The 117,236-nt window shown below is 32.4% G+C and overlaps 9 protein-coding genes, 2 long non-coding RNA genes and 1 pseudogene across 13 annotated transcripts; 7 read left to right on the top strand and 5 right to left on the bottom strand.

Moving 5' to 3' along the window:
- The first annotated feature begins 686 nt into the window (after positions 1 to 686).
- On the top strand, positions 687 to 2,351 carry LOC120578087 (uncharacterized). Its single transcript, XM_039830160.1, has 2 exons — positions 687 to 1,944; positions 2,040 to 2,351. The coding sequence occupies exons 1-2, from the start codon at positions 1,117 to 1,119 to the stop codon at positions 2,055 to 2,057; spliced, it is 846 nt and encodes a 281-aa protein (XP_039686094.1). The 5' UTR covers positions 687 to 1,116; the 3' UTR covers positions 2,058 to 2,351.
- A 1,733-nt stretch (positions 2,352 to 4,084) lies between these two features.
- On the top strand, positions 4,085 to 4,914 carry LOC120578404 (probable sodium/metabolite cotransporter BASS5, chloroplastic; annotated as a pseudogene).
- A 774-nt stretch (positions 4,915 to 5,688) lies between these two features.
- Positions 5,689 to 8,603, top strand: LOC25487282 (uncharacterized). Its single transcript, XR_003009248.2, has 7 exons — positions 5,689 to 5,784; positions 5,859 to 5,943; positions 6,065 to 6,221; positions 6,539 to 6,632; positions 6,727 to 6,926; positions 7,159 to 7,281; positions 7,825 to 8,603. It is a non-coding gene; the product is annotated as an uncharacterized lncRNA (long non-coding RNA).
- Positions 8,604 to 9,944: 1,341 nt separating this feature from the next.
- LOC120578238 (radial spoke head 10 homolog B) lies at positions 9,945 to 12,588 on the bottom strand. Its single transcript, XM_039830707.1, has 4 exons — positions 12,371 to 12,588; positions 12,094 to 12,214; positions 10,852 to 12,014; positions 9,945 to 10,203 (listed from the first exon to the last, which is right to left on the bottom strand). Exons 2-3 carry the CDS (start codon positions 12,150 to 12,152, stop codon positions 10,898 to 10,900), a joined length of 1,176 nt encoding a protein of 391 aa, XP_039686641.1. The 5' UTR covers positions 12,153 to 12,214; positions 12,371 to 12,588; the 3' UTR covers positions 9,945 to 10,203; positions 10,852 to 10,897.
- A 6,026-nt stretch (positions 12,589 to 18,614) lies between these two features.
- LOC112419146 (uncharacterized) lies at positions 18,615 to 19,485 on the top strand. Its single transcript, XR_003009251.2, has 3 exons — positions 18,615 to 18,752; positions 19,105 to 19,198; positions 19,292 to 19,485. It is a non-coding gene; the product is annotated as an uncharacterized lncRNA (long non-coding RNA).
- A 445-nt stretch (positions 19,486 to 19,930) lies between these two features.
- Positions 19,931 to 22,913, bottom strand: LOC25487281 (junctophilin-1). The gene is made up of 4 exons (XM_013609170.3): positions 22,823 to 22,913; positions 22,490 to 22,610; positions 20,834 to 22,410; positions 19,931 to 20,189 (listed from the first exon to the last, which is right to left on the bottom strand). Exons 2-3 carry the CDS (start codon positions 22,546 to 22,548, stop codon positions 20,880 to 20,882), a joined length of 1,590 nt encoding a protein of 529 aa, XP_013464624.3. The 5' UTR covers positions 22,549 to 22,610; positions 22,823 to 22,913; the 3' UTR covers positions 19,931 to 20,189; positions 20,834 to 20,879.
- Positions 22,914 to 38,978: 16,065 nt separating this feature from the next.
- LOC25487280 (probable E3 ubiquitin-protein ligase ZFP1) lies at positions 38,979 to 43,014 on the top strand. The gene is made up of 7 exons (XM_013609169.3): positions 38,979 to 39,129; positions 39,356 to 39,441; positions 40,211 to 41,018; positions 41,371 to 41,765; positions 41,866 to 41,949; positions 42,323 to 42,490; positions 42,616 to 43,014. Exons 3-7 carry the CDS (start codon positions 40,241 to 40,243, stop codon positions 42,760 to 42,762), a joined length of 1,572 nt encoding a protein of 523 aa, XP_013464623.1. The 5' UTR covers positions 38,979 to 39,129; positions 39,356 to 39,441; positions 40,211 to 40,240; the 3' UTR covers positions 42,763 to 43,014.
- A 7,543-nt stretch (positions 43,015 to 50,557) lies between these two features.
- LOC25487279 (E3 ubiquitin-protein ligase RNF12) lies at positions 50,558 to 52,128 on the top strand. Its single transcript, XM_013609168.1, has 5 exons — positions 50,558 to 50,834; positions 51,015 to 51,289; positions 51,452 to 51,535; positions 51,647 to 51,781; positions 51,916 to 52,128. Exons 1-5 carry the CDS (start codon positions 50,558 to 50,560, stop codon positions 52,126 to 52,128), a joined length of 984 nt encoding a protein of 327 aa, XP_013464622.1.
- Positions 52,129 to 53,911: 1,783 nt separating this feature from the next.
- On the bottom strand, positions 53,912 to 54,796 carry LOC120578403 (receptor-like protein 19). The gene has a single exon (XM_039831096.1). The coding sequence runs from the start codon at positions 54,794 to 54,796 to the stop codon at positions 53,912 to 53,914; it is 885 nt and encodes a 294-aa protein (XP_039687030.1).
- A 12,419-nt stretch (positions 54,797 to 67,215) lies between these two features.
- Positions 67,216 to 79,834, bottom strand: LOC25487276 (uncharacterized). Of its 3 annotated transcripts, XM_024776693.2 has the most exons (9): positions 79,354 to 79,834; positions 78,235 to 78,351; positions 77,513 to 77,598; positions 76,375 to 76,850; positions 75,847 to 76,022; positions 74,090 to 74,175; positions 68,321 to 68,473; positions 67,965 to 68,098; positions 67,216 to 67,856 (listed from the first exon to the last, which is right to left on the bottom strand). In XM_024776693.2, the coding sequence occupies exons 1-9, from the start codon at positions 79,684 to 79,686 to the stop codon at positions 67,360 to 67,362; spliced, it is 2,058 nt and encodes a 685-aa protein (XP_024632461.1). In that variant the 5' UTR covers positions 79,687 to 79,834; the 3' UTR covers positions 67,216 to 67,359. The 3 variants fall into 3 exon arrangements, with proteins under 3 accessions (XP_024632461.1, XP_013464618.1, XP_024632462.1); XM_013609164.3 differs by lacking the exon at positions 68,321 to 68,473 and having other exon boundaries at positions 79,354 to 79,833; XM_024776694.2 differs by lacking the exons at positions 67,216 to 67,856; positions 68,321 to 68,473 and having other exon boundaries at positions 67,977 to 68,120; positions 79,354 to 79,833.
- A 13,951-nt stretch (positions 79,835 to 93,785) lies between these two features.
- LOC25487274 (basic leucine zipper 61) lies at positions 93,786 to 97,722 on the top strand. The gene is made up of 4 exons (XM_013609162.3): positions 93,786 to 94,957; positions 95,828 to 95,918; positions 96,060 to 96,186; positions 97,035 to 97,722. Exons 1-4 carry the CDS (start codon positions 94,317 to 94,319, stop codon positions 97,220 to 97,222), a joined length of 1,047 nt encoding a protein of 348 aa, XP_013464616.2. The 5' UTR covers positions 93,786 to 94,316; the 3' UTR covers positions 97,223 to 97,722.
- Positions 97,723 to 99,562: 1,840 nt separating this feature from the next.
- On the bottom strand, positions 99,563 to 106,670 carry LOC25487273 (sodium/calcium exchanger NCL1). The gene is made up of 9 exons (XM_013609161.3): positions 106,201 to 106,670; positions 104,321 to 104,521; positions 103,682 to 103,866; positions 102,994 to 103,139; positions 102,353 to 102,614; positions 101,843 to 101,991; positions 101,462 to 101,711; positions 100,624 to 100,905; positions 99,563 to 99,996 (listed from the first exon to the last, which is right to left on the bottom strand). Exons 1-9 carry the CDS (start codon positions 106,610 to 106,612, stop codon positions 99,748 to 99,750), a joined length of 2,136 nt encoding a protein of 711 aa, XP_013464615.3. The 5' UTR covers positions 106,613 to 106,670; the 3' UTR covers positions 99,563 to 99,747.
- Between the last annotated feature and the right edge of the window lie 10,566 nt (positions 106,671 to 117,236).

The following is a 117,236-nucleotide window of genomic DNA, read 5'->3' as shown; positions in this document are numbered from 1 at the left end:
GTTGATGATATCTTCAGTTGATATCAACAACGTTACCCGCATATCGATCCACTGTAACATGTTGTGCTCCCAAAACATGCTTGTCACATTTTCGTAGTTCTTTAACTCCACCCAAGTGAATGATACCCTCCCCTCGTCGAGCGTTGAACGTTTATACCAAACGTATTCCACCCTCCTTGTGTCTCTGGGGTTGACTCATTGGTTGAATTCATTCAGTTGATCTTTGAGACCTCTTAACGTTACATAAGGCACTGGACCTTCAACCTCTGAGGTTCTCCGCCGTTGAATTCTGCATGAATGTCGATCCACCCCGCCATTGCTTCAAATCTACACAATAAGAAATTAAGCACAATCAATGAAAAACTCATTCCAACATTTCATGAAACACTTGGAGTGCAAATTATACATAAACCCTAAAAATGATAACTACAACATAAACATGCAAACATCTACGTAATTAAGCAATGTTACTCATTTGCATGTAACATTGTATCATATCTTGCAAAAAAAAACAAAATTTAAACATACTCTAAATCTAAAAAATTTCTAATTTAAGATAAAAAAATCTAACATGTAAACATAAAAGGTTAATGGTGTTTGATCATGAAAACTTACTTGTTATTGGAGTATTGTTTGATTTGAACTTGAAGGAATTTTGGATTTGGGTGATTTGAGAGAGATTTTTGAGATTTTAGATGAGAAATGAGGAAATGAGGTGTTCTGCCTTGTTTAAGACAGCACGTAGCGTGAGTTAACTAACGCTGCGCTAGTTAACTCACGTAGCATTAGTTAAGTGGCGCAGTGATTAACACTTGCGCTAGTTAACTTGCGCAAGGGTATTTTTGACTTGGTTGTAAGGTGCGAGCAAAATGTGCATGGTGAAGAGCAGAATTCAAAAAATAAAAATAAAAATTTCACACAAACGCAACGGTAGAAATGGGCGGGTAAAAAGCTCAGTAACTTTACTTCAAACTTACTTGAGCAACACGAGTACACACAAAACCCTTAAAACCCACGCATAGAAATAGAAAGAAGAAAAAACACACACACAGCAAACGCAACTCTTCTTCAACCTATAGGCATTCTTCACCCTAGGCAACAACACACTTTTCCAGTATGCCTCTGCTTTGTGCATACAGAGGAATGAATTCTTTCTTGAAGCAAAATGCAACTGCAACGGCACCACCTTCGGTGTCGTCGCGATTTCTGTCCTACATGTTCAACAAATTCTTTGAATACTTTAGTCAGATTATGATGGCTTTAGTGTTATGTCTAATCACCTTTTTCAAAAACCTGATTCTTGCGTTCTTGAGAAACCTACTTCAATGGCTGAGAAACCTATTTCAATGGCTGAGAAACTTATTCCAACCTTCCGATAATGACAGCCGTGAAGATGACCTAGAAGATCCAACATCCGACGACGACACCATTGTTCCGGGAGAAGGTATTGAGGAAATCCCCAACCCCACCATCCCAAGAACTCAAGATTCCGATGGTGTGCAAGGACCAACTGAACTCCCAACGGAAACCACACAAGGCACACAACCAGCTGAAGGTATTGGCGGAACTGCATCCGAGATAGAAACGTCACTAATCGATGCTCAAGCCACACAACTACCACAAGGAACCACACAAGGCACACAAGCAACACAAGGTATTGGTGGAACTGCATCCGAGACAACAACGTCACCAATCGATGCTCAAGCCACACAACTAGCACAAGGAACCACACAAGGCACACAACCAACAGAAGGTATTGGTGGAACCCTATCTGAGACAGCAATATCACCAATCGATGCTCAAGCCACACAACTACTAGAACAAGAAGGTGGAAATACCGTCGTCAATGTGGTCGATTTCTCTGATTTGGAAGAAATTATTTTCTCTCTAGTTGAGGAGATACTTTCCTTTACCATTTATGGTCTTTGGTATGGTCTTTTGAAGGTACATTTTGTCTGATTTAGATTTGATTTAATTCTTTGTTTTTGATGTTAATTTTTTCATATTAATTTACTCTCTTTTTTTATTATTATTTTCAGGTGATTTTCAAGTGGTAGTAGAAGCGGAAGATGTGAAGGAAATAGAAGAAACTAATTAGGGTTCAGGTGATTTTCCAAGTAGTAGTAGAAGCATAAAATGTTAATAGAGTAATGAAGGTAATAGGAAAAAGTTATTAGGTTTGGTTTAGGGTTCAGGTGATTTTGATGTTGATAGAGAGTAAACGAAGGAAATAGAAAAAAAAAACTTATTTGTGTTGGCTTAGGATTTGTCTGAGAGATTGTTTGTATATGGAAGATATTTCTTGAATACTATGAGCATTATCATTTTGAAAAGCTTGATTTAGTTACTAATCAGTTTGTTTAAAGTTATTAATTGTTCTAGTTGTTAATTGTTCTACCAATATTATTGTTATGCGAGGTTGACATGAGATTGACTTATAATTTCAATTTTATCTTGGATTAGTTCTTTAAGTTTCTAATAGAATGCGCATAATATTGTCTAAGTAATTTGTTAGTAGTGGGATATGCTTTCTAATTCTTGGAAGTAAAATGGAATCTGAGATTGCTAATAGATATCCTTTGCATTGACACTTAGAGGAAAAACTGGTGCTAATAAATCTTTTATTCTTCCTGATTACATTTCATAGATTTATTTTGTACAGATAATCAATTGTTGTCATTAGCGTATTTGTACTAGCAGTTCTTTAAGTTTTTACTGCTGCTTAAAATTTTGGGAAATCCGGCAAGAGCTTTATTTAACACAGCTTTTGATAATAATATAAGCCTTTTCAATTTCTGCAATTACTATGTTCTGCGATTAAAACTGTAATGCAGTCATGTTTCATCCTCACCAGGTAAAACATTTACCCCTGCATACATCATATCTAGCCCTTGGCTTTGTTTTTATTTTTTTACAGTTTCTTTCCTCATATTTTATTTTTTTGTCTATAGAAGTAGTAGTAGTAGTACTTTGACGTCATCTATGCCTAATAGCAAATTTTGCCAATGATTCTTAAGTGGCTCAGTCATATTATATGTCCCTGCTCTTTTAATAAAGCTCACAACTCACCTGTTAATTCAGCACCTTTTGAATCTTAATTTTTTTGATTGTTGATGACTTTATGCAATATAGAAATTGCATGGCTTTCTTCCATCTGATATACTGATCACCTTTTTACTCTATTAGTGTTTATTTTAAGTTTTAACTGTTTGGCCACTCAGAAATCACGAGGAATAATTATTGAATCAGTCTGACTTGCTTGTTGTATATGTACTTCGTTGGAATCATAAGATGCCCTCGTTGTTCACAATTTTGTTTTTTCTGTCAATGTATGATCTTTTTGAAGGAATCTTGGGCAATCATAAGTTTTTATTTAGCATAGTTTAGGAGTTCAAACATTTATTACCCTTTTCCCATTGTTTGCTATTCCCCAGAGAAAGAGAGAAACCAACCAGAGGAGGAGGATCCTCATTGGAAGTGAAAGACCAAGCTATGAATTCAAAACATAAGAGAAGTTCTCTCCAAGAAAGATCTTGTTTTCTCACAAAATTTGTTTTTATTTTTTTACAGTTTCTTTCCTCATATTTGTAACGCTTTTCGACCATTTTTGCCTCTACTGTCGGTGTTGGTGGCAGCTATCTGTGCTGGAGCAGCACTTGCTCTTAATGTTGAGTGTATTAAATCTCCCCTTGGAGTGACTGTATTGTCGCCTGTCAATTGTCATCTTTTATAGCTGATTATATGCTAAGTGGATCTGTCTTCCACGACTGCAACAAGCAATTTTGTTTTAGACAGGTACAAGTTTTCACCATTATCATCAATCAATCATGTGCCTGCAGTGACATGTGTTACGTACGTAACTTATTTTCTCCAACTGCAAGAATGCAGAGTAGCCTCCTTTTCTTGGCTCTTGTTAATAATTTATGTTGATCAGGGGACCCAATAAAAAATCCATATCCACTTGTCCATTCCCACCAACTCTGTCGTGTCTATCTCTTTTATGATTGCACAATATCGTCCATTTCATATCATCGTCGTTATTTTCTCTAATAGAAAAAGTGTCCGTAAACATCTATGATTTACATGCAGATACTATGCTCCTGCACTAAGATTTTTGATGTTTGCAGTAGAAGTTAATTCAAGCGACGAGAACTTCATTGAGGCATTTAACTGGCCAGTAGAACTTGTGACTGCTTATGTTGGTCAGTTTGCGATGAAGCCTCTTGGATATCTTCTCTGCATAATTTCAGTAAATGTATTTGGTATACCAACTGCGATAGGCGAGGATGGTCCCTTTTTTCGATATGCAAATATTAGTAATTAGTAGTTATCTTAGTTTACAGGATTTGAACCTGAATCTCCTTACCTCTTTCAGTGTCTCTTAGGTGCAGGAATTGTATTGCTGACTTGTGTTAGTGGAGTGCAGATATGCTGCTTTTCTATCTGACCCACAAATGGCACCGTTAAGCATAGTTGTGACACATCATTTTTACTATTGCTGCGATTTTTGTCATGTCACTCTTATTAATGTTGCTGGAAGAAACTGTCTATAGATGTAAAAGGATTGGTGTTTAGCATTACACATGTTGTGCTTGTTCCTATTACATTTAGTTTACTTCTAAATCCGTAATACTATATTTCTCAGAAGGATTTGTTAACATTAGTGTTTTCTTAAAAGGTGTTGTCTTTCATAGATAGTTTTTTTTTTTTTACAGTTTCATTCCTCATACTTGTAATGATATTTGACTGTTTTTGCCTCCACTATCTGTACTGGTAGCAGCTCTCTCTGCTGGAGCACCACTTGCTCTTGACATCGAATGGTTTTGCTATCTTTTTGCTTGCTGTTGCTATTCATATTTTGTAGCTGGTTATATTGTTGGTGGATTCGTCTTTCGGGATTTTAATCAGATATAGCATAGTATTTTTTATTTGTTGACGGAAATAGTTGAGGTCCATAAATGATTAAGAACAAAAAATTTGTAGGTGTATTGTGTTTTTTTATCAATGGAAGAAATTTGCAGCACAATAGTTTAACTCAATCTTGGATTCAATATGTATCAGTTATTCATCATCTTCAACCTTCTTTTTTCAGTTTTATCAACGTTATTAATGATATTTTTCAGGATAACCAATGCAATTTGAAGCGAGATCTTTGTATTGATGTGGTTTAACAAGGTCATCTCTGTATTGTCATCTAGAAGTTCGACACTACTAATAATTATGCATCATCAATTATCGTTCTTTATTTGTCAAGTTAGTATCAATTATTATTCTTTATTATTGTCAAGTTAGTATCAGTTATTATCTTTAATATTCTTTTCCCAGTTATCATCTTTATCAAGTTAAATGGATTTTGAATTTGAAATTTGATAGATTAAGTAATTATTTGGATAGTTTTTGTTGAGATTGTGCACTTTTTTGAATTTCCATTCTGGTTTTAGGTTGTGAAGCTAGGTTAAGATTTTAGATTTCGGCTGTTGTAGTCTCAAATGAAAAAATCTCCATCATAATGCAATCACTCAAATATCTTCTTCATTTTGGTGGATTTCTAATATGAGATTTCATAGATTTAGTAATTAATTGGATGGTTTTTGTTGAGTTTGTGATTTATTAAACAATGGTTGACATTGAAGTTTTTATTTGTATCATGTTTGTTTGTGTTGTCTGAATGTATTGGCTTCTATTTGAAGGTGCTAGGGCTGACATGGGGAGTTTGGGATTCGTCCATATTTGATTTACGACTTACAATTATTCTAGGTGCTGACGTGTTGTATGACTCAAATGGTGAGAGAAGGATCTGTTTCAGGTCTTTGTTTGGATTTGATGTACTAAATCATTCTTTCTTTTATATTATTTAGCTTTTGATGACCTCTTTGCTACTGTGACATTCCTACTCCAAAACTCACCTGGATCAATTTTTATAACCTCATACCATAATAGAAGGTACTTTTCATTCTCAGTGATGCTCAAAATTTGTGAAACAATTTTGTCTTTACTTTTCATTCTGCATCTTATAATTTTTTTTTTTAATATTTTCTGAACTTAGCCATGCAACCTTTTGCAGTGGGATCAACTTATCGAGTTCTTGATGCAAAAATGGGGATTGAAGTGTCTCAAGCTTCTTGATGGATTTTCTATCCTACCATCCTTCAAGGCTTCTCAGCTAAGTGGAAACATTAAATTGGTGGAGATAGCTCTAACGTCGAAAGATAATGCTTGAGGTACCTCCAACTTTTATGATAAAATTGAGCAGTGTCTGTATTTTTAGGCGATGTTGCTGCTATGTTTCTTTCTTTCTTTGGTATATCAAGCAAAAGAATAGGACTTGATTGTCTTAAAATAATACCTCCTAAAATGGATATCGTACTTGCTGCTATAGCTCTAACGTCGAAAGATAATGCTTGAGGTACCTCCAACTTTTATTATACAGCTGACTAACACTTGATTTGTTTGAGTTATTAAATCAAGGGTTTTAAATCTGTTGCAAGTTTCACCATATGACAGATGCATCAAGTTCTAAGAGAATTTTCTTTTTAAGTTGATAAAGGTGCTCCAAAATTCATAAACCCCATAACGATCATCCTATTCCTCAAGCTGAAACAACATGTGGTTCACCTCTTCAAGAACTTCAGGTAAAAACGAACTTTATCTGGTAAAAAAAGTTGGTATTCGTTCAGATTTTCCTTATCTTGTGACCAATATTTTCTTAATTTGTTATTATTTTAGGCAAGGAGGACGTTGCGTGGATTGAAAGGTTTGGCGAGGTTGAAAGCATCGGTAAAAGGACATTCTGTTCAACGACAATCAGCTACTACTTCACAATGCATGCAAACTTGAGGAAGATAAGAATGTCTGAAGAGAATGAATCTTTTCAACGCCAATTGCAGCAGAATCGTGAAAAGGAACTTGACAAGTTACAAGCTGCTGTAAGTATTTGTTCAATATTAATTTATTTTTATGATTGTGGTTAATGTGTTGTTTTTATAGAAAATGTATTCAATTTTGTTCAATCCAACCAGTACATTTGTATGCTTTGATTTTGTTTAAGAATACATTCATCTAGAATATTTTTTTGTTATGGATTAAACAAAATCTAAAAATGAATGGTTGATGTTTGGCTTTTAAATATTTGTACTAAAGTGGCAAATACATTTGCAGCCTATTGGAGAAAAACGGGATTATAGTTCACAATCAAAGGAGCAAATCCAAGCAAAATTGTTAAACAGACAAATTGCTGCTATGCGAAGTGAATAGGCTTTGATTTATGCATCAATACATCAGGTACTAAAATACCTCTTTTCGTAGTTTTTTAGTAATGTAGGATTTCAATACAAATGAGAAAGACTATATTGAATTTTGTGAGATTTTGATATCCTTTATTGAAGCTCATGCACAAAATTGTCCATTTTGGTTTTCCTATAAAAATGAATCAAGTAGAGGGAAATTCAAATTAGATAACTTAATTTAAAAATCAAGTCTAAACAAAAGCATTGAATTTCGAATGTGACACATAGAGTGAAGGCCACACAGTCATTTTTATAAGAATACTACTCTATACATGCATATTGTTCATGTTGGTAGGTTTAAGATTCGAGATTAAGGGATATGCATTGTCACTCAAAAGTTATTTTACACTAACATTCAATTGCAACTCTTCAATTTGCTACATCATATTTTACGATTTTTAACTAAGCAGTCATGTAATTGACTGTTATTGGCAGTTCTGATTACACTATACTTATAATTTATTCATTTAAGGTTTATCATAAGCAAACATGAAATAGTTTATATGGATAATAACCTATAGCTTAATTTCTCTAACAGCAAACATGGAGGAACCCTTCAAAACCTACAGATGCTACAGTTATGGATCCAAACAATCCCCATTGGAGATGGAATTGGCTTCAAGGCCATGGGAAGGACAAAACACTAAGGATCAAAAGAATCATAGATCAGCAAAAGGTGCTGCAAGCCATACCATGTCAGTTGGAGAAATCTCCAAATTATATGCTCTAAGAGATCAAAAGTAAAGATGATAAAAAATCCTCTACAAGCCAAAAAGCAAATAATCCAAACCAAGTTTCAAGGGCAATACCTTCAACATCTACTAAAGGAAAAGCAAAGACATCATCAAGTCAAAGAGTTGGTTCTTGGGGTGGTGATGGTGACACAAAAATCACATTCAACAAAATTACCGAAAGTGATCGTCGTCATAGCATTGCGGTGTCTCCAGTGCAGCACAAGCAAGTGAAGGGTTAATTATTAGACAGCGATGAGATAAGAGTTGAATCACAAGAAGGTGGATTAAATGGTTTCCCTTATTCAATTAGAGCATCACTATGTTGTCAATACAAACCGGATTTATTGTCTGATATAAGAAAAGCACTTGATGGACTTCATCCTATGATAATAAAGGCAAAGATTGCAACTTTGGGAGGTAGTATAAAGAATGTCGTTATAATTCCCTGCAAAGAACAGAATTTCGAAGATGTCGAGTATCGAGTTTGTTGCTGGATCTGTTCATCAAGCTCTTAGATCTGTACTTGATAGATTTTTTGTTTCACAAGATATCTTAGAAACTAGAAAGAGAAGGAGAATTTCTATATTCAGCTCTTCATCTTTAGGTGATTTCTTATAAAAACTTTTTTGTTTTCCTGGTCTCATGAGCAAAATGTATCCCTTTTTCATGAATCAAGACTTGATAGAGCTTTCGTAAATATTTTGGTAAAAATTTCTAATGTTTATGCAATATCCATTAATTTGCCTATTTTCGTTTGTAATAATATTTTTACAAGATACGTTATTGAACCCATGCGAAGCACGGGTTTATAACTAGTTCAATTGATGAAAAGAATATCAATATTTGACATGATAGTGGTCAACTTTACAATCATTATACAAGTAAATTACAATAAATCCTTAACCTTATAAAGGACTGAATCTCTTATACAATCATCTCTAGGCATGCAACCTGCACTGTCGGATTCACTAAGATCCAATAGTTCTTTACATATGATACACACTCTGCAGCTTCCATTTTGTAAGGTTTCCCTTCACTTCACATTTTAAAGTTGAGACCCTACAGACAGTAGGCAACAAAACACAGGCAAGTTGAGACCCTACAGACCGAAAACAGCTCTTGTTCCTGTACAAAGCAATAGCAAACCCAAAACAGAGCAAACACAAACTGGACCGCGACCTTTGAATCAAAAAGGAGAGGAAAACCGCACATAGCAGTCCGCAAGGTACCGACTGGCCATGTTATGAACTGCACAAGAACCATGTCTAGCAACATGATGAGATCACAACATACACAGTCCACAAGGCTTTCAAGGCAAAAAAAATCATTCCTGTCAAGCAAAAAATGATGGCAAACCAAAACAATAACCAAACAACCTTGAACCACTCCCTAAATCAAAACCTATCACGAGTTCGAATTGACATATTCATTCTCATATCCAAATCATATATGTAAATACCTCTGAGTTAAACAAAATAAATAGGTGTTGAGGGTTTGGCGCCGACTTTGTGGCTGGGAAATAAAGTCCCACATCATTATAAAAATATCGTTAGTTAGAACTTTGAAGTAACAGTTAAAAAATTAGTCCCAAGACCCATCCCAAGTAAAAAGTAGCAGAATCAAGGAATGGACACGCAAATACGATGAGCCAAAATTCTCGAAACAAATGTTTTATAACTTGGGCGTTTCTCTTAAACGAGCTAAAATTCTCAATTTAGAAAAAAGCAAAATCAATCAACTTTGTTGATGTTAATGATTTAAATATGTAATCAAGGTAGAAATTGCATCAAGCCAGCTCTCTGAGTTCACTAAATAACGATCTCATGCACTAAGGAAAAGTTGCAACTACAATACCACTCAATGATTAATGTGAAAGCAAACATTAAACACCGACAGTCTTAAGTTATCATGCAATGAAAGGAAGTCTCAACTAAACAAAATGTGAATAAGATGTCTATCACCACTAACACTAAACAAGGTGAGAAATTGAGAATTGGTACCAGACAATAATAAATAAACTTCAAAAATTGAAATTTTAGAATAGAGTTCAACTTGATGTAAAACGTCTACACAGAGGAATACAGAAAAGCAGACTCCAAAAACAACCAGCTACTGAACTCCTAGCTCTACAACTCTACATCTCCTGTAGCAACCGAGAACACCCTTTCACGTCGTCATGATCTCTGCGTAGGAGAAATAAAACACAAATTAACATGAGAATAAATGCCATAAACACAGTACATGTGATGCACGGATTCTTGATTTTTGCTATTGTATTGGATACGTCCCCCGAAACGACAAGAGTACGGTTGAAGGAGTATAAAAAATATATATATATATATATATTTTAATAAATAAACCCAATATGTCGGTAACTGAACAGATGATAAGGGGACTAAAACTTTCTCTGACAGTCTACTTGTCTCAGTTATAGATGAATTATATAGACGTATAAAACATGTTTACTTCCTCTATCCATACCAAACTTTTTCTGTCAGTATTTAGAATTTTCAATTGACAACATTAAACACGCAACTTATAGCATAATAAATAATTCTTATATTAATTTGATTTGGGAACCAAGCAGCAAGTAAGTACGCATGAATACAATTATAAACTTTAACTTCATGTAACAACCATGCGTTGCCATTTTCAATGATTCCAAGTCATCTAGCTTCTTGAATACACTTAGTCAAATGATTTTCTACACAAGGCTATGATTTTAAAATAATTAAATATAGAACTGTTGAAAGAAAAGTAATAATTCTGGTAACCATGAATATATGCTAGATCAGTTTTTCCATAATACTAAAAAGGATAAAATAATTTACCTGGGTCAGATAATTTACCCTCATATATTGTTCCAATTGACCAAGTTTACTTTCCCTGCGAATGGAAAAGATTACTCTCGGTGTTATCACTGTAGACTTCCCCGTTTGATTTTGTATGAGTTCCGTGACCATGAAAGGAATTCCTAGAGAATTCACCCTCAAAACTTGCTCCTGATGGATATATTATCCGTCCTTTCCCTGTCCTTCTTCCATCAACCCAATCACCCTCGTATATTGTTCCATCTAACCATGTGTACTTTCCTTTGCCATGGTAAAGATCACTCTCGAAGTTACCAATGTAGATATCCCCATCAGATTTTTTAAGGGTGCCGTGACCATGACGGGAATTCCCGGAGAATTCACCCTCAAAAGTTGATCCTGATGGATATATGATCTGACCTTTCCCAGTCATTCTTCCATCAACCCAATCACCCTCGTATATTTCTCCATCTGGCCATGTGTACTTTCCCTTGCCATTGAAAAGATCACTCTTGAAGTTACCAATGTAGACATGCCCATTGGATATGGTAAGGGTGCCTTGACCATGACGGGAATTCCTAAAGAATTGACCCTCAAAACTTGTTCCTGATAGATATATCATTTGCCCTTTCCCTGTCCTTCTTCCATCAACCCAATCACCATCGTATATTGTTCCATGTGACCATGTGTACTTTCCTTTGCCATGGAAAAGATCACTCTCGAAGTTACCAACGTAGATACCCCCATCGGATTTTTTAAGAGTGCCGTGACCATGACGGGAATTCCTAAAGAATTGACCCTCAAAACTTGCTCCTGATGGATATATGATCCGCCCTTTCCCTGTCCTTTTTCCATCAACCCAATCACCCTCATATATTGTTCCATTTAACCACGTGTACTTTCCCTTGCCATGGAAAAGATCACTCTCGAAGTTACCAACGTAGATACCCCCATCGGATTTTTTAAGAGTGCCGCGACCATGACGGGAATTCCTAAAGAATTGACCCTCAAAACTTGCTCCTGATGGATATATGATCCGCCCTTTCCCTGTCCTTTTTCCATCAACCCAATCACCCTCATATATTGTTCCATTTGACCATGTGTACTTTCCCTTGCCATGCATACGTTTTCCCTTGACAAAACCAATGTAGACATCCCCATTTGAAAAATACTTCTCTTTAAACCTACGCATTACAAGAAACGATGAGATGACAATGATAATACATGTATATAGAACAGTGGTTTGAGTTATACGAATATTACCTTGCATTGTCCACTAGGAACAAGTAAAGATATTCTAAAATCCACAACAGAAGAAACATTTAAGCACTTTATGAAAAAGCTTAGCTTAAGATAAATGGTGTTTGTAGCGGAACAGAGCAGTCTGGAAAAACATATGGAAGCATAATAAATAATAAATTAGTCTCAAAATCTAAATTTTCAAGACAGTAATTCGAAAATAGTAGATTAACTGTTCCACTTTGTAGTAACAGAAAAGCATTATAAAAAAGAAAATAAAGAGTGAAGTGAAATGGTTTACCCAACAGAGACAGAGACGGTAGGAAATTTCTGCCTGTGTTAGCACAAACACTCAGTCACTCTCCTTTCAACACTGATTTTCTGCAATTAAGGCGATTCCGATATTCAATGCAGCCGGCGTCGATGGTGTTCAGGGAAGCGGGGTCAGTCGTGATAGCATTCCAGGCGGATCTATCTGGTTTTGGTTTGAGATTGAATAATTTCTCTAAAACCTTTTTATTTTATTTAATTTTTCATCACTCATCTACAACAACTTACTCCATCTCTACCGCAATATATGTCTTTCCATTTATAGATTTGGTTCGATTCATTGTCAGCCTTACATATACACCAATTCTTGATTTTTAACATTAGATCAGTAGGTCACTTATTGAAGGTATGTTTATTTTAGCTTTTAAAAAATAGATTTTGTGTTAGAAAAATTTTAAGATTTTATTTTGAGATTTTTAAAAAATCCGAAGTTATTTGTGTTTGTTTACTGGCCAAAAAAAGTAATTTTTATTAAAAATGATTTTTAATTAGTTCATGTGCTACCTCTTTGTATTTGAAAATCCTAATAGTTTTTCAATTTAAAGTTAAAATATGTTTTTTTAATAAAATGATTTTTTTTAAAGATTTTTTTTTTTTTGGAAAAAAGCTTAAACAAACATGGCCCGAATCAAATTAAATAGGGAGAGGGAGATCAGAAAGAGCTCCATTGAGCCACACTATAATCTACTACCAACCTTTAACACTTGGTCGAGCAAGTCCGTCACTTATTAATCAAATGAGAACAACAAGAGATATCATGCTGTTAGTTGGGAAACAGTGTCAAAACCAAAAGTCTTTGGTGGTCTAGGCTTAAGGAGACTCAACGTAATGAATAAGGCGTGCATAATGAAACTGGGTTGGAGTATATATTCTGGATCAACTTCTCTTTGGGCTGAGGTTATGAGGGGTAAATATCAGCGAAGTGATATTCCTGCTGAGTTATTTATAGCAAAACCGTCGGATTCAAGCCTCTGGAAGGCTTTAGTAAAGTTATGGCCTGCGTTAGAGCGAAATATTTTTTGGTCGATAGGCGATGGTAAAAGTGTTGGAGCCTGGAGTCAAATGTGGATTGAGGAGAGGCTTTGTGTGTCCGAGTTAGAAATTGATATTCCGCAACAGTGTAAAGAGATGAAGGTTGCAGATCTGGTTGATTTTCATGGTAATTGGAATTTTGAATTGTTGAATCAATGGTTGCCTTATGATGTTGTTCAGAGGATCATGACCATTGCGGTGCCGGATGAGAATGATGGAAATGACAAGCAAATGTGGTCGGGTTCTTCTAATGGAAAATTCACAATTGCATCAGCTTATCATATGCTGTCAAAATTTGACAATGATGCACAAGATGAGATTTGGTTAAAGTTGTGGAAGATTAGAGCACCTGAACGTATAAAGCATTTTATGTGGATGCTCTATGATAAGTGCTAGAAAGTTGTAATTTAAGTGATATATTTTAGGCACTTTTGTTACTTGTTTTGCAAGTTATTAAGGGAAAAGCCGAGAAATAAGTGATTATTGCCCTTTTACGCTTTATCTATCTTACTTCACCCATTTGTGCAGGATTCGAACTCAAGACATCAAGCAAAGAGAAGAAAATGGAGAAAAGTACAAAAAGGCAGAAAAGTGAGATCACTCGCCTCCAACTCGCCATGGCAAGCATCAAAGGCGAGCAAGTCCAGAATGCAACAAAGATCACACGCCACCAACTCGCAATGGCGGGTGAAAGGCGAGCTTACTCGCCATGGCGAGTGGAATGACTCGCGAGGCGAGTGAAGGCGGTTTAGCCTCTTACAGCTGACGTGGCACAAACCCAATGGCGAAGGAACCTCAACTCGCCATGGCGAATGAATGAGCTCGCGAGGCGAGTTGATGCAGAGTCAGAATTGTATAAATAGCCCACTCAACCATTTCATTGGGATATAGTTTATATACATAGTTTTTAGATAGTTTTTCTCTTAGTTTTTCACTTGTAATATTTCTAGAGAGAGAGATAGGGCTTGTGCTTTATAGAGTGAGAGTGATAGAGAGTGGATTCTTCATCCTTTGTTGAGACATCACAAGTTGTAATGAATCTTGCTTCTTCAATTCATTCTTGCAAGGCTTCCATGACAATGAGTAGCTAAATCTCCTTTGTTGGGATTAGAGGTACTTGATCATAGCTTAAACATGTAATCTTTTGATCTATAAATATATGGTTCTAGCATTTGATTTGATATTGATGTTATTCTTGCACTTTAATCTTTATCTTTGATTTAATTGTGATTGAGAAATACTTTTGAATCTAGGTTTAGAATAACCATCTATCAAAACATAGGTTCTAGACATGGAATCGATGCTTTGATAATCACCTTGAGTATCCAAACCTAAAGCTTTCTTATCATTTAATAGATTGAGAAATCATCGATTGAACGATAAGATCGACTCTTGAATCATTCAATAGTTTGAGACATCGACCATTGAATGATACAATTGATTTCACAATATTGTTTGGACACGAATGGTGTTGTCGAGGGATACGTGATAATATCAAAGAAAAGCTAGAATCCATGTATGATCATTAGGTTACGTGCAACGCTTGATCAAGGAACTCTAATCCTAACAAGTTTTACACCCTATTAATCTCAATTTTATCATTTGCAATTCAGTTACTAAAACAAACAAACAGCTTATCTTTTAACTTGAAATGATAATTGGTGTCGAACGGTCCGCGATATCGCACTAGTCCCTGAGGAGACGATATAAATACTTACAATTGTTTGATGCAAAAATACTACATCACTCTACCATGGAAGATTGTTAACAAATTTGAGGAAGCATAAGATGGGGATTGGTAATCCTATGTGTAGGTTCTGTCATGATGAGATTGAGTCTGAAATTCATGTTTTGAGGGACTGTCCAAAAGTCACGGCACTTTGGTTGTGTGTAGTGGACAATGCTGCAAGAACAAGTTTCTTTGAAGGTGATTTATCTAATTGGATTAATTTTAATTTGTTTACTAATGTCTATTGGAATCACAATGTGGAGTGGACTTTTGGGCCACTGCTTGTCACGCTATATGGAATTGGAGAAACAAGGAAACTCATAATGATAACTACCAAAGACCTTTACATGCTAAAAATATTATTATGAGTTATGTTAATGATTATCATAATGCAATAGCAAAGTCTGCTATTGTGACATCTCAGCTGAGACATTTGGAGGAAGTGGGATGGAAGGAACCACCGATTGGGTGGGTCAAGATCAATACTGACGGAGCGTGTAAGGATGGTAGTATCGCGGGGTGTGGAGGACTTATCCGAGGTTCGCAAGGCGAGTGGTTAGCGGGGTTCTCCAAATTTTTAGGGAAGTGTGATGCTTTTATTGCAGAGCTATGGGGAGTTTTGGAAGGTCTCCGGTGTGCGAAACGTATGGGGTTCACTGCAGTAGAATTAAATGTGGATTCTCTGGTGGTTGTGAATATTATTACGAGTGGGAAGGAAAGCAATGCGAGGGGTAGGAGTCTTGTTCAAAAAATTAGAAAACTTCTTCAAATGGAATGGGAAGTGAAGGTTAAACACTCGTATCGTGAAGCAAATAGGTGCGCTGATGCGTTAGCTAATATTGGATGTATCATGGAGAATGAGATGATATTTTATGAGTCGTGTCCGACTCAAATTAACCATTTGTTAGCTGCTGATCAAGCGGGGGTTACTTTTCCGCGCTTGATTAAGATGTAATTTCTTTTTCCGGGCTTCGGCCCTCCCTTTCATCAAAAAAAAAAAAAAAAAAAGAAAAAAAAAACGCATTTGTATATGATGGCAAATTATTTTACTTCTGCATGATTTTGTTTGTTTTAATTTTCCGTCTTAGTGCGATGTTTATTTGATTCATATTTAAAGATTAGTTTTGAACAATTGTATATTTAATTAATGACTTTGACAAAACAAAAATATTTTAGAGACTTTGATATAGTCATATTTGTAGACACATAGATACTCTGCTATTACATGTTTCTATTAACACCGATGTTGTGAATTTGTTAGCAAATTCATCCACTTTGTTTTTAACGACTTTGAATTTGTATTGCATTAATATACTCTATTAATTAAAATGAATAAATATCGTTTATTTTTATAAAAAAAAAAAATTGTGTGATTTTGTTTCAAATTTCAAATATAAATTTACAATTGTTTTCTTCTGCGCGCATGGATGAAGGAACTATAAAACCTTCAAGATACGTTTTTAAACTAGAAAACTATAAAATTAAAATGATATTAATGATAATTATAAATAGACTTTAATGTGATGAATCATTTTTAGAATCACAAGATAAATGCACTTTATAGCGTAAAAAGTTTGAGTGAATAGGTGTTTTGGTCCTTAAATTTGTATGTTCCAGTTAACTTCATCCTCATATTATTTTTAAATAGATAAGACCCGTGGACACCAGTGTCAAAATAAAATTTGACAACGAATTCTAAGACCATCCACAATGTAGCACCTCGTTTAGATTCTTAAACGGATCTCGACTGTACTTGTCATTCGTTTTATAACTAATATTTAATAAGCAATTAATCTATCCAATTGCTTTTCTATCTGACCCACAAATGGCACCATTAAGCATAGTTGTGACACATCATTTTTACTATTGCTGCGATTTTTGTCATGTCACTCTTATTAATGTTGCTGGAAGAAACTGTCTATAGATGTAAAAGGATTGGTGTTTAGCATTACACATGTTGTGCTTGTTCCTATTACATTTAGTTTACTTCTAAATCCGTAATACTATATTTCTCAGAAGGATTTGTTAACATTAGTGTTTTCTTAAAAGGTGTTGTCTTTCATAGATAGTTTTTTTTTTTTTACAGTTTCATTCCTCATACTTGTAATGATATTTGACTGTTTTTGCCTCCACTATCTGTACTGGTAGCAGCTCTCTCTGCTGGAGCACCACTTGCTCTTGACATCGAATGGTTTTGCTATCTTTTTGCTTGCTGTTGCTATTCATATTTTGTAGCTGGTTATATTGTTGGTGGATTCGTCTTTCGGGATTTTAATCAGATATAGCATAGTATTTTTTATTTGTTGACGGAAATAGTTGAGGTCCATAAATGATTAAGAACAAAAAATTTGTAGGTGTATTGTGTTTTTTTATCAATGGAAGAAATTTGCAGCACAATAGTTTAACTCAATCTTGGATTCAATATGTATCAGTTATTCATCATCTTCAACCTTCTTTTTTCAGTTTTATCAACGTTATTAATGATATTTTTCAGGATAACCAATGCAATTTGAAGCGAGATCTTTGTATTGATGTGGTTTAACAAGGTCATCTCTGTATTGTCATCTAGAAGTTCGACACTACTAATAATTATGCATCATCAATTATCGTTCTTTATTTGTCAAGTTAGTATCAATTATTATTCTTTATTATTGTCAAGTTAGTATCAGTTATTATCTTTAATATTCTTTTCCCAGTTATCATCTTTATCAAGTTAAATGGATTTTGAATTTGAAATTTGATAGATTAAGTAATTATTTGGATAGTTTTTGTTGAGATTGTGCACTTTTTTGAATTTCCATTCTGGTTTTAGGTTGTGAAGCTAGGTTAAGATTTTAGATTTCGGCTGTTGTAGTCTCAAATGAAAAAATCTCCATCATAATGCAATCACTCAAATATCTTCTTCATTTTGGTGGATTTCTAATATGAGATTTCATAGATTTAGTAATTAATTGGATGGTTTTTGTTGAGTTTGTGATTTATTAAACAATGGTTGACATTGAAGTTTTTATTTGTATCATGTTTGTTTGTGTTGTCTGAATGTATTGGCTTCTATTTGAAGGTGCTAGGGCTGACATGGGGAGTTTGGGATTCATCCATATTTGATTTACGACTTACAATTATTCTAGGTGCTGACGTGTTGTATGACTCAAATGGTGAGAGAAGGATCTGTTTCAGGTCTTTGTTTGGATTTGATGTACTAAATCATTCTTTCTTTTATATTATTTAGCTTTTGATGACCTCTTTGCTACTGTGACATTCCTACTCCAAAACTCACCTGGATCAATTTTTATAACCTCATACCATAATATAAGGTACTTTTCATTCTCAGTGATGCTCAAAATTTGTGAAACAATTTTGTCTTTACTTTTCATTCTGCATCTTATAATTTTTTTTTTTAATATTTTCTGAACTTAGCCATGCAACCTTTTGCAGTGGGATCAACTTATCGAGTTCTTGATGCAAAAATGGGGGTTGAAGTGTCTCAAGCTTCTTGATGGATTTTCTATCCTACCATCCTTCAAGGCTTCTCAGCTAAGTGGAAACATTAAATTGGTGGAGATAGCTCTAACGTCGAAAGATAATGCTTGAGGTACCTCCAACTTTTATGATAAAATTGAGTAGTGTCTGTATTTTTAGGCGATGTTGCTGCTATGTTTCTTTCTTTCTTTGGTATATCAAGCAAAAGAATAGGACTTGATTGTCTTAAAATAATACCTCCTAAAATGGATATCGTACTTGCTGCTATAGCTCTAACGTCGAAAGATAATGCTTGAGGTACCTCCAACTTTTATTATACAGATGACTAACACTTGATTTGTTTGAGTTATTAAATCAAGGGTTTTAAATCTGTTGCAAGTTTCACCATATGACAGATGCATCAAGTTCTATTCCCTCTCTTTGATTGTTTTTATGGGAATGTTCTAAAGAATTTTCTTTTTAAGTTGATAAAGGTGCTCCAAAATTCATAAACCTCATAACGATCATCCTTTTCCTCAAGCTGAAACAACATGTGGTTCACCTCTTCAAGAACTTCAGGTAAAAACCAACTTTATCTGGTAAAAAAATTGGTATTCGTTCAGATTTTCCTTATCTTGTGACCAATATTTTCTTAATTTGTTATTATTTTAGGCAAGGAGGACGTTGCGTGGATTGAAAGGTTTGGCGAGGTTGAAAGCATTGGTAAAAGGACATTCTGTTCAACGATAAGCGGCTACTACTTCACAATGCATGCAAACTTGAGGAAGATAAGAATGTCTGAAGAGAATGAATCTTTTCAACGCCAATTGCAGCAGAATCGTGAAAAGGAACTTGACAAGTTACAAGCTGCTGTAAGTATTTATTCAATATTAATTTATTTTTATGATTGTGGTTAATGTGTTGTTTTTATAGAAAATGTGTTCAATTTTGAAGTAACAGTTAAAAAATTAGTCCCAAGACCCATCCCAAGTAAAAAGTAGCAGAATCAAGGAATGGACACGCAAATACGATGGGCCAAAATTCTCGAAACAAATGTTTTATAACTTGGGCGTTTCTCTTAAACGAGCTAAAATTCTCAATTTAGAAAAAAGCAAAATCAATCAACTTTGTTGATGTTAATGATTTAAATATGTAATCAAGGTAGAAATTGCATCAAGCCAGCTCTCTGAGTTCACTAAATAACGATCTCATGCACTAAGGAAAAGTTGCAACTACAATACCACTCAATGATTAATGTGAAAGCAAACATTAAACACCGACAGTCTTAAGTTATCATGCAATGAAAGGAAGTCTCAACTAAACAAAATGTGAATAAGATGTCTATCACCACTAACACTAAACAAGGTGAGAAATTGAGAATTGGTACCAGACAATAATAAATAAACTTCAAAAATTGAAATTTTAGAATAGAGTTCAACTTGATGTAAAACGTCTACACAGAGGAATACAGAAAAGCAGACTCCAAAAACAACCAGCTACTGAACTCCTAGCTCTACAACTCTACATCTCCTGTAGCAACCGAGAACACCCTTTCACGTCGTCATGATCTCTGCGTAGGAGAAATAAAACACACATTAACATGAGAATAAATGCCATAAACACAGTACATGTGATGCACGGATTCTTCATTCTTGCTATTGTATCGGATACGTCCCCCGAAACGACAAGAGTACGGTTGAAGGAGTATCAAAAATATATATTTTTTTTTTTAATAAATAAACCCAATATGTCGGTAACTGAACAGACGATAAGCGGGACTAAAATTTTCTTTGACAGTCTACTTGTCTCAGTTATAGATGAATTATATAGACGTATAAAACATGTTTACATCCTCTATCCATACCAAAGTTTTTCTGTCAGTATTTAGAATTTTCAATTGACAACATTAAACACGCAACTTATAGCATAATAAATAATTCTTATATTAATTTGATTTGGGAACCAAGCAGCAAGTAAGTACGCATGAATACAATTATAAACTTTAACTTCATATAACAACCATGCGTTGCCATTTTCAATGATTCCAAGTCATCTAGCTTCTTGAATACACTTAGTCAAATGATTTTCTACACAAGGCAATGATTTTAAAATAATTAAATATAGAACTGTTGAAAGAAAAGTAATAATTCTGGTAACCATGAATATATGCTAGATCAGTTTTTCCATAATACTAAAAAGGATAAAATAATTTACCTGGGTCAGATAATTTACCCTCATATATTGTTCCAATTGACCAAGTTTACTTTCCCTGCGAATGGAAAAGATTACTCTCGGTGCTATCAATGTAGACATCCTCATTGGATTTTGTAAGGGTGTTGTGACCACGATGGGAACTCCTAGAGAATTCACCCTCAAAACTTGCTCCTGATGGATATATGATCAGTCCTTTCCCTGTACTTTTTCCATCAACCCAATCACCCTTGTATATTGTTCCATCTGACCATATGTACTTTCCCTTGCCATGGGAAAAACCGCTCTTGAAGTTACCAACGTAGACTTCCCCGTTTGATTTTGTATGAGTTCCGTGACCATGAAAGGAATTCCTAGAGAATTCACCCTCAAAACTTGCTCCTGATGGATATATTATCCGTCCTTTCCCTGTCCTTCTTCCATCAACCCAATCACCCTCGTATACCGTTCCATCTGACCATGTGTAATTTCCCTTGCCATGGAAAAGATCACTCTCAAAGTTACCAATGTAGATATCCCCATCAGATTTTTTAAGGGTGCCGTGACCATGACGGGAATTCTTGGAGAATTCACCCTTAAAAATTGATCCTGATGGATATATGATCCGACCTTTCCCTGTTCTTCCTCCATCAACCCAATCACCCTCGTATACCGTTCCATCTGACCATGTGTACTTTCCCTTGCCATGGTAAAAATCGCTCTTGAAGTTACCAATGTAGACTTCCCCGTTTGATTTTGTATGAGTTCCGTGACCATGAAAGGAATTCCTAGAGAATTCACCCTCCAAACTTGCTCCTGATGGATATATTATCCGTCCTTTCCCTATCCTTCTTCCTTCAACCCAATCACCCTCGTATATTGTTCCATCTAACCATGTGTACTTTCCTTTGCCATGGAAAAGATCACTCTCGAAGTTACCAATGTAGATATCCCCATTAGATTTTTTAAGGGTGCCGTGACCATGACGGGAATTCCTGGAGAATTCACCCTCAAAAGTTGATCCTGATGGACATATGATCCGAGCTTTCCCAGTCTTTCTTCCATCAATCCAATCACCCTCGTATATTTCTCCATCTGGCCATGTGTACTTTCCCTTGCCATGGAAAAGATTACTCTTGAAGTTACCAATGTAGACTTGGCCATTGGATATGGTAAGGGTGCCTTGACCATGACGGGAATTCCTAAAGAATTGACCCTCAAAACTTGTTCCTGATAGATATATCATTTGCCCTTTCCCTGTCCTTCTTCCATCAACCCAATCACCATCGTATATTGTTCCATGTGACCATGTGTACTTTCCCTTGCCATGGAAAAGATCACTCTCGAAGTTACCAACGTAGATACCCCCATCAGATTTTTTAAGAGTGCCGTGACCATGACGGGAATTCCTAAAGAATTCACCCTCATAACTTGCTCCTGATGGATATATGATCCGCCCTTTCCCTGTCCTTTTTCCATCAACCCAATCACCCTCATATATTGTTCCATTTGACCATGTGTACTTTCCCTTGCCATGCCTACGTTTTCCCTTGACAAAACCAATGTAGACATCCCCATTTGAAAAATACTTCTCTTTAAACCTACGCATTACAAGAAACGATGAGATGACAATGATAATACATGTATACAGAACAGTGGTTTGAGTTATACGAATATTACCTTGCATTGTCCACTAGGAACAAGTAAAGATATTCTAAAATCCATAACAGAAGAAACATTTAAGCACTTTATGAAAAAGCTTAACTTAAGATAAATGGTGTTTGTAGCGGAACAGAGCAGTCTGGAAAAAGATATGGAAGCATAATAAATAATAAATTAGTCTCAAAATCTAAATTTTCAAGACAGTAAATCGAAAATAGTAGATTAACAGTTCCACTTTGTAGCAACAGAAAAGAATTATAAAAAAGAAAATAAAGAGTGAATTGGAGATCCGTAAGTAGATGCAGCGAGAATCTCGCAGGAAATGAAATGAGAGAGAGACCAAGCCTGTACCTCTGACAAACGTGTTCCAAAGCGTATCCCTTGAGAAATGGTAAGCATTCCAGGCGGATCTATCTGGTTTTGGTTTGAGATTGAATAATTCTCTAAAACCTTTTTATTTTATATAATTTTTCATCACTCATCTACAACAACTTACGCCATCTCTACCGCAATACTTATGTCTTTTCATTTATAGACTTGCTCTTCAGATGTTTTGTGTTGCGTGTCTGTCCAGTTTTTTTTTGGCTCATAGTGTACAACTGTAATTCATAGCTAACTTTCTTTCCATATACATAGGGCTGGAAATGAAAGCATTCAAAAGGTATTAACTTTGTTTCCTCTCTCTATTATTAAATTAATATATAACTATTAAAACAAGTTTCTAATAACAAAAAAAAAAAAAAATTACACATTATCGAGTTGAACATGAATCAAACGAGTCGAACCATACTCAGTTTAAGTTCAAATTATTTATTTAACGAGCTTAATTTTCAACATATGTTCGACTCATTTGGTTCATGAATCAAGTTTCAACGAATCATTTATCAAATTGAATATTGAGTTATTTTCGAGTTTGTTCGATTCGTCAGCCCTACATATACACCAATTCTTGATTTTTAACATTAGATTAGTAGGTCACTTATTGAGGGCATGTTTATTTTAGCTTTTAAAAAATAGATTTTGTGTTAGAAAAATTTAGAGATTTTATTTTGAGATTTTTAAAAAATCCAAAGTTATTATTTGTGTTTGTTTACCGGCCAAAAAAAGTACTACCTCCGTCTCTAATTATAAGACCTTTTTGAAAAGAAAAAAAAATTGTCCCTTTTTATAAGACTCCTTTGCTATTTCCAACTACATTAATTATTTCTTTACATACATGTCCCTATTAATTATACATTTTTTTCTTCAATCAACAATAAATAACATGTTGAAAACATAAATCATTTATCTCTTAAAGGATAAAATTGTAAAATCAATACTAACTACAAACATATTTAATATAAATATTCACTATCTTAATTCCCGTTATTTTTTCAAAAGGGCTATATAATTAGGAACGGAGATAGTAATTTTTATTAAAAATGATTTTTAATTAGTTCATGTACTAACTCCTTGTTGAAAAAAATATATATGGATTTTGAAGAGCGAGAATCCTAATAATTTTTCAATTTAAAGTTAAAATATGTTTTTTTAATAAAATGATTTTTTTTTAAAGAAAAAAGATACATTTTGAAAAAAGCTTAAACAAACGTGGCCCGAATCAAATTAAATAGGGAGAGGGAGAGAAAGAGCTCCATTGAGCCACACTATAATCTACTACCAACCTTTAATACTTGGTCGAGCAAGTCCGTCTCTTATTAATCAAATGAAGAAAGAAAGAAAAAACGCATTTGTGTATGATGGGAAATTATTTTACTTTTGTATGATTTTGTTTGTTTTAATTTTCCATCTTAGTGCGATGTTTATTTAATTTAAATTTAAAGATTAGTTTTGAACGATTGTATATTTAATTAATGACTTTGACAAAACAAAAACATTTTAAAGACTTGGATATAATCATATTTGTAGACATAAATAATCTGCTATCATATGTTATTAACACTGATGTTGTGAATTTGTTTGCAAATTCATCCACTTTGTTTTTAACGACTTTGAATTTATATTGCATTAGTATACTCTATTAATTAAAATGAATGAATATCGTTTATTTTTATAAAATAAAATTGTGTGATTTTGTTTCAAATATAAATTTACAATTGTTTTCTTCGGTAAAACTATAAATGATAAAATTATAAAACTATAAATGGTAAAACTATAAAATTATAAAACTATCGTTTATTTTCAAGATCCGTTTTTAAACTAGAAAACTATAAAATTAAAATGATATTAATGATAATTATAAATAGACTTTAATGTGATGAATCATTTTTAGAATCACAAAATGAATGCACTTTATAGCGTAAAAAGTTTGAGTGAATATGTGTTTTGGTCCTCAAATTTGTATGTTCCGATTAACTTCATCCTCATATTTTTTTTAAATAGATAAGACCCGTTGACACTAGTGTCAAAATAAAATCTGACACCGAATTCTAAGACCATCCACAATGCAGCACCTCGTTTAGATTCTTAAACGGATCTCGACTGTACTTGTCATTCGTTTTATAACTAATATTTAATAAGCAATTAATCTATCCAATTGCTTTTCTATCTGACCCACAAATGGCACCATTAAGCATAGTTGTGACACATCATTTTTACTATTGCTGCGATTTTTGTCATGTCACTCTTATTAATGTTGCTGGAAGAAACTGCCTATAGATGTAAAAGGAATGGTGTTTAGCATTACACATGTTTTGCTCTTTCCTATTACATTTGGTCTACTACTATATTTCTCAGATAGATTCGTTAACATTAGTGTTTTCTTAAAAGGTGCTGCCTTTCATAGATAATTTTTTTTTCACAGCTTCTTTCCTCATATTTCAAATGACGATTTAATTAGAGTTATTACTTTCTTCAAAATGAATGTCTCTTGGTCACTTTTCAAACCATTAACTAGTTACAAACTCGTGCTTTGCATGAGTTAAATTTGCAGATTTTATAGAAATTTCGTTCCAAGGAAGAAGTGAACAAATTGCAAAAAATAGTTGCATAGGCTTCTCATCTTCTTCAGGGACCAAAAACCTTTTCTTAGTTTAGGGTTTAAAGAACATAAATGGCGACCCATGCATGTTTGTGAGGACAATAGGAAAAAGAACACAAAGGACATTTTTGCAGAAATCCAGATGAACCACCTCTATTCGTTCCTTTCTTTGGTTCCCAACCGCCGAATCGAAATTCTAACCTTCGACAGTAGTGCTGGTCTCATTGTTATCAACTATAAAATTTATCCTCCTACTGGTTACCTGCAATTAGACAATAGTGATTCACTGCAATGCAACGCAATTGCAATGCCTAGCAAAGCTTTAAGGACAAAACAAATTTCCATGTATTTTGGTTCTAGGAAGCAACCAAAAACTACAAAAATCATGAGTAGGAGAAGAAAGAGTAACCATAACTCTTGACTCTTGTATCATTGTCCGGAGAATTTACCAAACAAAAAATTAATTTGATTGTTTTACCCATGTCTGTTGAAAGTTTACTTATGATATGACATTTTACAGGATTGTAGGTTGAATATGGCCATTTTTATAGACTTAAATATACATAGACTTCAACAGTCTTTTGCTGCATCAAAATAAGTATAGAACCTTTCAAATTGTGAGACAAAATTTAAAAAATGACTAAAATGTTTGATATTTTTCAATTTAAAGGACTAAATTGCTATTTCAACGAATAAAATGCCTATTTACTCATTTGGTTTGTGTAACAAACAGCAAAATATGTGACAGTTATACCACAGTTTGTGCATTTGGTTTTAACATAACTCTCATATTTAAAGCCATCTACAACACAACACTTTGATATGGGATAATCTGATAGATTTTTAGTGATATTGAGCAGCCTTGCTACATTTTTGTTCTGTTTAACTATGGTGCATTATTATGCAATGTTACATACAAAAAAAGAGGTCTATAAGCCAATATTTAAAGGACTAAAATGTTTGATATTTTTCATGCAATTTACTTTAAATTTATCATTTAAAGGACTAAAGTCTTATATATCAGAAATATCATCAAGACTGTTTCAAATTTATTTTAAATTTGATCAACAACTTACTAGGAAGGTTCCCTGTAAAACCTAAATTGGCCGGACCATTGATGACGGTAGCTCGAGAACAATTTTTTCATCAGGCTCACTCGGAATACTCCCAGGTGCAAAGGCTGAAGAATTATGAACAGCACCTTTATGACTAATATTTCAGATATGGTATATGAGATAGTTCTTTTAGCATTATTCTAATGGAAATAAGATTTACTCACTTTCACTTGCTACAAATGATTACAGGTTGAAATTTTTGTGTCATCACAATTATCTGAACCTCAATAATCATGCACTGCCTTTATAAAGAAGCAAAATCAACATCAGTCAACTTTTCAACTCAAACATAATTCCATTAAAGTTTTGATAATTATAGCCAAATAATTATAGTCAAACATAATCAATGGAACTACCAATTTGAACGAAAAAGGAGTAGCACGGAGTAAATTTCTAAGACAAATTTGACGTGCCAAATTTGTGTATAAACCTAAAATAACATTGAACAATTTGTTTCGATAAATATCCCTAGGAAGTATATCTCTGCTAAGAAATTAATGACAAAGCCATTTCGTATATATAAGCATAATAAACCTTTACCATTTTTGGCAAATCGGTTGAATTGCATATGTTTGTTGCTTGGAGGTATAAGATCAACTTGTTTGTTCAAACTCCACAGGAGTATAGCTGAAAGTAGATACCTACATTTACAGTTAATTTGAAAATGAGAGATGAAAAAATCAAAAAGAAGCAAAAGGAAATTAAGAGACAAGATAGGTCTGCATAAAGTATTCCTTAAATCTGTATTAAACTATAATCAGAAAATTGAATCACAACCAAGTAAAACATACTGAGATATAACATGTGTAATGGCTGCACCGTTGACACCCATGCGGAAAACAAAAATGAATAAGCGGATCTAGTTCTATTTAACAAAAATCAGAATTCTATCATTCAGCTCAAGGAAAGTACCAATTTGATAACATACAGTATACATAATCCACACATGACAACCAAGAGAAATTAAGAAAACATTTATGAAGTTCATATTATATCATTATCATATAGATATGGAAGAAAGGGATTTCTGTTACTCTAACATTTGTTGGCATTTATATCGTTTCCTTCCTACCAAAATGGCAAGGAACCATGCTTATGTAGTTGGGGCACAAGATCAGAATTATTTCTATTCTTATGTTTTGAATATTTTTCACTGTAACTTTTTGCATATGGAACATTTGTACAGGATTCTCGAGCACATCAAAATCTGAAAGGTATGGACTGATTTTGTTTCACTTGATCTGTACACAAAGTAGTAGAGATTCATTTCAATGAGATGAAATTTGGATTACTTTGTAAAATAGAAGAAACAGGAAGAATGCCTATTTTCCTAATTTTGGGACCATGCATGCGTTCTTGACTAGCATGTACCTTATTAATAGATTTCCAACTTCCTCTCTTATGTTTCAATGAGTCAAGGTTCCCTTAAACTCAGTCTCAGACCCACCTTCCTGTTTTGTATATGCTTTTACGCATCTGATCTCTGGTCATCATATCACTCTCATAACCATCCTTTTATTCCTCCTGTAGGCATCACACCACCTTCTCTAACTCTCAGTCCCAGGCAATTATTCTGCACTACAGCTTTAGTTAACTTTTAAGCTTAATGCAGTATTTTCTGAATTTGAGTACTAGAATGATTTGTATGCAAATGGTTAATTTTATTGCACCTAAAGAGACACTTATTTAATAGCCTGGTTGAAGGATGATACAGATCATATATTCAATTATTCGGAATATTTCTTGGACATTTTTTAAGACAAACCCTGGAAGCATGAATTTCTACAGGAGGGGACTACATTTATCAATGGTTTGCTATTTGTGATCCTATTATAACCTGTGTTGAACTATATTTGGTTTGAACTATATATCATTCCTTTTTTGCGGTGTTGGTGAGGGCGAGGAACCTTTATGAGCTTGAAGATCTTGTTGTTTTTTTTATTTACAAAAGCATTTTCTATTTTTAGCACACTGTTTTTTTATTATAGAAAACATTTTCTAATTATTACAGAAAATACCATCTTATTTTCACTTTGTCGCTTTTTTTTTTTAATTATAGAAAACTGCGAAAACATAATTGTTTTAGAAAAACTTAGTGTAAACATTCATATGTACCAACCAAAGAAACCAAGTGTAAAGTGTAAACGCGGTGGTATATTTGCAATCAGGAAGTTTAAGATATTCGATTAGGGTACGATACTAAGCCAGGATGTGTAATTGAAAGATTGTAATCAATTAGAGGGTCAATATAATTATTAGGCTATCAAACAAAAGGACAAGTCTAGGACATGTTTAGAAGGGATTGGAACTAAGAGAGACTAATCAACGATGTTTGCATGTTGGGACTTGCCATTTGTAAGTTGATTGGCAGCTATGGGGGGCACGGCATCACAGTTACTATTGTTTTATACAAAGTTAAGTGTTACTGATTTGGTGAATTGAATCAAAAGAAAGTTTGCCTCTTTTTTTACGTTCACTTGGACTGAAGCAGATGAGGTTGTCACTGATGAGTTGGCTGAAGAGTGATTTGATGGATTCTTCTTAGCTCAGTGATTTTCCAGAACTCATTGTGAATCAAAACATACAATGATTCAAGGTTGATAACACTTGTTAATTTAATCAAAGAAACAAGTTAAAGAGTTCCATAGGAGGGATGATTTTGAGGTAGCAAGTGCTGATAAGAACTTTGAGAGCACACCCAAGGAGCAAGTTAGTAGAGTAGATGTAAAAGCACATTATATATATCAATCATTATATTGTGCAGCAGCAGATGTAAAAGCACATTATATTCATATTCATAACCAACGCATGCTAGTAAAATATTTCCGTAGCGGCACAATTTAGACATTGCACAAAAAACTGCAGTAGCTTACGTATTGAGAATCTTAAAAACAGCACTTCATTTTCCAAAATGAGGCAACACCATGCTTAAAGGGATATCTGGGATATTTGGAAGTGAAATTGATGCACCACGCCTATAGCTGCTATGCCTGTGTCTTGGAAAGTAGAATTTGTAATCGTCGTTAGCTGAAATCGACGCATTCTGATATAGGAAAAAGTAATAGTGAAAACAGCGCAGTAACAATTTTCAATCTCTACAAACAAAGAAATCCAAATATAATAAAGAGGAAGGAGCTAATATCCACTGAGCTATAGAAAATTGACTAATCATGACTGCACATAATTCATCCTATAAGCCTATATCCTAGCAGCCATAGCAGATATTCAGCTAAAATGAAAGCATATTAATAAACAAAAGGAAAAATCTTGCATATCAAAACAGGCCAACACAACTAAAATAATATTTTAAGTACAACAACAACCAAGCATTATCCCACTAAGTGGAATCGACTACATCCATCAAATAAAAAATAAACACTACAACACGCAACTCACCACAAAGCGAACACGCTTCTCTTCTTGTATAACTAGTGTTGGAAACACGCTTCTCTTCTTCTATTCAATGATTTAAATATGTAATGAAGCTAGAAATTGCATCAAGCTAGCTCTCTGAGTTAAATAAATAATGATCTCATGCACAAGAATACCACTCACTCAATGATTGATATGTAGGTAAACATTAAACACCGACAATCTTAAACTATCATGCAATGAGCTAAACAAAATCTGAATAAGATGTCTATCAACACTAACACTCAACAAGGTGAGATATTTTAAGAATTGTAATTTTAGAATAGAGTTCAACTTGATATAAAACGTCTACACAGAGGAATAAAAGAAAGCTGACTCTAAAATCCTAGCTCTACATCTTCATCTCCTATAGTAATTGAGATCACCCTTTCACGTCATCATGATCTCTACGTAGGAAAAATAAAACACTCATTAACATGAGAATAAATGCCAAACTATAATACATGTGATGCACATATTCATATTCATGTTCCCCCGAAACTACAAGAGTGCGTGTTGAAAGAGGATCAAAAACAATTCTTTTTTAAATAAATAAACCCAATATGGACATCTTCAATACTATGTAACTCAACAGACAATAAACTGGACTCAAATTTTCTTTCACAATCTATTTGTCTCGGTTATAGATCATATATATATATATATATATATATATATATATAGGGTGGGGATATTTTGACTCCAAGAGTAAATGTAATATCTTACTCCAAATTTTGACCTTTAATTCTAATATTGGTTAATGGCTTAGATTAATTAATATGTTAAGCTTTAATTCCATTTTCTATTGTAGTCAACACTTATTACCACAAAATAACAAAACAATAGATGTCTTTTAATTGCATGATTTTTTTTCTTCTTCCATTATTTTTTTTTTTTGTTTCAAGCTAAAATATTTTGAGGGTTAAATTAAAATCCTTACCTTGAAATAAAAATTTCAAGATTCACTCATTCTATTCCTTCAAAAAATATATTTTGCCATTTAAAAAAAAAAAAAAACTCAATAGCAAGTTTAACGAGTTACTTCAAATCCACCGATCATTCGTTGGGTAAATTAAATATATTGTCTTTCATCTTCACTAAAAGTATATTTAAACAGAAAAAATCTTGAGGATCAAAACGAATTGGCTTCCCAAAGACCATGCATAGAACAATTTATTCAAGAAAGGGAAAAGATGCATGCTAGCTGAAGAAGAGGTCCACGCCTTGTTTCAATCATAGACACTGAAGAATATGATGATGATGATTATATGTTAGTCGATCAAGTGACAAATATTTTAACAGTTGAGATCCTGAAAAGTAAGAACTATATGTGTTCAGCCTTAAGGTCAACCAAAGGGAAGGACATCATTTCATTAGAAGATTGAACTAAATACACCTTTGACATAACGAAAGATGGCCATATATTTGATGTTATATTTTCATTCCTAATTATCAATTTTTAGTATGTTATATACACTATATTTTGCATCAAAACTATGACTTTACGCTATCTTTATAATATTTATTTTAATAAATTTTTTTAACAACATCGTAATTTGGATATCCAAAAACCGATTAAAGTTAAACCTCATAAAATTGAATCAGATTAGATAGAATTTTTTAAATCATCCAAATTAAAATGCGGGTATTTAAAACTATGACCTAAACCGCACGACGAACACCCTTACTATTTACTGGAATTTTGCATGCCGAGAATCAACGAGAACCCCTCGCCTAATGAGTACGAAGAGAAAGTTTAGAGGCACTGTAGAAGAAGGCATGGATTTATTAGAGATCAAGGTCAAAGACAACATTGGAGTTCATGGTCCATCAAAAAAATTCATCTCAAGAGATGAGAGATTAGAAGGCCATGGAAGCAAAACCCAAAGGCGATAGGCATAACTAGGACATATGAACGAATGCAACAAATGAAGTGTTACTTACTAAAGAAACAACAAACAATGTCGTTGATTGCTAAGGTCCATGACCAAGGTGGGAAGGATTTTTAATCGCATGAGGTGTTGAAGGATTTAGACGAGTCATTCCCAGCTGATACCTAAGTATTCCCCAACAAAGAAGTTGTCACCCCAGATGAGTCAATCACGACTAATTAAGAAACAATGGATGTCCATACAAATATTATTAATACACCAATGCTATGTGATCATGACCCATAACTAATAAGTGAAAATGTCTCTAATATTCCAACTTGTCCAGAGATAGTCGAGTACAAAAATATAGTTGCATCAGTTGACTTCCTAAAGTGGGTGACGAGGAGTATGATGATTGACCATAATACCAAGAGGATCGGTAACACCTCATCGTATGATGTTTAGATATGTTTGTAGGTCATTTTTAATAAGCATTTGAAGACAATTCATAGGATTTTTAGATTATTTGCTCATGGTTTAAGACATATTTTGTATTATTTTCATTTGAGTCGTTGTAATCCGGTTTCTTCTCTAACTATACAACTTCATAAGTGTTTTGAATCTTTTTATTGATAAATTATGTAATTCCGCAAAACAAGACATCTCATGGAAGACATCTCTACACGCATTCTGTGCAGGTAAAATTGGATTTATGCGGATTTCTACTTAGTGGACTGGGAGAAAAAACTCATAATTATATATAATTTAAACACAACTGAAAAAATATCTATAGATAGAGTTCATTTCAATTGGAAACTTGGCGGTTCAAGGAAATGAGACCATCAGGAGTATCAAAGAGGGGTGACTTTAAATATATGAAAACTCTAAATGCAACTATCTTATTGGACTCAAAAGGGAGATCGTTTTGAAACATTGTGCTCAATTTAGCTAAGTCCTCCTCAAAAAAGAAAAATGATTTGATGAAGAAGAACCAACATCAACAAAATACCTTTTCATTTATCCATCTAGGACTCGAACTTGGGAAGAATGTGACTGAGATAGAAAGGTGATATGTTTTGATTTTTGAGTTACGAATTCCTCCAAAGAATGAGTAAACAAACACTCTCCAAGAGAGATAAGGGATTCCATAATAGATTTGCTAAAGGAGGAAAAAAACTACCTTCATAATAGAGATCTAAGAAAAGTTATAGCTGGAAGTTTTCCCTTTTCGCACATCATAAATGTTGTTTGTTGCGCTTCCTCTGATCTTCATTCTTTGGATCGATACCCTTCTTCCCTAAAAAATCTAGGAGTTATGGAAAGCTCACTTACAAAAGGAAAACATGGTAAGATTCATTTTCTTATAGGTTGGATATGTAGTCAAATTTTACATCAAAAGGAAGAAAAGGAGTCCCATATGTATTTTTTTTTTCTTCTAAAAACCTACAAAGAGGAACATTTCTTATAGGTTTTCCCAAATCTGAATTTGTTCATCCTTCTAGAAACTCTCTATATGCCGCACGAAAGGACTTTCCTTCTTAACCTAAAAGGAAGAAGCAAAAAATAGTTATATGAAAAGGTTAATATATGAGAAAGACTAATGTGAATAGTGATTTTACCTCGACAAAAGTGGTAATGTGAAAATCTGTCCCTGCTTTACATTGTGAACAACACAAGGCCTGGTGGCAAATAAATTTCAACAATTGGAGGTTTATTGTACTTGATATCAAGCTTAAAGTAAGAGTAGGTCATATATTGGTAACTGCGTCGCATCATCTCATCATCCGAGGGAAACTCGTGCATTACCTGCAAAATTAGTTGAGCAAAGGTTTATAACTACATGCCACATTGTTTGGCTAATAGGCAATATTTTCACTATGAATACTCTGTTTATACACTATAATTAACACATCCAATCAATCAAACAAACCAATTGCACATTTTTATCCTTTTATCTTTCAGCTTTTGTCTTCATTTTTTATGCATTTCTTAGTGTAGTTCAAACAACCCAAAAACAACCATACCAAACTCTCTATTGGAGAAGTTAGGGAACCCACAACATAAGGACATAATTACTCCCTTATCGTCAATCACTTGAAACAAGGAGAATCACAATTGAGGACACTTAACCGAACTCGGCTAAATTCTTGCCCCATCAACAATTCTCAAATGTGTTTTTCGTTGGTCGATTTAGTATATAAAATTATTAACAAAATAAACACTAGAGATGCGGTTGCAATTTCGTTACAATTAAAGATAATAGTTACAACATCCTACACATTTAGATACCATAATAGTTTTTTTTTTTTTTTTTTTTTTTTTTTAAAGAAAGATAGAGAGCAAAATAGTTATTTGTCAAAACAAATTCTTTTTATTCTTTATGCTCAATTTATTTCTCTTAATATTAGACAAGCAATAACATTCAAAATATTCATGTCAGCATACGAAATTTATTAATCACGCAACACATGAACATTTAAATTTTTCATATCACATATTCAGAAGATGAGAATATTTATTCACATTACATGTCTACACAAAAAATTCACATTATAAAAATAAAATAAGATAAGATAAGATCAATACAAAATTAAGGTGTTTCTGCCAGATAATAAAATGTAGTAAATTCGTTGCATCTTATGCCACACCAAACTAGAAAAACGGTGATTAATATCCAGCTAATCACAGTTTTCAAATCATTCAATTCTTTCCCATTATGACACATATATACCTATGGATTTTCTTATAACCAAATGTTAACAATATTAGCAATTATGTTAGTTCTCTCCTATCAAATCGTGGATCTTTTGTTTGAAACTCCCTCAACATCTCTTAGTTTATCAACCAAACTACCTACACGATACATATACATGTAGATTTAATTAAAATCAAATAAGTATAGATTAATGTTAATAACACTCTTTCTTGAATACATTATTTAATACTTACTTTTTTATTGGTTTAAATCATTATGGATTTACACGTTAAAAATTGAACATACATAAAGTGGTGGGATATACATTGATTTTATCCAATAAAAGAGTAGTTGCTAAAAAAAGTGTTGAAAAATGAATGATACTAGCATTCCTCATCAAGTATAAGATATATTTATGCAAACATTCAATCAAATTATTTTACAATGTCATCTATTAAATTACTTCATAAAATATCTCTACAAATATATTTGGCATGATTTAATTGGAAACATGTGTACAATAAATAAAATTAATCCGATCATATACCATATATCTTTTTTTTTTTAAGGAATATACCATATATCTATGAGTTGTGTTATTTGAACAACCATTTATATGATAACTTTTGGGGCAACCATAAGTTTACAAAAAAAAAATTGAGTAACGACACAAAAATCAAAACAATAGAGAAAAAAAAGTAAAAATAGAATATGAATATGAGATAAAAAAATTAACACAAAAATTATCAGAAAATTGTTGTACAAATATTATATTATTATGGGTAGGCATGAGAATAGGCCAGGCCGGCCCACGGCCTAGCCTACGACAGACCAAGTCAGACTTTTTTTTTTTTTAAATAGGCAAGGCCCAGGATTTTTTAGAAGTCTATTTAGCTTAAAAGGTCAGGCCACAAGCTATTAGAAAAGCCTTTTAGGCCTATTAGGCCGACCTACTTATGTAAATATGAATAATATTATTGATTATATATTATATACTCTACTTTGAATTAAATTATAAATTTGTCAACCTTTAAAAAAATTGACAAAAAAAATTTTAAAATAATTAGTTTACATTATTTTATCGCATATTTAAGTGTATTATTATAAATTAGAATTGAAATATGAAATAATATATAGTAAAGTTCTCTAAAACTTCATGTTAAATATCGAAAGAGAGTTTAATATCATTGATTTATTAGTTCGCTAGTCTATTTAACCTTGAATCACATTACTTATTTAAAGATGTTCATATGAAATAGACATTTAAACAGGCTAGCAGACCTAATCAAACTTTCATAAGACTAGACTCAGGCTTAAATAATAAGCATATAATAAACCACAAACTAGATTTAAGCATCACAAAAATTTGACAGATCAAACTTAAATCTTACAAAACGTAACTCGACCTAGTCTATTCACATCCTTAGTTTCGGAGAGCTAGGTGACATAAGTGTTTCATGCCATTAGAATTAATTTTTCTATTTGGAAGTGTGCATATGAGTAGACATATCAAATGGCTTCTGGTAGAGAGAATGGTGCACATGGGAGAGTAGCTAAGGCCTGAGGAAGGAGGAATGAGAGGATTTGAGAAAAAGTGAAGTCCCATGTTAATCATTTAATTGCGGCTGAGAGGAGATGGACCCTACTTCAATATTGTTGTGTCATCTTTCTATGTGCTATTTGATGGAGAAAAAGGGAAAAGAGATAAACAAAGAATATACCTTGGCACTTATTATGCTATACTTTTCACCTTCCCTTATTTTATTTTTGATGTGGTGATGTACTCTACTCTATCCATTGAGTACACCCTCCCTCTTCTGTGGTCCATTTTGTTTTCTATTGAACTCAAATGTTTTATTTTTATAATTTTAGAACATACATTCTGTAAGGTGAAAAAAATCTATTTTATTATTATTAACTTTTTATCTCCTCTAAAACACCATTTTTTACAAGTAAAAAAAAAACTAAATTGCTATATAGTGCAACCAATTGATTTTAATTCAACTAATTAATAAGCTTAACTGTCTCTATGAATTTAACTCAATTGATAAAGACAAAACATAATATATGCAAAGTTCAGTGTTCGAATCCCAAACACCAAAAAAAAAATTAATAAGTTCAACTATTGTAACCCAAACAAAAAATAAGCTCAACCAAATATTAAACATTTGTTAGAACCTAAATTTGTTTTTTGACCAAGCTTTACAAAGTTATTTTTATTGGGAATCCAAGAATCAATAAAAAGGTTGTTATCTTGTGAAAACGCTTATATTATATCATATCTTTAACCGACTCTCTTATTAGATTTACGAGGTTATTTTTATTGGAAATTCGAAAATCAACAAAAAAGTTGTTATTGTGTAAAAACGCTTATATTATATCATATCTTTAACTGATTCTCTTATTAGATTTGTCGCTATTATATCGTAATTATCAAACATATCTTATAAAAAACAAAAATATTTTTTTTTGTTGATAGGGAAGACAAAAACAAATTATGCAAAAATACAAAAAACAGAAGAAGACCAATTTTATTATTTGTATTCTTGTTAACTTTTTGCTTTTTAAAACCGAAACTATAGGAAGTGGGTGTGTGTTAATCACCGCCATGCCACACACCGCATGATTAGATACCTAATCTCATCCGAATAACTAATAAGCCAGTTTTTCACAAACTTTAAATTCTTTTTTAAAATAATTTCAAAACACAACAAGCAAAACAAGTATCAATTCATGTGATTATAAAATTCAATACTTTACCTTATGACCCTTTTTTAATCATACATGTCGCATGAGATGTCAGGTAGCATTTTTTTATATTTACTATGCTAGTAGTTTAACAAAATTAAACCTATCAGAATTCAAAACCCACATTGAAAAGTCAAATTCAAGAATTAGTTGATAAATTGTCACACACCTTAATTGCCTATACACTACTATTGAATATCATAAATAAACCTTTGGCTTCATAAAACCACAAATTTTTTGTTACTTAACAAATCAAATTAAACCTATCAAAATTTAAAACCCATAGTGAAGTCAAATTTCCAGAATTATTTGATGAATTGTTATACACCTTGATGATCTATACACCATTGGATTATATGTCATAAATAAACATTTGGCTTCATAAAAGCAAAAAATTGGTCCATTTAATATCAAATATTTGATTAACATCTCATTCATGAAAACGTGAAAAACGAATATCCAGCTTTCTTGCCCATTATACCATTATCTAATTGTAGGTTTCGTTGTCATCAATTTACTAATCTTCCCTTGTTTGAAAAAACACGTTTTTTTTTACCATCAAATTTTCAAAATACCTTAATTATATTCATAAAATTGGAAAATTAACAAATATACACGATTACTTTTTTAAAATAGATGAATGGCAAATAAACATTGAAACTCATACATACAAATAAAATGGTCAGAGTTCAAATATCGATCATGACGTCTAATATAATAATTTCGACATTTTTATCAATTAAGATAAGACTTGTGGACATACACAATTAATTTTCTAAGAAATGGTTTTTTTATTCATAGGAAATAAAATAAAAAATATATAATATAATGATAAGATAATGTCAACATTATTTTTTGTGAAATCTGTTTGACCCATGTCAAATAATTTGTCTTTTGATTCATGAAACCAACTACATATTTTTTTTGAAGGGATTAAATCCATTGCATGAGAAACCCAAAAAGGTACTTCGTTTTTTATTTATTTATATTCTAAACTTCAAAATTGGATTTTCTACTTCTGTCCTTAACTAATAACTTTTGCGTATTATAAATTTATTGTTATTAAAAAAAATAACTTTTGGTATTATAATAAATTTAACAAATTAGTAAAATACAACAACTACCTAAAAACTTTTCAAAAATTATTTATTACCTAATTTTTTGGAGGAAAAAAAAAGTTGAGTCAAAAATAATTATTACCTAAAAATTTGCAAAAACATAAATGTATAAGTAATATTTAAAAATGATGATGGACCGTCTATAAGGCCTAACTCAATTGATTATATCAAAATTGTTAAACTGAACACTTTAATTAAGATATTGTAGTTATATATGTGCGCTTTGATAATGTTTATTGGTTTCCACCTTACTTATAATTAAAAAAAAAAAAAATGTAGTTTATAAGTTCCAAATCAATTTACAACGTCAATATAGATTGAATAAAAAATGCATCCAAAATCTTGCGGTTAAGTGTGTAAGTTTTAGACAATATTCTTTTTTTTTTTTTAAGAAAGGTTTAGTTGATGTTTATCGCTTCGTCTACGAAGCAAAACAAAATATTTATAAATAGAAAAAAATAAAAAAAGTAAAATTTAAAAAATTAGAAAAATAATTTTTTGTTACTTAAAATTAAAAAATTGCATAACTGATGAAATATTTTCTCCAATGAAAGACACGATCCTCTCTTTTTCATTCATATAATCATATTTTTCATTCATTCTTTCTCTTCTTCCCTCATACATACTCTTTCTCTTTTCTCTCTCTTTTCTTTTCTCCTCTTCTTCTCCGATCCTTCATCAATTCTCATCAATTCTCTCCCCCTTCGCTTTCTCTCTCCGGTAATTCAATTCTCCCATAACAAATTTTCAATTTTTCATCTTCAATTTTCTAGGGTTAAATTACCCCCATTTGTGTTTTATCATGAAATTTAACAACTTGCATTCTTGGGTTGCGACCACATTCGTTTGATTATGATTTCTCACATTTTTCTTTCAACCCCAGTAATAAAGTTTGTATTTTTAATTAATTTAAAAAATTTAATTTTTGTGATATTTTTTTTAACAGAGTTGGTTTTGGGATTGTGTTCCTCGTATGTTATTTTGATCTCTGTTACTCACAAGTTGCAAGCTCTTGTTTTTGATGATAACAAGGTACGGTTTTGTTATGTGTTCTTTTATTGGTGTTTGGTCGGTGATGGTTTTTGGGTGGTTGATATATGTGTTATGTATGTACTTTCTTGCTGGATTGTAAACCTGAAAAATAATGGTTAAAGAAGAATAAAAAAAGATTATTTTTTGTTTATGTGATTGTTGAATTTTTTGGTGTTAACCTTCTGGTTATAATCCGGAGTTTGATCAGGAGATAAGGAAAACATGATCAGAGATTGTTTTAGCCAGGTACCAAACTTCAGTATCTCGATATAGCGACGTTAATGAAGCTCATTAATCAGTTGAGACGAAGGTTTTGTTCAATGTATTTGTTGATCATGGGCTATGAAATTCATTACTTTGAACTTCACATAATTTGATGATTTATAAGGTGTCATTTTGTTAATGCTTGGAGGGATTTTATAAAGTGTGACTGATTTTGACTTGAAAGAATTTTTTTGTTGGTTTTCTATGTTTGAAATTGGAATGCTGCATGTTGATTCAATTTTGCTGTCTCTCTATGAAGCTGCATGTTGCATGTTTATTTAATGTATCATAAATTATTTCTGTTATGTATCATAATGATTCAATTGGAACTGGTTAGCTGTTAATGATTAATGGTGATATGAAAAGTTAGATTGTGATTATATGCTTCATCTTTTGCTGGATGTATAACGATTTTCTGTTATTATGACTATTTGGATTGTAGTTTTTTTTTTTCCTTATGTGATTGGCTGATTTTATGCTTTTTTGGTGCTTCATTGAATATCAGGATTAACTTGCAACAACAAATACCTAAATTATGGATCAGATGACAGATTCGGATAGGGATCAACAACGGCAAGGCTATTTTCATTCCGAACCGTGTGTTGTTTTGAGAGGTCCCAGCGTCGGACATCCTAATATCCGCTCAGTGGTGACTGCTTCAGGGAACACATCTAATGTTGATTCTCACTATTTACCAGATGCTTATGACAATGCTAGGGTGTATGGGATTGCACAATTCAACGGCATTCCACCTCAACATAATCTTGAGATGGGCGTTGCAACTGCAGGCAACATATATTATTCTGGCATGAATCCTTCTTCAAGTACCGGTGTTTTCCCTTTGCCTCATAGAGCCTCCGATCAGTTGCCAGGTTCAAGCACATTTGCAATTTCCGGAGTTTCCTTAGATAATTTCGGAAGAAGCAATGGTTTCATGGATGACGCTAGAGGTCCGTACAAAAGGAAAGTTGCTGAAGGGATTAGAGGAAACCACCAACATTTTAATGCTTCAACTAGTTCTTCTATTGCTCCACCAAATGCAAGGCACGCTGATGGGGTTGCTATGATGGATACTGCGCCATTGCCATTCCATGTCCCTTCACTTGTTGGAGTAGGACCACATGGTGGTGCGTGGAGTAGGTCAGGTGAGTCTATTATGGTGCATGACCATAATCATTTGATTCACGGAAATTATTTGGGACAGCACTATCCACCAGCGGCTCCTCCGTGGTTGGACCAGCAAGTGAATAGCAATAGCAATGATGGCCATACTACAGCCTGGAATCCGTCTGTGCCAATACCTTATATTCAAGGTAAAGATGGATTTTTTTTGTTGTTGTTTTAAGTTTCTGCTTTTAGTGATTTGTTTTCATTACTTGGATGTTCTTTAAGTGTGTAATTTGTGACAACATGTAAGAAGCTCTTTTCAGGCATCCTAATGAAAAGTGGAAACTACAGCTTCTTGGATGTGGTAGTCTCAACCAAGCAATACATTAATGAAACACCTTGTTGTCTTTGTTGATATATGTGTGAATATTTTTGTTTGTTTGTGTGATGTGCCTTCCATTGTGTAAATTAATGCTAGACAATGCACTCACATTTCTTTGAATTTGTTACGTTGGTTATGAATTTAGTTATTCTGACTATCTGTGTATTATTCTTCAGCACCAAATATTAATGGAAGTTCATTAGAGAGTGCAAATATGGGTTTGCAGAGGTATCACGACACAGCTGGTAACCGAAATGTCCTGAGGTTTCCTCCTCCGCCTCCTCCTGTCAATCAACAGCACCCTAATTATCATCATCCAACTCTCCCTATGCAAGGAATAAGAGGTCACAATATCAGCTTTCATCCTCCAGTAACTGCAGCTTCATTTAGAGTTCCACCAAATCCTCCACGCGGTTCTGTGATCCCTCCACAGACTGGTTTTGAGGTAGGTCCTAGGCATATTGTCCCTGCACCATCAACAGGCTTCCGGATTTTCCGACCTCATAGGCTCATGCCAGAGATACCTCTCGGACATCGAAGTCTACCTCCTGTGGGCTTCTTCCAAGTTGATGTAATATTTCCAATGTCTCTTCACATGTTTCCTCCAAATGCTTTTATGCACATGTTACAAATACATTAATTTTGTTATCAATGAAACTTCATTTGTATAGGATGTTGCTTTAATTGATGAAGTGGGAAATCTGATTGACCATCACCGAGATATGCGCTTGGACATAGAGGATATGTCTTATGAGGTAAGTGCATAGATATTTAAATTGTAATTTGCTTTCAAGGCAGACATGTGTGAAGTCTAGTATAATCTAATTTTAGAGGTTATAGAAAACTTGTTTGGATTGGTTTGTTTGAACTTATCTATCAGCATAGGCACTTGTGAGGTTGTTTAGGAAAGCTTAAGGTAACAACTAATGACATGTCCATTTGTTGTTTTCAGCTTATTTCCACAATCTATCTAGGATAGCTTATGCAAACAACTTATAAATTATATAAAAATAGTCTGATTTTATTTTATCTTTTGATATAGAAATAGCTTATACATAATACTTATATGATAAGCGCTTAATTTGCCTGTATATCCAAATAAGCCTTACACTTGAAATTTGACTCCAGGATCTTCTTGCATTGGGTGAGAGGATAGGCAGTGTAAACACTGGTTTATCTGAGGAGACAATTGAAACTCAACTGAAGTCTAAAGTTTATTCAACGAAAGCCACTGATATTAATCTTGAGGAGGCAGCTTCTGACGATCAGGAATCTGATTCTTGCATAATATGTCAGGTACAATCTTGTAGCAACATGTTTCATACTTCCATTCTATAATTTTGTACTTGATGTTTCTCATTCCAACTTTTTGGGGTAGTTCTTTCTCTGATGTAATTGTGTACCTGTATATAATTCCACAGGAGGAATTTAAGAACAAAGAGAAGATTGGGATACTTCGGTGTGAGCATGAATATCACGCCGAATGCTTAACAAAATGGTTGCTTGTCAAGAATGTCTGTCCGATATGCAAATCAGAAGCATTGGCTCCTGGAAGCAAAGATGCATAGGAAAGGAATCAAAGAATTCCTTTTCTTCTTGCCTATATATCCATCCTTCTTGGATAATTTATTTTTGGACAGAATTCATATTTTGTTATGTAATGTATGTATATGTACATGCACATAATATAGACAGTTCTCCCCTGCCCAACTCATTTAATCTGGGCACCAGAACTTTGTATCTATCAAACTTGTACAGGCTTTGTTCTGTTGGATGTATTTACTTTGGGTAATTATATCAGTACGTTCTTTCATTTATTATTTTGATTTGTTTTGGTTGAAGCTCTCATAATGTTCCATGTGTTTTACATGGAAAATATTCCCTTCATGTGGTATTGAATGCTTGGAACCATTTAGTTCATGAATTTTTCATGTTGGTTTCATGGATTATTATGGTTCATCTAGTTTGAATTGTGATTTTGCTAATTCATTTGTTTGGTCACTCACTTTTAAAAATTAAGCAAATACATTCTTACTTAAACTATTTTTATAACCAAAGCCTTTTAATTTTCTAATTAATTGTTTGGGAGTTTTTAATAGGTTTAGATGGAGTCAGGATACGGATACGTAGTATGGATGTGATAGGATACGAGTAAACATGTAATTTTCAAAATATACATGAAAGAAATGTGTGTTGATCATTTTCCATTAATATATAAAGTTCACGATTTGCAAATACTAATCCATGTGACCAAAATACAAAAGCATAGAGTTTTCGCATAAGTCATAATATATTTTCATTCATATGTTAAAATATCATTATTAAAAGAACTCAAACCAAATTTTATCTAATGTTAACTTATTAAGTTTCCTTCTCTTCCATTACCATCATCTATAAAAAAATCATGATTTTTAGTCTAAATCATCAGGAGATAACTCTTGATTCAAAAAGTCTAATGCCATCTTGAATTCATGAACTATGTACATCTCAATGATTTTTCATGACTTTGTCTAACCTTTATTGGACACTTCATATTTTTTAAGATATATATCCTTTTGTATCCATGAAATATTTTATAAGTATCCTATAAAATATTTTTGAAAAATTAAATAAGTTAATTCAAAATACTTCTGAAATATGTATTCATAAGTACACAATGAGTATGAGTATAGGATTTTAGATGCATATACGTCTTCATTTTAGAGTATATAGGATTTTAGATATCATTAATTTCTAAATGTTTAAAAGTTGGATATTTAGCGAAAACTTAATGTTAAATTTAATTTAATTTTCAAATTTGAGATTAGGGTTCGTAGAGAGAGAATGCTATGCTTGGATGTTTATTTAATGGAAATTGATATTTTGATAGGTGAACTTTGAGTATAAGTTGCAAACTAATTTAAGAATGAAGACTTATTTTAGTCCCAAAATAAAATTGTAAAATTCAATTTAGTTAATAAGAAAAAAAAATTAACTTTTAATCTCCAAAAAATAATAATAGTTTGGGTTCAACTTAATCCTCATAACATGAGCAAGTTGGCAATTGTTGACAGTAGTTAAAAGAGAATTTTTTTTGAAGGATTAAAAGAGAAATTTTTGTCCCTACACCAAATAAAGTCAAATAAATAACCTTTTCATCAAACTCATTTAAGTTGGTCTTATGATTTTGGATTGAGACCTTGAAAAAACAAAACCTTTTCATCAATAAATCATTCATTTATATTGTTTTTCTTCTTTAACATTTAATTAAGAGCAAATTGCACTCAGCTCCCCTAAAATTTTATTAAAAAACATTCACACCCCCTTTAATTTGGAAAAAACATTCACCTCCCTTAATTATTGCATGAGTAAAAAACAAATTGGCAAATCATCTTAGAGTACCAGCGGCATGAAGAGAAAACGTTAATCAAACTAAAGGGGGTGTTAACAGTTTAAAAATGTCGACACCATATAAAAAATTTAGTACAAATAATGTACCAAAAATAAGGTTACATATTAATTATTTGATGTTACAATTATATACATGTAGATGGCGGTTGTTTAAAAGCACAAAAAATGAGAGATTTATTGAAAAGGCTAAAACATGGTTTTAGTCCCTGCAAATATGTCTCGTTTTAGTCCTTGTAAAAAAAAATTGTTTTTGGTCCCTGCAGGGACTATTTTCAAAAACAAAAAATTTTGCAGGGACCTTTTTAAAAAACAAAATATTTTGCAGGGACCAAAAACTACAAAATGGGTTCAGTCATCACGTGCCACGTATGCAAATCATCACAAAAATGGGGTCAGGGACCATTTTCAAAAACAAAAAAATTTGCAAGGACCAAAAACAATTTTTTTTTTACAGGGATTAAAACCAAAACGAGGCATATTTGCAGAAACTAAAACCATATTTTAGCCTATTGAAAAAGAACTTCTATTTTTGTTGAACGGAAATAAATAGGAAATAGTACTGAATCCATCTAAGAGATGAAGTATAAGCAGTACACAAGCCACCTGAACAAAAGAAAAAACACTCAACTAGATGATGACCTCAAAGACAAACTTATTTCCTAAGGATATAGTGTAACGTGTTTACACACCATTCATAAAATAAACATGAAGTTGATATTTGCAATGAAATCCATACAATTGTTCCATATGTTTATGATCTTCCAAGGGACCAAGGAAGCAGACTTGAATGCTAAGACTGCAAGCTTTTAAAAAATTTCCAGCCATAAATGAGTGTAGTTCCTGTGTTTAGCAACTTTTAAAGATCTCATTACACCAGAAATTTCAGCAACTAAAGAGTTCCCCATACCTAGTCACCAAAAAAAGTACAATGTCAGATCATAGGTGTATCAACAATAGACACCAAAATAAAAAGTACCGAACAAGAAGACTACAACCTGACACCTACACAAAGCAAATGGTGCAGCCACTGGTCATGATAACTAAAAACAAAGGTTTGCAAATTTGCTTTTAGCCATTGGAAAGAGAGCGGTTTAACCTTGTCGGCTAAGGTCTGATAATCTGTAATCTTCTGATGAAAAACCCTACTATTCCGTTCCTTCCAAATAACTCAGACACAAGCCATCCATATTAGCTGAAGAAAAGAATAAGACGAACGTGGTAACCCCGCCAGATGGCCAAAGTGAGTGAAATGATCCCGACAGCTACCAGGAGCAACAAAAGAGAGACGTAGCCACTGCAACACCGCGGACCACACGCTGCTAAAAGTGTCGCAACGAAAGAGAAGGTGATCCGCGGTCTCCCGTGAGACGCATCCTCCCACACAAGTATTGTCTTCCGCAGTGAGTATGTGCCGCCATACTGAGTTATCTTTGGTAGGCAGTCGGTTGTGAAGAAGTCTCCAAACAAACAAAGAAACCTTAAGAATGACTTGCTTATGCTTATTTTTGAATCTAGCAGCATTTCTATATTGCGAAATAACATTCAAGATTGTTGTTGGTGATATTAAAAAAAATATAGACAACTTGCAAGTATAGATATATGTTCAGTTTTTTTTCCTTTATCATTTAAAAAATATAATAAATTAGATAAGTATATTTATACTTATTTTTCTAGAGAAATAACATTTTCCATTATACAATAAAATAACTTTTCTATAATAAAGATTGTTGTTGGTGATATTAAAAAAAAAATTAGATAGATTATATTTTTTTTTGTTATATTGTTGGTGTCATTAAAATAGATAATTATGGTTAGTTTAGTTTGTTATAACTTGAAAGCAACAAACATTTATATTTTTAGTTTTTATCAAAATTAAAATTTAATAAAAAAAATACCGTTCATAATATTCAAACGTTAGCGTAATAAAAAGGGCGGAAATACTTTTTTCTTTATTACAAACATAAAGTTTTTGGTAGAAGTTAGAACACTCATCTCATACTCATTTTGATGCAAAAGAAAAGCATAAATCAACTAAGAAAACGAAAATCGTACAACAACAAATATTATCGAATGTTTTTGTATATAGATTTCGTTTTCAAAATCAACTTAAATCATATCGAATTATATATAGATTTCGTTTTCAAAATCAACCAAACTGAACCAAAATGTTCATATTTATGTATATCATTTGTAAATTTCAAAGTTACTATTTTTTTATCAATTAAACTATTATTTTTATTACTACTTCCCACCATATACATGATATCTTTCCTACAATAATATTTAACATTAGTGGCGGAAACATTTCGTCACTAATGCACAAAATCCCTCAATAATGTACATTTCTGGCGGATCACTAGCAAAAAATTTCCGTAAGTAATAGTATGGTTGGTGATAATAATCCGTCATATTATATGTTTAGGGTCATTTTACAGTTCTCTGAGTCATTTTTAAATTTGTTTTACTACAGTTTAGTAAGAAGTGAAAAATTAGCATTGTGTTGAAAATAGGCAAAAAAACTTAAAATCGGCTCGAATTAGCATTTTACTAGAGTTTAGTCGTGCTATTCTTTTCACAAGATTGGGGTATTGCCATCACGGACGTTATGGGGAAAAGAAATGGAAAAAAGAGTGAAAGAACACTAGTGAGGCATGCTGATCTCTACATGTTATTTGTGCGGTGTTTTAATCATATATGAAGTTGTAGGACTCATAATGGAGATAGGCCAGTGGAATATGAAATTTCACATCCATATCCAACACTTTCATGCAGACACCAAAGTCCAATTTAACTTACAAAAGGATGAAAAATGCAATTTTCGTGAGGCAGAGGAAAGTCACGCAATGTGCAGGCTAGTGCCTCGTGCGCGATGCGCGCATTCATTTCCTGAAAAAGTGGAATATACAAATTCTATAGAACGGACACGATCAAAATTGAGTTGAGGATAAAAAAATACACAGAAAAGGGTCAGAAATTCATTCTCAAATGTAGTGAAGGATAGAAAAACAACTTGGAAACAAGATTCCACCAACCTCTTCATCATCTGTTCATGTGTAATTTCTTAATCTTGTAGCCATGTCTCTTTTGATTATGAGTAGTTAGATTTCTTTGATTATGTCATATAGATGAACTGCTTCCTAGCTATTTGAACCATGTGATCTGATCTGACCGAGCACTTCTTTATGCAATTGATATTTTAGTATTGAGAAATGATATTTGTACAACCACTTTCTGACAATTTTTTGACAACTTTCTCTCTCATACTCACATTATACTCTTATTATGTCTCTTCCTTTTTCTCTCTCCATTGTTTTTGACCAATGAAAAGAGAAAAGAAAAAAAAAGTTGTTATATTTGATTGTTCAAATAACACACTCTTTAATATTATTCGGTTATTATTTGTTTTTAATGTTTTTTTATGTGTCTTGAATGTTCATAAATTGATGTATGTGTTGGATGACTATTAACCATAGCTTTTACAACATGATCTAAGATAATTGTTCAATTTGTAATAATTTAGACATATTATATTACCATCTTTGTGACAAGAATTTTAATGTGCAACCAAACTTTTAATGGACACAAACTCAAGTAAGACATTAGGAGGTTGTGGTAAAAGAAGAGGGTTATGAGCAAATACATTGGTCGTAACTATTTTGTTATAACATCGTAATACTGCATGTGATTTTTTTTTTTTAATCTAAGCGTTACTGTGGATTTTTCTGCCAGTAATACAGTGAGTGATATCTGATGTGCATTTTTTTTTTCATTTAAGATTTAAGTTTAATTTTGGAATCAAAATAAGGCTTACGCACCAGTATTTGAGCATTCAACCAAAAAGAGAGCTCTTCAAATTTCAATTTTTTTACACAAAAATTGAACTAAACCTATCCATACTCTTTTCTTAGGCTCAGGATGATTTCTTTTCCTTCCTGTTTTATTTTCTTTATCATTTTCATCAAATGTTATTGAAACAAATATTATATCATTTTCATTTCTACCCCTTATTTTGTCAAAGAGTGGACCTGAGTCATTATTGTTGTACGTTAGCTTTCATGAGCGTTGTTAAAAAAAGTTAGCGTTTATGGGATACAAAAGAATTTTTATAGAGTTATTAGTAAAAAAGTTAGTATTTATTTCCAGATTTAACGTGTTAATGGGATAAAAGAGAATTATTTTTATATGATTTTGTTCGAAAAAAATAATTTGACTAAGTTATCCTTTATTTTTATTGTTTAGTATATATTTTTTTTTAAGAAGCAGAATCGAACCTGAGACCTCGAGGAGGAACACACTCTCAAGTCCCAAACTAATACCACAAGAACAACCCAAGTGGATTATATAATTTAGTATATTGATTATATAATTTAGTTAAATTAAACGAATATATTAGCAATATCATTTTTTTTGCTGCAAAAGATTATATTATTAGTGATTATTACAAAATTAAATATTTTTTTAATATGAAAATAAACTAACAATAACTTTTTTTGTTGAAAGAAAACTAACAATAAATTGAGTAATTGATTCTCTCCGATGTCAGTGGGCTAATTTGACTTCTTAAAAAAAACTTGTGTATATAGCATTGTTCTATACCAATTGAGTTTAGCCCACGAGGACAAAAAAAATGACAAAATAATATATTAATAGGGACAAAAACCTATTTAACCCTCACTTATTTAAAAAATAAAAAAGGTGCATTATTACTTTTGAAATGTATTTTACGACATCTTCTAATTAATTAAAACATTTTTTTAGGGAGATTTTTAATTAATTAATTAAATATTTTTTTTGAAGGATAATTAATTAATTAATTAATTAAAACATGTTATGTAGTCTTATTTATCTATTTATGATATATATATATATATATATATATATATATATATATATATATATATATATATATATATATATATATATATATATAGTTTTCTTTTGGGTACAAAAGGGTCAAGCCTAATTTATGACATCTCTTTTACTCTTAATAAAAAAAGGAATTGACCAAGAACATAAAAATATATTTCATATATATAAATGTTGAAGAGCATCAATTTTTTAATACTCTTTTTTTAAGTTAATGTAAATGTTGTATTTTTATTTTGTGGTTATACTTTGAAAATTTATTTAAAATAAACAAAAGTCAAGAAATAAAATGATAAAGTAAATATACACATATACCATTTCATATACAATATGTACACACCCTTTTGCAAAACCATGTGTTTATTTTAAAAACAAAAGGAAGTTTTTTCATTTTCTCTCTCAACAAGACCACCACCACCATCACCATCTTTTCACCAAATTTTCGGCCTCCATAAGTATAGTCGAGATGATCATAGATCGGATTTGAGATCATCACATCAAAATCTTTGATTTCAACTATTCATTTCTTTATTTCGTTCTAGGCACCACCATCCCCGTCTAGCACCACTGCCACCACTGTGAGTATCATTTATTTGTCTCTCGCTTCCAATATTATTATTTATTTTTTTTGAAGGACGCTTCCAATATTATTATATGTGCTTCTATTCACAATGTATGTTTTTTCAAGAAGTCAAATTCAGGAAAAAAAATACCAAGTTCAAAATCCATCTAGGTTCACACAACCAAACCCTAAGACGATTGATCAGTCTTTTGTGGTAGATTATTGTATATATATGACTTGGGTTATTACTTTGATAAAGACTTGGAATTATGTTGCAAAAATCTTCAAACATATCTAAAACATGATATCAGAGAGATTTTATTAGTTCTATCGAAATCAAGCTTTATGATGAAATTTAGATTTTTGAAGACATATAATTGTGTTTCTTACTACATGAAAAAGTTATCAGCCAACATTAACTATTTATATTTTTTTTTTTAATTATGAGATAATTGTTCCCTTACTTCAAATAGAAAAAAATAAATAAAATCTTAGGGGTCCTATTAAGAATCGTCAAATATATTTGTTGTTTTTTAAAGTTTGAAATGATTTCAGAAGAAGCATTGGTTCTCATGGATGATGGTAGAGGTCCACACACAAGGAGTACTTTGGCTAGTTCTTATATTGCTCACTCTAATGTAAGACACATTGGTGGGGTTGCTATGAGGGATAACACCTCAGTACTGCCATTTTGTTTCCCTTCACTAAATCAAGTAGGACAACATAACAATATAGGGAGCAGGTTAGGTCAATCTAACCATAACCATTTGATTAATGCAAACAATATGAGGCAATCCTTTCTACCAATACCTTATATACAAGGTAAATATTTTCTTTTCTTATTTTGAGATTCTCCTTTTTTTTCTATTTGTTTTCATTACTTTACTTGTAATGTTTTTTATGCAAACATGAAAATTGATTTCAAAGAAAAAAGGTGTATGCAAAGTTTTTTATGTTGGTTGAGTTAAGTTTGTAATTGACTGCATTGCTCTTATTCTCCAGCTCCAAATGCTAATGGAAGTTCATTGCAAAGGTATCACCATGACACAATTGGCAATCTAAATGACACTTTATATTCTAGTCCTCCTCGTCCCACCCTACAACACAATAATTACAACCCTCCAACATTTGCTACTAATGAAGTTCCACCAAATCCTCTACCTGGTGTCGTGATCGCTCCACAGACGGGCCTTCAGATTTTACAACCACATGGAGTCATACCTGAGATAACGCTCAGAAATCGAAGTGTTAACCCCTCCAGCTTCATCTTTATTGATGTAATGTTTCTCACTACTAGCAAACAATAAAATTTACTTTGTTATTTGTTTTAAAACTTAAAAGGATAAATAAATTTTTTAGGAGAGTGATTTAATTACTTCCGCATAATAATTTTAGGAAAACATATAGATTTACTTATCAATTAAACTTCATTTGTGTAGGAAAGTGATTTAATTGATGAAGATGAAAATCTGGTTGATGAACATCAAGATATGCGCTTGGACATTGATAACATGTCTTATGAGGTAAGTACATGTATTGATATTCAAATTGTATTTTCCTATCAATGTAGACATTGATAACATGTCTTATGAGCTTCTATAATATTTATTTACACTTGAAATTATTATTTATAGGAACTTGTTGCATTGGGTGAGAGGATTGGCAATGTAAGCACTAGTTTACCAGAGAAAACAATTGAAAGTCAACTTAAGACAAAATTATATTCACCTTATGACAGTCAAGAAATCGATGCTTGCATGATATGCCAGGTATGATCGTTTAGCAACAAGTTCCATTTGATTCAATCTTTTCAATAATTTTGTACTTAATATTTCAAATTTAAATTTTTTAGGGCATTTCTTTATTTAATTTACTAATCAATTATTCCTTGTTGCTTGAATAGGAAGAATTTAAGATTCAAGAGAAGATTGGAATTCTTCAATGCAAGCATGGATATCACGTTGACTGCATAATAAAATGGCTGATGATAAAAAATATTTGCCCTATTTGCAAATTAGAAGCTTTAACGGATGGAGAGAAGAATAAATCCCATGGAATCTATGATTTCTTCATGCATGCATATCATTTTATTCGTGCCTGTTTCCTTCCTGAATAATTTTATTTTGGACATAATTCATATATTGTTGTTGTATTTTTATTATGCACTTGATGGACACCCAAACTTCGTATCCATCAACTTGTGCAAACTTTGTCATATTTTGGATCTATATTTTTTTGGTCAAGTATTTTGGATCTATTTACTTCAAAGTTATTATGCCAGTACTTTTATTTATTTATTTTATTTTGATATGCACAAGTTGAATTGAATTATTTCTTAATCTACATTGAACTTTATCATTTTTACAATTCAAACTTTATCGGAGTTGAAAGTTAATTTTTATAAAAGTTGTTTGATAAGTGTAAATGTTTCATCGACATTTATGGAGATTGTAATTTTTTGAATTGTAGTGAAAGAAAAATCCCGTTTACTTATGTGGGGTTACCGACGAGTGTTAATCATCAAAAACACTCAACTTGGGAGTTTTGATGGAAAAGTTGAGAAATAGACTAAACCGTTGGGGAAATAAATATGTGAGTTTAGGTGGACGTATGCTGCTTCTAATTAAACTCGGTTCCTATTTTCTATCTTACTTTCTTGAAAATGCCTGAAAGGTGATAAAGAAGATAGTTCGTATTCAATGTGAATTCCTTTGGGGAGGTGTGAGAGGCGGCCTAAAAGTTTTTTGGGTTAAATGGAGGAAGGTTTGCTAACCAAAATGTAAGGGGGGTTTAGGAGTTAAAAATGTGAGGTTGATGAATTTGAGTCTTCGGCTAAATGGCAATGGCAATTTACCCAAGATGGTAGTCCACTTTGAAAGGAGGTTTTGGAAGACAATTACAGGTCTAGTATAGGAGGTTTTGCGGATATGGCAGAAATGTCGTGGTCAAAATATACATCTAGGTGGTGGAGAGTTGATGTCTTTAGAGGAGGTGTGGGGCTCAAATTGGTTCAAACAAAGGGTAGTGAGAAAATTGGGAAATGGAAGGAAAACTAGTTTTTGGAAGGATATTTGAGTGGGAAATTCACCTCTTCATGTGATGTTTCCACGCCTTTACTCCATCTCAAACCAAAAAGAAGCATCTCAAACCAAAAAGAAGCAACGGTAGGAGATATTGGCTTGAGGAGTGAGTATTGTGTCTTCGAACCTAACATGGTGTAGGTGCCCTTTTAATTGGAGGTGAGATTTAATTACAATCTTGATGGGTGTGATTGGAAGCGCTAGGGGTGAAGATGAGGAAGATTATGGTGGTGGCAATCCGACGAAGAAGGAGTTTTCATGGTGTGCTCGTGCTATAAGATGTTGGAGGGTTTATTGCTCCAAGAAGGGGGAGTTGAATAGGCTGGAGAAGGTGTATGGATGTATATCTTTGGAAGAGTCTGGTACCCTCCAAAGTAGTGGTGTTCTCTTTGGAAGAGCCTGATCCCTCCAAAGTAATGGTGTATGAATATCTTTTGAGCCACTCTAGTCTCTCCACACTTCAAAAAATTAAGCAAATATATTATGCCATTTTATATTTTATTTTATTTTTTACCGTGAAACTGAGTTCGTTATATGAAACAAAGATCATTACAACAAGTAAATAGAACACATAAATCCTCCCTTCAAACAAAAGCATGATAACTTTTGTGTTCATATCAGATGTGAGTGTAAACGAGGACATAGAGACCAGCCTCACACTTACCACAAGACCAATTCAAAATTATACACATGCATGCATCCCATGTTTCGTAATCCGCTCCGGACAAATTCTCTCAGGACATATAGCTTACCACTGTATATAGCACAACAGAAAGTAAAAACTAACACACAATAGAGAAAATAAGCACAACAATAAGACTATGACATTTTCACTCTTCTCTTAGGATGACCACCAATTATCATCACAAGCCATCTAGGCTTTCCAATTAAAAACATAAAGTATCCAATGCCTATTCCAATCACAAATCCACATCCATATCCAAATTTCTCTTCACTCCGAAAGTTGTTGGCTGAATATGACCGGAAAGCATATTTGACGAGAGATCCAATGATTCCCATGGATTGGGGAATATGATCGGTGAGTCTGTTATGGGAAAGGTTAAGCCCTCTGATTCTGAGTGCATGAAGCTCCCCAATAGCATTTGGAATCTCTCCTTCAAATCTGTTTCTTGACAAATCAATACTTACAAAGTTTCTTGGAATTTTCACTAGTGTCATTTTGCTCCCTTTTGTCCCCATAGTCACAGAATCTGAGTATCCTGAGGCGTATGTTTTATACGACTCGTGCAGGTATTGCAAACTGCTATCCCTAGCCACTTGAGTAACATTCTTCATGGCTTCAAAAAAATTTAAATAAGCTTTTGATATAAAACCACTGAAGTTGTTTCCAGAGATATCAAAAATGATTAAGCTAGGAAATAGATGTTCGTTCTTTAAATTGACAATGGGACCATGCAACTTGTTGTCACGCAAAACCAATACTTTCAAATCTTGCATTGTATGAAGCCAATATGGGAAATTGTCGTCTATTTTGTTGCTTCCGAGGTTTAGAAACTCCAACTTTTTACAGCCAGACAAGGATTTCGGAAAATGGCCTTCCAAGTGGTTGCCATAGAGGTTCAGAGAGACATGAAATGTGTTCATTTGTAGATTTAAAACTTTAAGGGATGGTGAATTAATAAGACGTTGTGGAATGATACCAGTCAAATAGTTGTATCTAAAGTTGAGAAATTCAAGTGACATATTGCAAACTGCCAAAGGGTTTCACCATCCAGCTGATTAAAACTAAGATCAAGGCCTAACCCTAACAAACAACCATTGTATTGTATCTATCGACGTTAATCCATTGATCTATTGATTGACGTGAACAAGTTTTGAGGTTCAAAAACTGCAATGAATTGATAGAAGACAATTCCAATGTTTGTAGGTAAGGAAAAGTATAACTGACATTGGATTCAAAGTTTAGTGACAATTGACTATTCCATGAAAGAGATAGAAAGTGGAGATGTGTAAGTTTGGAGAAGAGTTGAAAATTGACAAGACCACTCAACTCAAGTTGTTTGATTATAAATCTAGTACTTGGAAAGAAAGAGGGTCTGTAAGGTTAAAAACAGATTCTGAAATATTGCCTTGTAGCTTGTTGTTGCTAAGTAATATGATGAGATTGCATTGATATACCCTCTAAGTAGGTTATTTGATAGATCCAAATATTCCAAATAAGGCAAAGATAACAAGAAGGAAGGAATCGTTCCATTTAATCTCAAATCAGTTAGCTTTTGGAACCCTGCAATTTTGTTCTGTATGTATAGGACCCTCTAATTTATTATGAGAACAATCTAATGCAACAAGATGAGTCAAGTTAAATAATGAATATGGAATTTCTCCTTCAAAGTAACTATGAGACAAATTAGAATGAAAATGGGAGTAAGAGAAATGATTGTTAGAAAGGTCGAGTGATTCGAAGAAAAATAAATTATATTTGATCTACCTAGAGATTTTTTACTCATCCTCTCCCTCACTAAGAAGTCGGGACTATATTTCTCTCTCTAGGTTTTCTCTTCCCGTTTCTTCATTGGGGGTGGTTTTCGGTCGATTCTTGACCTGAAATCACTCATCTTCATCTTTTTCTCTCTATTTCAATCTAAATAAGTGACTTTCACATAGATCTAGGTTTTTTTTCTTTGTGATTTCATCATCTAAGTGTGGTGGTTTGTTGTTCGTCGTTCTTATCACGATTTTGGGGTATCAAGTCATTAATTAGGCTTGAATCTTTGTAGATCTACATTTTTGTTACGGTTTTGAAAATATTTTTTAGGTTTTCAAATTCTTTGAAAGAAACTGTTTGAAACCTTGAGGATCTACATGGATTCGTCCTTATTGATGCTTTTTAAGAAAGAACGGTGGAGTTATATGTTTACCTGTGATTTAATCGGAGATTTCGAACGAGATTTTTTAGAAATCTTCGATTTGATTCTGTTTGTTGATTTTTGACTTGAAACCGAAAATAAATCGGTGTTTCTTGCTGGTTTGATTCCTTCTTCTTCTTCACCGGTTCATATTCTTCATCTTCTTTCTTTCTTCTTCTTCTTCAAAAAAAAACTCTGTGATCGTGCTTGAGTTTGTCACCACTTGGTGATGAATTCGCACTTGAATTGCAGAGAAAAACGATTCAATGATGAAGATTCACCATGAATCACTGAGAATCGACGAGAATTTGATGAATTTGTTCATGAATTTTGGTTCTGGAGAATTAGGGTTCTTGCTTGTTCTTGATGGTTTCTGAATTTTGATCTAACTGAATGGAGAGAGAAATTGGAGTTCTGTTTGTGATGTGGCGTGAATTGAATGGGTCTCTCTGTGGATTTCTCTGACACTGTGCACTATTTATAAGCTGCCACTTGTACTTGAGATCCAATGAAATGGTGACACCTGGACTGGTATGGCTTGGCCTTGGACTTGTTGTGACCTAGGGACCTTTCTGCAAAAAAGTAAAATTGAGGACTAAACTGCAATTAATAATAATGCACTAAAATGCAATTTTGAAAAGTTTTGGACTAAAGTGCAATTCTGGAAACTTGTTTGAGGGACCAGAATGCAATTAAAAATAAAATTGAATTAAAATTGGTAAGTTGGAAAAAAAAGTAAAGTGAAACCTAAAATAAAATCAACAAAAGGACTAAAATGAACCAATTACAAAAATGAGGTATTTTAAAATACCTCTCTGTCGAAATTTTGATGGGAAAAGACCAAAATGCCCCTAAGGACTAAACTGACTCAGATGCAATTTTTGAAGTGATTTTTTTAACAAAGACTCAACAATGATTTGTAAAACAAGTTGAAAAGACTCAGAGACAAACACAGGGACTAAAATGGGTTCCACTGCAGGAAATGACCAAAATACCCTTCTTGTACGATTTTTGCAAATATTTGAATTAAAATGCAAGAAAAGCAATGCAATGATTCAGAGAGTTTTCAAATGACTTGTAATGTAAGAAAGACACTTTGGATGATCTTATGCAAGAAAAACACAGGCAAAATCATGATTTGCAAATACCTTGAGGCAGAGACAGTAAAATATACAGATGAAAATAAAGTGAAGATTCAAAGTAAAACAATAGTAAATTGACAATTATCAGTGGTAGAAAAGAAATTTGAACGAGTATTTTTAGGTCCAAAATCAGGGTATAACAGTCGTCTTGTGTGGCGTTGTTTGCTTTCCTGTCTTCTTGCGATGTTCATTTTATTCTTATTGAAAGATCGATTATTCAATCAAAGATTTGGACGTCAACGTTGCAGATCCGGAGGCCATAGATATTCCGGTGACTTTAATTTTATCATATATTTTTGTAGGCATTATGCCGTTATATGCTATTAACTTGATGTTGTGAGTTTGTTCGCAGATTCATCATTTATGTTTTTAGCGGTAATCTCTCGATTTGAATGAATGAATATCATTTTATTTTTGTCAAAAAAAAAAATTCTACCTAGAGATTTTTTTTATTTTTTTTTACAAATTGATCTATGTAGAGATAAAATGTCTCCTTATTTATATCTCTATTTCAATGAAATGCATGACTGAATTGCACACTATTTATGGAGACAGTTGAAATTTGGGTTTAAGTCATTTTTATAAAATCAACTTATAAAATGTGGATTACCTTCTTTTATAAATACTTTTCTTCGATTATCTCTTATTGAACGTGAGATTCTTTAACCGAGATGATCAATGGTACGTAAATATTTATAGCCAAATTGAAAATACAATCTTTTGTTTTTATAGTCTATGCTTGGCGAACAATAGTCATTTTCATTCAATATAATAGTTAATTTTCTATTTGAATCTATGGCTCGAGAATGTCTAACCACCACATGAAATATACATGCAGACTCATCCTAAACCAAAATTAAAAAAATACAATAATATTTTATCAAAAACTATAGACTAAATTAAAACTAAATAAATCTTTACTTTTATTTATATTTAAAACTGGAGCGAATATTAGAAAAGAATGGCTAAAGAAGGAAAGTGCAAGAAAATAGACGGGGAGTAGACACTAAAGCATTAGTAGTGATCAACAGACAAGGACTAGCAGAAAAAGTAAGAGATGATCAAAGAGTCACAATCATCACAATTCATATTGGTTAGCACAAAACTATGCTCAATATTTTTGTTCTAGTACTTAAAGATTGATAGTTAAAAGGCTAAAGTACATTTTTCTTCCCCTAAGTTTTAAAATGTTACGATTTTAGTCTCTTATTAAAAAAATAAAAAATTTGCCCTCTATCTTCAAGGAAATATGCTCTTTTGACCCTCTAACTTTATGGAAATATGCTCTTTTAACTCTATACCTTTAGGGAAATACGCTCTTTTGACGCCTTATCTTTATAAAAAGTTATAATTTTGGCCCCCCTGTTTTGAGATATTTGGTGTCTTCTTAGCAACTCTGCAACAATTTGTAAAATTAAGGAGTAAAATTTTTATTTTTTTTATTAAGGAGCCAAAATCGCAACATTTTAAAACTTAGGAGGCGAAAAATGCACTTTAGCCTAGTTAAAACTGATCTCCTGTAAATACATGCAGAATCTTCATATAATTAAGAATACACGATTTATTCAAAAAAGGATACACGGTTATAGTATTACTCCATCTGTTCCTATATATAAACACTCATTTATCTGAAAAACTGTTTCTAAATATAAATTTTTTTTCAAATTACTAGATACATTTATTATGTTTTTTTCTAAACATACCCCTAATTAATACTACTAATTTGTCTTGAAATATGAAAAATCAAATTTAGTACATGTACAAACAAATGACAATTTGAAAATATTAACCCATAAAATAGACACATTAATTGTATTAACAATTTTTCTTAAGAAATGTGGAAAAAAAATAAAAGTGACTTTTTTTTGTCAGGTAGTCTAGTGACTATAATTCACCTTTTTCAAAGTGAATAAGTGGGGTGTCTGAAATTCGAGTCCCAACATATAACAATGCATATTCCTGTCAACTGAGTTATGCTCACGGGGACAATAAAAATGACTAAAGAGACTTGTATACACGAATAGAGAGAGTATTTGATAGTATAATCTATATACTTATATTAAAATAAATGTCCCTTGAATTTACCATTTTGCCCCTATAAGGGGCAATTTGGTAATCTACTTATTGGTTAAGTTTTTTTTTTTTAACCATGGCCTATGAATTTCCATTTTTGCCCCTAACCAATTTTTTTTAATTACTTTCTAATTTTTATATTTTTAATAACTTTTAATTATTTTTCAATTTTTATATTTTTAACTATTTTTCAATTTTTTCTCCCAAATTCAGTTGCTTCTACATTCTTTCGAATAATTTTTTTTTATGCCGTAATTATCTAAGGTTATTATTTTACCTTAGATAAACATTAAATGTGAAAGTGTGGAGGAAAAAATTAGGTTAAAATTAGAGCTGACATTTTGCATAAATTAAATCTAGAGTTACTATTGTAAAGTCACGTGAAAAAATAGGTTAAATCTAGGGTTAATATTGCGTCACGGGTTAACATTTAGAAATAAGAGATGACATTTTGCTTAAATTAAATCTAGGGTTAATATAGTAAAGTCACACGAAAAATTAGGTTAAATCTAAGGTTAATATTGCGTCACAGGTTAACATTTAGAAATAAGAGATGCCATTTGGCATAAATTAAATATAGGGTTAATATAATTTGTTTAGTAAAATTAAAGTGAAAAATTAGGAGCGATTTGTTTATTTTGATTTCCCTAACAATTAACGTTAACATTTTGATTAAATTAAACAGGGTTAATTAAATAGGGTTAATACAGTAAAATTAAACAAAGAAGTTAGGTTACATCTAGGGCAAAATTTTGCGTTCAGGTTAACTTTAAGAAATAAAATAGGTTAATTATAGTAAGACGGGTTAACATTTATAAGTAAGAGATTAAGTTAACTATAGCGAGACGGGTTAACGGTTATTCCTTTTCAAAAAAAAAACAGCATATAATTGGGAACATACTTTTATTTTACTTTAGATAAACATTAAATGCAAAAGTGTGGAGGGAAAAATTAGGTTAAAATTAGAGATGACTTTTTTCATAAATTAAATATAGGGTTAATATAGTAAAGTCACACGAAAAAATTAGGTTAAATCTAGGGTTAATATTGCGTCACGGGTTAACGTTTATAAATGAGCTGACATTTTGTATAAATTAAATCTAAGGTTAATATAATTTGTTTAATAAAATTAAGGAGAAAAATTAGGAGCGATTTGTTATTTTAATTTCCCTAACAATTAACGTTAATATTTTGATTAAATTAAATAGGGTTTATTAAATAGGGGTAATACAGTAAAATTAAGCAAAGAAGTTAGGTTAAATGTAAGGTAAAATTTTGTGTTCGGGTTAACTTTAAGGAATAAGATATTGCAATAATTGTTATGTTATTTTTTATGTAGTGCTTTAGACTCTGTGTTGCAAATTTTTGGTTTACGCAACTTTGATTTTCACACTTATAGAGGACAACAATTTTCCGTAATTTATAAGATTTCTCCTTCAAAACTAAATTTTAAAAAAATACGTTATTTATTTGCACGGGTTTGTAACTAGTATAGACATAAAATAAATTAAATTTGCTTCATCAAACTAATTTTTTTCATTCAATAATTGTCCTAGTCTTTTGACATTAATTGACTAGGAAGCGACAAACGTGGTTACATTGACTTCAAAGTCATTGTCGTTATTGTATTATAGAAGTTTTTTTTTTTTTTTTGAGAGAATATTATAGAAGTATTTATTGATTGGTTTGAATTGTTCCTTTTTTGTTTTGTTTTGTTTTGCGAGGTGATTGGTTGAATTTCATCACAATTTCTCCCACTTTATTTTTCAAGACATATAATTTATTTTTTTAAAAAGTGAAGAACAATTTTAGTTTATGAGAAAATTACAAATCTCAAGTTATAAAATATGTCTATTAACAAAATTACATAAATGTCCTTAATCCAAAAACGTAAAATCAAAAGGTTAATAATAAAATATAACATTATAAGAATATCTATATAGAAGAAAAAAATACATACCCAAAAGCGTTTAGAAGAAATGACATGAGTCTCTTATAGTTTAACCGATGTTCTAGGTTTGAATTTTGTCTTGCGCATATATAAACATGTTAGGGAGAGTTTTCCGGCCGTTAGGGTTTCTTAAGGCTCAAGAGATTAGTCTCCGCAGTTACGTACGCAAAGGATATCAGGTTAAAATATATATATATATATATATATATATATATATATATATATAAACACATATTTACGTAAGTGGATCGGTCTAGAAAGAATAAAAGGCTTTCATAAGAGCAAAATTGAAAGTACAGTATTTTGTTTTGATGGTCTTTGCTTGGTAACTAATAATCATTTTCATTGATATAAATGTTGATATTTCTATTGGAATTTAAAGGTCCGATAATGTCTATCAATATATACATACGGAAAATAATTGTATCTCTCATTAAACTCGACAATGAATGTGTCAACGCCTTATATTTGGTGTGGGTGTATGAGTCATGCTGCATAGATCGTTGAAATTGAGAAGCCATAAAATGTTGCTCCAAAATGAACGCACGTTTAATGAAATTTCACGCCAAAAACAAATACCACTGTCTCCGTTCCTTCTTAACTGTCACTTTGTGATATTTTACACAAACCAAGACAGTCAATAAAGGTTATTAATATTTATCCCAAATTGTATATCGCTTTACGATACCAATGAAAAATTAATGTTACTTTTCCTATTATATCCTTAACTATTTATTACTCTCTCTTCTTTCAATTCTTTCATTTATCTTTCTCATATCATTATTGAGGACAGTTTTGTAAAACAACTCATAATATCTCTTTCCCACACAATATTAATTACATTTCTTAATATGTGTGAAATGTTCAAAACGTCGTACAATTTGGGACGGAGGGAGTACAATAATTGATATTTTTACTATAATAGCCTTATTCATTTAATACTCCTCTCATTTCATATATTTTTCTCTCCGCAATAAATAACTACGGGTAATATTGATAAAACAACATTTAAAGTTGCATTGAACTTTGAAAGTGATTGTTAAATTGGAACAAAAAATTTCTCCAAAAGTGACACTTAAAAAGGAACGGAGGGAGTACTATCATAAATTGTGAACCCATGTTCAACGAAATTTCACACTGCAAAAACAAATACTAATACATATAGTATGTATCAATTAGAGATGTCAAATGGACTGGTCTGGCCTGCGCATATAATTAGGTTGGGTCAGCCCGGCCCGACTGATACATGGGCTGTAAAATTAGAATCCGACCTAACATGGGCCAATGGCCCGATGGGCGGGGTCGACGGACTAGCCCGACCCGTTTTTTTAAGTGATGAAATGTACAACAAAAAACTACTATTTTTTTCACATACACACCAAAAGGATCAATAGCACAAACAAACAACTAAAAATAACTACCACATCATCAAATATTATCCACACAAGATAGCTAGGGCGTAAACATTCACCAAACCTTACAAAGTATAACCTTAAATAATAAAATATTATGAGTCTAACACTTCAAAATAGATTAACAAAAGAAATTATAATACATGAGAAGTGAGAACTTTGTTCAAAATGATAATTTAAAATGAGTCGGAATAATTCAAAATGTTACGAGTCCCTTTCAGAAGGAAAAGGAGGAATCCATAAATTTTAGAGGCTTATTTGCACATCAGATATCCACACGAAATAGAATCACTATAAAATTCTAGAGGCTAATTGCCACCACCATTGATAAACTAGTGAACCACACATGCAAGTTCAGACCTTTTTTTTATAAATTATTTACAAAATATTGTTGCAAGAAGGAGGAGGAGGAGGAATTTCACATGCGTTTGTATTCATTCATTAAGGGTACAAATGTCTATTCTTGTCAATGTGTCTTCTTGTTTTGGACAAGTAGTGTCTCTTTAGTTTTCATTCTAACAAGTATCATTCACTTTGTAGTTTATGTCCCATCTGTTAAGCTATAATAATGACTTTTATGATTCTTTTGACATTACATTAACTAAAAAATTGTGGTTGTACATGTGCATTAGTTTTTTTTAAGAAAAAGATTATTTTTTTATAAAAAAAATAAAATAAAGGTTTAATTGCACTTTTTCCCCTATCTTTTGCCAATTGTGCGATTTTGCACCCCCTATTTTTTTTTGAGCGATTTTGCACCCCATCTTTTCGCCCTCTTTCTGATTTTGCACCCCATCTTTGTGTTCAATTGCACTTTTGCCCCTTATCTTTTTGCTAATTGTGCGATTTTGCACCCTCACTTATATTTTTTGAGCATTTTGCACCCTATCTTTTGCCCCTTTTCCCCTCTTTTAATGATGATTTTGAACAAAACACAGTTGGCAAAAGATAGGGTGCAAAATCGCTCAAAAAAAAAGAGAGGGTGCAAAATCGCACAATTAACAAAAGATAAGGAACAAAAGTGCAATTAAGCCAAAAATAAAATAATCACTTTTAACTTTTAAGAGTATTGCATGTGTTTGTTACAACTTTTTAAAAATAATCAAAATCTAAAAAAAATATAAAAGCAACTTCAAATGAAAAGTTGTTAAAAGTAGCTTCTCAAAAAAAAATTCATCATGGTTCTAATATATAAAAGATATTTCATCTCCTTACTTTTCCTTAAGATTAGATTTTACTTGTTCCTCAATCTTCTCTTCGATCCAGTGGTAACTTTTTCTCTAAGTTAAGCGGTCCATGTGCTTGAATAGCCGACCGTCTCACTTCCCTTATCAGGCCTTTGTAACATTGGAGATTTTGTTTTTTTATCTTGTTTATGGTTCAAATTATTTTCTGCACCATTTTCAACGTTAGATTCATACTATTTTTTTTAAATAAAAAAAAGAATAGGATAAACCAACGTTGAAAAATAAGTAGGTTTGTTGTACCGGATGATCGAAAAATGATTAACCTGTAAAACAATAAAATGTGAAGTAAAATCTGAAGCGTGACTATGTCATTGGACTAAAGAATTATACGTATATATTACGCAACTCCTCCAAAATACAATATGTTTTTCTTAGTGATAATCATACCGAGACTATCAGACATGAGAATATGATAGAACACTGATGAAAATATGAGTTATCATCGTGTATACCAAGTCAAACTTATTTCGTACATTTAAAATGATTAATTGTAACAAATATCACCCGTAGAATAGTTCAAGGGGTTCCACAAATCATGGTAATGTATTTCATCAATTAAACCGATTAGAATAGAATAAATAAATAAATTTTGAAATATCTCAAATATACAACAGGTTTATCCTAATTGTTACGATAAGATATTGTGTGATGACCAACGGTCTGATAGTTATTGCAAAATTCATTTTCACTGATTGAGAATGTAACTAGTGAAATACAAGTAGACACTATAATTTTGAATGGTGTTGTATTCGTAACTTTCATGTAAACCATATGTATAAAAACAACATAGAATTATCAACTTTATCATCCTTTAGATGATTAGATTTGAGCTCAAATTTCTCTTTAAATCGAAGTGATTACAAATATTTATTATGACATAAATCAATGCATTTATTTTTTTCACTAGTCGTAAAGGTTGTGTGTGTAAATAAATTTTGCGAAGGTACAACTAATAATAGCAACAACATAAACCATTTCCACAAGTGACACCATCCTTAGGAAGCCCCCTTTCTATACAAAAAGTAATACAATATTGATTGTTATTTCCACATGAATCTTTGGGAATGCAATATTTGCATGCACTAAGTTTTGAAGTATTTGCTCCTCCTACTGTCAATTTGCATGGACCAGGTCCTGAACTAATTGCTCCTCCTACAATCAATTGAATGCATACACATCAAATTTTGAATTCATAAATTTATTAAAGTTCTAACAATTTATTTTTGTGGATATACAACGAGTTTGAAGGATCATTGTACATAAAATAACGTGATCACACATGAATAATTAAATTTGTTACCTGAAGTTAAAACAGAAAAAATGCATAAAATTGCAATGAAAAAATGCACTCGGTTGATTTGGGTTGCCATGTTCTTTTGAAATATGAATGAACGTCAAACAATGCCTACAAATTAAAGGAGCTATTTATTGAGTTTTCTAAGGAATAATTTTGGTTGACTGTAATAAATTAAAGGTGTGATTGTTTGACGGTAATAATTTCATTTGATCGTAGTTAGTCAAAATATACTTTTCGACACACCTTTTTCCTACCAGCATGGGAAAATATTTTTAAAATGTTTGAAAGTGATCAAAATTAAAGTATAAAAAAAGTATGTTAAAAAGAAAAATATAAAACAGTGAAAGTGGTCATAATTACTAAAATATATATTTAACATTCATTTTTTATTTCGGTAAATCAAAATAAAACATGCATTTTTTAATTTTAGGTTACCATGTTATTGTTACATACGAACCCTTGACCACTTTTTTAAAGGGTTCAAATCTTTTACCAGGTAAACAAATTCATTTTTTTTTAAATGGTGAAAATGATCATAATTACCAAAATATAATATGAATGTGTTAAAAAAAGGATGATTTTGTCAATTCTAAAATGCATCAAATAAAATAAAACCAACTCTTATTAAAAGGTTAATGTTATAAAACTTACATTTTATGAAAAGTATAATTAGAGAGTCTTAATCTAACGAATTTAATTCATATACTCTATCATTGTTTAGAATTTTTATATTATCAATTAATTATAGTCGTAAAATCATTAAAAATATTTATTTTTCTTTTATCATATATAACTATTTTTAGAGTTACACACATAATTGGTTGTATTGTGTTGATGGTACAAAACATTTTACACCGTCCATGCATGAAAATTAAATTACAATTTAACAAAATTAAAATCTAAAATTAGGAGTCCACCTTTAGTGCATGATTTCAGTAAAGGGAACATGTGGGAAACTGAAAAATTATTAAATTTATTGAGGTCCTGCTCCTGCACAAAGTATGTTGTCGCTCTTTCTTCTTGCTCTTTTCCTTGAGTTGAAAATTTTGATAACCTACAAATTTGTATGAAAATTCATCAAAAAACCAAATGAAAATCATTTTATTTATTTTAATTACGTGTTAAAATATAAAATTACTATTTTATTTATAATATAAAGATAAGTTGTTTAAACATATGATTAAATATAATTCAAATGCATTTTTCAATCGTAACAAAAACAAAAGTTATGCTATAAGGGCCACATGAAGTGCAAAGATAAACTTACCTTAGTGGGAGTGTTATTTGCTAAAGAATTGAAATTGAAAGGACTAGTAGTGGTAAGTGTGTGAGCATATGGTAATTCAGAAAGTATAAAACCAATTTTGGCAGGTTGAAGAGGTCCAAAGGAATAAAGACCATCATGCCAAAGTGTTCCTTGCAACAATATCTCATAAAGAAGATTGGATTTTTTTTTATCAATTTCATAAAAAAGATATCATCCAGAAATTATCATAGTCAGAGCTGAAGGATTAAGGGGTTAGTTTGATCTTCAAAAGAGCGTGTTAAATCTTAAAGAAATTTTGTCTTAAGCACGTAAATTCTTAAGGACAATTTGTCTTCACACGCCTTAGGCCTTCTCATGTTTTGACTATTTTCTAATATGTGGTGTTGCCGGTTTATGATTCGTGAATTATGATGTGCATAAACCATGATAAGATTTTGTATATATTTTGTGCCTTGTAGAAGAAAATGTTTATGCACATCATAAAATATGTAGATTTGGTGTGTATAGAGCATGGTAAGATTTTGTGGGTGGTATACAATCTAAATTCACCCAGTATATAGTGTTCGTGATGATTCTGATGAGAGTAATATGTAGAGTGTTCTTGGACAAAATTTTCTGCAAAAATATGTAAATGAAGATTCATATTTCAGAGATAAAAATAATATGGAAGATCTGTTTAGAGGAGAGGCAAATTACAGTCATGTGAAAAATCTTTATTAAATTTGAGCATAGGCCTATCATTCATGACATAGATGATATCCATTCTTTTTTTGTTTAATCCATTTTAATATGGTAGAATTTTCCCTTTTCTTTCAAGATTCAACGTGCATTCCGCCCGAATTCTCACCCTAGAGCTAACCCTAAAAATCTTATACAAGAACAACTTTGACCTTATCTAAAAACTCAACATACTCATACAAATTTGACGGAGTTAAAACCAAAAAAGATATACCCATAACTAACACAAATTAATCAAATAATGACTATTCATGATGCAACAAATATATCTTATCACTTTAATCTTATACATGTAGCTTTTTTTTTATTTTTGTTGTAAATTCCATATGAACTTCTCTTGTGCTCATCCAAGAATAGCAATAAATCATTGTCATTTTCTTTTTGTAAATGAGAATAGGCCTTCACAACATAGCTGAACTCTTTTCCATACATGTACGATGCACATGCTGCTTTGTATGTGAGTAACTGTAAATTACCAGTTTTAATATTTGACTCAAACTTGCTATTGCTGAAATATTTTGTAAGCCACCACCGACAGCGAAGATTCCAAGATTTTGCTGATATACCCTCTGTAAATATTTTTGGGGTGTGGTGAAAGGAGTGATGTTGCTGCCCCTGCCCTTTTTGAATGGAGCATGTAGACGTGTGGTCTTCAGGGGGGGAGAATTTAGAAAAACATACAGAGAGCTCCTTCCATGTATTGTATTCTGCATCTGTAGCATCTAAATGTAAAGCAATCATTTCCAGAAGGGATTCAAGATCATAGTACCCTGCAACATATCAGAAGAAACCAATTAATGAAGGAAAGGAAAATTTAGCAAGTGAAACAAAGATAAAAAATTATTCAATTTATTTGAAACTGTTACCAATGAAGGTACCTGTTTGGTGAAACTTTATAAGTTTTGCTAAAGAATAACGACATGCTGGATCCTTCTTTAATATATCCTCAAAACAGCTTTGAATCAAGAGAGAGTTTTTTCGATCAAAATACTCTAGGAGAATAGCTCGTAATCTGTAATCTCGCACATCAGTAACTTCATAAGCAAAACAAAAAAGCAATATGAGTAAATTACCACAACTTGCTTTTGTCAAATTCATTTAATGACTATATGCACGTGTTGAAGTAGTGGGTTTTAGATAAAGAGACCATAGAAACAATAATGATTAAAATATGATTGACAATACAATGATGTAAATAATGATGTAAAACAGCAGAAATCATAACAAAACAGACATTTGTAGTGTTGCTGGCATCACACAGCTTTGAACCAAACAGAAATGATGAAGTAGCAGTTGAAATCTGGATACAACTGTGGTGCGCGGTGCAGTCACACAGCACCAAAAAATCACTTGAAAGCAAATGCAATAGGCGAACCTAGAACCAGCACTGTCAAACCAGAAAAACGGAATCTCTTTGGAACATAATCAATCAAACATGAACCAAACTAGCACACTAGACACGAGAAACAACTCAAACAGCATTGGAATCACATGAACCACATAGAAAACCAGACCAGAACAAATTAAAAGAAGACTCAAACAGAAACCAAGGCAAAAATACAGAACCTCATTCAGAACCAAATCTAGATGCAGAAACGAAAGCAATTGTTGAGATATTGAAAAGTTGTGACTATATTTAGTTTTAACTTAACTATATATTGTATGGAGACTCCTACCCATATAATTAGGGATCAACTAGGAGACTCCTACCCATATAAATGTACATTCTCCCCCACATAATATGATATGATTAACATATTTTCAATCTTAAGTTGGTATACAGAGCATGGTTCAGAAATCCTAGTTTTGTCTTTGGGTTCAGCCACTGTCAAGGCTATCCTTATATTTTTATTTTATATACATACACATTGGGGTTTGCTACAATAGACCCACCCTTTTTCTTGAAGGTCTATTTTAGCAAAAAGCAGCTTTTCCATTTGGACAAAAAGACCTTTATTTTGTTTTTTGAAAAAGAAAGCTAAAGGACTAACTTATAATTGACAAGTAAATATTTATTTTTATTTTTCCTGTTGAAATTTGGGGCCTAACTCATCCTTACAAAACCGGCTTGTAAGGTAAGGATTGCCTCCTCTATATAAACTCTTATCAAGAGTCTTATCTATCTGATGTGGGACTTCGGTTTTTCCCAATACACCCCCGTCACGCCCAGCACTCTTTGGGCTTGGTGCGTGAATCGGTAGATGGCCCTTGAATTCGACAAGCTCTGATACCATGTTAGACATTTGGGGCCTAACTCATCATTACAAAACCGGCTTGTAAGGTAAGAATTGCCTCCTCTATATAAACTCTTATCAAGAGTCTTATTTATCCAATGAGGGACTTGGGTTTTTCCCAATATTTCCTAATTTTGTGGTCCCACTAATTCTCTTTTTTAATTATTTTTTTTCCCTCCAACAATAATAAGAAAAGAAGTGATGAGTGGGAAGCTTCACACTGAAATAGAAAAAGAGAGGGAAGGAAGGTGATTAATCAATATCAATTTCAGCCTAATATTGATCTTTCCAAACACAAACAGTATAATATATCAAATCTCTTTTTTTCTCCCTCTTTTCTTGGTTAAGATAGAACAAATTGAACCACTACAACTATGTGAGCAAATCTAAAATTCTTCTAGGAAGAACAAATCAAACAACAACAAATCAGAGAATCAGCCAAATCTTCGAATAATCACTAATTTTTTCTCTCCAGGGAAATCGAATCTTAGTTTCTTTGATGTTACGTGTTCGGAATCGGAGAAAACATCGACGGTGGCTTCAAACGTTAATAGAGAATAATCACTTTTCAAAGATGGAAGAAGAATGAAAGAGAGAGAGAATCGATGTCTAAGAGACAACCCAGCCAGAACAAAAAAAAAACATTAATGATCAAACTTGAATTACAATTGTATCCCTGACTTTTGATATTTTTTAAAAAAAATTGGGTTTTTGGTCTAAATGAAAAGGTGTTGGTTGCTAAAATGCTCCTTCATAGAACAAGGTGGGTCTACTGTTGGGTGTCCAAAGGGCACCGTCCTGGTTTTTGTTTCGTGTTGCTTAATGGCGATCCAACTGGTTTCCTCTTCAGCCACCTTGGTGAATTTCAATAATTCTGCGGTATACCTATCTCACACCACGGGATTATGGATTTTAGATTCTGGTGCTTTTGATCATGTAGTTGGTAATCCCTCTCTTATCTCTAACTTGTCACCTCCTAAGATACCTCACAACATTACTCTTGCTAATGCTTCTAAGTCACAAGTTACTGGTATTGGTCAAGCTTCACCTTTGCCATCTCTACCCTTGAATCATGTGGTATTCGTACTTGGAAGTCCTTTTAATTTGATCTCGGTCAGTAAACTTACTCAATCTCTCAATTGATCTATAACATTTTCTTCCGACTCTTTCCTTATACAACTGAAGTACGGAAAAGACAATTGGAACAGGATCTGAATCACATGGTCTCTATTATCTCCATTCTCATCCATCCACTATTTGTGGTGTTTCTGCATCTCCAGATATCATTCATCGTCGTTTGGGTCATCCAATTTTGGATAAGTTAAAGGTATTAGTCTCTCATCTTTCGTATTTAAAGTCACTGGATTGTGAATCATGTCACCTTGGCAAACATGTCAGGGTATCTTTTCCAAGTAGTGCCAATAAAAAATCAATGTCTCCCTTTGATATCAGCCATTCTGATGTTTGGGGTCCTAGTCGTGTGTCGTCTACTTTGGGATACAAATATTATGTCACTTTCAATGATGATTTCTCTAGATGCACCTGGATCACCTTATTGAAAGATCATTCAGAATTATTTGGTGCCTTTCAAATGTTTTGTTCAGAGATAAGGACCCCAATTTGGTAAAACAGTTTGAATTTTATGGAGCGACAATGCAAAAGAATATTTTTCTACATCGTTTAACTCCTTCATGGCTTCTCATGGTATTATATATCAGTCCAGCTGTCTTCACACACTGCAACAAAATGGTGTCGCTGAAAGAAAACATCATCATTTGGTTGACACAGCTTGAACTTTATTGATCAATGCCCATGCACCTTTCAGATTTTCGGGTGATGCCATTCTCGCTATCTGTTATTTGATAAACTGCATGCCATCATCAGTGTTGGGCAATGAAATTCCATACTTTTGTTTCCAAGGCTCGGTGCGCTGTCCCTCTTCATGTGTTTGGATCTACGTGTTTTGTACATGATCTCTCTCCTGGCCGCGATAAATTGTTTGTTCTAGCTGTCAGATGTGTGTTTGTGGGCTATTCTAAAGCCCAAAAGGGGTATCGTTGTTATTCTCCATCTGCACATCATTTTTATGTTTCAGCAACAGTTACTTTCTTTCAGGATAGAACATTCTTTGTTTCACTCACTACATCTGGTTCTACAACTGATGTTACTACTTCCCAGGTGATGTCCATTCCTCTATTTGAGCCATTTGTCTCTACTCACAATCCTCCACAGTCACAAGTTAACCTTGAGTTCTGTCAGCAAGGTATTACTTATGAGCATCGACAGGTTGAAGCTCCAAAAACAACTACTATTGATTCCAATGATTCAACTCCTAAGACCCCTGCTACTGATTCTAGTGATTCAAGTACTGTTCCAGTCTCTTCATGTCTACTGCTAAGCCTCATCCTGTTTATAATTTTTTGAGCTACAACCGATTGTCTTCTTCCTACCTGGCTTTTGTTTCTTGTTTATGCTCTTTCAACTGTCTCAATTCCTAAGACACTTCATGAAGCATTATCTCATCCAGGGTGGAAACAAGCCATGATTGATGAGATGATTGCGTTAGAATCAAACAAACTTGGGAGCTTGTTCCACCTCCTCTTGGAAAATCTATTGTTGGTTGCAGGTGGGTGTTTAATGTCAAAGTGGGACCCAATGGATAGGTTGATCGATTAAAGGCTCGGTTAGGGGCAAAAGGTTATACTCAGGTATATGGTCAAGATTATAGTGATACCTTCTCACCAGTTCCAAAGATGACATTTGTCCGTCTCTTTATAGCTATGGCTGCCATGAAATGTTGGCCCTTGTTTCTGTTGGATATCAAGAATGCTTTTTTGCATGGGGACTGGGAAGAAGAGATTTATATGGAGCAACCTCCTGGGTTTGTTGCTCGGGGGGCATAGTTCGGTTTGCAAATTGAAAAAGTCCTTGTATGGTTTGAAACAATCACCTCGGACATGGTTTGGTCAACTCAACAAAGTTCTACAACAGTTTGGGATGACCCGTTGCGAATCAGATCATTCTATTTATCTTAAATGCTCATCATCAAATAAATATATCTACCTTGTGGTTTATGTTGATGACATTGTAATTACATGTGATGATTATGAAGGTATCAAGGCATTAAAACAACATCTATTTCAAACCATTCAGACTACAAACTTGGGTCCTCTAAGTTACTTTCTCGAGATTGAAGTGGCTCAATCAAACTCTAGTATTGCTATCTCTCAGAGGAAGTAGGCCCTTGATATTTTGGAGCAAAGAGGTCTTATAGATAGTAAACTAGTTGATACTCATATGTATCCAAATGTAAAGCTTCTTCCTAACCAGGGGGAGCCCTATTCTTATCCATGCAGATACCGAAGACTAGTGGGAAAATTGAATTATCTCACCTTGACCAGACCAGAAAAGACATATCTTTTCTGGTTAGCATCGTAAGTCAGTTCCTTATCTCTCCTTGTGTCGAATTCTAAGTACATCAAAAGAGCACCTGGAAAAGGACTTGTTTTCACCGATAGAGGCCATACAAATATCGTTGGGTATTCAGATGCCGATTGGGCAGGAGATGCAAGTTATAGACGGTCTACTTCTGGTTATTGCATTTTTGTGGGCGGAAATCTGATTTCAAGGAAGAGCAAAAAACAGATTATTGTCGCCAGGTCGAGTACAGAAGCTGAGTATCAAGCTATGGCTCATACTACATGTGAGCTTGTGTGGTTGAAACATTTACTGCAAGAATTACATTTTTGTGAGGTTGGTCAAATGGAACTTGTATGTGATAATCAATCAACTTTACACCTCTCCTCCAATCCAGTTTTTCACGAGAGGACAAAGCATATTGAAGGTGACTGTCACTTTCTTAGAGAGAAGATTATCACCGAAATCATCAGAACCTCATTTGTCAATTCCAAGGATCAAATCGCAGATATCTTTACTAAATCTCTATGGAGTCCTCGGATAACTTAAGAATATGTACCACCTTGAGGGGGAGTGTTGAGATATTGAAAAGTTGTAACTATTTAGTTTTAACTTCACTATTTATCAAGGGATTGGATTGTAAATACGTGGTTATAAATAACAAGGCTGAAAGTAATTTCTCATAAGCAATTCTAATAAATATATTCTAATTGGTATCTCAAGCTCTGGTTTATTTTTTTCTCTCAATTTTGTTGGGGTTTTTCAGCAACAGTAAGTGCTGACTCTTTGTTCTAGAAGAACCAAGTCAGAATCTCATAGGGCTGCCGCTGTGACCGTCGGACTGCCGCCTCGCACGGTGAATGCCGCAAAACCATCTACGCGGCGCCCAGACCACCGGCATGTGAGACTCACACGCCTCCTTCCAGAGATCCAATTATGACGCCGATTCCAGAGTTCAACTCACTAGCAACTTCTGTGTCTTTTCTAGTGAATATTTGTCTGATTCAGTCCCTTGATCGGTAGCTTCTGGTCTCCCTCTAGTATTCGCTCTATTTTTAAATATGTTTCTGCATATATCTGATATTGTGCACACATTTCGGATTTGTTTCTGCACTTACATACAGCTATGCAATAGAACTATAGCGCCACTATTTCAGCATATTAATATTACGATCTTTGTATTTATTGTATCGGAATATCATAGCATGTAAATAGGGATAGTATCTCCGATATTTTTTGCAATTATTGCTTCGAGCCAAGATAATATTGACTCCAGAGTATAATTCAAACACACGCTTTAACCATATAACACTCTTGTTTTCTCTTTCAACAATAAGATAAGGGATGTGTACCTGATTGGGAGTACAGAATATGAACTATTGCATTGGTTCTCAAGTAAAGTTAGAACATCATTAACTCGACCTCTAATCAACAGCAGCTGTCAACAGAAAATAAAGTGAAGCAATTGTTGATATCTCAAAATTATTCCATAGAGAAAACAATTATCGTATATATTGTTTCAAGCAGATACAAAATATGCATGTGCATGTATGTACAGAAAGGAAACATACAGCAGAGTTGCAGAGCACATATAGTTGTTTTGTGCATGTTAAAATGAAAAATTGATTTCAAATAATCCAAGACAATTATATTTTCATATTATGCTTGTACACATGCATATGGAAGAGAAGGTCAAATAAAGGACCAAGTATCCCAACAACTAAAAATGGTCTGTTTAGATTACAATTTTTTTTAATCACTAATAACACTCTTAAATGCATGTAGAAAATTGAAGGTTGTGCTCCGGCCTACTTAGAGGATGTCTGGATAAACAACTTAAGTAAAAGAGTTCATGAATAAGTTGTTTTTACAATCGAAGAGGAAATGAAAATAAACTCTGCATACACTGAAAATAGCTTTAGAAAATGGCTTAATTGCACTTTTGGCCCCCTATCTTTCCAAAAGTTGCGATTTTGGCCCCCTAACTAATTAAAATACAAAACAGCCCCCTATGTATTGGATCTTTGGCAGTTTTGGCCACCAAGGCCACTTTTGACTTAGTCTTCGCTGACGTGGCACCCACAATGGTCGACACGTGGCACCTCACTTAAGGGATGTGGATGCCACGTCAGCTAAGACTAAGTCAAATGTGGCCTTGGGGGCCAAAACTGCCAAAGATCCAATACATAGGGGACTGTTTTGTATTTTAATTAGTTAGGGGGACAAAATCGCAACTTTTGAAAAGATAGGGGGCCAAAAGTGCAATTAAGCCTTGGAAAATAGGACATCTGAGGTAGCTTATGAAAATAAGTCTCCAAACAGTTGCACAAATACTTATGTCATAATAAAAACCCGAATAAGCTTTGCCAAACACCCTCTTATCCAAGTACTGGAATTTAATTAAATAATGATGGATGTGGATCGCAAATTGCAAGGATTGAGCTCCTAATCAGTTGGTAATAAAGGTTTTTGAGACACTGTAAGGGATGTGATCCAAAAGCTTAAGTCATCAAGGGAAGGTTAGAAAATGTGAAATAGAGTAGATGAATTTGAACGGGGCAACGGATTTATAATTGTATATGTCAAATAGAAATAATTATAAGAGTTTAACATTTCTACACGGACGGCAATTAAAATTACGAAATGTATTATACAAAATATGATGAGTAGGAGTCGAAGGAAGGTTATGGCACAAAAGCTCCGCTAAAGTGAAGCCATTTCAAAGTTACTATTTAAGGCTTATATTGAAGCTACCGGTTGTGCTTTTATTCAGGTAAAGTAAGCTACTTCTTATTATTAGATCTTCTTTAAAAACTTGTTTGGCCCGGCTACTTCTTAAAAGAATATCAATTTACATAAAAAAAATGTTTTTTTTGCGATGTGGCAAGATATTATTATTGAATAATATAGTTCAGAAAAGTTTTACACTACGAGTGAAATCTAAGTTAAATTTTGTTTTATTTTGGGGATGGGGTTATATAACTAGTGACTTGTTATAACTTCAAAGTTTTAAACCATCTTTTCAGTTTATTCAATAATTACAAATACCAATACCAAAAGTAGGGAAGTGGTTCCAAAATTATTTGAAATTGAAAAGTATGCTCCATACCTGTATTAATGGAAGTAATGCTGCTGATGCAAAGGATGTTGAATTTAGAGCCAGACGTAAATAATTTTCTGCATTGTTATAGTAGTCATTAAACTGATCTCTGGGCTGGAAATGGAACTCACGCAGACTGTTCCCGTCCGGAAAACGCAAGGGTAACAACCACAAATCAAGTTTCTCTAAATATATGCATAAGAAAATCAAAAGTAAAGTTACAGGTGAGCTGAATAGCAATCGCTATCTAAAATATAGACTGATGTGAGAGTATAAATGCTAAATGAAGAGCAATATTTAGAATAAGACTAATAAGTGGCTGCTGTAAAACAGTAATCGCAGGCATGAGAAAATTAAAATCTAGCCTTATCACACTATTATGCAAGACAAAATCAATATTTTCAATCTGGGAAGAAAAAAACTCAGATAGGAAAAATTGAAAATATACCAGCATGTATGCACATTCTCATACAGGTGTGCAGCCACAAGAAATAGATAATCTGCCGTAAATGATTAATCAGAAAACAAAAATCTTACCAAGATTAGTATGCGAGATATCTTCTGTGGGATTTTCATCAGATGTCAAGGAAAAACCTCCTACCTCAATGATTGGATGTGATTTTTCTCTTCTATGGTTAGTATCAACATCCATGGAAACAATCATATCTTTATTGGTGCCAATCTCCCCAGAAATTTGCCCACCACCCATGACAGATGAATCTGAGTCACATTGATATTGGGAGTCTGCCATGTGCGACTCAACTGAATTATACCATTCTGACTGTCCAACCCTGTTGCTGAATGAGATTCCCTCCGTATGTGAGTTCTCTTGACAGTGTCCAACCCTGTTGCTGAATGAGGTTCCCTCCGTATGTGAGTTCTCTTGACGGTCAATTTGATCTAAATCTCTCCACTTAAATACATCTGGAATCCCAGAATACCACAGCTCGTAGAATGTCAAACCCATCATCATCTTTGAAACGGGATCATTATCAGTTTTCTCTTGCTCAATGCTAATGAAGACACAAAAGGACAAAAAAAAAGAGACCAGGGGGATAAGATGCAGGACAAAATTAGAGCCAACTAAGCAACCATACTTATAACAGTATTTCTCAAAAGGTGCAATTTATTTTTGAAGTAAAAATCATCATTAATGCAGGACAAAATGCTTTATCAAGGAAAGTTAGCAATTGAAAAAAAGTCAAAGGTGTTTAAGTCATTATCAGTTAAGTTATAAGTCGTCAGTATTTCATAATGAATAGTTGAGAACCATACATATTCTTAGTTAAGGTATTATTCCTAAATTTCTTGAGAATTAGAATACTGATGGCGATAATCATTAATAATTCATCAACAATTATGAGCAATATAAGTTTTACAGAACAACATATCACCCGCTAAAGAATAGAACGGTAATGGTAAATAACCAATTGACCACATTATCTTGTGATGACAAGTTTTGAACCAATTCACTCCTTGGCATCATGATGCAACACATATGTCTCTACTGAAACTAGCCACTCTTTCCATGCCAATGTTCAGTAAGAGTCGGATCCATTTGGTTTCATGACTCAAACCTATGACTTTCTAGTAGTTACACAATATCAAATATAATCATTGTGCCAAGGCTCCCCTACAGGTAAAGTGCTAAGCATTAAAATTTAATATAGCATACCATACAGACAGCTGAGATTCTGTTTGGTTAACATCGCCTTGCATAAGACAGAACAACAAGAACTCCAATTGAACTGCATACCTGCTCTGCTTTCCAAGTAAAAATACACAATAAATTTGAATGTTCTAAATCAACCTACCAGAATTAATCCATAACAGTTTTTCAATTGCAAATATAAGTTATTTATCAACTAGTACTGAAGTTATAAGAGATTTGGTGAGATTATTTGCATTGGATATAGAAGAGTTGTGCAACAGCAGGCTGCAACATAATGTAAATAGGAACAAACATATAATCATTAAACACAACACTGATTACTCTCACTTAGCTTGCACATGCAGTAAATTAATAAGAAATATTTACAAAATTACTAAGAATTACATCTAAAACTTATGGAATCTTTGAAAGTTAAGCTTCAATAATGAACTGAAAGAATTTTCTGCATGTAAAATTCAGCTAATCTGTTATAAAATTGAGAAGGTAATGCTAAAGTAGAAAAAAGTGAAAAAAAAAACTTAATAGATGGTAATGAACACTGAGCATTAAAGTTGGAATGTGGTTAGAACTCAGCCATCAAGATCTTGAATATTGTAGAAGATAATGTTAGTATGTGAAAAGACGAGCATAACTGTATATACAAGAATTTTTCAAATATCTAATTAAAATACTATTATGAAGGTAGCATTTATAAAGCACTTGGGAGGAGTGTTTCTGAAATATACCTCTACTGGACAAGTCTTCATTAATCCAATCTTCTTTGACCAAATATCATAAAGATTTGTGATCCTTGTTGGATTCATATAATAGTTTTTCACATGCTTAATAAGCTCGAGTAAACCCTACATATACACAGGCATACATTCTGGAATCAGGATATCAATGATGAAAGAAACTACAGCAAAAATGTAAAACAATTTTAGAAAGAGGGGGTAAAAGGTAACAGAAGTAAGGGAGGCTGGTTTCAATCTATGCCTAAAGTTTATTATTTAGGAGAATCATAGTCAAAGTAATATGAATTCAACATGTGGTTGACTATACAAATACTAGTCAGTTATAGCAAAAGGAGCTAGTCTTCCATAACATGGCAAACCACGGCTCGAATGTCCAAATAGGTGCCATTTTGCCAATATCAAGTGTCTCACGACTCCTCAAACATGAAGTATTCCTATATGATTAAACCCATGGTTTACAACAAAAAATAAAAAACATTTATTTTTCATATAAGTGCTACAAAGCTTTTCCAAATTGATTATATCCCCTTTCAATTTAAAGGATATACACGGTCAGAGCAAACCAGTTTCCACACATCCAATAAAAATCTATCGTTTCACCATGCCATTCCACTTTTTGTAAATATATCTTAAAATTGATGATACGAGAGGACTCCTATTGGATGTAAGTAGAATTTGTATACGCCGACAGTGTAAAACGTTTTAACACATGCATCCAATCAAATTACGTAATTTTTATAAACCAACCTATAAAAATGGCACTACATTGTGATTTGATTGTATACATTTGTAAAAAATATTACACTGTCTGTGCATATAAATCAACCTCTAAACGTATCAATATAATTTGTATATACTGACAGTGTAAAACATTTTACACATTCATCCATTCAATTACGCAGTGTAGACATTTGTTGAGATATTTTAAAAACTAACCAATAAAAATGGCATTGAATGCATGTGTAAACAAGTTTTACACCGTCACTGCATAGAAATTAATCTCTAAACTTAATTGTTTAATTGATCGAAACAACAGCATAATCGTTCAAAAAAAACAAAAATTGAACAAATTTGGGATATTCAGAAACAAAAAACAAAGATAAAGAATACCCAAAATTTGAAACGGTTGTTATTCGGAGAAGCATCATTAACAGTTCCTTTCAAGTAAACACTGAGAACACCACTAGCTGAAACCCAATCATGCTGATTAACGAGTCTCCGCAGCAAATACTGCAATCTCCGGCGATGCTCTGTTCTGAGAGGTTTAGGACATAGACGAAGAACATAAGAAGGTCTTGTAAGCGATAAACGGATTCTCATCTCCTTCTTTTTCCGGGCGGAGAGTTGGTTGCTAGCATCGTCCTTCCTCTTGCGGCGGGGGGTTGGTTTCGTTGGTGTAATGTTGGTATCGGCTTGTATTATATCTAATGCTTCGACTTCCATTGCTACCCTTAAGGTTCACGTCGAGCACTGTGAAACCCTTTTTCTCAAGGAAGGTTAGAGAATAGAGAACGGAGAATGCCGTGGAAAAAGAATTTCGATGTTTAGGGTTTAAGGTGTTGTGCCATCAATGATGGATTTTGTCATTCTTCACTTTGTCATTTATATTTTTTATATCATTTTTGTCTTTTTTATTGATTTATATATGGATTTTCAATATTCAATTATATTGATTTTTACTTCCTTCAAAAAAAAAATTATATTGATTTTTACTGATCTTTTTGTATGAATTTTATATTTTATGGTCATATTAACTTGTGCCCCTAGGACATATGTGAAGCATTACTTTCATTTTATTGATGGTAAGAATTTAATGAAAAAAAATTAATATTAAATATTTTAATCAATAAATTAACACAAGTTTCAATACATGATTTCTATTAGTGAAATTCTTAACATGTGCCCTAAGGGCACAAGTTAACATTTCTCTAAAAAATCATGAGCAAACGGATTTTTTTTTTATGGTGTGTGATAATGCAAACGGATTTTTTTTTTTATGGTGTGAAAAAAAATAAACGAAAAGATTGTTATTTAAAATTAAGTTAAACAGAAGATAAGTGTAATTTTGCCAAAAAAACTCATCCATCCAAAATAAAATGACATTAAAGTACATATTTATTTATTTTTAAATAATTTAATTTATTTTGAATTATTTTTATTTATAAAATGATGAACATGCTATATGAGTTCAATTGAAATAATTTTATTTAACATTAAATATTATATAAATTGCAACAAGAACACAATAAAGACCCAATTCTATCAAAAAAGGAAAAATAATGAATGAAACCATTGATTGAAACATTTGTCATTCAATTGAGGATTGGTCTCAAAAGAAAAATAGAAATTTGAAGGAAAGTATTTGTTCAGAAAAAGAAATTTGAAGGAAAGTAAGGATGGAGCGCAACACAATGGAGATCAATCGAAAGTTGATGGAGTCGAAACAGTTACCATAGAGAAAGAGTCTCTGTTGGCTAATAGTAATGATCAACGGTTAGTAGTTAACGATAAAGTTTCGGTTACATAAGTAGTTTAGGAATCAGAAAGACGAGAGGAGGCTAATAGTAGCGGTTTCAGTTAAGGAATCAACAAGAATAGTGATGTTTCAGCTTCTCAAAGAAAAAAAAAAAGTAAGGCATGATAAAGATAATCTTGTCCTCCCAAGTGTGATGATTCAGTGGGACGGGGACCTTGGAGCTATGAGTGGTTCAAAGGTAAATGTGTACCAAAGGTTTATCACAAAGATTGTAACATTAGTAGCAAGGGTATGCAGGTATCAGTGTTAAATAGGGGGGGGGGGGGGGGGGGGAATTGGTCATAAACTTCGTTCGAATAAGGTGGCACCGTCTTTATTGGATTTGAAAAGAGTAGCAAGGTTGGTGACAATGGATAAACATGAATTGATTCGTTCTCTCGAAAGGAGCAAAAAGAATAAGACGATAATTAAGAAAATAAAATCCTCTTCTTGTAAATCAGATGGAGTTTCTTTGTCAGTAGGATCTTCGTCCACGAGAAATCGAGATGATCGAAGAATTAGATGGTGCTTCATGGTAATTCTAAAGGGGGGGGGGGAAATTGGTCATAAACTTCGTTCGAATAAGGTGGCACCGTCTTTATTGGATTTGAAAAGAGTAGCAAGGTTGGTGACAATGAATAAACATGAATTGATTCGTTCTCTCGAAAGGAGCAAAAAGAATAAGACGATAATTAAGAAAATAAAATCCTCTTCTTGTAAATCAGATGGAGTTTCTTTGTCAGTAGGATCTTCGTCCACGAGAAATCGAGATGATCGAAGAATTAGATGGTGCTTCATGGTAATTCTAAAGAGGCTATGAATGATGTTTGTGAGGTAGGCAAGACTATTGTAGTACAGCTAAAAGGTGCAAATCATAATATGTTCAGTGGGTTGGTGAGAAAGGACTCTGGATGGAAGGAGAGGATGGGTGAGGTGAATGTTGGGAGTGAGGTTGAGATTATAGTATGGTTGGGGTTGTTGGAGGAAGTGGAGGGGGTTGATGGTAAAAATGAAGTTATTTTCATTTAATGCGAAAGGTTTAGGTGGGTGGGAGAATTGGAGTGAAGTTCAAAAGTTGGTGAAGGAGATGAGACCTTTGGTGTTGTGTTTACAAGAAACAAAGTTGGAGGCAGTGGATAAGTACGTCAGTTGATCTTTATGGGGATCAGGTTCGGTTTGTTTTTCTTAGACCATCAGTCAGAGCTTCAAGTGAAATTTTGACTTTATGGGATATTACATAAGTGGAGGTCTGGGTTACAAGGAGTTTTAATAATTTTCTGATAATTCAAGGTCACTTTATTAAAAGTAATGCTGAGTTTTCTATTTATGAACATTTTTCTTTTTGCTAGAAAGGGCTAGTTAGGCTTGTTGTGATTTCTTGCAGGGATGGTTGGTGCGTGAATCTAATCCGTGTTGGCGGTCAGTTTGTAAACCATTTCTCAAAAGACAATTTGATTTAGGTTTAAATGTGTCATTGGTCCCTGCACTTTCATCAGATTTTGGCATTGGTCCCTGCACTTTTTTTGTTTGGCATTGGTCCCTGCACTTTGTAAAAATATTGGTATTGGTCCCTCTGTTAACTTTTTGTTAAAAAAAAACATAAAACCAACGGAGTGCCACACGTGGCCCAATCATTTCATGCCACGTGGCACCAATATCAATATTTTTACAAAGTGCAGGGACCAATACCAATATTTTTACAAAGTGCAGGGACCAATACCAACAATTTTGTGTTTTTTTTTTTAACAGAAAGTTAACAGAGGGACCAATACCAATATTTTTACAAAGTGCAGGGACCAATTCCAAACAAAAAAAAGTGTAGGGACCAATGCCAAAATCTGATGAAAGTGCAAGGACGAAAGGCATAAAACTTGTCTTTGGTTTGTTTTGGTTCGGTCAACGATTACGGTTTTTTACACATCGATTTCTTTTACAATCTAGTTTCGAGTCCCAAGTTGCGCTTGCTGTGTTGTGTAGGCGTGTATTTTTCGACGATGCATTTGGGTTATCATTAGATTTACGTCCAATTGGCTATTTTATACCATATTTTGTTAATGTTTGTTGTATTACCCTTTTATGGTTGAGCTGTGGTTGCTGAGTGAAGTTTATGTTCCCCAACTATTTATACTACCTTTTTTTATTTATATATCTAACTTGCTTAAAAAAAATATCACAAACATCAACCCATAAAATTCTATAATTTCTTCCAAAATATTCCATCTCTTTTTTCTACTAACTCTCCAATAAGTGTTACACATCCTTTCTACGAAAAAATGTCACACATCAGAGTTAAGACTCATGGGTTACGTCTTAGAAAAAGGGAAATTGATCTTCTCACTTTCATTTTTGCTCCACACTGCAAAAATACCAAAATGCATCCATAAAAGTTAATTGTCACTTGACAAATACTGTTGTGGAACAAAAAGCAGTTAACTGTTGCTGAAGGTATTTTTATGTTTTCGTGGTGTGTGAAGAGAAAAATAAAAGTGAGAAGAGTTGCTTTCAAGAAAAAAGAGTTGGTTAGAGCCCATTGAATCTGTGGCCAAACAATTTCAGAAAGCAATCGTTGTTTGACTATTTGACTAGGAATACTCAGCATCCATGTGTTAGGCATTTCCCAGCTTTAGTTTTAAGGGATAATTCCCATTGCGTGACATTTCCCAACTCTATAAAGCCAATCATGGATGAATGAAGAGGGTAGCAAAAAATTAACCGAATCCTCCTTTATGATGTATACTCTCTCTCCTTCACTTTTTTTTTTTTTTTTTTGCTGAGTTTAGTCAATAATTTTTTTGAAGAAGCTAATACTGAAATAGACGAAATTAGTTTTATCAATCACTTATTGGGGTGTGTGTTTGGTTAGACGGGAATGAATGAGAGGGGAGGGGGGAATGAATTATTTTAAGGGAGTTTCTATGGTGCAGTCAAAAAAATAACTTTTTTAAAAAAGTCATTTTGTTTAACCAATAGCATAGTTGTTCATGCCATGTCAGCTAGTGTCTTTGTGATAGACCACTATGACATTAAATTTTACTTTATTACAAATCAGTCCTCATACAAAATATTAATTGATTTATTAACTTATTTTATTTAAAATTTCTAAAAAAATAAAATCATTATTTGTTCTTCATCTTTTCAATTTGTTCAACCTTTCTTCACGTTCTGCATATTATTCATTTTTCTTCATCTTCTTCCCAAAATGGAAGATATGACCATCACTGACAAAAATCATTCTTAACCCAATTCAAAATCGAAATCGACTCTACCAAAAAAAAAAAAAAAAAAAATCGAAATCGAAATTGAAATCCATTCAAAATCTTGAGTTCCTCATCTCAAAATCGAAATCCATTTGAAATTCAATTCTTCCATTCAAAATCGAAATCATGTTCTTCCATGCGGTTTGAAATCGAAATGCAATTCCGCTTTGAACCGGTTCGTATCATTCAAAAACTAAGTGAGATTGTTCTATCGCATAATCCTGTATCTAATCCTGTTCGTTCGAAATCATGTTCTTCTGCTTGCTTTGAACCGGTTCATAATCCTGTATCTAATCCTTCCCCAATTTCATTTATTTTTTTCAATCTCACTTAGTTTTTTCATTGATTAATAATTTATTTGTTTATATTTAATTCAAGGTTGATTGGTAAAAAATAATAATAAAAAAATGTTTAATTTTGATTTAATCAAGGACACAATTGCAACAAGTAAAAATATAGTGGTACACCATATGAGCAAATGTACAATGCGCACTAAAATTTGATGTGACATGCATTAAATACACAGATGTATTATGATTGATCATTCTAATGACTTCACCAGAAAAGTTATTTTAACGACTATAGAATTTCCCTTTTTTAAAAGTTGCTTTATGTTTGAACCGACCTTATGCTTGAGTCAGTCAAGTATCTTTTTAGACTGACTTGGATGTGAACATCCTTTTTTTTTTTTGAAAGAACATCTTTATATTTTTTTTGAATAATTAAATTATGGAGTATCTAAGTATTTTGAGAATTAAATTATGGAACGTGATAACGTAGAAAATGAAGTTTTTTTTTTCTTCATTCAATTGAATGTAAATAAAGTTTAAAAACATGATATTTTATTTTAATGTGCGCTTGTCATCTCTTACCTTAATCTCAGTTTTTTTATATGGAGTAAACCTTAAACTTCGTTTGTAAGCTTAGCTTCTCTTAGGTTTAATTATTTTTTATCATTGTTTCAACCAGCTAGCAGTTTACTTACATTATTAGTAACTGCGCCATTTATCTAAAAAAAATAAAAGCTTGTCAAGAAAAGAAAAAAAAAGACATATTTCTGTTTCAATGATTTCTTGATTAATTAACTAGAGTATTTTTTAACGTTTAATTTATGCATAGAACATGGAGTGGAATTGTTTTCTTGACTAACCACTTAATTAAACCTTGGTAGGATTGAGTTTACAGCTCTAGTTATCTTGAAGGAATGTATTTCAATTAATAATTCTCATGATGATTTCTGAAGATTCGATTTCATAATTACGTAAGGAATATAAATTTTTTTATTACTAGTTAACTTGTAAAGAAATGTTCCACAATTTTTTTTTGAGAGCATCTCTAAATCTAATCTCTAAAAATTAGAAATCTATTAAAAAAAATAGTAATAATTAGAAATGGAATTTTCTCAATTTATAAATTTTTTTAGATAGAGTAATAAAAAACTTCATTGTTAAATTTTTGGACAGCTTTTATAAATTTCAAAAATGTTGGGTCAAATTCAAACTTTAAAAAATAGGGACCAATTTGCACATTTTAAAAATTTAAAGCAATTTATTTGCAATTTTTGAAAATTTGCGAGGGTCAATTTAAAAATTTATAGAGGCCAATTCTAAATTTTATTAACACATGGGAGGAAGAATGTCAAATTTTTAGATTATAGGTATCAATTGAATTTTCTAAATTTAGTTTGGACAAAACACTTCATAAATTTTCATCGTTTTAAAAATTCTCCAAATTAATTATCAAAACAATGAGATAAAAACGCACTTTGATTAGCCTAGTGGTACTGACTTGAGATCTGGGAGTGTACTCCTGCTCAAGGTCTCGGGTTCGATTCTCTTGAACTATATTTTCTCATCAAACACACTCTAAAAGTCTTTATGAATATTCCTTAAAAAATGTTTTTATGAATATAGGGTGGCACAATTGACAAAACTTCTTTAAATTTTAGACATGAAGAGCAGCACATTCCCAAATCTCAAATCAATAACACCAAATCAATCCAAGTGTTGGTCATGTATTCGTTTAGTCTGGATTAATAGGGCTTCGTTCCCTCCAGAACATGATGATTAAAAAAATACATGTGCCACTTTGTGTATGAAAAAACATCAATTCAAATAAGAATTTAATTAGTATAGTTTATGAGTGTATAATTATTTTACACATGCATGCAATAATGTATTATTACGTCAATTAATAAATATAAAAATATATGAATTGTGGTGATATTCATGAGTTTACGTGGCAACTAAACATAGAATAACTTTAAACTCTTCTAATAATTCTAATTAGAGTTAATGATGTTTTACCCCCTGTAATATAGGTCATTTTTTGTTTTTATCCCTGTAAAATATTTTTTTTTGATTTACCCCCTGTAAATTTTATTTTTTTGGAATACCCCCTAATAGGTCATAAAAAAACGACTTTATTTTTTTTTTTTTCATAATTTTTTCGTTTTTTTATGACCTATTAGGGGAGTATTCCAAAAAAATAAAATTACAGAGGGATAAATAAAAAAAAATATTTTACAGGGGAAAAAAAAAAGACCTATATTACAGGGAGTAAAGCACCATTAACCCTTCTAATTATATGAATAATTCTCAATATTTCAAGAAATTAGTCACAAAATTCTGACATAAAAATACCATAGATTCAATTCAAAAACAAAAGTACAAAACCTAGTGAAAAAACAATTCTAAAAGTGGGAAACGCGTTATTGCACAAAAGTACTACTATAGTACAAGTAATAATAAATATAAAGACAAACAAACTATAAAACAATAGACAGTTTAACATGCATTCCCCCCTTTTCCTCTAATCATTATTAGCATGTCCTAATTATGTACTTTCTTCACTACTGTAAAAAAATATATATAAAACATAGTTGCCAGCATGAAATGATGGAGGTATCCAGAATTTCAGAGAAGGGAAGGAGGGAGGAACACAAATACCCCCATGTGAGTCTGATTGGAGACAAAGCAAATAAAGCTGGGCTATTTCACATGGGAGAGTGAGGGTACATGATTCTTACATAGCTTTTCTATTCACAGCTCATCCATAAACCAAAGTCCTCTATCCTCAAAATATACCACTATCTATTAATTAATTTCTGTCCCTTATAGATCTTCTATTCCGTGAAGCAGAAACAAGGCAAAAATTAAATGATTCCACACTGCATGCCCTTTTCTTGTTTTTACATATTATATTTTATATCATCACAAACTTGACAAATACTCAATTGAATGATCAAAACCCATTTGCATACTCTTTTTATTAATAATAAATTAGGAGGCCATATCTGATCCAAACCACGGGACAGAGATTGTATGCCATCATTCTAGATTAATACTGATCCAAGGCAACATTGTCAATTATTAATGACAGATGGAGAAGAGGCAAAAGTGAAAGTTAATCTAAGATAAAAGATAATAAAAATCTATAAAATATTGTTTTTATAAAAATAAAATCTAACAAATGGAGGTACTCTTTAAGGACCTTTATATATAAAATATACATTAATCTTATATCAGTCACCTTTAGATATTAGTCCATATAAATGTTTTTATAAAATTAAATTTTGCTAATGGTAGAAGCGTTAAGTGATTTAATCAGGAAGGTGGAGTCGCTCTGCTCGTTTAGTCTTTCTCGTTAATCAATTTATGATTAATTATTGGGATCACAAGGGAGCCGAGGGAACCATTCACATTAGACAAAAGCAACTGCATAAGTGAGAGAGACACATTTTAACTAAAAGTCTCAAGGCAATGAGTTTATATATAAGTCATCTCAGTTATAAATGATCAACCTCCATTTTTCTAACCAATGTAGGACTTCTAATTCAAACATACTACACAACACTAATGATATCTCATATACGATATAAATATAATGCTCTCTTTACACGAGAGGTAAGTTTGGAAAACCTACGGTCTTTAAAGGCAATTTATACGATTCTTTGAGTTCACATTGGATTTGAAAGTGAATTTTTTTAAGAGTTGTGTTATAATAGTTAATTTTGGATATTGTTATGGACAGGCTAAAACGCCAATCCCATAAAGCCAAGTGGGTCCAACCCATCGAAACAAGACATAACGCCCTAAGGGAACACGCTAGTTCCAGTGTGGATCATCGTCCTGGAACATGCCCTCGCCTATCCTACATTTTACATGTGGCCTCCAACAGCTTCCTGATGAGGCACCAATTTCACGGAAGCCGTTAGCACATCCTTCTCCTATATAAAGGTGACTCAACGTCACCTTCAAGGTACAATTCATATTCTTACATAGACTCACACATTCAATCTCATTTCCTATACTGACTTGAGCGTTGCAGTGCTAATTAACATGCTAACAAACACTTTTCGCTCCACCGTGAAGACTATATCGCTGCCGTAGCGGAGCACCGTGCATCACCTTTGCCTCTATCTGATCATTACCGGATATATTAGATATGTATCCTTCAAGTATTTGAGTTAATCAGTTGAAGAAAACATACGAAGGATGAATACATGGGAGCTCGTATTCATTTGACTACGCAAAAGTCTTAGGTCATGGAGGAACAACTTTGTTAGTTTTGATGGTAAAATTGTGCTTCTAAACTTTGTCTTGAATAATATCCCTATCTTTTACTTTTCGTTCCTCAAGATGCCTAAGAAAGTCTAAAAGCTTATTAAACATATCCAAATACGGTTTCTTTAAAGAGGATCATATCGTGGGAAAAATAAGGTTTCTTTAAAGAGGATCATATGGTGGGAAAAAAAAACCTTAGGTTCGTTGGTAAGACGTGTGCAAGTCGAAACTCTAGGGTGGGAGGGGTGGCAAAACAGGTTCAACCCGTCAGACCGATTCATTTAGTCCGTTATTATTGGTGGGATGAGTTGAAGTTTTGAACTCGATTTTTATAGTTGGTTCACCGCACTTAACTTGTTGAAAAATTGGAGCGAGCACAGGCCTGTCCGCTTAACTCGTTTTTTTTTGGACTTATTTTATCCTTTTGGATTTATTTTGGTTGTTGGATTTATTTTTGGATTTGTTTTATGTTGCGGATTTTCCTTATTTTTCTATTAAGTATGATAGAGTTCGACAATTTGTTAATTATCTTGTTTTTACCACAAAATTATTCGAAGTCTATTATTTTATATTTTTTATGATAAAAGCAACATAGTTTTTTGTAACAATTAAGTTGTAAAAAAAATGCATTAAAAAAGTTGTTTTTTTTCTCTCTAAAAAACAAAGTTTTTTGTTTGGCGGGCCGGCCCGTGAACTCGTTTGTCTGCCATTAAATGGGGCTGGTGAGATTTTGAATTCAATCACCTAATTTAACTCGGCTCGTCTCGTCCCGTTTTAAGCAGGCTTAGATGGGGTGAGCCTAAACGGGACGGGTCGACCCGCTTTGCCATCCCTAGATGGGTTTGCTGGAAATGACATATGTTTGCTCATTCCAAGTGTTTTGGGGAAGTGGAGATAAATGGCATTACTCAAAGCGACCCAAACCATAAACCGAACCAACCCAAATCAAAAATCGTGTTTGACTCGGATGTATTCAAAAAAAAAATTTACTCGACTGGAAAGTTCGGTTCAATTTGCGGTTTTTATTTTAACAACTGAACCAAACCGCAACATAAGATAAACAATAATTAAACTTTTATCACCCAGTCTAGTACCGATAGAAACTCAATGGGAAAATGTATAGAATGACATTTTTTTTAGTAAGACATGTTTTTTTTTTCTCTTGATACGTTTCTTCTATGCTTTTGATTTTAAAAATGTATTTAAGTGTTTTAATTTAATTATACTTTCACTTTTGCATATATGTTTATGTAAGATATATCTTGAATCATAGAAACTCAATAATAACTTTTAGAAAATGATAAAATCTCAAGTCTTTCGCATTTTGTATCGAAGAGGGTTGTTTTTTTGTCCATGTTTTTAATTTGATCTATGTTGATGGAAAAATTGTTAAATAAAAATGAAATTGTATGTTGGATCAAATTTGAAACATTGTTGAAAATAAGTTGTTTTAACTTTTTATTTTGATCTTAATGTTGGAAACAAAAAATTGCATTGTCTTGCGCAAAATTGTGACAACTGAACCAGCCCAAACTGCATTGGTTTAGTTTGGTTTATATTGCAAAAGCCAATAGAACAAAACCAAACCAAACTTCATGTTTTTTTATTTTATTTTGTGGTGCAAATGACTTTTAGCCTCAAAACTGTACCAAATCGCACCGCAAACACCCATACCATCTCCCCCTAATTAGGTGTCATGAGCATGTTGTGCTTGGTGAAGGGATGTCTCCTTATTGGGGCTTAGTCTTGGGTCATATTCTAATTGGTTTTTAGAGGACGTTGTGCAAGATCTCGGGAATGAGGAGTTTCCTTTTGGCATGATGTGTGGTTAGGGGGAGGCTCTGCCTTCAACTTCCTAAGCTTTTTTTCGATTGCAAAATATCAAAAGAAGGTTATGGGAGATTTGGGAAATTGAGCATGTGAAACTTGTGTCAGTGAAATAGGAAATCGTTATTTTTTTGGGCAAGTGTGTTATGTAGGTATGGGCAAGATTCGGCAAGACATCTTAAGTGTCCTATTTGTTTTATTCTCAATTTTCTACTCTTGTGGGAGGAAGGGGAAGACTCGAAATGTATTAATTAGATTTGGTTTAGCATTCAGTTGTGTTGGTGATTTTGAGGTCACTTAATGATGTTATTTTCTCATTCAAGATTCTATGTATCGAACAAGTGTGCCAAATTCATTTATCCTTTGGAGTTGTTCTTTGGTTAAGACATCCATTTCTACTTGTTCGTTTTACGAGTTGTTAGTGTATCCCTACTTTTTTTTTTTTTTTTTAAGGAAGTGGAACCCTACTTATGTTTACCTTGTTAGGAAGTATTCGATATATTTCCCTGATCTCACTCATCTCAATTTGATCGTATATCCTGTAAGGTTTCCTTTTGTTAGGGGTTTCTCTTCCCAATCCCAATTAATCTGTTTGTGTTGTTGTTACAACTGGGTTATGTTTATTTACACTTTTTGTTGTGTCTTTTATGTTTTTGTGTGTTTGGACTATTATTGTAATAATAGGTTTGAGTACCCTTTGTACTTTATATTTATAAATCTTTTAGCCTTTCGAAAAAAATCGAAATATTTTACAAATGGTTAAATATATTATTCGTCCCTATAAATATATCAAATTTCGTCTTTAGTCTCTGTAAAAATTTCTTCAAACATTCAACCCAATAAAAATTCAGGCATCAATTTTAGTCCTCGGTTTTTAATGGAAGTCCATATGGCAAGTGCAACAACTTTGTTCATGATGATGTGACATTGTTAATACATTCAAACATTTTTTATTTAATAATTTAAAATTTTAGTCTTTAATTAATGTCAAAGCTTTATCAACTAATTTATAACCTCTCATTAAAATTAAATAGTTAAATTAAGATTTAGTTATTAAATTAAGGGAAATGTTAACTTGTGCCTTTAAGACACAAGTTTAGAAGCCAAATATAAAAATAATGTATTGGAATGCATGCATTAAGCTTAATCTTTAATGTTTTAATGAATTGAATGCAGAAAATTTAAGGGAATATTTTTTTTTTTTTTTTTTGATTTTCTAACATGTGCCATAAGAGCACAAGTTAACACTACCTTTAAATTAATGATATTTAAGATCTCAATAATGTCATCTCATAAGAAAAATTCATTTGACACTAGAAACATGGATTTCCTTTAAGAAGCAAAGATTAGAATTAATATCATAAAACATTTATGTTAAGAGAGAATGAGTTAACGAGAGAGACCGGAGAAATAACGTAGAAATAAATATGTTTTTTTTTTTTTGGAGAGAAACGTAGCAATAAATATGTTACACGATTCAATATCATTTTATATATATATTCGTATGTATTCTGTTAGTCACGTGTGAATTTCAAACATAGTTAGTCAATCGAGTGACTGAAATGAAACTTACTGTAACATGAGTAATATTTTGGACTAACTTCAAACTTTTAAAACATAAGAGATCAACTTAAAATCTAAAATATAACATCATAATTTTTTTTTAATTTGTTTAAATAACAATTATGTATCAAAATATAGACTTAGCACTCCAAATTTCTCCCCTCTATAGCCCTATATTCATTAAACTCTCTTCTATTTGATTTTCTTCTTAATAGAAATACACATGAGATACCAATGTTTATGAAGTCCATGTGTGTATTCTTATGTGGCATTTAAAAAAAACTTAATTATACAAGTGTGTAACCATGTATGTATTCTGTTAGTCACATGTGAATTTCAAACATAATTAGTCAATCGGGTGACTGAAATGTAACTTATTGCAACATGAGTAACATTTTGGACTAACTTAAAACTTTTAAAACATAAGAGAGTTTACTAGTTTCTAACTGCATGCTGGCTTAAAATTAGTTTCTTCCCTCCATAGTAAGGTTTTTCAACTCGAAAGTTTACCTCAACTTCTTTTACCTAGGTAAACTTGAGTTGTAAACTCGTACGAATTTTACCTAATTATCTTAAACTATATAAAAGTTATTATATACATGACATATATATATATATATATTGAAGTTCAATCTTTCTTGTTGAAAACGCTAACGATGACCTTTTTGTGTTGAATGTGAAATAAGAAAACGTTGACTTTGTCGACGTTAGAATCACCTTTTTGGTGTCAGAATCCTCTTGTCGGCTTCGGAACCCGTCCATTAGAGACTTTAGGTGTCAGATGGAAGGAGAAGTGGAAACATTATGTTTGAGAAAAGTGTGGGCTACAAAAAATGGTTAAAAAAAAATTGGCCCCAAATAAATGGGTCTTTCTTTTTTTGAAAAGGTAAAATCGGAATATTCATGTATACTTGGACGATTTTACAGAATACAGAATTTACTACGTATTAACTCGCTTAAACTCGATTGAAAATCCAATTTTACCATTTTTTTTAACTCATATTTAATACTAATTTGACCCTTAAAAATGTAAACTCGAGTTTATGAGTTAAAATGCAAACCATATGATGATTATTCAGAGTAATGAATCTCTTGTACGGGTTCCAATGATGCAATGAGCATGTGAAAGCAAGAGGGCCTCGGCTAACATTGAAAGGTGCCACTATCCCACTTTTAAGTACTTGGACAAGACACAAGATGTCCATGCCATAGTTAGCCATACCAATTTTAAAAATGGTATTTGAACAATCATTTCGTGAGAGTGTTCTCTCTCATATTTACATTTTCTCTTTATATTGCTTTGATTTCTATACCAAAATCTACATTTTTGTATAGATACAAGTCTTTAGAGACGATACAAATCTCTTCTAACTTAAACAAGATCCTGAATTCGAATCCAGCCTTGACATGCAACAACGTCAAAACATTTAGGGAGAGTTTGCTGTTCATTTGAATCCCACAAGACTCGAGAGATTAGTCTCTGTAAGTTGCACGCGGAGGATACCCGATTTACACCACATTCATTAATCATCTTCTAAATATAATTAATCATATATTTAAACTGTGTTAGCCATTTAAAATGTTATCAACTTTTAATAATTTTACGCATGATAAAACTTAGAAGACTTAACATTCTTGTGGATTATAGACTTGACCTTGAAGTTTTATGCCAAAATATCATTTATCTCCATTCCTTGACAAAGTTGGGGATGAATGCTTATTTATATATATGATGTATAATACAATAATATTACAATGAGATGAGATAATGGATGCCAAATGAAGAGGTCACATCTGCACGTGGTTGCCGATTCCTCTAGTTATTAAACTACACTGCCATTTTCCCACTAAAACCGTTGAGTCTTTCACCACCTAGCTGTTGCTAGCTGTCTCTAATATCCCTCCCCATGTGACCCTTCTTTCCACTCTCTCTCCAAAACCTTAGGACCTTATTAGAAAATCAATAACATATTACATTACACTTACACACATATACCATAATCTAAGAAAAAAATATAGAGGGTAAAGAAAAACATATCATCATCATAATTGTGTATTGTACATGACACAATATGGTGCAGGTGTTATTGCCTCTCATCATATCTCTCTAATATACTTCTCTCTCTCTTGTCTCCCACTACTTTTAGAAGCCCGAGAACAAGATTTTGAAGTAAAGATTTGCGGTTGTTTGTGTGTTGGTTAGGTTGTTGAGATTTCTCTCTCTCTTTTCTTTACCTATTTTTTCTCAAAAACACAAACACTTATAAGATACATAACACAACACAATACCAAAAATTTCGGTTAAACTTCCTCTATATTTGGGGTCACACATACTCATTGGGATTAATGGCACAGTTACCTCCTAAAATACCAAGTACCATACCCCAAAATTGGCCATATTTTCCTCACCAAAGGGTATCATCATCATCCACAATGTCAAACATCACCTCCACCACCACGACCACGGCCACGACCCAGAATAATACTTCTGACCATCAACAATCACCACCATCACAACAATTACCATCATGGATAGACGAATTCCTCGATTTTTCCTCGGTAAGGCGAGGGGCTCACAGGCGGTCTGCTAGCGACTCTATTGCCTTCCTCGAGACATCATTTCTCGAGGAAGACTGCAGGAGTGGTGGTGGCGGTGGTGGAGGATTTGATAGACTGGATGATGACCAATTAATTTCCATGTTCTCTGACAATGTTGCCGGCGTATCTTTCCCGCCTTTGCCGTTGTCATCAACATCCAACCCATCGTCACCATCCTCCGACCAAAATAGCAATAACAATGAAGAGAAACCAATGGCAATGGTGTTGGATGAACAACCTCAAGAGCATTATCTTCATCATGAGGTGAAGCCTAAGGATGAAGCCGTTGATGACGACGGTTCATGTAAAAATGAGGCGGCGGCGGCGCCATCTTCCTCCGGAAACATCACCTGCACTGAAACCGTTGTGGATCCCAAGAGGGTCAAAAGGTAATCTTAATTATAATCTTAACAAATATTATTTTTATCTATGATATGATATAGTAAATGGTTTCACCAATCACCACCACCCATGCACGTTCTATTTATGATATTTCATATAATAAAATAAGGTCGTTCATAGAATTTAGTTGCCACAAAATTCTTGCATGGATGGCCCAGTCTTACACGTTAAATTTTAAATTAAGAAAATGTCCATTGTTTTTTCTTGAAGAAGAAAAATATCCCTGTTAATTGATGGTTCGTGGCTTGCTGTATGTTACATTTTTCAATACTGAGAAATTCAAGGGTAGAATAAATTGAAAGTTTTTGCTGGATATAAAATTGTAGTATAGATATGCATGGTATACTAAGCAATTTATACACTAAATTGTTATAGTAAAAAAAAAAATTATCATAAAACTGTTTTTACAATTATTTAATTTATGAAATTGATTTGATCAAACCCATGGATATTAATTTGTTTAAGATTCATCAAATGTATATAATTTTAACATTAGCGATGCTTATTTTTGAAAACTTAAACAATTGAATAAATAATTTTTAGTACGTATTAAGTTTTCTCAACAAGATTTGAGTAAATAATTTTAAATATTAAGTTTTCTCAACAAGATTTGAATGTAACTATAAAGAGTTTTTACACTTGTCAATCAATCACAGCTATAATATCATAGTAAATATTTGACTTTTATGGTAAACACATTTAAAGTTACAGGGGGTACACACATGATTGTCAATTTGTCATTGAAGAAAAATTAATCTAAAATATTATACTATACTATATTATATAATATATACGTATAAAATGAAATTGTGTAGATGCCAAATCTAATTGCTTATTATCATTTGTATGTATACCAGAATTTTGGCTAATAGGCAATCAGCTCAAAGGTCAAGGGTGAGAAAACTACAATATATTTCTGAGCTTGAAAGGAGCGTAACATCTTTGCAGGTGAATAAATAGTTTGCTTAAATTTATATTTTCATGTTGTATATAAAATTGGATTTATACAAATTAGTTAGTTATGAAAAATGTGAAAAATGATTTGGATCTATGCAAATTAACTAATTATGAAAAATGTTGAAAATGAAGACGGAGGTTTCAGCACTGTCACCACGAGTTGCATTCTTGGACCATCAACGTATGATTCTTACTGTCGACAACAGTGCCATAAAGCAACGGATTGCAGCATTGGCCCAGGACAAGCTTTTCAAAGATGGTACAATAACTAATTTCTTATATATATTTCTCCATCTTTATAAGCTTGATTAATTTATAAACTAATTATCACTAATTAGAAAAATATTACTGTTAATATTAGAAAGGTAAATGTTAAAGACTAATTTGATTTTTTTAGTATAATTTTCACATGCAATTCAATTTTTTAGTGAATAATAATGAAGTCATATCCTAGAATTGTTTGTTGATCTTCATGGATAATTTTGATGTTGATAATCACTTAGATTTGGAACTTTTCATATAGAATTGTCCCTACAAAAGCACATTTTTGAAATTATGAGATTGAAATTCTTTTATTCGATCCTTTGTGAATTAGTCACTTTAGGAACTAATTCTTCAGGCTAGGTGGAGTTTTGTTTGTGTTTTCCCTAAGTATCGTTTTCTAATTGGATTGGAGTAGTACCTTTTCTTAATATATAAATATTTATATTTTGTTGTTAAAAAAAATCACTTTGGGAACTTTTTATGATCATATTGAGATAGTGGGTGTACATGTATATTTTAAAAACCGAACCAAACCAATATGTTCAATCAAACGAACCAAAACCGTTCAATTCGACATTCTCAACTGTATTGTAGTCAGATTGAATCTGGTTTAAACCAAGATTAAATTAGGTTAAACTAGTTGAACCATGATTGAATCCAAGTTGGTTTAAGCTGTTTTTATTTTTGTATTCTCTTTTAGTCTATTTAATGCTTTTATTTGTTTATTTATTAGTTCAATTATAGTTAAACCAGTTGATTCAATTAAACCATGACTCAGATGTCTTACCGGTTTGATCTCCCCTCCGATTTCTAAAATATTGATATATATTTTGAATTTCTCAGCTCATCAAGAAGCATTAAAGAAGGAAATAGAAAGGTTGAGGCAAATCTATCACCAACAAAACATACAAAAGATGGGAAATTCAGTCAATAATAACATTAACAATGGCCATTCTCTTCAATCTCCAACACCAACATCACAGCCACAACAACAATCTTTCCATCAGCACAAGGAGCAAATCCTCAGTTAAGGGAAAGAGAAAAAGAAAAGAAAAAAAAAATATAGAAAAAAGTGGATTATGTATTATGTTCCTTGGTCCTAACATGTGATGTGTTCCTTATCAAAGTTGATGTGGGGCCCATGAGAAACAGTTATGAGTAATTGGAGGGTAGGAAGTTGACATGTGGATTGGTTTAATTTAGATTGATGATTTCTTTTTTTTCTTTCTTTCAATTTTCCTTTTTAAGGTGATTATTTGGGATTGGTTTGGAATTATAAGATATAATTTCTTATGATTACACTTTTTGTTTTTGTTTTTTTAACAAAATTATTCTCAATGATTTTCTTTTTTGGGGGTGGAATAAGGGGGGACAAAATATAGTGGGTTTGTATTGGGATATATATGTATGGAAATGGAAACTATTAGAGATTTATTTTCTCCTATTTTTTGTGGAGGAAGGTGGTGTTTGATTGATGTAATTTTCTTGTATTTTTTCTTCACTTGGGACTAATTGTCTATGTTCATTTCAATATTGGAAAAATTGTACAAAATAATAAGTGCACTCTAACATAATTATGTCTTTTACATATGAAACTTGATGTTACATGTACAAGATTTTTTTTTTTTTAAAGGAATGTACAAGATTTTATGTCATCAAATTTTTGAATCTCAATAATCATGTGCTGCTTTTTATAAGCAAACAAAATTAACAGCAGTCAACTTTTCTAGTCAAATACAATTTCTTTCAAGTTTTGATGATTATGAATTTTATTTGATTATGACATGAAGCTGTCACATTACAAAGTGGTGGTTAAAGAAGAAAAGCATATAACTTTTTTCATGTATTTGGATAATTCCAAGTGAATAGATAGAATAGTTGTAATCCTTTTATGTAAATTTTAACTTTAATGACAGAAGTTAAAGTAGTAGTTGTGTTAGAGCTTTTGCATCCCCCATAATTCATTCACCAAAGGTAATGAATGATATTGGGACCTATGAATATTTGTAAAACATAAAAATCATCATGACCACTATTAATCCACATGATATTTGTAAAAGGCCTCGTGAATATGCTTTTAATTTAAGTTGAAACAAGTGTTATTAGATAGCATTAATATGAAATTCAAACAATTTGGTTGAGAAGTATATATACAATTTGATTGAGGTGTATGCTGCTGATACATAGGTGATGATTGTGAGACTTATATAGCCTGAGGGCAGTGCGGTATTGGACTCGAGTCAGACCAAAAGTCCACTCTAGAACACTAAATATTAATAATTCTTACCTTTAAAAGAACTTGCTTCACCAATTATATGTGCCATTGGCAACTTGAAAAGTGTGTAAAATCATTAATCACAATCTTATCTAACAAAACTTGACCTCATTGTCTGTTGATTTTGCTGCTCTTGGATAGAGTCAGACCATGCAACATCATAGGCATAGGCTGGAAATTCCCCAGGCTCATTGTTAAATTCAAAAGGGTACTCTAAGCTAACTTTTTGGCAAAACCTAAGGTAAAAATCATCATATTGGCGTCCCTTTCTTGACTCCAATGATCCGTCCGTTGCATCGGGGATTAATATTTATCTGCACATAACCAATCTCCATCATATCCATACGACGCCAAAAATTTGTTGCGCAAAACTCACAACTCACAAGGCTTGCAATAGAATGCGCGGAGATGACTATATTTATAGGGAAAACATAAACCCGCGGCGTGAGTGTGGACTATGCACAGTCGTGCTTTGCACAAAAATCGTTAGAAAATTTTCTTTTCCTCCAATCTACATAAAATACAACAATATCATAATATGTCATAATGTCACTACTTCAAATTATAACTCAGTTACTCTAAACATAGGTCCAAAATATTCTTGAAAAGTGCGTTAGATTGGAATTTATTTACCAAGCTTTGTTTATCAACCTTCATTAGTGTTTCGCTTGTTTTTCAAAATACTAAATCACATGAGTGTCACACCTTGTTAGTGGTAGACATTCCCATTTTTGGGACCATGAATTTCATAAAGGTTATGAAGATATGAATTCAGTATTTCGATCAACCTATAGTATAAGTATGGACTACAAAACTAAGGGGTCTAATGTCTATTTCTATTATTGTTAGATTTTTCATTCGCTTTGTTATATTTTTCTTATATGAAAAATTTAGGTGAAATGGATCCAAAGCTCATCAAGGTCAGAGAAGTCTCAACGCTTAGAAATCAACCTTGATTAGAGGTACTTATATATTACTCATTAATACTTACAATCGGGCACAAATTCTTTGCAATTTGAGCTGAATTCTTACAAATTTAACTAACTTACATTGTCTCGGTCTCAAATTTTTTTATCTCAATTTAATTTCAATAAAGGAATCAACAACAAGGTTAGAATTCATAGAAGTATTCTGACTATGAAGGATCACACAATATTATCCAATAAACCACATCTAGGGTTTTTTTATTCCATTTTGTCTTGAAATCAAAATTAAGGACACTACACATAATTGAGAACAAAATCATGATTTCACCTTGTCTTGATATCGAAATTAAGAACATTACATATAATTGAGAACATCTTTAAGAACAAAAACCATAACCAATGATATCAGATACAAGAGGTATGTTGGGAAGGATGTCCACAGAGGAAAAGTGGAACGAAAACTAGTAGTGAGACCCATCACAATACAAACAATTGCCACCACCAATACATCAGCTGAAAATTCCCAAGTGATATCTCTCATATATATAAGGATAGATATCACTACAAAACCAAGAATGTTGTTCATAAACACTGCTCCATAGATCTGCATTGACCCAAATCTTTACATAAGTATTTATTCATAGACTAAATGTTTAATAACTATAGAAACCTTCAAATTATTTGAGGATTTATAAATAAGTCTCTAAACTAAAAAATCGTAATTAGGTCATGAACTATTTTTTTTCATTGGGTCATCAGCTTTCAAATGATTTGTAATTAGATTAAAGTTTAAGGATCCAAATATAAACTACTTAAAAGTTTAGAGACTAAAATTATAAACAATCAAGGATCCAATTAAAAACATTTTTAGTTATTTCCACTGATAAACAATGTATTTGTTATTTTCATCATCAGTAAATTTTAGCTGATTTGCAATCTTTGAAGTCACATGTCTTAATGTTTTAGTGATTGATCTACACTTTTTATTCACTATTTAGAAATATTTATGCAAGCAGAATTAGCTACAAATTAGCTACTAAACATATATCATTTTTTAAATGTTATTAGAAATACTCTCAACTAAAACCATTTAGCAACATAGGTTTTACCTAACACTTATCAAATATTACTAAATTTAAATAGTAACATTGTTTTTATACTTAGTAACATTTTTCAAATATTATTAAATGTCATATATGTTGCAGTTGACTGAGAGAGGAACACGACTAACCTCATACATCGTGTGAGAAGTGTTACTACTTTTTTTGTGGCTAGCTTCTTTGATAGCTGAGGTTGCTTCTCTAAAATTTGTAGCCAAAGGGACTAAAATGAAAGAGATGAAAAATGATGAAATTCCTGCAGCTTCGGAGAATTTTTGAACACTTGCTATTAGAGGCTCCGCAAGAATTGACAACATAGTAATTCCCAACACCACATATGCTATAGCTTCTAACCATGCAGTCACCCCTTTGGTTTGATTCTCTTCCATTACCTTCTCAACATCTTCCCATGTCTAACACACAATCATTTCATTAATCTTTTGTAAAAATAGTAGAAAAATTGAAGAGTTGTGTTATTTTTACAACAATTTGCATGGTTAATGCATTTCAAATGCATGGTTAATTGCTCTTTCAAAATGGAAGGATAATTGATATAACAAAATTTCGTTACTCATTAACCATCAACTGAGCATAATTAGCCATGATTTTGAACGTCGTCAACCATGATTTTTAGGTGTATAACACAAATCGTGACTAATGAATGTTGTTTATATTTGAGCACCTAAAAATCATGTATATTGAAACAAATTTGAATAGTTAGTGGATATCACGTGTATCTAAACACTAGAAAATCGTGGTTAATGATGTACAATATCGTAATTAATGGTGTTTAGTCGATGATCAATAATTTTTGGTACCTTTTATATTGATTAACCATTAACTCAACATAATTAACTACGTATGTAATCCGCGTTAACTATCCAGTTTGTTCTCCAATTGATGTGTCAAAACTCCGTTTGTGAAAATTGAATATGACAAGATATTTGAGTAAAGGAATAAGGGAAATACTTGATGAGTTTCATGATGAGAAGGAGATTTTGAGCTAGCATCTTGTCCAAAATATGAGTTTATCAATTCGGTTATACCATCAACAAATTCAGTCTCACTAATTTCATTGTCTCCGTTGACATCAAGAACTTGAAGGAATTTTGTGACTGCTTCCTCTGCAGTCTTACCAAACTTAATCTTCTTCACTGCATTTTCTAACTCAGATCTCGAAACACTTTTATCGTCATTGCTATCAATTTCCTCAAAGAACCTATTGCATCATTAGTGCCAAGAGAACATGCATAAAAAATGTTTAATTTTTTTTGTTTTGTCATTACTAGATCATTAAATATTTGATTTAATTCATATATATTGTTAGTGTAAAAATATAAACATGTAGACCTTTTGATAGCATCTTTATCAGGTGTACCGTCATCTTTGAGCAGCCTACCAACCCTATCACTCTGAGCATGACTTAAGACTCCAGAAATAAGATGTTCTTTCAATTCACGCTCTTTTCTCGTGTGCTCAATCCATGGTTTGATAAAACTCTGTTCATAAAACAATAAGTTTAGATTGGGTTATTTTATCTATTGGCATCATAACCACTTGTGAGACTTTCAGCTTATTTTCATAAGCTTTCTGATATAGCTTATGAAAACAACTTATATAAAAAAATTGATTTTATTTTATCTTTTCTTGTAGAAATATCTTATACATAGACACTTATGTGATAAACCCTTATGGTATAAGCGTTAAATTAAGTTGTTTATCCAAACAAGGTATAAGTATCCGCTTACTTAGCAAAGGATTAAAATCCTGTGTTATTTCAAATAGTAGTAGATTGTTCAAGGAAAATATAATTCACATAATGTATAACAATCATGTCACATTGTGAGTTACAATAAATACCTGATACATTCTGCTCATATTTTCTTTGGGAATGTACTGTTTATGCAAAGCATGCTTTGTTTGGTTAAAGTATTCTGTTACGCCATTAACAAATTCTTCCTTGGTTATAATTTGGTCACCATCTTTGTCAAAAACTTTTAACATGTCTGTTATTTGTTCATCTCTAATTTCTGTGCTGGTTAAATTGTTCCCAAACAACAACTCTCTTACATCAGAAGGTGATAAGTGTTCTCTCCCATGTTGATTGAATTCATGGTATAACCTGCATGACGAAGTACACTATTTTGGTTATGTATATAAAAACTAAGGGAAATTATTTTCCAATAGTGTTTATCATATAATTGGTTACATATGAGTTATTTCTATAGAAAAGATAAACTAAAATCAAATTGTTTTCATATAAAATAAAATAAAATCAATTTTTCCATGAGATGTTAGCTCATACGTTAAAGTATGAGCTTATAACCTCAAGAGAATGAGTTTATGGAAATAGTTTGAAAACAACATATGAACATGTCATAAGTAGTTTTCTTAAGTTATCTCAAACTATATCACAAGTGCTTATGCTAGAAGATAAATCAAAGAAACTAATCTGAGCAGCCTGTAATCTATTGAGAAATGTTCCATGAAATATGACTCACCGATTTATGGCATCTACATCAGGAGTTCCATCCTCAGTTAGGATCGTTTGTAGAGTTTGCTTTTCAACACGTTCAAAGATTCTTAAAATCAATTCATCATGTTTTATGTATTCTAATCTTGTTTTCTCTATCTGAGGTTTAAAGATCTGCACATTTAATTCGATTAAAATAAGAAGACAATTTGACATTGAAAAATATCAATAAAAGAATCAAGCTAGTCTATTCTAAATTGGATAATTAAATGAGGGATACGCTTCATCTCCAATTCCAAATTATTGCATTGTATAGTTGGATTTTAGTTTTTATAAAATAGTATACATCTGCAATTTGCTATGACATCAAGATTGATATCATATAATATTTCTAACACTGTGATAGAGATTGTATCAATTGCATTTAAATGTGATTCCTTACAATATTAAGGTTTACAACAAAACTGCGATTATAACCTTATACATATATGTGTGTGTGTGCGTGTGTATGGTAGATAGACAAAATAGCAATAATCATTGGAAACTCATACAAGTAGTTGTAGTTCAAACCTCAGTCACAGTGTGCGACCTAGCTATTTCCCCATTTTTTACCAATTGGGCAAACACTTGTGGACTCTTTTAATGGTATTTAACAACTAGACAAAGTCAATTTAAGGATTAACTTATATGCTAATAGGCGTAAGTGGATGAAGAACCTGATAAATAAAGTATGAGACGAGAAAAGTGACAGCAATGATGAGAGAAATCATCAAGGTCACATTGTGTAATGTTGTAGAGAATTGGAACAATGTAGGAATCTGCATTATGAGGAGTGGTATAACAGAGAAAAGCATAATTCTTGCCATCTTTCTAGTGTCTACATCCATAGTAATACCATAACCTATGATAAATTCAATAAAAAAGTACACATTAATGATTCACATCAAACAACTTAAAAGGAGTCTAGGTGTTCCTAATTGAAGAATTTGAAACTTCAAGTATGAAATGCATATGTTTGTTTCGAGAATGCATGTAATATTGTTTTACACATACGTCGTGTTCGAAATATGATTTAGTTCATATACATCATCAACAAGATAAAGATTTTTCACACTTTCAATAAATCATAGTTGTCATATATTAAAACGTTTGATTTTAATCGTAACAACTTCTAAAGTCAAATATGTGATTTGTTGATAGTGTAAAATTTTATGTTTGAGTATATAAAAGTTAAACTCTAGAAAATAATATTATGACATATTTACATAGTAAGATATGATTAGTGCATAAATATAAACATGTGATTTTTTTAACTATTAAGGGATTTAAACAAAGAGATAGAATCAAAAGCAAACCAGTCAAAGCTTGTTTTATTCTTCCTGTTGATGAATTTGAGGTATCAGAAGAATGAGAGTCATTTCGTAAGCTTTGCTTGCCAACAATAACACAGGTCCCCCACACAACTGTGAGAAGCAAGATGGATGATCCAGCTAACAATCCAACTCCAGTGGAAGCATACTCTTGTGCACTCTCCTTATCACTTGAAAGTCCAGTAACTAGCATATAACAAGTATACACATAATTAAGATAATTAAGTAAGTGTGAGTGTATGTCTATATATAGTAAAGTTTACTAATATAATTGAATATAAATAAGTTGTGTGCATGTGTAAGATATATTTAGAGGGGATGTGTAGCTCATTTGGTTGAGCTAAGAGATTAAAAGTGTTAAAGGTTCATGGTTCAAATCCTTATAATTGATAAAATATGAACCTAACAATTGACATATTAACATTTGTCATTAAAAAAAACTTTTGATACAATCTAATTTTATGCGGTTTAATTTGGATATGTTTTTGGACATCCAAATTACAATTTTGTGGAAAAATCTATTAAAATTAATATTATAAGACACGATAAAATCATACGTTTGAAGCAAAATATAACATATGTTCTAAGCAGTTCGGGTTGGTTTGATTCTGATTTAAAAAATGAATAAAAAATATGATCTGGTTTAAGCAGTTGTTGATACTAAAGCACATCTAATAAATTTTAGTTTTGTACTTTTTTTTTGTTTAGTTTGCGGTTTTATTTTTAATTGATTTAGTTGTGATCACCTCTACGAACTACATAGGAGATGGAATAAGCACAGGGCCATGTCATGGCTCTCTCCAATTCGGTACTCGTGTAATTTTCTTTTGTATACATTTATTTTTATTTTTTTTGGATACATATGAGGTATTCTTTGATTATGAGAGAATTTCAATTTTGGATGGTGGAAAGTGATTCTTGAGATTGTAGAATTGATTTTACCATGTTTAGATGATTTAAAGAATAATTATTTTGTTTGTACATTTGATTTTAGTTAAAGTTAAAATTTATGATTTTCTGACTTCTACAATTGATTTTAGCCTTGAATTAAATTTAATGTTTAATCCATATTTCATAAATACATCTAAACATTTTTATTTAGATAGTAATGCATTTAACATGTAAAATATGACACCAAATTTATTTTTAGTACGAATAGGAACAATATAATGAGGAAATGTCTTTAGCATGTAAAATATATCATACAAACTAAAATACATCTAGATCTTATTATAATACTCCACTACAATATGAACAATATTACTATAAAAATATCTAAAGGAAATACTAGATTTTGGGTTGAATTTTTCATTATTCATATTATACTCTAAAACAAATTTTTCCTATAATAATGTTATATTTTTGGTGTCATTGAAAAGATTAAGAGTATATATTATATTTGCAATATTGTAGTGTAACTAAAAAAGATAAACATGATTTGTTATAATAAGTCACAAACATCTATACATATAATTTTAATCAAAATCTAAATTTCATAATAAAATTATTTATAATAAAAAAGATAGAAGGGCACACAATGCCTCTCAACCTCTAGTATGTAGATCCTTGGTCACTATTATAAATAAAAATCAACATTTTAGATTTATTCATTAAATGATGTATGTAGTCTATAATAAAGACCATATACATCATTAATTGAATGAATCCAAAATGTAGATTTTTGTTTATAATAATGACTGAAAGTTGTGGATATATAATGCATACATATATTATATATTAAACCAAACCATATGTAATGAATTCCCACCCACCCACCATGTAATAAAAAAATGCTTTGAAAGTAGGAAGCAACTAAAGAGATTTAATTTAAACGAAAATAAAAAAGTATAGCACTGCTAGCATACCAAGAAGAATTAAGGACTCTGGAAGGGCACCAAGAATATCAAAAGCACTAGCACCAAAAACACCTGGACCAAGAATCTTGAATATTTGTTCACCTCCAGCAGCCAAATATGATTCTCCATGGAACAATAAGTACTCATAAACCAATATCAGAAATAAATGACCAAGAATGTTATTAGAACATGGCAAAAACCCATACATTTGTTTACAATACTCCTCTGAATTAGAAGAAGATTCAGTAATAACTCCTTTGTCATTATCATTGTTAAGAAGTAGATATGAATCTTCTTCTGCTTGAACATCATCAACTCCATTGGAAATCAATTTATTGGGAAGAAAACGGCTTTGAACATGAAGTGCTATTATAGAAAGAAAGAAAATATTGAAGCATGCTATTTTTGTAATGTTTCTCATTTTGTTCTATCTATCTATGATGAACTGAGAAACGAGAAATACCGGTTGTAGAAATATATACCTCAACTCAAGCAAAACTCAAGAAACTTCATTAGGTCAACATTTTTTTTCATTAGGTCAACATGGCAAGATGTGAAATGAATATCTTATATTTTATGTTAAAATGATAAAATAAAAAGCACGTCGCACGATGATTTATTTAACTGATCCAATATGCACATTAGAGAAGTAATTTAGTATTGACTATTGACTTAACAGTTGGATTATGGCAGATGTCCTAAGTGTGGGGACACACGTTCAGAAAGTTTAAGCCACATTTTAGTTGTCTTTGTTCCTTTCTAGGTCTTCATAATTTCCAACACACACCCTCAATTTAAACTTTAACCTGTTGGTGACTTATATAATAGTCTCTATTTTTTTTTCTCCTTTTTGTGTGTTCGTAGAAGTAAATACCTCAATTAAAACTCAAGAGGCTTCATTAGGGCAGCATGTGCAAGGTGAGCTACGGTGCCCGACCTTGCAATCTTAGGAGCTAAAAAAAAAAAATATAGCATTCAAAAGTGTTAGGTATATATAATAAAATATAAAAAATGAATGGGCATCTTGGAATAGTTTAGTGGTTAAATAGAATGCACTTGAGTCATCGATCTTGAGGTTCAACCTCGAGCATTTGTGTGAATTTGAATTAAATATAAAAGTCTCAATTACATACACAACTACTGTACCATTACAATTTAAAATACATTTCAGAGTTATCTAAGAATGTAGAAAACTACTATATATCTTGAAATTTTTGTCATCTATTTTCATTAACAATGCAAATTAAATCCGTTAAATAATTAGTATTTTTTTCTATTGTTTTAAGTTATCATGCAAGCAAGTACTAATTTGCTACTATTTTTTTCCGATATTAGTACTAGTTTGTCACTATTTAGATAACAAAGACACTTTTTTTAAGCAACAACAACCAATATACTTAAGACCCATTTTGCACTAAACAAAGTGATGATTCTAATTTTAAGTTTTTGGTGTTTCTTTTTATTATGAAATATGAACCAAATTTTAATATTAAAACAATTAGTTGTTAGTGAAATTCAATACAAGTTAGTTAGTCCTTCCCATACAAACTTACTTTTACTTAATAACAACGAATATTTTTTATGTTATTTACAACTTAAATAGACGATTACTATTGCTTAAAAAATATTGTTTTTTCATAGGAGCCCACTTTTAATATTTGAACATGGCCTCCAATTTTACCGAAATGACTCTGATAGTATTGACTATTGACTAAACCGTTGAATTAAGGTGCATGCCCAATTAGAGTGTCACATAGTAGATTAGTTAGTGGTACGAAGGTTCATAGTTCTTGAGTTGGAACCAATATACTCATATGCTCCACCACTTATAAACACTTTAGCAATCATTGTTCCCTCCTATGCCCTTAAAAACGAAGCTTTGTTTTTAGAGTTTTGTTATTTGAACAACCATTTTAATGATAACTTTTGAGACAACTATAAATTTATAAAAAAAATGAGGCATTAATACAAAAACTAAAACAATAGTGAGAAAAAATAAATATATATAATGAGTATAAAAAAGAAAGTTGTTACAAAAATTGTCGAAAAATAGTTATAAAAATATCCTTTTTTATTTTTTTTTACCCGCGACTAGAATATAAATGAGAACATATCATCAAAGATATCCTCATCGAGGCTAGTTCATTTGACAACTTGTACACTCTAATTTTTATAGCAGTTGTAGAAATAAACATGGCTTCGTTAGGCCAACATAGATGGACGTGAAATGAACATCTAATAATATATTATATAAAATGATAAAATAAAAAGCACGTGGCTTAATAAATTATTTAAATTTACCCTAAAATTAAGGACCATACAAATCCATCAGAATATAAATACATGTTATTAAAACTGGCATAAGATTAGAGAAGTAATATAGTATTGAATATTGACTAAATTGCTGGATTATCTATGGCACGTCCAATTAGAGCGTGGCACAGTAGTTGATTAGTTAATGCTCGTGTGAAAACTCATAGTTTAAGGGTCTGTTTGGTAAGACATACGTTTGTATGACAAAAATAATCTCGTTTAGTAAATGTTATTTCATCACGAACTTATAATTTATTTCACGAGCTTATATCTTATTTTTAAGACACTATTTCAAGTAGCGTATAACTTATTACCATTTCTTTCAATTTTACCCTTTATAATATATTATAATTTATTTAAAATAAAATAAGTAAGTTTTAAATGCTGACAAATGCATAATATATGCAAGGATCGGGTTCAAATCTCGAAAAAAAAAAAATGAAATATCAACTTTTTTGGTTGAATGAAATATTTGTTTTTTTTGTTACATTTAATTCTATATTTTTTCAAGGGCATTTAACCTATACTGTCACGTATCTTAAGAAAATATTCTTACACTGTCCCGTTAATTTATTATTTTTTTTTCACTTTATTTTGTTACCCTTTGTATCATTTCATGTCTACTTCTTATAAAAAGCAATCATTTCACATGTATTTTTTTTTTAAAAAAAAAAAAGATTTCAAGTCGATTTATGTTTTTTTTTTAAGAAGCCAAAATGAAATATAACTAAACGTGAGTGATTCAACTAGCACAAGGTGTGCCAGAAAGAACCACCCAAAAGTAGTACAAATTTATGAGTCTATTGTCGTAAAACACAACGAAAAATCAAGCAAAAGAAAACTTTTCCCTAACACCAATATATAATAAAGGGCTCCGCCACCAATCATTGTAACCGAAAGTAGAAGTGAGCAACTTACCTTTTAACCAAGAGAAAGACATAAACTTAACAACATCTAACGACTTAAACACATCCTAAACTTTGTTATTAAAAAATTTGTTGTTTCGTTCCTTCCAAATGATCCAAATAGTAGTATGCCAAATCACTTGGAGATAAGAGTGAACATGTCGCGAAAAGCCTGCTAAACGGCCAAGTTGATGTAAATGATCGATCACCGATTCAGGGGATATGAAAGAAATACCAATCCACTTGTAGACTAGGTGCCAAATAATGCTAAATATGTCACAGCGCTAGATGAAGTGAACCGCCGACTCCTGACTACCGCAACCTCCTACACAAGCCATATCGTCCTGATGAAATATCATCCTACGTACCAGGTTGTCTTTTGGCAGCAATCTGACTACCGCAACCTCCTTTTCAGCCACACCATATCGTAATGGCCCCGCTCCTCAAGTGAATCAGATGACGTTAGGTATTGATAAGTCCCTCTGACAGAATATCCTTGAATAGGATCAAGAACCCATCGCCACCTGTCAACAGTAGTGTCCTGCAAAATAATGTTAGATAGCAAAGCTGCACGCTCCGTAACGGACTCCTCCTCCCAAGCCAAAAGGCGCCTCCTCCACAACCAACCGCCCACCCTAACTCCTCCATCTCCCTAACTGTCGCACCCTTATGTTGGGTTAGATCAAACAAGCGAGGGAGTTGCACTCTTAACGGTGCTCCACCCACCCAGTTGTCTAACCAAAAGTAAATACTGTAACACCCTAATTCACACAAGGGTGTCACACATCTAAAAAAATAAAAAAAATAAAAATGCACTTCATTCAAATTAAAAACATTGCAATGGAATAGTTTTCAAAAACTTTAAAGTACATGTCGCATCACAAATTCAACACCAAAACTAAATTCAAAAGAATTCTAAAATAGAGTCTAAAATAAAAAGAAATCTCGGTCCCTAGTGTTACTGATCAGAGCTTCGACTCAATAAAACTCCCAAAAAGTGATAGACAAAAAGGAGAAGGCCCCAACGCCATCCTCCGAGACTCACTGCTACTAAGATCTTCTTCCTGCAAATCTAAACCACGAGGGTGCAAGCGCCCAACCCGCCACTAGAGGGTGGGAATATATTCAACATAAGAAATGCAAAAACACATGTATAGATCTAGAACAAAGGATACATCATTTACATTTAGGTATGTATACATCACAATCAGATACTGTTCCCATTTAAATATATACATTCATTTAATAAAATCAACATATATCAGTCAACATCTTATAATAATATGTGAGCATCAACAACATTTAAGAATATCAAAAAGACATCTAGCAAAATACATATTATTCGCACATGACCATTTAGAAACACATAATTGAATATCACATCTTTAAATAATTACACGTCTTTAAATTACACATCTTTTAATTACACATCTTCAAGTAGACTTGCAGTTATGTATGCAATGTCCCTAACTCGACTCTATATGCATGTGGTACCAAACCTACTCACCAATTTTATCCTGTCATCTTTAAATACAACACCATCAAAGTATTTTAAAAGCAACACCGTCTTTGATACAACACCATCAAAGTATTTTAAAAGTAACACCGTCTTTGAATACAACACCATCAAAGTATTTTAAAGAGAACATCATCTTTGGATACAACACTATCAAAGTATGTTAAATCACATTGTTAAATAGACTCAACCATGAATGCATGAATACAGATAAAGACTAAACAATGCACATCTTTAAATAGCACCATCGTCAAATACAACATCATTAAGTAACACATCGTTTAATATTCATCATTAGATAACACATCATCAATTATATCATCATTTACACATCGTTAAATAACACATCAAATTACATAACTAACCAATACAAAAACATGCAGTCAATTTTAATTAATCTTTACTGAAATTTATACAATCAAATTACGGGTAACGCCAAAGTATATGTGCATGAATACATTGAACACAAATCAAAAGTGACTAACTCAAACATTTTTTTAATTATCAGTAGCTTCTTTTTATAAGTATTTATTCAAAAATTAATTTGAATTGATTTCTTAGTAACCGAAAGAGATAATATCAATATAGAAAGAATCTAATTTCAATTGTGTCACTATGAAAGGATATGAATCAATATCAATGACTATAATGAAAGGAAATTTAGGTAGTGATATATAAAGATCAGAGAACTAAAAATATAACAAAGAAAGAACATGTAATTCGAAAGAAACAGGTCTGCTATTCGAAATAAATTAGTTAATTTAGAATAAGTAACAAAAATCAATTGATTTACCGAAAACAGGATTCATTAATTTAAAGGCATCAATGAATTAAAGAAACAAATAAGCATCGAAAAACAATTACATCTAATTCCATGTTACTATTCTTCATTATATATATTCTAAAGCACAACATCATCATATTTCAATCAGGAATTTAAACAAAAAACATCACAATTTAGAAACAAAAATCAATGGGACTCTGATTCTGTTGGTGGATATAGTGTGGGAGGCGCCTATCATCATCTTACAACTCAAGCGGAACCTCCAGACGTTCCTTTGGGAGATTTTATATGGCATAAGCAGGTGCCGCTGAAGGTTTCCATTTTTGTTTGGCGATTATTGAGAGATAGGTTGCCGACTAAGAACCATCTTCTAAGGCGTGGCATAATCAACGGCGAGGCATGTATGTGTGTCACAGGATGCGGTATGGAAGAGACTACATCTCATTTATTTATTCATTGCGCCACTTTTGGTTCATTGTGGCATCTTATCAGGTCTTGGATTGGAATGTCAGGTGCTGACCCTTATTGATGACCATTTCATTCAGTTTACTCACTCTACAGGTCACTCAAAGGCTCGTCAGTCATTTCTTCAACTTATTTGGTTACTTTGTGTTTGGGTGGTTTGGAACGAACGTAATAATAGACTTTTTAATAATATCCAAACCACGGTTGAACAACTAGCAGATAAAGTTCAATTTCATTCTTTATAGTGGCTTCAAGCTAACAAAGCAAATTTTATGTATGGTACCCAAAATGGTGGTCGGACCCTTTATTTTGTTTGGGTTTAGATCGACCTTTGCTTTGACTCTACTTTGTATGTTTGACTGTTATCAGGGGTGGCACTTTTAGTACATCTTGTACTTAGGTGTTTTACTGCCGTTGTTAATATATTCCATTTTTATGTCTTCAAAAAAAAAAAATCAATAATTAATTAAGCAACATAAAAAAAAAAAAAAACGAATTTAATAATAGATTCATCAAAACAAAGAAAATTTAACGACCCTTCACTACCCCACATAAGTACATAGCCCATATGATGAATAAAACTCCCCCTTACCATAAAACTCCCCCTACCTCTAGTTTTGCAAAATTGATGATTTTCTACGGTGAAATCTCTCTCTAGATTCTTCTCGTTATTCCTCTTTGCCTCTTCATTCCATAACCCTAGTCTTTTTTTTGCCGCTTTGTTTCTCTCTTTCTCGGCAACCCTTGTTCTCTAATTCTCTTCTCTATTTATAAGGTCTAATTAAGTTTGTCACTAATCTTTTTAGATTACTATATGTCATCTAGGTTTGTTACTAATCTTTTCAAATTATTATCTGCACCTCTTGAATTTGTTACTATTATTTCTGTAGCTACACCGTCTTACTATTCACACTCCCCTCTACTTAAATCATTAAAGCACTACTCATCTCACTAACTACACCTCTTTTCTACCTAATGTTACTAATCCCCCCGTTCGCACTCTAATTTATTATTCTTTCTAAAAAAACTCTATTTTCTTTCTAAATATTATTTTCTCTCACTTTTTTTTTTCTTAATTAAACTACTACCATTAATTAAAGCTTTAGTTTATATATGCTACCCTTATTAATCCAATGTCTCTATCCCAATTAACTAAACAACTCCACCCAAACATGTTAAAACGGGGTGTTACAAATACTATGCCCGTCGTCCACAACCCTACGGGCATTATCTTCAAACCAATTATCCACCCCCACACCAACACCACAACAAATGTCAGACATCATTCTCCACCAATCAGAACTATCTCTCCCTCCCTCCCTTAACTGCTCCCCTTCCTCCCCATACCTCGCCTTTAAGACTCGATACCATAGTCCCTCCTTGTCAATCAACATCCGCCAACACCACTTCCTTAACAATGCTACACAAAATATATTTATGTTTTTTATGTCTTGACTCTTTATATTTTATCATCACGTCTAGTTTTTTTTTTGTCATGTCTAAATCTTCCACTTCCTGTATTTTATCATTATGTTTAATTTTTTGTATAGTATATTGAAATAAAAATAAATACTAAAATATAAAATAAAAGATATATTAAATAATATATAAAAGATATATTAAATTAATAAATTTCAAATACTTAAATATAATGGATGTTAATTTTAGGTTTAATTGCATGTTTGATCCCTTATGTTTATTTTAGTTTTTAAGTTGGTCCTTCATGTTTTAAAAGTTTGAAGTTGGTCTTTTACGTATTAAAAGTTTTAAGTTGGTCCAAAACGTTACTCACGTTGGAATAAGTTAATCTCCCCCGTCACTTAAATTTGAAGATCCGGGTTGACAATATAAATGATGGAACTTAACTTATTTAAAAAATTAGTTTTAAAACATTTTTATTAATTTTTTTGTTTTATTAATTTCAATATCATGTCGCGGAAGGAACTAACTTATTCTAACGTAGGTAACGTTTTGGATCAACTGGAAACTTTTAAAACATAAGAGACCAACTTGAAAACTAAAATAAACATAAGGGATCAAACATGCAATTAAGCCTTAATTTTACTATGAATTAAGATTGTCCTTTTACTCCCTAAAAGAAAAATATTATCCTTTTATGTCATTTTACATTTATTAACTAGTTGAACACATAATTTTACCAAACACTTCAACTAACTTAGCAGTTATAAGTCACTAGTCATGAGCTATCAATTATTAATTATAAACTATAAGTGATCATTCATCAATCATCTACTATAAGTTATAAGTTAACTTATTAGTTATTCTCTATTTTTACCAAAGGCCTAAAAATTTAAATCAACCGGCTCAAACTCTCCACCACTTATAAACACTTTCGTTATCTTTGTTCTCTTCTATGTGAGGCTTCTTAATTTTCAACACTCCACCTTGAGTTCAAACGAGACCTTTTTTATTACCTGTTTGTGACTCTGATAATAGTCTATTTTTTCTTCTTTCTTTTTGTCTTGTCCTCAACGGGGCTGGATCATTTGGCTACTTGTACCATATGTCCAAACCTAGGAAATTTATAAGAAGAAGCATCTAATCAACAAATAAGGTTTCCTGGGTTGGTCATAAAGAAGCCAGAATTTCTATTGGAGGAGTTGAATCGACAAAAGTTGAGTAAAGAGTGATAATTGTTGCATTGGCCAAATCAAGGTTATGTAAGACGGTTCATTTCCTACTTTACAGTGTAATGATGACTTTTTTCATGCAAAACTCTAATATTTGTGTCAGATCATCTCATCACTCCATGTATAAACGATAATACAATGTAGGGGGCCTTTGTTCACACTTAAAAACAAATATCTTGTTAACATATATCGGCAAATAGGTGATTGAGCTTTAGGCTAGGAATCCTCTTTGTGAAGGGAAGGTTAAGTGGCTGCTAAAGCAGTCGTGTGAGGGGAGCTTATTCTTTCTCAAGGCCAATAACTTAGTATATGTGGGTCACATAAGCCTCAGATTGAGTCAAAATGTAACAGGTCGGACAATGATTCACAAAACTCATGCTCCATATTTGTAGTTGATGACAGACCATCTTACATTATTTTCAGCATACTTTTCAGTCATTTTAGTTATGATATGACCCAAATTATAGGAGTTTTAAAACAATTTTATGTGGTTCAAGTCAAGTAATTATAGTTTTCCCTAAACCAAACAATTCTTAGGTGTTTTTGATGTATTTCATTAAAAAAACATGTAGTTCTACAAAGCAAAATACCTCATGAAGAATTGGGAAGACAATGAATGAAGATTCAAGAGACCTCTCAAGATATTACAAGTAGAGAAATTCTATCTCATGTCCTAACACAAGTTCGATGGAAGAAAGCACTCAAAAAGACGAAGAAAAGACAAGACACACACTAAAAACAAGTGCCACGCACATTAGGCGCGTGACAACGCGCCCCTGGGGGTGTGCAAAACAATGCATAAAAACATTATTTTTACTCACACGTATGGCAATCACCAGACCACGTGCGAGGCATTTGCGCCTCTGTGAAAAAAAACAACATTATATTTTATTGTTTTTGGTTGCGGGTTTGAAGAAAAAGCTCAGTTTTTAGCCCAAACCTACATGCAAATCATCCTATAAATACAACTCTTCTTATTCACAAATACTCATTCAGAATGAAGCAGTTCAAGAGGAAGACAAGTGTTAGGAGCATCAAAAGAAGAGTATGTCCTCAACCTTTGTCTCTAGAGATACACCTCTATTTGTTTATTGGATCTATCTAATTCAAGTATTTTATTCATTTATGTTTTGAGATTTATTTAATTTTTATATGCAAAAGTCTTAATGCTTCCTAGGGAGAGTAACAACCCTGGTGAATTTCAATTGAACATAGAAATAAGGATGCAGGCGGTGATCCTAAGGACACCCCTGGTAACTCTTTTTCGAACGTTGCATTATAAATTTTATTATTTCCCCTCGGAAAGGTAGACTACATAGGGCTACCTGTTTGCAGAACTACTAAGGTTAGAAAGGGTATGTGATGTACTTTTAAGGTTCATAGACGAAGTTGAAGCCTTTAGAAGATAATTTAGGAATACCAATTCTTTTATGGTTCAATTAATTTTAAGAGAGTAAGGCCCCACTCTAACAACCTTACGTAGGCATACGAACCCTGTAGGGTTGACGACCCTATACCCGTTGAGCATTTATAACCTTATTGTGATCAGCAGGTGCAACTCGACAGCTGGAGGAACATAACAATCCCGTGATGCCCATGAACTTATCACTTAAATATAACTTTTATCTCATAGCTGATAATTACTTCTCCTTAATCCAACAAGGAAAAGATAGGGGATTCCCCCCTGCTTTCATTTAATTTATTTGCGATACCTAGTTGAAATTTAGTGCTTAAAAACAGTTTGATGCACTTGTCAAATTTTATTCACTTTGTATTGTCTTCAAAAACCTTCTTAGAACTTTTGATTTCATTCTTCATATCCTTGATCACGTGATGTCTTGATTTGTCGAATTACATGATTTCTCGCTACAAAACACCTATGGAGTTACATGATCTAGGACGAAAGTGCATTACAACGACTCGATTGAAAACAATATTGTTCCTCTAACCATTAACAACTCCTCTATCTCTCAAGTTATTTGTCTTCAAATGCAAAGAAAAGTACTAAAAATATAGCCAAAAATATCATATGATATTCTGTCATCATCAACCGAAAAATTCAACCACCTTACCTGCAAGTTGAGAATGACATACATCTATTCATCAGTTTGATGATGGGATGTCTTGTAAAGGACTGTAAATAGTAATATTAGTAATTACTTTTATTAATATGTGGTTTATTTAGCAAACCCAATAGATCTTGATATTTCTTTATTTAAATAGAATAGCTACCGACATTGTAAAAAAGTTGTTGTTCAATGAAATGATAAATTTAATCTCAATTTTCATCGGCAGTTAAGCACTTTCGGTTAAAATTCATCGGTAATTAACTGCCGATGAGATTATCTTAATAATTTCGTGGTGTTTCCTAACAACCTTTGATGTGAGAACAACAATTTTCACATTGTAAT

This window comes from Medicago truncatula, chromosome 2, assembly GCF_003473485.1.
Source record: "Medicago truncatula cultivar Jemalong A17 chromosome 2, MtrunA17r5.0-ANR, whole genome shotgun sequence".
Lineage (NCBI taxonomy): Eukaryota > Viridiplantae > Streptophyta > Magnoliopsida > Fabales > Fabaceae > Medicago > Medicago truncatula.
This window is presented reverse-complemented; position numbering and strand designations above follow the sequence as displayed.

Excerpts from the sequence above, each read along its gene's own strand:
- LOC25487280 (XM_013609169.3), top strand. The coding sequence starts at position 40,241 with ATGGATCAGATGACAGATTCGGATAGGGATCAACAACGGCAAGGCTAT. Across the intron at positions 41,019-41,370 it reads GCCAATACCTTATATTCAAG|CACCAAATATTAATGGAAGT; the intron begins GTAAAGATGGAT and ends ATTATTCTTCAG. Across the intron at positions 41,950-42,322 it reads TAGAGGATATGTCTTATGAG|GATCTTCTTGCATTGGGTGA; the intron begins GTAAGTGCATAG and ends ATTTGACTCCAG.
- LOC25487273 (XM_013609161.3), bottom strand. The coding sequence starts at position 106,612 with ATGAGAAACATTACAAAAATAGCATGCTTCAATATTTTCTTTCTTTCT. Across the intron at positions 103,867-104,320 it reads AATAAAACAAGCTTTGACTG|GTTATGGTATTACTATGGAT; the intron begins GTTTGCTTTTGA and ends AATTTATCATAG. Across the intron at positions 100,906-101,461 it reads CTCATCATGAAACTCATCAA|ACATGGGAAGATGTTGAGAA; the intron begins GTATTTCCCTTA and ends ATTGTGTGTTAG.
- LOC120578238 (XM_039830707.1), bottom strand. The coding sequence starts at position 12,152 with ATGTTTCTTCTGTTGTGGATTTTAGAATATCTTTACTTGTTCCTAGTG. Across the intron at positions 12,015-12,093 it reads TTCCTAGTGGACAATGCAAG|GTTTAAAGAGAAGTATTTTT; the intron begins GTAATATTCGTA and ends TGTAATGCGTAG.
- LOC25487274 (XM_013609162.3), top strand. The coding sequence starts at position 94,317 with ATGGCACAGTTACCTCCTAAAATACCAAGTACCATACCCCAAAATTGG. Across the intron at positions 95,919-96,059 it reads GGAGCGTAACATCTTTGCAG|ACGGAGGTTTCAGCACTGTC; the intron begins GTGAATAAATAG and ends TTGAAAATGAAG. Across the intron at positions 96,187-97,034 it reads GGACAAGCTTTTCAAAGATG|CTCATCAAGAAGCATTAAAG; the intron begins GTACAATAACTA and ends TGAATTTCTCAG.
- LOC25487279 (XM_013609168.1), top strand. The coding sequence starts at position 50,558 with ATGATTTCAGAAGAAGCATTGGTTCTCATGGATGATGGTAGAGGTCCA. Across the intron at positions 51,290-51,451 it reads CCAGCTTCATCTTTATTGAT|GAAAGTGATTTAATTGATGA; the intron begins GTAATGTTTCTC and ends TCATTTGTGTAG. Across the intron at positions 51,782-51,915 it reads ATGCTTGCATGATATGCCAG|GAAGAATTTAAGATTCAAGA; the intron begins GTATGATCGTTT and ends TTGCTTGAATAG.
- LOC120578403 (XM_039831096.1), bottom strand. The coding sequence starts at position 54,796 with ATGTCACTTGAATTTCTCAACTTTAGATACAACTATTTGACTGGTATC.
- LOC120578087 (XM_039830160.1), top strand. The coding sequence starts at position 1,117 with ATGCCTCTGCTTTGTGCATACAGAGGAATGAATTCTTTCTTGAAGCAA.
- LOC25487276 (XM_024776693.2), bottom strand. The coding sequence starts at position 79,686 with ATGGAAGTCGAAGCATTAGATATAATACAAGCCGATACCAACATTACA. Across the intron at positions 68,099-68,320 it reads ATGCCAGCAACACTACAAAT|ATTACGAGCTATTCTCCTAG; the intron begins GTCTGTTTTGTT and ends GCGAGATTACAG. Across the intron at positions 67,857-67,964 it reads TATAAAGTTTCACCAAACAG|GGTACTATGATCTTGAATCC; the intron begins GTACCTTCATTG and ends GATATGTTGCAG.
- LOC25487281 (XM_013609170.3), bottom strand. The coding sequence starts at position 22,548 with ATGTTTCTTCTGTTATGGATTTTAGAATATCTTTACTTGTTCCTAGTG. Across the intron at positions 22,411-22,489 it reads TTCCTAGTGGACAATGCAAG|GTTTAAAGAGAAGTATTTTT; the intron begins GTAATATTCGTA and ends TGTAATGCGTAG.